The 144,179-nt window shown below is 38.7% G+C and overlaps 4 protein-coding genes, 1 long non-coding RNA gene and 1 pseudogene across 6 annotated transcripts; 1 reads left to right on the forward strand and 5 right to left on the reverse strand.

The window, feature by feature from the left end:
* Window positions 1-96: 96 nt before the first annotated feature.
* On the reverse strand, window positions 97-2,463 carry LOC114278921 (uncharacterized). Its single transcript, XM_028221075.2, has 2 exons — window positions 1,359-2,463; window positions 97-327 (listed from the first exon to the last, which is right to left on the reverse strand). Exons 1-2 carry the CDS (start codon window positions 1,876-1,878, stop codon window positions 296-298), a joined length of 552 nt encoding a protein of 183 aa, XP_028076876.1. The 5' UTR covers window positions 1,879-2,463; the 3' UTR covers window positions 97-295.
* A 3,547-nt stretch (window positions 2,464-6,010) lies between these two features.
* Window positions 6,011-17,361, forward strand: LOC114316517 (laccase-7-like; annotated as a pseudogene). Its single transcript, XR_014363476.1, has 8 exons — window positions 6,011-6,219; window positions 6,833-6,982; window positions 7,265-7,508; window positions 10,151-10,153; window positions 10,969-11,040; window positions 15,697-15,750; window positions 15,884-16,830; window positions 17,098-17,361. The product of XR_014363476.1 is annotated as a laccase-7-like (transcript).
* A 14,646-nt stretch (window positions 17,362-32,007) lies between these two features.
* On the reverse strand, window positions 32,008-35,622 carry LOC114292613 (uncharacterized). Its single transcript, XM_082917836.1, has 4 exons — window positions 33,416-35,622; window positions 33,038-33,343; window positions 32,851-32,938; window positions 32,008-32,745 (listed from the first exon to the last, which is right to left on the reverse strand). Exons 1-4 carry the CDS (start codon window positions 35,620-35,622, stop codon window positions 32,008-32,010), a joined length of 3,339 nt encoding a protein of 1,112 aa, XP_082773962.1.
* Window positions 35,623-44,778: 9,156 nt separating this feature from the next.
* On the reverse strand, window positions 44,779-48,228 carry LOC114304035 (uncharacterized). The gene is made up of 2 exons (XR_003643939.2): window positions 47,827-48,228; window positions 44,779-45,131 (listed from the first exon to the last, which is right to left on the reverse strand). It is a non-coding gene; the product is annotated as an uncharacterized LOC114304035 (long non-coding RNA).
* Window positions 48,229-63,058: 14,830 nt separating this feature from the next.
* LOC114304038 (laccase-7-like) lies at window positions 63,059-66,642 on the reverse strand. Its single transcript, XM_028249221.2, has 6 exons — window positions 66,380-66,642; window positions 65,645-65,796; window positions 65,312-65,556; window positions 64,615-64,746; window positions 63,531-64,481; window positions 63,059-63,432 (listed from the first exon to the last, which is right to left on the reverse strand). The coding sequence occupies exons 1-6, from the start codon at window positions 66,467-66,469 to the stop codon at window positions 63,302-63,304; spliced, it is 1,701 nt and encodes a 566-aa protein (XP_028105022.1). The 5' UTR covers window positions 66,470-66,642; the 3' UTR covers window positions 63,059-63,301.
* Window positions 66,643-99,122: 32,480 nt separating this feature from the next.
* On the reverse strand, window positions 99,123-100,030 carry LOC145820926 (uncharacterized). The gene is made up of 3 exons (XM_082917600.1): window positions 99,931-100,030; window positions 99,746-99,844; window positions 99,123-99,450 (listed from the first exon to the last, which is right to left on the reverse strand). Exons 2-3 carry the CDS (start codon window positions 99,809-99,811, stop codon window positions 99,166-99,168), a joined length of 351 nt encoding a protein of 116 aa, XP_082773726.1. The 5' UTR covers window positions 99,812-99,844; window positions 99,931-100,030; the 3' UTR covers window positions 99,123-99,165.
* Between the last annotated feature and the right edge of the window lie 44,149 nt (window positions 100,031-144,179).

Here is a 144,179-nt window from a genome sequence, read left to right on the forward strand (position 1 = left end):
TATAATTTTAATATTCCAATAAAAGATTAAATAGAGAAAATAAATGTCACGCCTCCAAAATAATACAATAAAGATAACTCATATGCGGAATAAATATGAGAAACAACATACTTTTATATATCAGAGTTCACTGTTTAACAACCAGTTAAATGCCATGTACATGTTTTCAAGTCATTACTTCGTTACACAAATTGAGTCTCGCTCATTACATCTTAAGTCCTTGGCTTTACAAATAACAAACATACACACATAAGGCATAATTAAGAAGCTCTTGCTTCCCAAAACTCCATCCACGCTATTGCCTTGGAGGAAGCTTCTCACTTGTACCTGAAAAGGGTATTCCCATACAGGGTGAGCCAACAGTCTAATAGAAATAATCTAACACAATTTATGAGGTTTAACAAAGGTATATATACCATGTATATAAACAATACCGATCCTGAAACATCCACAAGACCTGCATATTCATATGCCACTAAGACCAACCTTATTCCATTTTCCTTTAATTTCATTTCCAGTTCATATATGCTACTCAATTCATGAGTTAAATTAGTTATCTTTCAATAATCAAAATGAGATTACAACTCAATGATTTTCCAATTATGCAAAACTCACATAAACACTTCAAACTTGCCATTTTACGAATATTTGGTCCGAAGGAATCGACACCGATTTATATATAAAATTTTGGGTCTTTCACTCAGGACACTCCGGCCAACTTGCTTTAAATGGAGTCCATCTCCTTTCTCCTCCCAAACAAATATACATATGCAATGTATTTATAAACATAATCACATATGGAATACATCCCATTTCTCCTCCCAATAAACATACATATACAATGCATCTATAACATGGTCATATTCAATGACACCAACAATGGATTAGCATTAAATCGCCTAATCCTCATGTAATTTCTACAACAATCATAGTTATCCTCCACCGATAGCCCAATACAATTATTTCTAAAGAGATGTTCAATATCAAAATAAATAGTTTATTCAAAACTTCCATATATGAGATAATACATATCCAATATCACCATTTATAATCACAACCTTCCAATTTCACATTTCCAATGTTAATCCCAATTATTTATGCAAAATAATAATTTAATCAAAATTAGGGCAAAATTCCCCTTTCACCAAATATCAACCCAAACACCAAAATCAACTATTTTGGCACAATATGATTTTATATTCAAGTCTCATACTCGTTTACCTCATATTCATCAAAATCTCTCTTTTCATTTCACACCCAAATCTTAGATTTGTCCAAACCACAACCAAAGCTCATCATCTATACACAATAACAAATAACTAATTTAAAAACCATATTAGAGTATAGAAAATTCCTACCACAAGTTTGAGGAAGAAACAAGCAAAATCCAAATTTCCAACTTCTCAAACTTCTCTTCTCTTCCTTGGCTTTAATAGCTTGTTCCATGGACCGAACAACATCTTCAAGCAATGGCACTCCCATCCTGTAGTTTAATGCATTACCATAACCCTTCAATATGAACAGTCCCAAATCATCAGTCCACTCCAGCAAAGCAACCTCAGATGGAGTGAACAAAGCACAAGCTCGGTCAGTTATATTCAATAAAAATGCTTCCTCTTTGCTCAAAAACCAGAGAGAAGACGTATCTTGTCTAGTAAAATTCAGCTCATAATGCCTCACAACTGTATGGGTAATTTCATCCAAGATAGGTTCCTTAAGCTTTCGAACAGCAGGCTCCTGACTTTTCCTAAAGGCCTTGTAGTTCTGACAACAATCAAGGAATCTCAGCCATATATCACTTGCATGGCTTTCACTGGTTACTGCAAAAGCTCGATGATGCCCGAGTCCAAGGTTTCCTCTCCCACTAAACAGACCCATGCCAAATGCTATAGCACTAGCTGATGCCCGAGGAATCTGGGTTGCCTTTATTGCATAAATGACCGGGTGGTAATCCTCTCCTAGATCTCCAAATGGCTCTTCTGTGGTCACCCAGAGGGTGGAATAGCCAAAAAGCTTTTTCTCAATGAGCTTTACATCGACAGGATCAACCTTCTATGGTCCAAGGAGTTCCATCAGCTTAAAAGAGTCGGCTTGGAAATTATTATAAGATGGTCCAACAGGTGAAATTATTGGTGGCCTTGATGAAATAGAAGCCTTTATGAAACAGCTGCTCCGTGCTCTCTCTTCCGCCTCGTCTCTCACTTCAGTTTCAGCTGAAAAACCAAAACCAAGATTCTCTGAACCTATAGCAAAATACTCCAAGTTCATCTCTCTCAAGGCACCCATGCGAGGTAACACACTACCATCCTTTTTGATATGGTTAACCCATTTCTCGTGGAACAGGTGAACTAAAAAAAAATGCTTTTTGTACCGAGCTGCTCGTCCAGTCATGTCAGACAGAAGCATACTAACATTTTCTTTAGTAGGCTGGATGAAGTATATGGCATCCATGGTGGGCAATGGCTGCCTTTGCCTATATATGACTTCCACCAATGAAATTCTTTTCCTCTGTGACATCAGCTATCTTGCATGAGTAAGAAAGTATTTTAATAGTCACTTTGCCCATCAGATGATGAATCAGGATCAAATTTGGACATATTCAATCAAATCCCTAATTCCCACTCATTGTCTCTCTTAAAATAATATGCACCACCTGAACGAGCAAGGATCCTTTAAAGTGATTTTTTCCTAAAATTTTCTAGAGTGCTATATTGTGTGGTTGAGATTTACTAGCAAGTCACATATAGTACTCTAAGAAACTTTAAAGAAATTTCACTCTAAAGGATCCTTGGTGCCACCTGAACACCCCAACCCACGCCCCTTTATTTATTTATTTTTTTTGGCTCTCCACCTCCTCCACCATAATGATTCTCCACCGCCCAAACGGCCTCCACCCAAAAACATAATCATCCTATTCTCCATCTCCCATTTTTTTTTTATTATTATTATTATATATATATATATATATATATATATATATTTTTGGGTCATCACAATAAATGATCAAGGAGTTTTTTTTTCATATTCAAATCTCAACAGCCAAAAAAAAAAAAAAATAAATAAATAAAAATAATCTCAACTTGAGAGAAATTGAGACGCATAGGACTTACCAAGAGTCCTATTTCTATAATCTAAATTATTTATTTTGTAAGACCCTTTGTGTATATTATATACGAAAAAATTAGGTTAATTTGATAATCATAATCACTGTGTTTGGTTTCAATTTTTTGAATTCAATTTTTTAAAACTGAGTTTTTTATTTTTCGTATTTTTTTATTTTTAGTGAATATTTTTAAAATTTTAAGTGTTTTTAAAAAAAATTTAATACACCTTACTTAGATATATCTACAAAGTAAAATATTTGTGAAAAAATATTTTAAAAAGTTAATAAATACACAAAAATACGAAAAATATATTGAATTTTTTTTTTAATTTTTTTTTTTTGGTTTTTTTTTTTTTTTTGTGTTTGGTGACTTTTTTCACGAAAATTATATTTTTTAAGTGTATTTATGTTAGGTCTGTCTAAAAATTAAAAAAAATTTGCTTAAAATATTAAAAAAATTCAGTAAAAACAAAAAAATACAGAAAACAAAAAAGTAAAATTTTCTGTAAAGTGTTTTAAAAAAACTAGAAACTAACATAGAATATTTTTCTTTTACCACATATGTCTTCGAAAAAATGAATGATCATTTTAAAAATAGACCATCCCATTTTTGAAAAAAATACAACAAAATTAAAATATTACAATTATTAGATTGACTTAAGTTTTTATGAATGATATACATAGAGCATTCTACAGAATGAATAATTTGGATTATTAAAACGAGATTCATGGTAGGCTCCACAAACACTACAAGGAAAAGCAGTTTTGGCGACTAAAAACCAAATTTTCGTCGCTGAAAGTAGCACAATTGGCGACTAAAATGGAATTAGTAGCCAAAAGTAAAGACTTTTGGCGACTAAAAGAGTTTAGTAGCCAAATGTATAGTTATTGGCGACTAAAAAAAGATTTAGTCGCCGAATGTATGGGTTTTGGCGACGAAAGGTTTTTTAGTAGCCAAAAGTGATGGTTTTTGGCGACTAAAATAATTTAGTAGCCAAAAGTATAGGTTTTGGCGACTAAAAAACAGTTTGGTCGCCGATTCTACGTGTTTTGCCGACTAAAAACAGTTTGGTCGCTGAAAGTGAAGCTTTTTGGCTACTAAAAAAAATTTAGTAGCTAAAAACAGGCAATTGGCGACTAAAATTCAGTTTAGTAGCCAAAAGGGGACGTTTTTGGCGACTAAAAACAGATTTAGTAGCCAAAAATGCTACTTTCAGCCGGAGCTTATTTTTTTAGCGACTAAAAAATATTTTAGTAGCCCAAAATTACATTATTGGCGACTAAATAATATATTTAGTCGCCAAAAGTGGCTTCAATTTTTTTTTAGTAAATAATTTATTTTTTACATAAATTATATTGCATAAAAATAATTATATTTATATATATAGTTTTATATTAATATGGGTCAATATAGTATATAAATAATATATATTGCATATATATTCATGTGATGTTGTAGTGGTATAGTGGAAGGAGTGTGTTGGTAAAGGATTAGAAAGTACAAGGTTGGTGGTTCAAATCTTAGAAAAAACAAAGAAGTTAGATTTTTTTTTTTTTTTTTTTTTTTTTTCCACTGAACAACCTTTGGCGACTAAACTATTGGTTGCCAAAAGTATTTGTTTTGGCGACTAAATAGTTTGGTCGGCGTTCCATCAACTATTGGCAACTAAAAGATTTGTCGAGAAATGTACAATTTTAAACAGTGGAATTGAGTATTGGCGACCAAAACTTTGGTCGCTAAAGACCTGTCTTTTTGCCGACTAAAACCTTTTTAGTCGCCAAAACCTTCTACGACCGTTTATTCGCGACAAAACCGGCGACTAAAAAATTTAGTCGGGGAAGGTAAAAAGACGACTTTTGGTGACTAAAACTGGACCTCTGACGACTAAAAATTTAATCGTCAAAAGTGATTTTTCTTGTAGCGAAACCCCTAAGCCCAACCCTTAAAGTAAATACCATAAAAATTATGACAATAGTGAAATTAATTTTTTTGGACAAAATAATAATTGTGGTAATCTACGTGGGTGTGCCTTGTCATCACAAGAGGACAATTGTGCACATGGTAAAATAAAAGAAAAACGAAGGATAAAATGGAAATGAAAAGACAAGCCAGCTTTAACAAAGCAATTCTTATACATAGACATATCAAAAAGTAATGTTATATTTTATCATTATTTAAATAAAAAAAATAACGTCATTTACTTTTTTTAGACATATGATAAATTGGATAGATTTTAATTATTAGATTCAATTAATTTTGTGGGTATGATTTATATGAAAATTTTTATGAAATAAATTATTTGAATTATTAAAAGGGCAAATTACATATACACCTCTCGAGGTTTGGCTAAATTACAAATACCCCTGAAGTTTGAGAAATTACGAATTTCTCCCTGAATGCTATATTTGCATAAGAAATTAGGGGATAATTTGGTATGAAATATAAACCTCAGGGGGTAAATTGTTATGAAAATACAAACCTCAGGGGGCGGGATGTAATTTTCGAAACCTCAGGGGTATCTGTAATTTAACCAAACCTCGAGGGGTGTATATGTAATTTACCCTTATTAAAAATAGACCTGTTATTGTTTAGTAGTGTAATATTATAACTTCAAAAGAACCACTAAAATGAGGACAAAATAAACATTTGACGAGGTAGGATTGACATTACACCAATCAAACCCCTTGTAATTGCATAAACAGCTAACATGCTATGACTATGGGATTTATTTATATATTTTTTAATTTATTGTCAACTGTAGCTGTTTTATTACAAAGTTTTCTTGATGGACATATTCAAATTCAAATTACTCGTTATAGGTAAATGGTAAGGCTTATCCATCTACATACCCAACTACTATATATATGGAAAGGAATTGCAGGACAAACACACGCAACATGCTTGTATGAAATACAAAGCCACTTACAAAAATCTTGAGCACTTCCCACATAAAAGAGACAGACAGAGAGATTATTTTGATCTTTGTCTTTTTAGCTCTCTGTTATTTATTGTTCAGTCAATTAGCATGGCACGTCCTGTGTTCTTCCTCGTTTGGGTTTTAGCTCTTCTGGCTGCTTCACTTACCTCTGCTGATATTCTGGAGCATTCTTTCAAAGTAATTTGTCTTGCCCATTTCAATAATTTTTTAAAACCTTTTTTTTTTTTTTTTTTAACTGTTTTAAAACTTTTCTCAATCTTTGGTTTTTTGTCACTTTTTATGGGACTCACTTCTAGTTGTGTTTATTATGTGCACTTTTTTTTGAGTCAGGCATGCTTAACCTACTAGTTTTTGAAAGCCTTTCTTGTGGAGGATGACACGTTCTTTAACGTGCATTGCTTCTTATTCTCTCATTTTAGTTCAAACATCGGTTAATTTACTTTTCTATTCATTTATTTATTTATTTTTATCTCTGCTCCCCTAAAATTTTTCACAGCATATAGAAGTGATATAAAATCATGACAAAAAAATTAGCAACATGTAAAACTTCACTATTACGTTTTAAAAATGTTTTTTTTTTCTCTTCTTATACCACAAGACTAACAAGAAGTTATTACTCTTGCTTAGTTACTGGTGCTTCTCTTTGCCTAAAATAAACTATCGTACTCGCAATATTTTGCTTTCGAAAAATTAGGCCCTTTGTAATCTTTTCCTTCAATATGTGCATGATGACTTAAACTTGAAAATTTTAAATTTGATAGCATAGCTTATTTCATTTGTATTGTTTCAGGTAAAAGACATGACTCTCCAACGACTATGTCGCAATCAAGTAATCACTACTGTAAATGAAGGCCCCCGGCCCAACAATATTGGCTCATGAGGGAGACACCCTTGTTGTTCATGTCCTTAACAAATCACCTTACAACCTTACTATTCATTGGTAATATAAATTTTTAATTTACATTGAGTTTTTTTTTTATTTATTTTGCTTTTAACTTATATTAAGTGCTTGTTTGGTATGTGTTAAAACAACACATACTATTTTAACACATTATCTTATTTAGGTCACAATCATCTTATTTGGGTCACATTACCTCTCTGCTACATCACTTCAAACTCAACCAATATTTTACGTTTTTTCGTAAAAAGTCAAAAAGTATGTTAATTTAGCACTTTCTAAATAACCCCTAAGTTTGATATGAGTATGTGTTCATATATGCAGGCATGGAATTTTTCAAATATTGAGTGCGTGGGCAGATGGACCTGAATATGTAACACAATGTCCAATACGTCCGGGAAATAACTATACTTACAGATTCAACATCATAGGACAAGAAGGGACCCTATGGTGGCATGCACATAGTCAATGGCTTCGTGCAACTGTTTATGGGCGTTAATTATCCGTTGAAAAGTTGGTCACTCATACCTATTCCTAAAGCCCTACAAAAAATTCCCAATTCTTTTAGGTATCAATCCTTTTGCTTATTTCACTAGAAACTCTCTTGTGCTTCATTTATTAGTACACTTATTATGATACTTGATAAGTAAAAATAAACATTCGCAAAAGTGGTCAAAATAATGGACTTGTTAATAGCAAAGACAGGATTCTATTGTCAAGTTTATTGCCCAATCATACAAGATGTTTATTATTTTTCAAATTTTCAAAAGTAATGGATAATTGGGAGTAGCTTAGCGACCTAACATATGTTAGTTTAATAAAAATGTTTTCTAATCTTATAGAATTCAAACCAACTAAATTTAACTCTAAAAGTTTTGTACTTCAAAATTACAATTTCTGTAAGGAAATATAGTGTATTTTTGTTTTATTTTTCTTTTCTCAACCACTAGTATTTTTAGGATAGTTCATTTGCACATTTTTGTTGGAAAATGTCGATAAGGAAATAAAGATGCATAATAGAAAAATGGAAATAGTAATGAATATATAGTCCATAATGTTGAGGTTCAAAACTTTTAATTAATATTTGGTTACATGGCGTCACGACCCGAACCCGCCCCTCTGGGTTAAGGCCATAACCGGCCAGTAATCACGAGATTACCTACGGCCTCAAACCAAATAAGACAAAACTCATCAGAGTAAAAGGGGCCAAACGGAAGCAATTTTAAAACTTTGTCCATAGAGTCGTGCTTATATGCACATCATAACATTCCAGACATACATATGTTAATAACTCACAACAGAAAGTGTAGTAACATAAGTACTGTACAGACATGATCATTCAAATCTAAGTCAGCCAAGCAAAACTACATACAGACGTATTCAAAATTTCGCCAACCTGACAAAATGTAAATACATAACAAAAGGGCGAAGACGGGTCTCATGCGTGAGACACAAGGGCTGACTCTCTCAAAACCTTAGTTGTTCCATACAGACTTCATTGAGGCTAGGTCTGGACTTCTCTTGGCTCACCTACAAACACATGAATGAGCGTGAGCGAAAGCCTAGTGAATAATATCAAATCAAATACAGAAGTTACATAACAATGTAGAACAACATGTTCCAAACGGCCTTGGACCCAATTCATATTTCTATTTAACAGATATATATAACTATACGAAATTCAAATCAAGTGACTGTAGTTCTAAACATTTTGGCCTTTGGCTCATTTAGACTTCCATTCATGTCAAAACGGCCTTCGGCCAATTCATTTATGTCAAAACCGCCTTCGGCCCATTCAAACTTCCATTCATGTCAAAACGGCCTTCGGCCCATTCAAACTTCCATTCATGTCAAAACGGCCTTCGGCCCATTCATTTATGTCAAAACAGCCTTCGGCCCATTCATTTCTGTCAAAATGGCCTTCGGCCCATTCGTTTACGTCAAAACGACCTTCGGCCCATACATTCGTGTCAAAACGGCCTTCGGTCCACTCATTCATGTCAAAACGACCTTAGGTCCATTCTTACATGTCCAAACGACCTTCGGTCCACACATTTCTATCAAAACGACCTTCGGTCCATTCATTTCTGTCAAAACGACATTCGGTCCATTCGTTTACGTCAAAACGGCCTTTGGCCCACTCATTTATGTCAAAACGACCTTAGGTCCATTTATTTCTATCAAAACAACCTTCGGTCCATTCGTTTCTATCAAAACGACCTTCGGTCTATTCGTTTACGTCAAAACGGCCTTTGACCCACTCATTTATGTCAAAACGACCTTAGGTCCATTTATTTCTATCAAAACAACCTTCGGTCCATTTATTCATATTGAAACGACCTTCGGTCCATTCATTCGTTCATGTCAGACTTTTGTCCACAATCCCAATTAGCAACTCATAAAGCTTATAAGGGAATAAACAGTTGGACATTGCTAAGCTTTCAAATATCGATATTACTCACAGTGATCGGCTTGTGGATTTGCCCTAGAGCTTGACCCTACACATTTCATGAACACAAAATGGGTCACTGACAGTTCAATCTGTTCTTTAATTTACATATTCCTCTTTAGGCTTTATTCTTATCTCATTAACTCATTTACAATGCTTAACATATGCCTAAGAGTGCTTACAAGTGAAAAAGAACGGAAAACGAAACACAGAACGAGCATACAAAATTTCAGAGAACAGGGTCCCTGCTCGAGCGTCAACTTACCCGCTCGAGCGGACCCTTAAGGCCTACAAAAGTACGGGTTGCATAAAAAATACGCTCGAGCGTGGAATAGAGAGCTCAAGCGGAGGGCCTGTCTACAAAATTCCCTGCTCGAGCGTGAGATACCCCGCTCGAGCGGAAATCCAACTCTGTAAAAAGTGCTGGGAACACGATTTTCCCGCTCGAGCAGCACTTAACCCCCTCGAGCAGACATCAAAAATCTAGGTTTTCCAGATTGAGTTCTTGAGCTCCAATTTGATTTTCAACCAACAAATCATGCATGTTATGGCTCAATTCTCAAATATAATTATACTAACATGATGTAAACCTTAAATCACAACCCAATGAAGCTCAATTGACAAATAATTCACATGTATGCCCCAAAATATGTCAAACTCATCACCAACATGCTCAAATTCAAACATTCAAGACCTACTCTCCCATAATTTGTACATGCATATGGGAGATGCTCACCATTCTCAACTCATTTGGTGAAGAGGTGGTCAAAACATGAGTTTCCTTTAACATTTCACATGGATTATACATATTTGTGTTCAAACATGCAATTTCAAGGTAATTTCTTACATGCATGCACATATTAAGCTTCAATCCAACAAAATGAACCTAACTCATGCTCTTTCTCCTTGTTCAACTTTGAATTTACAAATGGCAAACAAGAATCCATGATTCAAGGGATAATTACTCACCTAGGAGCCTTAAACACCCAAGTTCTAGCCAAATCTTGAGCTTAATCTTCAAATTCTCAAGTCTTGAGCCCAAATTACACAAGTCTCTCCCTTTCTCTCTCTATAACCGGCCCTCTCTTCTCTTCTTTGAGTTTAATATCAGTCCAAATGAGGCTAGGGAGGGAGAGATTGAGTGTTTAAAGCTTGACAACAAAACCCACTAAGGCCAAGATTATAATAATAAAGTAGTTGGGTTCTAATTCATCAATTTAATCGGTTTAATCTAACCTGAATCAATTTTCAATTAAATTCCACCGTAGGCTCTAAAAATTATGCCAATCACAATGGCGTAGTCAATTTTGGGTTCTGTGGCCGATAAGGCCTTCGATTTAATTCCAAAGCAGATAATCAAATAGATATTCCTACGGCGAACAGATAGAAATTCAAGACTACATATTTTCACATAATGGCACACAAAATTATGCTAAACACATAATCATACTCATTTTAAGGGCTAATTAACACATTACGGAATATGGGTATCACACATGGTTTGCCTTAAAAATGATTAGAGAACATACTTTTTCAATGCCTATAAGATTAGTCATCTATTAAATTGTTATTACAAGAGAATGGTGGAATGCTAATATTATTGACGTCCAGAACCAAGCACTTACAAGTGGTGGTCCTCTTAATAGTTCTGAAGAACAATTGAATCTTTTATATATTCTTTATGATCAGATACATTGTATATTTATACAGATATCATGTAACAAACTTTTAACAAACTATAACAAACTCTAACTAACTTTGAGTTAACAAACTCTAATTACTAACTAACCTGGGTTCAACAAACTAACTACTGAACTAACTAAACAAACTAACTACTGAACTAACTATCTTGAGGTCTTGAGCTTGCTGCAGAGCCATCTGATGCAGAGAGAATCTTATCATCCCCCGGCAAGCGGATGGGAGGAGAAGTGACCAGCAGCTTGGATTGAAGGTAAAGAAATCGAGCAACAGACAGTGGTTTGGTGAAGATATCTGCAATTTGCTCAGCAGAGGGTATGTAGTAAAGAAGAAGCTTCTTGGAAGCAATTTTGTCACGAATAAAGTGACAATCAACTTCGATATGTTTGGACCGTGTGTGAAACACCGGATTGGAGGCTAAGGCAATGGCAGATAAGTTGTCACACCAAAGAATGGGAGTGGTGACAATAGGGAGAGAAAGATCATGAAGAAGCATTTGTAACCAACTAAGTTCAGCCGTAGCATGAGCAAGAGAACGATACTCGGCTTCGGTGCTGGATCGGGACACAGTAGGCTGCTTTTTAGCAGACCAAGAGATGATGTTAGAACCGAGGAAAACACAGTAGCCAGAGGTAGATTTGCGATCAACAGTGTCACCAGCCCAATTTGAATCAGAAAAGGCCTGAAGCTCAAACGAACTAGGATGAAAAGTCAAGCCATGAGAAAGGGAACTCTGAACAAACCGAAGAATGCGTTTAAGCAGAGTAAAGTGAGCATTAGTAGGTGCATGCATATATTGACAAGCTTGATTGACAGCAAAAGACAGATCTGGACGAGTAAGAGTGAGATACTGTAAAGCACCCACCAAACTTCTGTATAACTGAGGCTGATGAAAAGGAAGATTGGCAGCAGGAGTATCAACAAGTTTCATGGACATAGGAGTAGGACAGGGTTTACAAGAGGTCATTCCAGCTTTAAGAAGAATGTCAGAGGCATATTTAGATTGAGACAGAAAATAAGAGTCACCCACTGCTTGAATAGAAATACCCAAGAAATAAGAAAGATCACCCAATTCTTTCATGGCAAAAGCAGAGTGCATCTGGTGAATGAGAGCTTGAAGATGAGAGGGACTATTACCAGTAAGTAAAATGTCGTCGACATACACCAGAAGAACTGTTATGGTAGTGGAAGTCTTGTGAATAAAGAGAGAGTTATCACAATGACTATTGACAAACCCGTGAGATAATAAGAATTTGGAGAAAGTAGAATACCAAGCGCGAGGAGCCTGTTTGAGGCCATAAAGAGCTTTCTGAAGCTTGCAGACATGATGAGGAGAGGAAGAGCTAACAAAACCTGGTGGTTGAGTCATATATACTTCCTCATCCAAAGTGCCATGAAGAAATGCATTGCTGATATCAAGTTGCTTTAATGGCCAATGATAATGTAAAGCCATACAAAGCAAAACCCGGATAGTGGGATGTTTAGCCACAGGGCTAAAAGTTTCAGTATAATCAAGACCCTCTTGCTGTAAAAATCCCTTAGCAACCAACCGAGCTTTATATCGGGCAATAGAACCATCACTATTGCGTTTGATTCGAAAAACCCACTTACAACCAATAGCCTTCTTAGTAGAAGGAAGAGGGACAAGAGACCAAGTACCTTGAGCAAGTAAGGCATTATATTCTTCAAGCATAGCTGAATACCACAGAGGGGAAGCAAGAGCTTGGTGATGAGAGGCAGGTTCAATATCTGAAAAGGAAGGAGTAGTACAAGCGACAAGACCCTTAGTTTTAGATCTGGTAAGCATAGGATGAGAATTAGTAGAAGAAGGTAAAGGAGGTAAATGAATAAAAAGAGAATCAATTGGAATAGGGTGAGAAGATGGTGGAGCAGGCAGTTGGACAGCAGAAAAGGGCGGAGAAACTGGAGAAAGAACAGCAGCAGTGCTGGGAGAAGAACAAACCAGAGGAGCTGGAGAGGATGCAGACAGAGGAGCTGGTGAGGAACATGGTTGAGGAACTGAGGAAGGAACAACAAGAGGTCTGTGAGAAGAACAGAAAGGAGGAGCTCCAGAAGAAGAAGACAAAGAGGCTGCTGGTGAACAAGGAGGAAGAGTAGCAACAGCAGATCGAGAGGAAGATGGAGCAGGAGTAGATTTAGGCCAAAAGAAAGTATGAAGATGAGATAAAGAGTGAGGAGGAGCAGATGAAGAGGTAGAAAAAGGAAAAACATTTTCATGAAATTCAACATGTCGAGTAATATAGACGTGACCCGTGGTCATGTCCATACAACGATAGCCTTTATAGGATGAGTGATAGCCAAGAAAAACACATAAAGAAGATCGAGGCTGCAACTTAGAATGAGTGTAAGGTCTTAACCAAGGAAAGCATTGGCAGCCAAAGACCTTCAAAAAAGAATAATCAGGTAAGACATGATAAAGGAGCTCAAAAGGAGATTTGTTAGACAATTTGACACTGGGCATTCTATTAATGAGATGAACGGCAGTAGCAACTGCATCAAACCAAAATGTAGTGGGAACAGAAGAATGATGAAGCAATGCAATAGTAGTCTCAACAATGTGTCTATGTTTACGTTCAGAGACACCATTTTGTGGGGGAGTATAAGGACAAGAGAGTTGATGGACTATTCCTTCAGCTTTTAAGAATTTAGTCATGGAAGAGTTCACAAATTCAGTGCCACCATCAGTCCTTAAGACTTGAAGTTTAGTAGAAAATTGAGTCTCAACATAGGCTTTAAATTCTAAAAATTTGGAGAAAACTTCACTTTTGTAACATAGAGGATAAAGCCAAGTAAAGCGACTACAATCATCAATGAAAAGCACATAATACTTGTATTCAGAAGAAGTAGAATGAAAAGGTCCCCATACATCACTATGAATGAGAGAAAATGGATTATTCACAGTAGAATTTGACAGTTTAAAGGGAAGTCTATGACTCTTAGCCATACTACAATGTGTACAAGAACTAAGATCAGACTTTGTTTTATTAAAAGAAAAAGGCAAATGCTTCTTTAAAACAGTAAACTTCAATGAAGATGGATGGCCCAATCGTTTGTGCCAAGTATCTGCAGAAGCACAGGCAGAAGTCTTTGTTAAGAGTGCAGTAGATGAGACTGAAGAAGGATGCATAGCAGGAAGATGATGAGAAGAAGATAACAGAGATGGAAAGTGATACAGGCCATTAGCATTATATCCCTTGTGCAAAATGGCCTTGGTGGTCTTGTCCTGAACCACAAAGGAAGAAGCATCAAAAGTAATAGTGCAGTTATTATCTTTGGTGAGTTGATGAACAGAGAGAAGATTGGAAGAGATGGGAGCATGAAGAAGTTTATTGAGTTTGAAAGAAAAATGAGGAGTAGGAAGGAGTCCTTTACCTGTGTGATGAATAGGAATAGAAGTGCCATTTCCAACCATAATCTGATCAGAACCAGTATAGGCTTGTGATATGTTGAGATTGGAGAGATCATTAGTAATATGATCAGAGGCAGCCGAATCAAGGTACCAAGGAGCAGTCTCTCTGATTTCGAAAAGAAGATCGTCCTCCTCTTGAAGAAAAAGATCCACTGGTGGACACATAAGCTACTGTGTTTTCATGAGATTGTAATTTTTTCTGTTTGAAGTCTATATGAAGAGACTCAGAACACAAAAGAGATGATAAGTCCACCATGGAAATAGGCTCAATTCGAGCACGGACAGCAGTTTTAAGAGCATCAAACTCATCCGGCAAGCCATTCAGAGTGATCAGTACCAAATCTTCATCATCCATAGGTGATGAAGCAAGAGCTAACTTATCAGCAAGTTCTTTGATTTGAAGCAGATATTCTTCAATTGATTTGGAGCCTTTGGTTAACTGAGTCAATTGATTCTTGATTTGATGGATGTGAGAACGAGACACCATGGTGAACCGGTTGCAAAGAGCAGTCCAGACCTCGAAACTGTGTTGCAGATGAAGAACAGAGGAAAAAATTGTAGGTGTGAGAGTAGCAGTTATACAACTGAGCAGATGAGCATCAGTCTTGTTCCAAATGACTCGATCTGGATTCAAAACTTCAACACCATTAGAGTTGGTGATCATCAATGAAGGACATGGAACTGATCCAATTGCAAAGTCTAACAGCTCTGTAGCTCGTAGAACATTCTGAAATTGACTTCGCCATATAAGAAAATTGGTAGAATCGAGTTTAACAGTGATAAAAGAATTCAGATTGGAAATCAAGAGATTAAGATTTGCAGGTAAAGAAGAAGAAGATGAAGAAGATGATGAAATAGCCATATATGGATATATGGATTGAAACTATGCTCGTAGGAGCTCTATGGTAGCTCTGATACCATGAAGAACAATTGAATCTTTTATATATTCTTTATGATCAGATACATTGTATATTTATACAGATATCATGTAACAAACTTTTAACAAACTATAACAAACTCTAACTAACTTTGAGTTAACAAACTCTAATTACTAACTAACCTGGGTTCAACAAACTAACTACTGAACTAACTAAACAAACTAACTACTGAACTAACTATCTTGAGGTCTTGAGCTTGCTGCAGAGCCATCTGATGCAGAGAGAATCTTATCAAGTTCCAATGCTTTCACCATCAATGGTCAGCCTGGTGATCTTTATCAATGCTCTTCAAATAGTAAGTGTTGCTGCACTTTACAATCTAACATTGCAGATTTAGTTGCCAAGTTATACTTAGATGTTTAGTATCAGCTTTTACTTAACCTCTCCCAGTCTTTGGTATAAAATATGGTTCTTTTTTTCATTTTCAGGCACATATAAGATAAATGTGGCACGAGGTAAAACATATCTTCTACGCATCATCAACGCTGCATTGAATAACCAATTCTTCTTCAAGATAGCCAACCACAAAATGACAGTAGTTGGCATTGACGCCACTTACACTACTCCTATGGTGACCGACTTCATTGTTATTGCTTCTGGCCAGACCATCGACGCACTACTCACTGCCGACCAACCAGCAGCCTCTTACTACATGGCAGCACATACCTATGTTAGTTCAGGTGTACCTGATACTACCACCTCTACCACTGGGATCATTGTCTATGAGAATGCCATGCCATCAACCCCACGAATGCCGGTCCTACCAGCCTTCAATGACACACCAACTGCCCACAAGTTCTATACCAGTTTAACTACTCTAGTGAATGCGCCTCACTGGGTCCCAGTCCTACTCAATGTTGATGAACACATGTTTGTGATAGTAAGTTGGGCTTGATCCCATGCGAAGCAGGTTCCAACTGTAGTGGCCCACTTGGAGAGCGATTAGCTGCAAGTTTGAACAACGCGGCATTGGAGTTCAACACCAAGTTGTCGATGATGGAAGCCTTTGTCAATAATGTCGATGGAATCTACACGACTGATTTCCCCGACCAACCACCATTGGTATTTGACTACACGAATTCAATCAACAACTTCAACAGGACGATCATAATGACATCAAAGTCTACCAAAGTGAAGAAACTTAAGTTCAATTCAACTGTTGAGATAGTGTTACAGAACACAGCCTCACTGGGTCTAGAGAGCCACCCTATGCATTTGCATGGATTCGACTTCCATGTGTTGGCTTAAGGGTTTGGAAACTATGACCCAATAAATGATCCCAAAAAGTTCAATCTGGTCAATCCACAAGCACGTAACACCATTGTTGTGCCTGCCGGAGAGTGGATTGTTGTCAGATTTCAAGCAAATAATCCTGGTAAATATATTGTTTTATTGGCATGGCTCTATCATTTTAATGTGTGTGTTGTACATGTATACTAATTGAAAAATGATGCAGATCACTAATTAGTGGTTGCACTAGGGATGTGGTAGTGTGTCTCACCCACTGTCACATGTGTTTTGTGTCTTAATTTTTGTTTTTTTACTTGCCACATCATTAGTGGTGGTGTTAGTGGTAGAAATTTAATGGTCTATAGCATTGTTGATACTAATTTATGTTTTTTGAAAAAATTGATGTTTACAGGTGTATGGTTGATGCATTGTCACATGGATATACACGTCCCGTGGGGCCTATCAATGGCTTTTGTAGTTGAGAATGGGCCAACACCTTCAACTACGTTGCCTCCGCCTCCCCGAGATTTACCAAAATGTTAAGAGTTGTTCTACATTTTTGTTATTTTCTATCATTTTTTTCAATATAAGAAAGGTGGCCAATAATTTATTCTTTCAATTGTACTAAGTTCGCTTTCTTTGGTGTAAAATAATATTATGAATATTCCAATGTTCATAATCTTTGACAAGTGTAATTACTTCGTTTATATGAACCACAATAATTGTGCTTTATATAATAAATTCCTGTTTGGTTAAAAGTCTCAACATATTAGTCTTTTTTTTTTTTAATTATAAAATTTCCATTAACATTAAAAAATAAAAAATTTCTAGGGAAAATGATCATCATCATGTGTCAAGAATGATCAACCTCATTCCACATTATTTTTATTCATAACAATCCCTTCCCTCCCCTCCCAAAAAAAAAAAAAAAAATGTATATATATATATTATTAAGCTTTGTGGCTGCAATATTGAAATCAAACCTGCTATTGCCCTGGTTTCAATCTTATTCTTAAAATTCAATTGTCGGTATTTAAATTTCAATTTTTCATAATTCAATTTTTAATTTTGTCAAAATCAACCTTCCATCTTAAGCAAAGATGACTTAATCTATCATAATTAAGTCTAAGTTGGGAGACTTTAGACTTTCACCGTCTACTTAGATTTTATAAGTCTTTGCCTTTCAAACCTACTTATTTTTCTTATAAAATAACTTGTAAACCACGAAGCCATCGCCCACATATAAAGGGGTATTTGTTTCAGCTTTTCAGAGCTAACTTATGGCTTTTAGCTTTGAAAAAGTTATTTTGGACTGTTTGGTTAAACTTATTTCAAACAGCTTCTGATTCTAACAACTTATTTTAACTAAAAAAAGCTGATTGCTCACCCCTTACTTCTGATTATCAGCTTCTGCTGTGGACATGTTAATTTATGGTTATACTCTTAAATTTTTATATTTTTTATTTTTTTAAAAATAGAAAAAGACCCAAATGGACTATAGATTATTATTATTTTTATTTATGAGAAATGTAGACAAACAAAAAATAAAAATTAATTGAAAAAGCTATTTCACGGCTTATTTAACAAACACTACTCACCAACTTAAATTTATAATCCAACAGCTACACCAAACAGATTAACAACTTTTGATTAAAGTCATAATCTATAATCTGTTAAGTTATAATCTATAAGTTGTTTTAACAGCTACACCAAACGGGGCCAAAGTCAATTCATATAAATGAGATAGTGACATGAAATTCAATCACTTTCAAAATGTTTAACTGTTTGTTTATGGATAGGAAGTCGTTATATTTTTATATGAACAAATTATACTTTGCCTCCTTTCATATTTGCTTATTTTTTATTTTGATCCTTAAAAATTTTTTTTCACGTTGACTCTTCATATTTCAAGTTTTTTCTAATTTATTTAAAAAATCTCTGATACAATTTAAAAATACAAATATCAATATGATAATATATGTTTTATGTAATGTGACAGCTAGTTTGGCATTTTCTGTCTAATTTTGAACATAAATTAACTTTAGGTGTAAATTTAAAAAAACTTAAAACATAAAAGACCAAATGAAAAAAAAAAAAATTTAAGGGTAAAATGAGAAAATAGACAAATATAAAGGGTATAGAATATAATTTACTCATTGTAGACGTCCCCGAACGCCCCGGGAGGATGAGTCCCGTTCTGTTCATTTGGGCTCACTACAAGTTCGGACTCTCAAATTGTCACGGTTCTAAATCTGAACCAAAGAGTCCAAATCCGGCAAATCGTTTTGAGAAAACAGATTTTGAAAGAAGTGCCAAACATGGACTGCTTTGCCAGATACAGAGTCGCCACCTAAATGTTTTATTTTGGAAAAATTTAGGAAACCCTGACTCGTTTGCCTAAGGCCACGTGTCCGTCATCACCAAAGTTGTCTCGGCTCGGGAACTTGGGTACGATTGGGGAAGGTCACTTCGTGAGCACCCCCGCTCGCCCGATCAAAGATCGGCCTCTACTAATCATGATATCTATTTTTGGAAACATTATGCGTTCTTATTCCGGTTATTAGCCTAGATTTACCATGTGATGCGCATAGCATACAAGTATAGACTGGGTCGCCTGAATTGGAACAAAACATTTCATGTTTGTTTATTTGAAAATGGTTTGATGGTGCTACACGCAAGAAGGCTAAGACGTGGATTTGCCACCCTCGGATGGGCTTAGAAAACATGATTTTGCCACTATCTAGTGGGCTTAAAACTCACGGTCAACGAATTGTTCCAATTCAAATAATCCAGCCTTCACCCACAGGCATTCAGGCAGTTATATCATATAAGCATATAGCCTCATGGTAAGCATGCTATCATGGCAGTCACTCACACGCATGCATGGATGCTAAAGCATAAAACTTACCAAGTACTCCAAGCCAAAACAGAAGCTAATTAGAAATCCATGCATGATCCTAACTATACAAAAATGCCTAATGCAACACATGCAAAAATGCAACTATAGAAGGCTCGGCTATTCTAAACATGGCATATGATGATATTACAGCTAACACGTATTCAATTTTGAATTGAAATACAAATGCAGTTAGTATGGTGCGCCGAGCCCGGTACATGCAATACAGATGAATGAATGCAAACATGCTATCATACTGTATGTTAATTGAAACATGCCCTAATCTAACTATCATAAGCGGGTAAATAAAAGGGAGAAAGATGTGGGATTGAAAGACATACATCACACACACGCACACATATTACAGTTGTGCCCTCACTTGGAGGGTCCGAATAAATAATATACAGTCCCGAATAAATAGTACAGTCTGAGTAAGTACAAAATCCTAATTAATTAGCAAATTAATCTAGAAAAGCAGTAAATTGCACGCAAACCCGTGGACCGCCTCAGCTCTGTTCCGAATGATGGATGATGCATGCTCGAGTTGCCTTGCGCGAAAATCCATTGCGATGCCCCGGTTCTCCTCTGTTTGCAATTGTTCTCAAGATGCGTGCCAAGCTTCGGAAGGCTGTTGATTTTTGATTTGCTACAACAGAGAGCAACACAGGGGCATGGCAAAGTATTTTCACATATATATGCATGACTACTCTTCAGGGAGTGTAGTCCTCGATCCTCGTGCCACCAATCACCCATCTCGATGCATGATGGCTGAGGAGTCGATTTGCACTACTCAATATGAAATGAATGCACATATGGACACAATAAGGCCTAAACTCCATTATGGGCAATTCGGAGTGTTGGCGACAGGGAATTGAGACACGTTCCGTCACTCGTAGTACGAAACGTCCCTCGTTTCCCGTGTTTGGGCTAACTCCTATCCCAAGCACTATGCAATATGCATGACATGCATGAATGTAATCCTAACATGCATCCTAGCATACACAATGCTATGAAATGGCATACACAATGCACGATGTAACGAGGCATACACAAGGCTCTAACATACAACCTAGCATACACAATGCTGCGAAATGAAATGGCATACACAATGCACGATGGACTTACACCAACATGAGTGGACCTCAGCCACACTCACATCAGTGGCCATTAGGTGAGAATGGGACTATCGAAATGCGTGCACACATGCACGCAAACCGAGGACCGATCCTAGGCATAACATGCAACTCTAACAAGGCATGGCAAGGGATGCAAGATGGCATACAAACTCACAAATTCCAGCACTGAAATATGATGCTAAACAGCCCCGAAACATGGAAAAAAGGCACCCGGTGCATGAGATGAACCCCGAAACTCGAAACTGGACACATGGGATGACTTATAGCTATACAAAGCATGCATTATTTGGTCATGAAGTCTAAAGACAGAGCCAAGGTAGTCCCAAAATATGAACATTTTCAGTTCAAAGCATGGCCAAAAGATGCTAGCATGGTGGACTAAAATAGCATGCAAGATTGGCTAGCAAACATGAGTTATATGGCAGGTATAGGATGCACATGGAATCCTACCAAACCAGAAAAAATCAGTGAATAAAATATGTGAAAATATACCCAAATAACCATGGAGATGCAACCAATACATGTAAAAATGATGAGCTCCTTTAGAGGGTCATGCAATGGATTATTAACCACATACAAGGTGAACACTTAGCATGGCATAAGAAACTATGAAAATCAAATATGGTAGTCTTAGAACTCACCAAATTGACCCTGGAAAGTGACTTCAAAGCATGCAAGATAGGGTCTCTTTGGAAGGCCAAAAATGACCACCAAACAAGTCAAGGTGAAAGGGGGTCACCCCCCTCTGATTTGGAGGCTCAAAACAGTGTGCTAGCCACTGAAAATCCACTGGATTTCAGTGGCTAGAAGGCCAAACCACTACAACAAGTTGGGTCTTGAATGACGAAATTTTTTTGTCTTCAAAGAGCTAATTTCGTCACTATAGATATTTGTGAGGAAATATTTTCGTCACCAGTTTCGTCATTGAATGTTTGTCACTAAAAACCAACGTGACGAAAAATAATTTCGTCACCAATGAAATTACTTCAGCGACGAAATTTTTTGTCACCAATAAAACAACATTTTGTCGCCAAAAATTCTCATTTTCGTCACCAAATAGTTATTCAATACCATATTTATAACTTTAGTTGATGAATAAATTTGTCACGCATATTGATTATTGATGAAGAAATAATTTCGTCACAATAAGATGTAAAGATGACGAAATTTTTCGTCTTCAAAAGTCATAATTTTTTGTCACCAATGAAACAACATTTTGTCGCCAAAATTTCTCATTTTCGTCACCAAATAGTTATTCAGTACCATGTTTATAACTTTAGTTGACGAATAAATTTGTCACGCATATTGATCATTGATGAGGAAATAATTTCGTCACAATAAGATGTAAAGGTGACGAAATTTTTCGTCTTCAAAAGTCATACATGGATGACGAAATATAGTTCGTCACAAATACATTTATATGTGATGAAATTTTTAGTCACCAAACAACAAAATAAATTAAAACTTTTATATATAAACTGCAGTAAATTTTGTCACAAAAAAAAGTTTATTAGTGACGAATAATCACTTTGTCATAATAACAAGTATAAATGACAAAACAAATTCGTCACTGAACTTGTTCCATATTTTATATTCAATTTAAATTATTATTCCACAAATATCCCTGCTCATATCCCAATAGCCTTTTAATTGTACTAAGAAATCCACTAGCTATTATACATCACTCCACAAAAAAATTCACTAAACAATTTATATTATAAATCAAAATGTATCCATCAAACAACTTTAATAATAATCCATTAAGTATCACAAAAAAACCATCAAAGCAAATCTCAAAATCAACTACATGGAGTCCACAAAAAAAAAAAAAATCAACACTCAATCTTATTTTGCAACTACAACTAAGCATCAGTTTAGGAAAAAAAATTCAACAGTTGATCTTCATTTGCAAGTATGCTCCCGAATGTCATCAAAACCAATCTGCAAAGAAAATAAACAAGGCAAACATTAATATATTTTCAATTACATCTAAACTCATATAAATAATTTTATTTTATAAACCAATTTGGTAGAAATGCATATAACAATTAAAAACTTCAAAGAGTTGAGGTGATCCTTGATGATAAAGCAACACGGAAATAGAGACTTAGTTGATGAGACGTATTACAAGCAGCTGGTGGGTAGTTTAATGTATCTCACTACCACAAGACCGGACATGATGTTTGTAATAGAGAACAAATAAAAAAGAAAAACATGGTAGTATTTTGCACATATACAAATATACAAGTGTCCTTTATGTTTCACAAAGTGATTTTGAACCCCAATGTAATTTAGCATAGTTGCCTCGGATCCTATAAAATCACTGCAATGCCCAATATGACTCAACAAATATGCACTTGAATACCACTCCTATAAATGATAGAAAACTGCAAGCTAATTGAATTTGTACTCCTAGACCTTGAAATTGCTCCAATACTGCCTATAATTTGACAAAGTACATTAAGCACTATAGCCACAACTGATTCAAAATGTGCTACAGACTCCGTCTGTTTTTCAAGTCACAATTGAAAGCATTGTGCATGAGGGGATGTATTAGAAGCAAGCATGCCATAATATGTCCGTAGGTGCAGCATCTTGTCAACAATACGTGTATATTAAAGTTCTTACAAAAAATACATCAAGCACCAACCACAGTTCATCAAACTAGTTAAACCAGCCAAATCTCACCATAATTACAAAAACATCCAGGGTCTTTCAACTTCTTCGAAGCTTGTAAGATAAATCCTTTTGAATTGATTTACAAATTTTTATGAAAATAACTAATGATCTGAAAACTTTAGATTACTTCCGTAATGATAATATAAGCTATGTTTTTGTCAAAATAAAATACTTTTTCCACTATAATCTATTCTCACACTTCCTTGAATCACAAAATTCTTAAAAATATCTTTCAGTATACAAAGGTAAGTTAATAAATCTAAAGCCTGCCACAATGCAAAGACAAGGGCTAATCCAATCCCCACACAAAATGAATCACAAGGGGTCATAGATGAATTCTCTAAGATATCTAGTTGCTAATAATATCTGAGTATTCATCTGAGAAAAGTAAACAAACAATAAAATTTGTAAATGTAACAGTATTCTCTTTGCTTTACTTTTTCCAGGTCAAAAATTTTCAGTTGAAGCAAATGGTGTAGTTAAGAATGCCTCAGCAAAGTTTGGTCCAATATCATTGGCTGGTGGGGTGTATCTTGGGTGCAGCTGGGATCACTGACTGGTCTGTTTCAGTGGTGGTCTGGATTTAGATGTAAAAACAGACTGAAGGTACTCTGGAAAATACTACCTCTGGCTGTGTTTTGGTCTTTATGGAAGCAGAGAAATGAAATCACTTTTGGGGACTCACATGTGGATCTTGAAAAGCTATGTGAACTTATTAAAACACGGATCGCATTGTGGTTCAGATCGTATAGTCCTTCTTTCTGCTATTCCGTGAATGATTTGGTGTTAAATTTGCAAAGTGTCAAGTTTTGCATTATGCATTGAGGGCGAATGCTGACTGGCTGATTTCTGGGATTTTTCCTCGTTCTGAAATTCTGAATTCTGTGATGCTTATAATTTCTGCAGTTTGACTCTTGCCGGAATTCTGCAGTCTAATTCTGTGTCTGGGCTGGACTGTGCAGAGGAGGAAGACTCAAAATTATTTAATAGACACAATGGGTCACAATGGGTCTGCTGCTGTTAGCTGGGGGCTGTAGTTCTAATTGAGTAATTAGGTGCATGGCTGATGAGTGGGTTGAAGCATTGGGTTCATAGTTGAAGCATCTTAACAGCTGTAAAAGGCAAGGTGTTTGGTATGCTTTATTTGAGCTGTTAGAATTCACGGCAATATAGCTCAGAAAATCTGCGCCATTTTGAGTACTGTGTTTTGTCCGTTCTGGTTTTGGTGATTCAGTGCCTAAGCTAACTGGTTTTTCTGGTTTTTTTTTTCTTTCTCTGTTGTGTTCACTCGTTGGTTTCTCACCAACTTGGAGGTTGGAGCTTGTTTTAGCTCCAAGCTCCACTTTATTGATGTAATTTTCCTTTTCCATCAATAAAGTTTTCCTTTTGCCGATCAAAAAAAAAAAAAAAAAGAATGCCTCAGCAAAGGCCAGCAAACATAAATCTAGGAATTAAGACTTTTGGGTTGTACCATTAAAGCCCCTGAATGCCTTCTTATTTATGCCAATTTGCATCCATGTATAAAGTAAAACAAACCCTTCAGTCCTAGTCATTACAACAAAGTTGACAATGATGGATGCATTTCAACTAAAACTTATATGAAATTTGGAAAACAAACCTCATGTTTACAATGTATGCATTTTCAACAAAAAGTTGGGATTAGAGAACCCCAAAGAAAGGATTACTTTTCTTAACATCAACAAGGGAAGAGCAAAGAGCATCAAGTGAGAAACCAATCCTACAAGAGGAACCAAAAAAGACAGGAAAAGAAAAATAAAACAGAACAACAAACAAACAGAGCATACACCACCAGCAGCATGCACAGGCCCTCCACTCATCAGGTTTAACAACATATAGTAAATGAGCCAGTAGCTGCACAAGAAGCAGCTGCACCAGCAGACTCCAGCAGGTTTAACATACAACAGTAACTCCACAAAACCAGTAGCAACACCAGCAGCGCAAAAACCAGTAGCAACACACACCAGCAGACTCCAGCAGCACCAAAGAAAGGATTACTTATCGCATTATTCAACTCAGTCCCAGCTGAGTTCAATTTCTGTTTTGCTTCTCAATCTTAATTTATGAGCCGGAAATCTTTACTAACCCAATCTAGTGTAAAATACAAACAAATTGGCAAGTTTAATTCCTAGATTTATGTTTGCTGAGCCTTTGCTGAGGCATTCTTAACTACACCATTTGCTTCAACTGAAATTTTTTGACCCGGAAAAAGTAAAGCAAAGAACTTAGTCAAGTAGAGCTGGGTTGATTGGGATTGACAGCAAACACTAGTCTACATGTTTACAAGCTTAATCCTGTTCCAGTCCCCACTCATTACCATCTCATTTACCTAAAAAACTAGCACTAGAAGATGGTTTTTTTGTAATGAAAACTTTCTGGTCACCAAGATGGAAGCAATAGGAAGCAACACCAAAACTTTCTATTCCAGGTTTCAAAATAAGCAGACGGAAATGGAGACTTAGTTGATGAGACGTATTACAAGCAGCTGGTGGGTAGTTTAATGTATCTCACTGCCATGAGACCGACCATGATGTTTGTTACTCGTCTCATAAGTAGATATATGGCAAAACCAAGGGAAATTCATCTACAGGCAGCTAAGAGAGCAGTTTGATACTTAAAAGGGACTGTGAATTATGGAATTCATTATAAGAAAGGAGGAGATGCTGAGTTGTTGGTGTTTACGGATAACGACTATGTCGGAGATATTGAAGACAGAAAGAGTACATCTGGTTACGTGTTTTTAATGAGTTCAAGAGCTGTTTCATGGTGTTTAAAAAAGTAATACAATCCAAAAGAATAATTAAAGCAAATAAAAAATAGCAGCAATCATAAAGTGATATACAAACCTGACCAACCTACTGCCTGAGATTCAATAAATGTTCATTCATTTCTACTACTGTGAAAAACTCAATCAGAGAGACACCCATTATTAATCACATCACTAACTTAGAGCAACTCCCAACACTGCCTAGCAAAAATACACAAAAATGTAAACACATAGTTTTGTCTCTACTTTGGTTAGTGTGTATTTTAACTAGGGTCATGCTAAGTAAGAATTTTGATAATGAATCTATTTTCATTAAATACATCTTCAAACTTGTTAAATCTTAGTTAATAAGTAGTCAAACTGCTGTACTTTAACTAGTATATACTAACCAACATGATGAAAGCTGAAATGATAAAATGGGCGAGACTTACCAAAAAGGCGACGTAGGAGTTCATGGGATACCTCATCCTCTAAATTGTCCTTTGAAACCTTGCTTCTTAAGAAACTCCATGATGCTTGATGTGATTTCAAAATGCTCGCCAATTGACCCATTTATCTTCCCTATCTCTTTATTTTGTACTTGAATTTCATGTTTTTGTGCTGTAATTTCCTCTTTATGTGACTGAATTTCCTCTTTTTGTGACTGAATTTCCTCCTTTTGCTCTTGTATTTCCATCTCTAGATGCCTCACATAGTCACTGTCAGTCGAAGCACAGGTAGTCCTGACAGAGAAGGAACGCCTCAACCCGAGTCCTTTAACATATCCCGACCTTGGCTTCAGCACCTTCACAGATAGCTCCTCCGGAGTAATTGGAACCGCACCAGGTTCGGAGCAATGTTCAGCTTGGATCTTTATCATATTATCCTGTCATTTAAAAAAAAATAAATAGAAAAATGAATAAAGATAAAATTATAATTGCAATCATCCTAATATAAAAGGTAAATATACATACATAATTCTTTTCGCACTCCGGAGAAATCCACTGCTTTGTCACATCATTAAAGTGTGTAGATTTGTAAACACATGGCAACTCTGGCAGTTGGCCCCCATTTGCAATTGTCTGATTTTTTTTGTTCAACTAGTAAGTTAAATAAGAACGACAGTAGTAGAATCATCTTTAAAAAAAAAAAAAAAAAAAAAAAAAAAAAAAAAAAAAAAAAAAAATTAAAGAAGACCTACCGCCTCGTGTACCCTAACTGGGAGAGATTTTGACCCACACCTATGCTTTGTCTTCAATTGATTTCTATTGTCAATGTTAGAATTTGATTGCTTCTACAAGGAGCAAGTTCCAATAGAAAAATATATATATATTAGGAAGACAAGGTAATTGTCAACAATAAATAAACATAAGAAAAGTTTACCAGCCAATTGGTATCATTCCACTTCTTGTCAATCAAGTTTTTCCATTTCTCGAGGTCACATTCAGGCGGTGGGTGGCTTCTAGCATACTCCTCTCCCTTAGCACTTTTAAGGTTCAGGTATTTTTTTCATAGTCTGTACGTGTAGCTGCTCAAGCTTCGTCCACACTTTGTTGCCACCGCTTTCCTAACGTTAGTGGATTCACCCTCCATGTCAAATTGATCCTAGCAGCAGCCACAAATCTTGTAAGTCATAATTAATTATATTACATTAATTCAGTCAATTATGTAAAACTTTTACCGTTAGACGTTGAAACATAGGTACCGTAACTTCTTCGTTGACATGTTTCCATCTGCGAATGCTAAAGTCTGGCAAGTGTGTTCGGACCTCAACACCAATTTTGGATACTAATTGAGAGGCATGATCCCCCACTGGCGCACGAAACTCCTGTGGTATGGGAACTTTGAGCTTTCCATCTTTTTGAACCATTGCTTGAACCTTCAACCCGCGTGTCAAGCCACGAGGGTGTCTATTACGCACTGTTTTAAAGACATAACATTGACTAGTTAGCAATTAATTAAAGCGAAATCATAAAAGTAATATAAGTAACTTTTTTTTTTTTAGTAAGTCATAAAGTAAAATGATAACCACAATGGGGCATTCGCCAGGCCTTACAACAGCAAACCAAACAAAAAAAACTAGAGCTATAAAAGAGAAACAAAACCAAACAGATAAACTAAACTAAATAAACTGTAAAGAGAATCATCCTAAAATAAACCACACAAAAGAATGTTCGTTTGCCACATGAGAAAAAAGGGCTATGAACATTCAATAGACTAGCCAAAAACAATACAAAATACACTTGCACAACCCTCAAGAGAAAAAAAGCAAGCAAAACAAGAAAATAAACCCAAGAAAAGCCCTGCACAAACAACACTAGCAGTAGCCACATAGGTACAGCTGCAGCTTTCTTCCCTACTCTCAAGTTGATGCTTTTCATTTCTCAAGTTGTTTTCTCTTTTTCACAGTTGTATTTGCTATTCCATTTTCTTGTTTCTTCACTCTTTCCTACATCTGCAGCTTTTTCGTTCTTCTCTGTTACTGCCAATTTCTTCCCTACTCTTTGTTTCTATTCAGTCTCTCCTATACAGCTGCTCCTTTGTTCTTTAGTTGCTGCACCTGCTGATTCTTTTCCGTACTGCTATTGCTTTCTATTCACTAGTCTTCTTCTCTGTTTCTCCTATACAACACTAGTCTCCTTCTCTGTTTTGGTAAGTAGTTCACCTACTCTCACCACAATTTCAGTACCTTCGGTGCTTCCATCAGTGGTGATGAAGTGTTCTTTACCCACAAATTGCATAATTTTTGGGCTCAAGGTTGGCTGTGATTACCCCAGTGAGGACCTTTATGCTGGGGTATACCCTGGCCTTTATGCTGTTAAACCAATATTGCAAGCTTGGCTACACAATTTAACCTAAGATTTCACATAACCCAGATTTTATAGGCCTACTCCCATCTGGGATACTACACAGCAAATATGAAATTTGAGCATATCACAATAGTGTTCTAAATTTAAGCATTTAAACAAAAACTACAACTTGGAAAAATGTATTACAGTGTAGTACAACAAAGGCAAGGCAACAATTAAAGGTTAAAGTCCGGAAAATTTCGAGGTCCAGTTCTTCGGTTAGCAAAATTCTCAAGTGCATTAAGTCATTACCACCCGGTAAATCCTCATCACAAACGAAGCAACACAACAAGCAATTCACGTAAAAAGCCCAACAATTTCTCCTTAAAAAAATTCAGTATGAGCAAAGAAATGAAATCAAAATTTTGGTCCTCAGATTCTTCAATAACTAATTCCACAACTTTATAGACAAAGGCAGACAGATATTTTCACCCAGTTAAGCACAATGGAAACTATTGCAAAGGTTTACACTCTCTTAGAAACCGCAGTAGCATGATGGCACAAAAGGACAACATTTTATTTTATTTTCTATTTCCCCTCTTTCTCACATCTTCTCAGCTACCAAACAAAGAAAATCCTTAAAAAAAAATAAAATAAAAAAACACTTTATCACCACTGGCCTTTACCCACAAATTGCATAATTTTCTGGCCTTATGTTGAAGACAAACAAAGAGTATGGAAGAAAGTGGTAGTAACAGAGAAGAACAGAGAAGCAACTATATAAGAACCTAGAAATGATATTTTAGTTTAAAATTGAACAGTCTTGACAGTTTAAAAAAATTAAATAATTGTTAATCATCAACTGTAACACAAGTGAATAAGTAGACATTTTGACAGAAGGTAACATGTATGTATGTATGAACAAAACAAAACTTACAAGAGTTAAACTAGGGTATACCCCAACACTTGTTACAGCCCAAAAAAAAAAATTTAAAAACAAAAAAAACCCTATGAAACAAATTGCTTGAAATTTTTTGCACCATAGAATTACATTAAAAACAGAGAATTTCTTTAGCTTAGTACAATTCAGTATCTTACCAACACTAGATTGGGGGGCTGCCTCCCTCGGTGCGTCCATATTGACATCAAGTGGCTGTGAGTGTTGGGTATCCACATTGTCAGGTAAATCCCCATTTGGAACAACAATTGCCTCATGCGAAGGTTGAAGAGATGACTTCGCCAATCGTTTTGGTGGCATTGGTAAGCCCTAAAAAACATAATACAAAAGCATAAACAATACATACATAAAAATGGATAAGTACAGATATGTATATGGAAACTCATCAAGGCAGGAACTCTCTGCTGTTCCTTCCAGTTATTGCAGTGGGCAGCTTGACCCTCAGAGAGTCCTCCAGAGCAATTGTGATGTCCATTTTCTGGTCTAAATCCAGTACAGGTACTTTGCCGACTTTATTATTATTTTTTGTTTAATTATCTCAAATATTGGTTTTTTAAATATTTATATTAATCTGTCAAATAAAATTGGGAAAAGAAGATTGCTTATGGGCCCCTTTGAGATAGCTTTTGCTTATGCATAATTGGTTTTCTCAGGATGCCATGATCAGAAGCCTTAGTAGTTGTCAAGAGTGACTATCTGACCATTTGTTTTATGGAATGCCAAGTCATTTACCTATTTTATAGCGATATAATATTTGATTATATATTAGATACATAAAAATTTCAACCAAATAAGAATCTACTATAAAATACGTATTTTTTGTGCTTTTAAATGTGTAAAAATGACTAGATAGGCATATGCCTCGCGCACACACACACACACACACACACACACACACACATATATATAGTTGTGTATGTTTGCTTGTGTTTATTTTAACATTTATTTGATTCATGGAAGTATATCAGAATATAAAAAATAAAACAAAGCAAACAAAATGTTTCATTTGTATGGATGGATTATATAAATATATTGTATAGTTTGAAAATATTTAAGTCGATAATGGATGTTGAGGCGTGATCCCACAGAGCTGTTGAAGGTCAAGTCCTGGTAGCTGCATGCACATGTCTATTTTTTTTTCATTTTTTTAAAAACTAAAAATGAGAGGCATAATTGGCAGAGATTCCAAACATGGATAATAACATTTGGCATGGGTTTCTGCATTGGGACATGTTTAGCAAATGCAATTATGTATTGCCAAACTCCAACACAGAATTGCTTTTGGGCCCGAATGTGTTTTTAAGTGTGTCAAACGTGATTCCCCAAAGGGCCCAAATGTGTTTGGCATGTGTTTTACTGATATTATGAGGGCCAGGCTACACACATGCACTAATCCTAGTATTGGTGTTTCCAACATGGTCAAATTATGTCTTATTTCGTTATACATTTGTGTTCCAGCTAACTTACTCCTATAGGTTGTGCAGGAGGTTTTTTTTTTCCTTTAGCTTTGCTTTGGTATGCTTATTGTTGTATGTAGGATGTATATTTTCTAGTTTTATTTTATGACTTATTCATCCAATAAAGTATACAGAAATATAAAGATAGTATTAACAAAGCATCATTAAGAAATATATAGATATCGGTGATAGAATAAAAAAAATGAATGGCCATACATATAGTACCTCATCGTCAACACTTTCAAAGGACTGAGCATCAGTGACATCCTCATGATCTGACGGTATGTAGTCATCATCATCTACCCTAATGTTCTTTCCCTTCTGATTAACACGATTGGGCTGAGTAGAACCCATCAAAGAAGCTGCTATACGCTTCAATTGTAGAGCATCCATTTTTTTTATTATTCTTCTTGATTGTCTTATATCTTTCCATTTCGTACTCTGTTCGCTTCTGTTTCGCTAGAAAACCCGGTTTGACCCATTGTTTCTCCCCTTTGGCCATTTTGGTAACTAAAAAGCATAAATTGAAATAAAACATAAAATATAAAGCATAATTTTAATTGAAGAGACGCAACAAAATATAGCATAACCATGTAATGCATTAAAAACAAATGTCCATATAGAAACCTAAAAAAAACAAAAACTACATATCATAATCCATATCAGGTTCCATATCAGGATCCATATCATCATCAAGTATGCTAATTTCTTCATCTTCTTCGTCATCTCTACCATCTCTCTTTGTTTTATTTGAAATAACCTCAGCTTCAATATCATCCCTATGAAATCGAATAATATCTTCAATGTTGATCGGGACAACTGAGTTAATGTTTTCTTGTTGGAATGCATCATTAAATACTGGTTGATCTGGTGGTTCTCCATCACCAACCTCTGGCACATCAAACACACCTCTATGTTGGACCCGTTGCACGACTTGCCAAGGTTGCCCCCATTTGGTGTCATTCAGGTAGAACACTAGCTTAGCTTGACTAGGCAAGATAAAAGGGTCAGATTGATACCATCGGCTTGTGACATCGATGCTTGTGCAATATGTGTCAGCTCGTACTGTTCTACTTCTACCAGTGTTACCGGTGTTGTACCATTCACATTGAAACAAAACAACTTTATTTTGACACATGTACTCAAATTCCCAAATATTACACAAGTGACCGTAGAATTCGTGCATCTCTCCCTTGTAGTTCCCTTCGGTAAGCACACCACTGTTTTGACTCTGACGACGATTGTCTAATTCCTTCGTATGGAATCTTACACCATTGATTATACAACCCGAGTACTCTTTCACTAGCAAATTAGGACCATTCGCTAATGACCACAATTCTTCGATTGCTTCTGGTGCCTCATCAACTCTCAATCTATTTATCTACATCCACATGCAATGTGCAACAGTTGAATTATGTTAGTAATGTTTGTATTTTATACAAGCCTAATAGTGTTTGGGCAATTGTGAATATTAAAAATGACTTACATATTCTTTGAACCACTTCGGAAATTCCTTCTGTTGTATCTGAGTTATATCTTGTCCAGTGGGAATTTGTAACAAATTCTTATGTTCCCTACTCAAATAGTTTTGGTTAATGTGTGAAATACTACTATTATTAATGACTAATAACATGAAAATTGTTAAAATATATGTAATTATAAGAAACACGTACTGAAGATACTTCTCTATCTCAGGGCTATTATATAATAAGAACCAATGAGCAATATCACGAAGTTCCTGTGACATCTCAACATGCTTTCTAATTTGGCCAATAGGACGAGCAGTTTCGGTGAATATTATCAAACCTTCACGACGTACTCCATAATCTTCATTTCGTGCATCTCGATTATGCACGGTTTCAATCCCTTCAAGATACATTGAGCAAAAAGTAATGCACTCCTTGACAATGTAAGCCTCTGCAATAGAACCTTCTGGTCGAGCTCGATTGCTGACAAACTTTTTCAAAGCTCCGAGAAACCTAATTAGGAGTATGGTTAGGCACACAACATAATCTATACCTTTCATTTGAAAGTACTATTTTGGAAATTACCTTTCAATCGGGTACATCCACCGATATTGCACAGGTCCTCCGAGAATAGTCTCACGTGGCAAGTGAATGGCCAAATGAACCATCACATCGAAGAAGGCTGGAGGAAAGATCTTTTCAAACTTACATAGTATGAGTACTATACGTTCCTCTAATTTCTCCATTTCACTTCGTTTCAATGTCCTTGAGCATAGATCTTGGAAGAAGCTACCTAACTCAAAAAGTGCTGTACTGATCTCTTTATCTACGTAACCACGTATCCCAATAGGAAGAATCCGTTGTATAAGTACATGGCAGTCGTGGATTTTCAATCCTGTTAATCTACCATTTTTTGCATTCACTGATCTCGAAATGTTTGCCGCGTACCCATCTGGATACTTGACTGATTTCAAGAATTCAAAGAAACCCTCTCTCTCTTTAGGGGTCAGTGAGAAGCTGGCTCGAAGCTTCACATATGATCCATTGGGATTTGTTGTCAGCCACAATTCTTTCCTTATATTCATATCTTCTAAATCCATTCGTGCCTTATCTGTATCCTTGTTCTTCCCATCAATTCCCAACATCGTTCCAAAAACATTTTCACTAAAGTTCTTCTCCACATGCATGACATCAATGTTGTGTCGAAGCCTCTTTTTCTTCCAATACGGTAGCTCATACAAGATGCTTACCTTTGTCCAATTTGGGTTCTGACGAAGTCTTTTCCTGTTGCTTGGATGTTTTCCATATGTGACACCCGTCACGCTGCCCAATTGTTCTTCAATCTTTTCTATCGGTATCACCAAAGATCTCTTCCGTTTTTCATGCTTGCCATTATATGCTCTACTCTTTCGCCTTTCTGGGTGGTCATCAGGCAAGTAGCATCGATGGTTACTGTACGTAGTCTTACTTCTTAAAGATTCAAAATATGGTTCATCATTGCAAGTGTAACAAGAGTAATGACCCTTTGTTCTCCATCCAGAAATGTCACCAAATGTGGGCCAATCATGTATCGTCCACAACAAAGCTGCACGCATGCAGAAAGTCTCACCAGTCGAGGCATCATAGGTTAATGTACCATTGTTCCATAATTCATTCAATTCTTCCACTAAAGGTCTCATGTAGACATCAATATCAATTCCTGGTTGTGATTCACCAGGAATAAGTAATGACAGCATGAAAAATGGGTCCTTCATAGCCAACCACGGTGGCAAGTTGTACGGAATGAGTACGAAAGGCCACAAACTATATGAGTTATTCATATTTCCGAAAGGGTTGAAACCATCAGTAGCCAACCCTAGCCTCACATTCCGAGGCTCCAAGGCAAATTCAGGATGTTGTGTATCGAATTCCTTCCACTCATCACTATCTGCAGGATGCCTCAATACACCGTCATCTAGACGTTTTTCCTTGAACCATTTCATATCCTCGGCTCTCTTCCTCGACATGTACAACCTTTTCAATCTCGGTGTTAACGGGAAGTACCGAAGAACCTTATGAGAGATTTTCTTACCTCTACCATGATTTGTCTTGTATCTAGAAGCCTTACAATTTGGACATTTATCTAGTGTTGCATTCCCCTTCCAAAAGAGCACACAATCATTTACACAAGCATCAATGAGCTCGTATGACAAACCCAATTCACGTAGTATTTTTTTAGCTTCATAAGTTGACTTTGGAACCAAATTATCCTTCGGTAAAAGTTTTATTAAAAACTCTAGCATCATGTCAACTGACTTATTGCTCCAATGGTTTGTTACCTTCATATTAAGTATCTCGATGACAAATTTTAACAAAGTGTAATTTGTGCAACCTGGGTACACCTCACGTTTGGCATCATTCAATAATTTATCAAAAGTGCGAACCTCCTCCTCTTGAGTTGTATTACTTGATTCCCCTCTTATTTGATCTTCCACTAAGGCATCAATACCTCCCAAAACCTCATTGCCCTCAACGGGTATATCACGATGACTAGCCTCATTTGATTCACGGGGTTCCCCATGCACGTGCCAAATAGTGTAAGTTGGAATAATCCCATGTTGCAGCAAATGAATTTGAACAATTTGAAAATTTTGACGAACAACATTCACACACTTTCGACAAGGGCACAAAATTTTACCATCTCGATCGATAACTGCCATTGCAAAACGAAGAAATGATATTACCCCATCATTATATGCCCGACTTATCCTTCCATCAACTGTGCTACCTAATGCAATCCAACTCTTGTCCATGTCTGACTATGCCGAGTTAATTAAAGTTAGGTGAATAGGACAAATTTTATATAGAAAAATATATATATACTTTAATTAAAAAAAAGTTCAAGTCCAATGATTATACTGAGTTATATAAATTACAACCACACATAAATCACATGAGAAAACAGCCAAAGCAATTTAGCGTAAACAGAAGAAGTATTCATAACCAAAACATAAACCACAGCGAAATAACCATCAATAAGAAGACAAATATCATAATTTGTAGAAAATTTAACCAATAAAGCAGTTAGCTGAGAGTAAAAAGTAGATAACATGACACAAAAAGAAAACCCACAATATGCCACATTGAGTTTCTAAAGCTGTCAATTTAAGTACTCAAATATCCAAATGCAAAATGTTATGATTGAACTGCACGTGAAAAATATATATATGCCCCGAATACCAGAATTAACACATCTATCAAGTAAATTGGGATATTGAAAAAATAATACATTGGGAAACAATAACTATTCTGGCTCACATTTCACCAGTAAACAAAATGTGATTAAATTATGCAGAGGAACTTAATAATGTACTTAAGGAGCTTTGCATATAAGAAATGAACGATGCCAATAGAATTGATAGCCACATGCGACAATTCCAATGAATGCCCCGAGACTATAATTTAGTACTTATGGCCTGTTACTGCAGTTAATACTCTGTTTGATTTTCTCTTTACTCAACTATATACGAAGTCTAGAGAAGTTAAAGCAAGATATGCTAATCTGTTGGGTGTAATATTCCAATTTTCATTAAATCGAGAGTTGTGAGAGAAAAAATAATTAATTAATATGTAATATATAATATATAATATATAATATTTTATCTTATTGATTATTTTAATATTTTTTATTTTTATTGACTATTTTAGCCCAAAATCTACCATCCTAAACATATAGACTCAAACTACCCTAAATTTTATAAATATATTGACTTTTTTTAAATAAAAAAAATCAACAAAATAAAAGTTTCTTGATGAAAATTGCAAACGTACAAAGAGAGTGTACAATATCCAGATACATCAATAAGAAAATCCATGGAGAAATGCATCAAACTGAAACACAAATGAAAGACAAATTGGAATATGATATCAGAACACCAAAAGCAAGATATTGATCTCAGAACATTAAAAAGATATTCACTTCAAGCAGACAAAGCTCAAAGATATTATATATACTAATCAGGTCTCCGCATCTCAGTTTTTTGTCACTAATTTTGTTTGGCATCCAACGTGCCTTTTTAAATGAAGGTGCATAATGCTAAGGGCACAAAGGGAGCTAGTAAAAGTAATTCAAAACATAATTAGCAAATAAAGTATATAGCGTAAAATTAAACTTAATCTCACCTATTTTCTTCAGCAAAAATTAAGATTTATTGATGTAAAAGAAAAGGTTATAGAAGTACACCGCAAATACAAAATGAAACTTAAAGCTGTTTTGGGAATAAATTAAAAAATATTACAAAAATAGTCAACTCTTTTCTTTCCGTTTTTATACGTTTTCTTATAAATAAATAAAAAATCAAAAATAAACTTTTCAAAACAACCCTTAATATGATTAACATTCACAATTCATTTAATTTTCAAATAAATTTTTCAAGCTCTGTAATGTTGCTATAAATGAGAATTAGTATATAGAATTAGATACAAACATGGGGTCATTTTAGGGCAACTTAGAGTTGACTCTCTTATATGTTTCATATGGGATTTGAGGAATCAAAGATTGTAAACTAATCAACTCAACATTTATATGCTAAGAAAGTAAAGCATGCAGTGGTCCTTGAGAACAAAGTAGAAATGAAAAGTGAGAATAAATACTAGTGTGGCGATTTTCAGAAGCCATTCTTCAATATAATTGTTTTCAAATACATACTACATAGGTTTAACTTCAACTACAATGATAAAATCTTATCTAATTGAAATTATAATCCTTGATAGGGCATAATGGTAGTAGAATAAGATACCCTAGCTACTCGTCATAAGGCCTTATCTTTGTGTGCACTACGACGTATGCCACAATGGAGTAAATAATAAAAATAATTTGTAATATGCTCTTTCTTCCTTTTAGCTACAACCCCTTTGAAAACTTGGGAGTACATGGCAAACCATGACCATGTTGACAAACATGAGTTTGACTTTAGAAATCAATACAAATAATACCGGGCATTGGGCTTTGACAATGAATTATCATATCATAAATAGCATGCACAGCAGACCAATTACTGGTATATTTCAAAGACAAGAAATAGTTGACATAATACTAAAACCAAACATACTAAGCCCTGGTTTTGAAGACTCGGTCAATGGGCCACGATGAAGAATCTGACACAAGAAGATAACCAATTCATGATAAAGAAATCCATTATCTGGGTCCAGAATGTTTGATACTTTGTTGGACATGATAACACAATACTTTGACTTTGTACATACAGTTTCTTCATCATGCCAGCTTGTAGAAATGCATTTATGATTCAGCAAACCCATCCTAAACCTAACCTCAAACACCAAGTCTCTAATGAATATATAACAAGAGCTAACATTCTGATTCCAATGAAGAATTCTGCTACAATTAAAGCTAGAATCCCACATTTGCAACCAACTCTCTAATGATATATAACAAGAGCTCTAATTGTGCTAACATTACAATATAATTCATTTGTTTTCAATATAATTCAAGAGTACAACACAAACTTATTAAATTACAAAATAGGCTAATCATAGGCTAATTAAATTAACCAAACATACTAACCCCTGGTTCTGAAGACTCAATCAATAAATTATATAAATTATGTCCATACTTCCTGCTTCTTTGAAAACAACTTCAATTCCCTATAAATGACTAAATGTCATTGTCCCGTAACAGAAAGGATGCCCAAAAAAAATGCTGGATATATAATTCAAAAAATAAGTGGAAAAATAATTCATCTGCAAAGAATTAGCAAGTAAATGAGTGGTGGAGAGGGAGGGAAGTTCCTGCATTAGTTTGTGATGCTGACAGAATTATTCTAATGCAGTCAGATTAGGTCAAAAGGGACGACTATTTACAAGTTATTGTTTGCGTTTCCATTTCCAACACTATATTCCACTACTAATATTTTCTTTATTTCCATTTATTGCATTGGTCAAAAATCAACCATTCACATCTTATAAATAGATCAAATTAACACCATCCCACTACTATGTAAAGCTGTTGAAAGAAATGAAAAGAACCTAGGCCCTCAGACTCTTATGGGGAGGGGAAATTGCAAAAAACGGAAAGGCTTACATAAGGAATTTCTTTCTTTCCCCTTCAAAAGCAGGACCTTTTTCTTCCCAGTATCAGTGCTTCTAGAAATTCCTGAAACAGAAACATCAAAGGTATACAAAATTACTGATGGATAAATTGACGTAAGTTACTTATCAGTGAAACAGAAACAAAAATTGAAGAAACCAATGATACTCACTCTAGTGTAGTCATCACACAAATTTACAATGAACAGAAAATTATGTACTCTTAACAGGGGAACCGACTATTAATTTGCCTACTCAAAATATGTAATGTGAACAATTACCAAATTTTTCACCAACAGCAGCCAATTGCACAGAAAGAAAAATAATTGACAATAGCATTCAAACCAAAATGTGCACTAAATGGTATAGGTTTTTGTATGAAGACAAATTTATTTCTCCTTTCTCTTCAACTAGAGCAGTTCTTAAGATTCCCCAACAGCACCTGCAGCTTTAATTGGTGATCTGGTATGCATCCAAAAAGACAATCTTTTGCAATGCTTTAGTATTTCAGCTTCAAATGAAGACCTTAAACCAAGGCCCCCTCCCTCCCCTCTCTCTCTTACAGAGCAGCCAAAACCCCTACACAAGGCAGTGGTAACCTGTTGAATGAATCTTAATCACTCTACTAATGAGGTATGCCTCCTGTATACTACTCCCACTGAGTTTGGATTCCAGAATCTTATTCTTCTGATATTCACTCTTAAATTACATCGTAATCTTCTTAATTATTTACCAAAACCTATTAAATGCTTCCAGAACAACATCCTTTCCTAAGCTTAAAGGCTCTCCCAATTGAAAAGAGCATAATTCTATAAAAAGCATAATTCTATAAAAAGCATAGAGTTAGCTTATTTGAAATCACACGATGGTTGGCCGTGGAAATAATAACACAATAAAAGCTTTGATTGCTGGTGATTTATCAGTGAAACAGAAACAAAAATTGAAGAAACCAATGATACTCACTCTAGTGTAGTCATCACACAAATTTACAATGAACAGAAAATTATGTATTCTTAGCAGGGGAACCGACTATTAATTTGCCTACTCAAAATATGTAATGTGAACAATTACCAAATTTTTCACCAACAGCAGCCAATTGCACAGAAAGAAAAATAATTGACAATAGCATTCAAACCAAAATGTGCACTAAATGGTATAGGTTTTTGTATGAAGCCAAATTTATTTCTCCTTTTTCTTCAACTAAAGCAATTCTTAAGATTCCCCAATAGCACCTGCAGCTTTAATTGGCGATCTGGTATACATCCAAAAAGACAATCTTTTGCAATGCTTTAGTATTTCAGCTTCAAATGAAGACCTTAAACCAAGCCCCCCTCCCTCCTCTCTCTCTCTTACAGAGCAGCCAAAACCCCTACACAAGGCAGTGGTAACCTGTTGAATGAATCTTAATCACTCTACTAATGAGGTATGCCTCCTGTATACTACTCCCACTGAGTTTGGATTCCAGAATCTTATTCTTCTGATACTCACTCTTAAATTACATCGTAATCTTCTTAATTATTTACCAAAACCTATTAAATGCTTCCAGAACAACATCCTTTCCTAAGCTTAAAGGCTCTCCCAATTGAAAGGAGCATAATTCTATAAAAAGCATAGAGTTAGCTTATTTGAAATCACACGATGGTTGGCCGTGGAAATAATAACACAATAAAAGCTTTGATTGCTGGTGATTTATCAGTGAAACAGAAAAAAAAAATTGAAGAAACCAATGATACTCACTCTAGTGTAGTCATCACACAAATTTACAATGAACAGAAAATTATGTATTCTTAACAGGGGAACCGACTATTAATTTGCCTACTCAAAATATGTAATGTGAACAATTACCAAATTTTTCACCAACAGCAGCCAATTGCACAGAAAGAAAAATAATTGACAATAGCATTCAAACCAAAATGTGCACTAAATGGTATAGGTTTTTGTATGAAGACAAATTTATTTCTCGTTTCTCTTCAACTAGAGCAGTTCTTAAGATTCCCCAACAGCACCTGCAGCTTTAATTAGTGATCTGGTATGCATCCAAAAAGACAATCTTTTGCAATGCTTTAGTATTTCAGCTTCAAATGAAGACCTCAAACCAAGCCCCCCTCCCTCCTCTCTCTCTCTCTTACAGAGCAGCCAAAACCCCTACACAAGGCAGTGGTAACCTGTTGAATGAATCTTAACCACTCTACTAATGAGGTATGCCTCCTGTATACTACTCCCACTGAGTTTGGATTCCAGAATCTTATTCTTCTGATACTCACTCTTAAATTACATCGTAATCTTCTTAATTATTTACCAAAACCTATTAAATGCTTCCAGAACAACATCCTTTCCTAAGCTTAAAGGCTCTCCCAATTGAAAAGAGCATAATTCTATAAAAAGCATAGAGTTAGCTTATTTGAAATCACACGATGGTTGGCCGTGGAAATAATAACACAATAAAAGCTTTGATTGCTGGTGATGAACTTGTGTTACACAGACTTGCCAAAATTGCTCAAGTACCTATGTCGACACGAAGATGAAAGGGGTCTTGCAATAGGTAACAATCCAAATCATACAAAATATTCACATTTAGTCAAGGGCTTTTACTAAATTCAAACTGTTAATTATAATCAATAGGACATTCATTCTCCAGTTTATAGCAGAAACAAGCAAAAGACATTGAGGATGGCCAAGTTTACAATTTACACATTCACAGTTTATTGTAGAGAAACCATGCTGGAAAGAATAAAATACAGCATTAATTCTGAAAATTAATTTCGAAAATTAGGGAAAACATTAATTTTGAAAATTAGGGAAAACAGAGATACAAAAATAGAGAAATTGAGTGTGAGAGAGAGAGAGAGGGGGAGAGAAAGAAAGAGGACCCATAACCAAGCATGCAACAAGAGCTTAGGTGTAAGGCTCAAAATAAGGGACAATCAAGCATACAAGGAAGCATATGACCTTAAACAAGAAAATGCCCTTAATAAAATATGAAGATAATGTCAGAAGGAGACTCTTTTCAGTTTATAACAAATCTCAAGAGTGAACACAAATAGGGCTAATCTATTATGCAAAAATGGCCCTAAAAGAGAGATTAGAGACAAGGGACAGCAGCTGGCCCTAAATAGCAAAGAACCCTTCAAAAAAGTTGAAGAGAGGCTCAAAAAAAGGCACTTTACAGTTTATATCAAGTCTCGAAAATAAACACAAGTGAGGCTAAAACAACATGCAAGAAAAAGGCCTAAAAGAGGGATAAAAAGACAAGTGATAGCAGCTGGCCTCAAACAGAGGAGAGCCCTTCAACAAAGTTGAAGAGGGGCTCAAAAAGAGACATTTTACAGCTTATGACCAAGTCCAAAACAGCTCACAAATAAGACTCTAATACCATTCAAAAATAGGCCTAAAAGAGGGATTAAGCACAAAGGGTGAGGAGAAGACCTCAAACAGCAAAAAGTCCTTGATCAAACATGAAGAAGAGCTCAAAATATGACTCTTTACAGTTCAGGTCGGAGCCCAAAAATGTAAGCAAAAGGGGCTAAGATATAGAACAAAATAAGGCAAGAAAGAGGGAGAAGAGGACTCACCCTTGTAGCACAACTTTCCCGCAGCTTCTGGTCCAAGAAGAGGAGCTCCTAACCTCTGAAAAACAGTCTCAAGTTGCTGGAATGGAGTGTGGAGGTTGTAGGCTTGGAGGTGGTGTGTAAAGGTCAAGAACAATGGGTGTTTGGAGCTTGAAAATGGAGAGTAATGGAGGAGGGAAGGGTGTATGCTCCAGCTGGTTTTCTAACCCTTCAAAATGGTGGTAAAGTGCTGGTTTTAAAGAGGGAGAGAGGCCAAGGAAAGGAGGGGAAAAACAAATTCAAATTTCCCCCCCAAAAGGCAGCCCCTTGGATACAGGATCTGGGGGGAAGCAGTTGGCACAGCTGGAATACACTTGGAGAGAGGATCATGGCCGGCCAGGTTCAAAAGGTTCAAGGGGCCGGCTGGCCAGGGGTCAAAAGGATCAGTCAAAATTGCTGGCCGGCCACCCCAAAAAGGTGGCCTCCCATGTGTGCACAACACAAATATGTGGTCAAAACCCAGAAAATATGAACCAGGAGAGAGAAAAGCCAACTTCTTAGAGGGGTTCAAAAGGGTCAGAGACAATTACTGGCTGGCCTATTCATATTGGTGGCCTCCCAAGTGTGTACAACACAAATATGGGGTTTAGGGCTAAAGAAAGTGGCCCGGGAGTGGTCAACATTAGCTTTCTAGTGAGGAAAACGGGCGACGGAGAGCGATGAAGAAATAAAACTGGCTTTTTCAGAAAAATTGCTGGCCTCCCACCCTCCTACAAGCTTTTTAACAATGAAAATAAGGTCTCCACCAAAAATGAACCAGAACGGATGCAAAACGAAGGTTCGGGGACCGAAACGCGCGGCCCGGGGCCTCGAAAATGGGCTGTTAAACACCGGAGGTGGCATTCGACCACGAAGTTGGTCTCTCGAGCCACAGTGTCCCCCAAAAGGGAGTAAACAAGGTGTGTGCCAAAAATCGGAGCAAACGGAGGTGGTTAAGCGGTCCCGAACCGAGGCACACGGCCGACGGCTTCGAAAACCGAAAACTGGGCTCCAAACGAAAAAACTGGCCTACGGCCGCGAAACGTAGCCTATGGCCACTGAGAGATGGTCTACGAGACCTCTTCCTCCCTTCGGGAAGAGAAGACAGAGAAAACAAGACTTGGTTCGCAAACCGAGAAAAAGCACAAAAGAGCCCCAAAGTCCGGAAGCAAGGCTCGCAGCCGAGACTCCGTAACCTCAGAGCGAGCACCATATTCATCATCACTGAGCGCTCAATTGGTGACATCTGAGTCTTAAGGTCGGTCAAAAATGGGGTGTCTCATGCTGCTGGGGATCTTTTATTGTAGGAGCCGGAGTCCTACCTCTCCCATCAGGCGCAGGAGGTATGTTCCTCGCTTTCATATTTTCTGCGATGTAACCTGCATTTTCTATGCATTCCATGTTATGTTTATCCGCTCATTTGAGTGCACCGCTTGTTTAGAATGCTTTAGTCTATGACACCGTTTGCATCTTGAACACATAGTTCCACTACAAGAAAAAATACTTTTGGCAACCAAATTTTTAGTCGTTGAAGGTTGTTTTTTAGTCTCCAAAAGTCAATGGTAACTAAAGTTATTCGTCGCCCCGTTGGTCGCCAAAGCCTTGTCGGCAATAGTCAATAGCGACTAAATTGACGTCGGTCGCTAATTATGTTATCTTCGGCTACTAAAATAGACTCAGTCACCAAATATAACGTTTTGGCGACCAAATATTTAGTCGCCGAAAGTAACTACATCAACATGAAATTGTCTTTTAGCGACTAAAATATATAGTCGCTAAAACATTTTAGTCGCTAATACTAATACATTTATTGACTAAAAATTTTAGTCACTAATAATAATACATTTAGCGACCAAATAGTTTAGTCGTTGTTAGTTTTCACGACCAAACATGTTAGTCGCCAAAAGATTAGATCATTTTATTTCATGGTATTTTACGACCAAACAATTTAGTCGCCAAAGGATGCCATGTTCTTTCGTGACTAAAATATTTGGTCGGCAAAAGTTTCTTCCCTCATCTTAATTTATTTTGGCTACTAACTATTTGGTCGCTAAAAGTCTTTTATTTCTTTTTTACTACTAAATATTAGTCTTGAAAAACCTTTGCTTGTATTTTTGACTACCAAAATATTTAGTAGACAAAAATTTTATAATTTTTTTTAAACTAATTTCTCGACCATTTGTATTCATTCCATTATTAGTACAATTCGTACCCTGTATATAAATAAAATAATCCATATACTGATAAAATTAGCAACCATTCCACAACATGCACACATTTCACTTTCAATCATAAAAAAAATTCATATTTAATATCAAATTAATATTTCCAATAGAAATTCCATACAAACCCAGTATAATCCAATCTCAAAAATATAATTCCATATATAACAGAGGATTAATCAAAATTAATATCCAAAAGTTAATCTATACCACCAAAAACTAATTTGTACCCCGCCAAAAGGTGATCAACCTTTGCTTTATCTTCATCCTCCAACTATATCAATCAAGCCTAGTAGTTTGTCTTCAAACAATTCTGATTTGTTCTCAACAAATTTTGAGACTTTGGCATAAAGATGGTTGTCATTGACAATCTTTACGAGTTCAGGAAAATGCCGAGAGCACCATTCTCTGCGTTAAGTAAATCAAAGAACAACTTTAACAAAATCTAATTGGAATAAATAAAAAAACATCCATAAAGCTTCATACAATGTCACAATTTCAAAACAACAAATCCCAAAAATACTCAACTATTGCTCTTAAAAGCAAGAAAGAGTAAACTAGTTTTTGGAAGAGTTAGCTCCAAAAAATTCCCGAACTCATCAGTCATATGGCCTAAAACCCAATACCAAAAAACAAATGCATATATCAAATTATCATATGTAAAAATTCTTTGGAGATTTAGCTCCAAATAGTTCCTCAACTAATCAGTAATATGCCCTAAAACCCAATCTCAACAACACAAAAAATGCATATATAAAATCATCATAACTCCTTTTAAGGTTTGATACATTTCTTAAAAATTACAAGACAAACAAAAAAAGCATAAGCAAGCAAACAAAATGCAGATGAACCTCCTTGGCTGAACCTCCTCATCACAAATTAGCAACATACCATCACGGATCAGGTACCAGATTAGCACCAAGCCACCTATGCAGTAACTAAATTTTGTTATGAGTCTCTCTCTCTCTCTGACTGATATAGATATTGATATTTATAGTCTAAACCAGTGGGCTAGAAAACATTCTAAAAATTAAACTGTAGATGGTGAAAAGAGAAGTGCAAAGATGATATGCTGGTCATTGTCAAGAGGCCGGCATGCTCACTTCCAACATTTTGTCTCAATAAAATGAAATCAACTTTCAGAGCATTAACAGATGTTACACCAACCATGAGTCAAGTGTATATTCAATCAAAACACAGCCTGATTAATAATTATATAAAGCACTTTAAATATAAAAGGTTCATGTGTACTTTTTACTTTAACTTCTCCATTCTCATATTTCTTTGGAGGAAGGATCAATCTGGCTACCCTATCCCGAAAGAGTAACCATCAGAAACAGAGTCAAAAAAGTTACTTAATGGCTGTTTTAGAATTTATAGGAAGTAAGCCGTCAAAAATCATGAAGTGTTCCTGGAACACTCCATAGACAGCAAGACTAAAGGTTTTGCTGAAATTTGATGGTGGATTATTGGTGTTAGTTGAGGTATTGTGCAGCAAGGACATTATTGTGTCTCAATAGTGGTGGTTGCAGTGATAAAAATGGAGACGCATTCCCATGGAATGATACATCATATGTCTTGCTACACACCAGCTACACTACAATTGCCTAAATCATTTGTAAACTGGGATCTGGATGGAAATAGTAGCAAGCCAGACATCATAAAGAGATGGAAGGGGAGAAGACAAAGTGCTAAAACGATACCCCTCCAATAACCTCACAAACTCAATTATAATGAATTATTGTATGGCTATTAAAAATAGGGTACCTCACTCTACTGTAGAGGATAGTAGCAATCCCCACATATATATTTAGGTAAGTGGCAAGATCATCGTGCAGTGGGCTGCCCCATATGTGTGCATATATACATGCAAAGTCTCTGCCATATTTGATCATCACCATAGTGACCTCAAAATAAGACCATCACAAATAAGAGTGGTAAAACATGAAAAGTTTATGTATACACAACATATTCCCTGTCATTGTTCAGAAGTGTGTGACATACATAATGTTGAACAATAATGATGTATGCACCTTGGCACAAACATCAAAAATATCACATAAAATAATTGTATAAACTTTAACAAATTAAAATAGAAAATAAGAATGGAATTTATATATATATATATATATATATAATTGGATAAACTTTAACATAAAATACAATAAAACTGAAGAACTTATAGGATGACAAGTACTTTTATTTCATCATAAATATAATTTTTGTAATTTCATCTATTTTTTTAGCTTTACCAATTAGATTATGAGACATATTTCTTATTGATAACTTAAAATATACAATTAATGACATAACAAATGCTAGTGGTGCTCGTGGTTCAGGTTGGGTCAGGTGACATTCCATCCGCCGTTCGCCCACTTAGTTGGCGGATACGGACTGCCAGATTAGTGGATTGATGCGATCGGGTTGGCGGTTTAGACTTGGCAAAATTTCAACATTTTTTAAACTAAGATTTCACTTGTTTTTAGGCCTTATTTAGGCCCAAAATTTGTTAGTATTTTTGTAGTTTTTCTATCTAGTATGCCTGCATATTTATCGTAAAAGTAAAATATAAAAAACAAATTGAATCAAATTAAACCAAACAGGGCTGCCTTACTACACATAGGTGAATCTCAGTTAATTTTTCATTGATGTGTAACTTTCCCAAATATTTATCATTAATACTAGATTAAGTGTATTAAGATAAACTACAATCAAAGGGGCTGTATGTAAAGCAAGTCATAATAAGTACCAACTAACTAATACAAGCCATTAACTGCACAGAATATACAGTCCATTCCCAATAAATCATCTAATCGAACAAAAACCCTAACCAGAAAATCCAAGATCGAAATTAACAACAATAATCTGACGATCAGATTTACAAAATATACAAATATAAGCATGAATGAAGCATCAAGATGCAGAACAAGTAGGAAAGAAAAACACAAACTCGCATTTGAGAGAACTGAACAAATCTAAAGCAGATGAACAAAAAACAGAGAAGATTAGAATAAAATAATTTGTATGGATACGAAAAAAGAAGTAGAAGATGTGGCGGTGAAAGATAATGACAAAAATGAAGATGACGATGTTATGTATATACCTTTGCATAGCTCTATGATTGAAGAAAGCAAATCGAATCCATCCATCGGCCAAGATAAGGACGAGAAGTACACACAGCGAACGAGAGACACAGAGAGAGTATAAAGAAAGACACACAAAAAGATATTTTGATTTTTTTCTTCAGAGTTGATTGTATTGGCCTGCTGTACCTATCCCCCCTCTCTCTCTCTCTCTCTCTCTCTCTCTCTCTCTGGTTTTGTTTTTTTTTTCCCCCTTCAAATCCCCTTCGCTTCGCGACCGCAAAATCGTGGGTTTGTTTAATCAATGGATTACGCTTTCATTCCCGACCAATTGAAAATGTAGTCACTAATTCATTTAGGAATCCTCCAAATTTAAAAATCTTACCTTCAAAAACTTTTATACAAAGTTTGCAGACCAATTTTGGTCGTCAAAAATAAAAACTAAACTTTTGTTTTTTATTCAGCTACTAAATAATTTTAGTAGTCAAAATTATACAGTGATTAAAAATTTATTTAGTTGCTAAAAATAAATTTTTGTTTCTCATTCAATGACTAAATAAATTTTATAGCCAAAACTAACTATACAACGACTAAAATACTTATTTAGTCACTAAAAATAAATTTTTAACAACCCAACATTTGGTCGTCAAAGATAAAAAGTAAATTTTTATTTTTCATTCAGCGACCAAATAATTTGAATAGTCAAAACTAACTCTACAGTGACTAAAAAAATTTTTTGTTGCTGAAAATAAATTTTTTGCCACCAAACATGTAGCTGCCAAAGATAAAAAATAAAGTTTTGTTTTTTATTCAGTAACTAAATAATTTTAGTAGCCAAAACTAATTATATAGCGACTAAAAAAAAATTTGTCACCAATTGTGGCATGTATAGCAACTAAATTTTTTTTAGTTACCAAGAATCAAAATACCTAGACCAAAAAAAATTAGTAGCTAAATCTTATACTTTTGTTGACTAATATAACTTTTGATCGTCAATTCCATAATTTTTGGCGACTAAATTTTTTTTAGTCACCAAATTTGATCGCCAAAAGTGTAATTTCTTGTAGTGTGACTACTTTAGTAGACACAATTAAATAATTAAACTATTTTAAATAATTAAATAATTAAACTATTTTATGAGAATTGACTACTTTAGTTTAACAAATTAAAGTATAAGTTTTTTTTTTTTTTTTTAGTTATGACTGAAAAAATTAAAATTATGTTTTTTTGGGGGGGGGGCGTGTTTATAAGGTGCATACCTTTCCCCTAATAAAGATAATTAATAATTGATTTTCACTCATAAAAAAAATGATATAAAAATAGATAAATTATACTTTGTCCTATTTATGCAGTGGCGACTCCAGGAATTTTTGTCAGTGGTGTCAATCAAAAACTCAAATACCATATATCTTACAGAAAATTCACATTAATCATTATATCACATATGGAGAAAAAAAATCAACAAATTAATTTAAATTCTAAAATTATAAACAAAAATATATCAATATATTGATACTATTATTTAAGCAAAAAGATATGCTAATACACGAGCTTCTACAATTGACCACGACGAGATTTCATATTTTGAAATCGTTGCATAATAAGCTCATTATCAACACTATCAAATAGTAGGTTTAAAAGAGTAGGATGCAAAACTATGGGTTCAAAGTTATATTTTAGTGGGTTCAATTACTAATTTTTTTCCTAAAATCTAATAATAATAATAATAATAATAATAATAATAATTCAGTTAGGAGGTTCGGGTGACACCTCTGGCCAAGCCTTGGAGCCGCCCCTGTATTTATGTTTGGTCATTTGTTCACTTAATCGTGCATTTTTTTTTTCTTTTTGTGTGAAAAATATCACATCAATGGGGTTTTTGGGGTTTTAAAAAAATAATTACAAATTAATAAGAAATTTTATTAATATTAATAATTAAATATGTGAATTTTTTTTATGAATATATAATTTTTTTTTGACATCCACTGGGATGTAATTGCCTTTTTTTTTTTTTTTAACTTTTTTTATTTGACTCTTCATATTTCAAATTAAAATTGTAACTCCTCTTTAAACTTTTTGCACAAAATTTTCAATCACTTTCAAAATGTTTAGGGTGTGTTTGGTAACGTTTACGTTTTCAATTTATATTTACAAAAATTTTATAAACTGGTTTTTGTTTATTTTTTGTTTATTTTTAGAAAAATATAAACTACAAACGCGTTTGGTAATTGACAAAATGTTTAAAAAAATTTAAAAATATGAAAAAGAGTGAGAAATGGCAAGTGGTGGCAAGTGGCGGTGGAAGACGGTGGTGGAAAGTGGTGGCGGGTGGGTGGTGGTGGTGGTGAGTGGATGGGTGGGTGGGTGACGGTGGCGGGTGGTAGGTGGTAGCGAGTGGGTGGTGGTGATGGTGGCGGGTGGTGGGTGGTGGTGGCAGATGGGTGGCAGATGGCGGGTGTTGGCGGGTGGTGGTGGGTGGGTGGTGGTGGCTGTTAGGTGGCGGGTAGTGGTGGTGGGTGGGTGGGTTGGTGACGATGGTGGGTGGTGGGTGGTGGTGGTGGTGATGGTGATGGTGGCGGGTGGTGGCTGCAGGTGAGTGGGTGGTGGCGGGTGGGTGGTGATGGTGGGTGGGTGGGTGACGGTGGCAAGTGGTGGGTGGTAGCGAGTGAGTGGTGGTAGTGGTGGTGGGTGGTGGTGGCAGGTGGGTAGCAGGTGGTGGTGGGTGGTAGCGGGTGAGTGGGTGATGGTAGCGAGTGGTAGGTGGTAGTGAGTGGGTGGTGGGTGGTGGTGGTGGTGGTGGTGGTGGGTGGTGGGTTGTGATGGCAGGTGAGTGGCGGGTGGGTAGTGGGTGGTGGTGGCGGGTGGGTGGCAGGTGGCTGGTGGTGGCAAGTGGGTGGTGAGTGGTGGTGGCAAGTAGGTGGCGGGTGGTAGTGACGGGCGGTGGATGGTAGTGGCAGGTGGTGGGTGGTGGCGGGTGGGTGGTGGTCATGGTGGTAGCGAGGGGTGGGTAGTGGTGGCGAGTGGGTGACAAGTGGGTGGTGGTGGCCGGTGGTGGGTGGTGGTGGCAGGTGGGTGGTGAGTGGTGGTGGCAGGTGGTGGTGGGGGGTGGGTGGTGGTGGCGGAAGACGGTGGTGGAAAATGGTGGCGGGTAGTGGCTAGTGTTGGGTGATAAAAAAAAAAAAAAACTGAAAACTCAAAATGGAAACACATTTTTTGTGTTTTCATTTTTTGGCCAAATTTATAAACTGAGACCACTGATTTATAAATCAAAAATTTTACCAAACAAGTTTTTATTTGAGTTTTTTAAATTTTTGTAAATATAAACAGAAAACTGAAAACGTAAGTGTTACCAAACGGCACCTTAACTGTCCGTTTTTTTTCTTCTTCTTATGGATAGAAAGTCGTCTATAAAAACAAAATTTTCAATCACTTTCAAAATGTTTAACTGTCCTTTTTTTTCTTCTTCTTATGGATAGAAAGTCGTTTATAAAAACAAATAGTTTGTTTGGTTTGTATTTGAGAAACATATTTTGAGATAAAAAATACAAAAATTTATTTAGTTTGGTTTTTTTCAAAAGATGTATTGAAAAATTATTTTGAGAGAGAGTTTTAGAAAAAGTGATTGATTTGATGTGTATGAGAGAGAGATTTGTTTGGAAAACTTGTATACCAAACAAGTTCTGGAAAAAATTTTGAAAAAATTTGTTTGGTTTGATTACTTTTAAAAATTTATTTGTAGAGAATTTTTCCCAAAATTTTCTGAAAAATACAAACCAAACAAATTTTCAATCACTTTCAAAATGTTTAACTGTCCGTTTTTTTCTTCTTCTTATGGATAAGAAGTGGCGTTATATTTTTATGGGGAACTTACTGATAAGTCCCATGTACTAAGTTCAAAACCCAGCTAATCCCAAAACAAAATACTTGCACCAATTAGTCCAATACATTTTTAATTGTTACCAAAAAATCATTTTTTTTTTTTAATTTACAGACACTGTTCACATCTTACTACCGTCGGACTTCCGTCAAACGGTCGCCGGAGACTGGTCGGAATGTTCAACATCGCCGGGGACTCGTCGGAATGTTAAAAACATGTTATGAAACTGTAAAATTTTACAGTTCTAAAAAATGTTATAAAACTGCAAAATTTTACAGTTTTAAACCATGATTCATTCCAGCACAAAAAAAAAAATTTGAAACTGCAAAATTTTACAGTTTTCACCGCCTGTAACTAAAACTCGAAAATTACTTGTTCAAAATTCAAAAATTTTCTCATTACAAATCTGTGTGATATCTGTACAAATCTGAGTCATTACAGATCTGTTTCAATGATATTATAGATCTATTTCATCATCAACAACAACAACCATAGATCAACAACTATCCCCAAAAAAATCTGTAAATAGAGAGAGAAAGAGAGAGAAATTGACAAAGATATATACACAAATCTGTTCAATCTAAGCACAAATCTGAGGATGAGCGTCTTCTTGTTCTTGTTCTTCATCGTCTTCTTGTTCTTGTTCTTCATCGCCTTCTTGTTTGACTTTAGGACTGAGATTAGGGTTAGAGGAGGAGGCGTAAAGAGGGAAGCAAAAAGCAGAGAGAGAGGGGAAAGGACTTTTGGGTGTACTCAAAAAGTTATGGGATTAAATGGTGTCCACATGTTCCACATGGGATCTATGGGTAATTTCCCCTATTTTTATATGAGTAACTTATACTTTATACCCTTTATATTTGTCTATTTTCTCATTTTGACCCTTATTATTTTTTTTTCATTTGGCCCTTCATATTTTAAGTTTTTTCAAATTTATGCCTAAAGTTAATTTCTATTCAAAATTAGATAGAAAATGCCACACTAGCTGTCACATTACATAAAAAATATATTATTATATTGATATTTGTATTTTAAAATTGTATCAGATATTTGAGTTATATATAATAAAATATTTTCAAGTCACGTGACTCTCGATGTGTTATTTATTTATTTATTTATAATCTAATTTTAGACATAAGCTAATTTTTTAAATAAATTAGAAAAAACTTGAAATATGAAGAGTCAAAGTGAAAAAAAAAATTAATAATCAAAGTAAGAAAATAGGCAAATATGATAGCCCCTCTTGTTTGGATGAGTATAGGCTTATTAGTCTGAATGGGTCCATATATAAAATTCTGGCAAAGGTGTTAGCAAATAGGATGAAACAAGTGATGCCCAAGATTATTAGTGAGGTTCAGTCAGCTTTTCTGGGTGGTCGGAATATTCTGGATGGGATTCCAATAGCAAATGAAATTGTTGACGGATGGAAAAGATTCAATAAGAAAGGTTTGGTACTTAAATTGGATTTTGAAAAGGCCTATGACTCAATTAATTAGGAATTTCTCTTCGATTCTAGATGTGTGAGTTAGGTGAAAGCTTGTGTATCTTCTGGTAAGATCTCCATTTTGGTGAATGGGTCACCAACATCTGAATTTTGCCCACAAAGGGGCCTTAGACAAGGTGATCCATTGTCACCACTTTTATTTAATATTGTCGCAAAGGGTCTCAATATATTGCTGAGCAGGGCCAAGGAGTTCAACTTAATCTATAGGGCAAAGGTGGGGTCAAATGATCTAAGAGTAACTTGCTTGCAATTTGCGGATGACACGATTTTGTTTTGTGAAGCGAAGAGGGAGGAAGTAGGTAATCTTAAAAGAACTTTAAGATGTTTTGAGATGGTATCGGGGCTGAAAATAAATTACCATAAAAGTGTAATCTGTGGTGTTGGGATTGATGATGGACTATTGCATGAGTTTGCCTCTAATTTAAATTGCCTCCACAAGGAGCTGCCTATAATGTGTTTGGGACTGCCATTGGGGGTCAACCCAGGTAGAAGAAAGCACTCGGAAAACCAGTTCTTGTTAGATTCAAGTAGAAATTGGCTAACTGGAAGAAAAGACTACTTTCTTTTGCTGGGAGATTAACCTTAATCAAGTCTGTTATGTCTAATTTGCCAGTTTATTATTTATCATTGTTCAAGATTCCGGTAGGAGTGGCTAAGAAGATTGAGAAAATGCAATTAGCTTTCCTATGGGTTGGATCAGATCTCTGAAGAAAAGTGCATTTGGTTTGTTGGGATGGAATTGCAAAGAATAAGAATCTAGGTGGTTTGGGCTTGAGGAGGATTAGAACATTCAATGAATGTGTTGGACCATTTTAATATCATTTATTTATTTATTTATATATTTTGTTCATGAATCTTCCTTTTGTCTTGTTCATGAATCTCATCTTGTTCATGAATGGAGATTCATTGTTTTGGTGACCTTTTGTCTTGTTCATAAATGAAGATTAATTAGAATTCATGAACTTGGTGGTGAGGTAATATTTGGATACACTCTTCCTTTTCTCTAGGTTCATGGTCATTATTATTTTTTGGTGTATTTTGTAATGTCTTAGTAGCCTATAAATAGTTCATCTCTTCTACTCTTTTCTACACCAACACACCAACTATTTTCTATACAACAGAGATTACTAGCAAAGAATGGTGTTTTTATTGGTGGAGCTTTGGGTTCACCATCTTATACAGAGTTAGTCTGAACCATACGATAAGTGGTCGGGCTGTTGTATCCTGGAGGGGACAAGTCATAGTTTTGTGACTGCTGCATCGGTATTTGGGTTCTTCCTAGCGCAGTGGGCTTGATCTCCTTAAAGAAAATGAGATACCTGTGTCTCAGCCTGATCTATTTGTATCTCATTTTCTTTGCATTATTTATCAATAAAATATAATTTTTTCTGGTATTTTCACCAACAATTTTAAGGAGAATCAAACATGGATCAAGTACCATCTCAACAAGCCTTTCAAGTTCAAGGGAGTTCATTTTAAGAGGTGAAAATGAAAAGTTCTTTTTTACCTTAGTCTTTTGAAAGTTATTGTACGGGAAAGAAATAAACCTTCTCGTATAATCCTGTTGATCAAGTTTGCGTTCCTCCGTACGCCGTCGCTTTACTCCCTGAAAACACAAACGTGAGCTAGCCGGCGGGTGTGTGCCGGAAACCTCTCCGATGCCTAAGTCAGCAAAATAGACAAGTAGACGAAAGCTCTGTGTATTCAGGAATCAAAGTTGTGTTACCTCTCCATAGGTGATGTTATGAGCTTTTATAGGTTCTGCGTGGCACAATCCAAGTAGGACTCTTACTCCTCCATGTAGAGTCCTCCTAGGAATCACATTCCTGAAAGATAATGCTTATCCTTCAACACCCCCCTCACTGCTTAAACCAAGTAAGATGGTTTTACCACGGTTGGATGTCAATACGACCGAGCTACCATGACCATGCTAAAGCCGCAGACTAGACCGAGCTCCAGTTAGCTTGGTTCTTCCTTTCACTGCGTGTACCTCGGTTTGAATGTTTACTTACTACCGTGCTAACCGTAGTAAATCCCCGACCAAGCTAATGATAGCTAGGTCCATCGCAAGAAGCCCAAATACCTTGGTTCTGAATACCCTGACCGAGATAACTACCTTTACTCCGTCTGGTGACCGTTATTACACTTGGACCGAGCTAACACTTGCGATCCACTTGCTAAACTCTTTTTACCGCGGCTAACACCTTTACCTCGGCTGACACCTTTACCTCGGCTTACCCTTTACCTCGGCTGATAGCTTTACCTTGGCTTACCCTTCACCTCGGCTAATATCTTTACCTCGGCCAACATTGCGGTCAACCAAGTTACTTCGGCTCTTCTCTCCATTTGACTACCTTGCTTGGTAGCTCGGCCATAGCGTTGACCGCCACTAGAAAGTAGCTAAGTCCCGTAGCTAGGTCCCGTGGCTAGGTCTCATAGCTAGGCCGCGTAGCTAGGTCCAATAACATGGTTTCCGTAGCTAGGTCTTGTAGCTCGGTCTCGTAGATAGGTCCTATAAACATCTTTGATTGCCACTCCAACCTAGCTCGGCCCAATTTGGCTACACAAATTACCCTCTCAGTTACATATGTCCTTACCAAGAATAACCCAAACAAAATCCCAATCGAGGAGATGAATGATGAAGACTACGAGGCACATGAAGCAAAAGTGGCTTCCTATAATACAGGTGAGTATAAATGTCGCTTTTATCTCTTAAATTTCCTTGCTAATTAATTTTATGATTATTACTATGACACCACTTACACTTTGTCTTTTATTAATTTTTGGCATGCTCGCTTGTATCATATTAACAGTAAATATGTGGGAATCATGAGTAGTTTAGAATAAATTTCTAAAGTGACAAAATTTTTGAGAAATGTGAAGTTTGCAATAAAGCAAAAATTACCAAGAGGCCTCATAAAAGTGTTTAAAAAAATACCGAATTGCTAGAATTATATCATACTTATTTGTGTGAGTTTGAAGGAATTTTAACTCGGGGTGGTAACCGATATTTTATCACTTTTATTGATGATTTTTCAAAATACACAAACGTATATTTATTAAAAATAAAAGTGATGCTTTTGAGAAATTTAAAGAATTCCTTCTTGAAGTGGAAAATAAATTCGGTAAAAAGATTAAGAGAATTAAAAGTGATAGAGACCGAGAGTATGAATCTCTTGGATTCAACTCTTTTGTTCAGTCATTGGGAATTATTCATGAGAGTACTCCACCATATTCACCTTCATCTAATGGTGTAGCTGAAAAAAAAAATAGAACGATAATTGACTTGACGAATGCTATGCTTATTGATTCGGGTGCTCCCTCAAATCTTTGGGGCGAGATTAGTTTGACAGCTTGCCATATGATAAATAGAGTACTACACAAAAAGACTAAAATTGTACCTTATGAGTTGTGGCGGGGGCATAAACCAAGTCTAAGTTATTTGAGGGTTTGGGGTTGTTTAGCTTTTGTGAGGCTTGCAGATCCTAAACGACCTAAATTGGGTGAACGAGCTATCACCTGTGCTTTTCTTGGGTATGCGTTGCATAGTACAACTTATAGATTTTTTGATATGGAAAATAATATTATTTTTGAATCAGGTGATGCTATTTTTCATAAAAATACATTTCCTTTCAAATCTAGAAATAATGGGGGTCAAATAATTTCTGAAAATATTTTATTCGTGCCTAGCTCTTCTACTCCATTTCAAGTTTTTCAAGAACAAGAAAATTCTCAAATCCAACCAAGGAGGAGTAAACGAGCTAGAGTTGAAAAAGATTTTGGCCATGACTATTATCTTTACAATGTGAAAGAAATTCCTCTTACGGTGCAAGAAGCTTTGTAATCACCTAATGCTATTTTCTAGAGAGAGGCTGTAAATGATGAGATAGATTCATTACTTTCAAATAAAACATGGAAGCTAGTGGATTTACCTCCATGTTGTAAAACTATTTGGTGTAAATGGGTCCTTCGAAAAAAACTTAAACCGGATGGAACTATAGATAAATATAAAGCAAGGCTTGTCGCTAAAGGTTTTAAGCAACAAGTTGATCTTGATTTCTTTGATACTTTTTCTCCGGTTACTAAAATTACATCCATTAGATTGTTGATAGTAGTGGCTACAATTCATGATTTAAAAATTCATCAAATGGATGTGAAAATAACATTTTTAAATGGAGATCTAAATGATGAAATTTACATGGACTAACCCGAAGGCTTTTTGGAGCCTGGCCAAGAAAGCAAGGTGTGTAAGTTAACTAAATCCCTTTATGGTTTAAAACAAGCTCCTAAACAGTGGCATGTGAAATTTGATTCATGCATGCTTGAGAATGGCTATAAGACTAATGAATGTGATAAGTAAATATATTATAAAACTTGTGAGAATGCACATGTGATTATTAGCCTATATGCATATGATCTACTTATTTTTTTACTCTAATTTGCATATTATAAATGAGACTAAAAATATGCTTAATAGTCACTTTGATATGAAAGATCTTGGTAAAGCCAATTTTATTTTGGGAATTAAAATTACCAAGACTAATGATGGCATTTTTCTTAATCAGTCGCATTATGTTGAGAAAATTTTAAAGAAATATAATTTTCTAGACTGTAAACATGTTGCTACTCCTTTTGATGCAAGCATACATTTACCTGTTGTAACAAATGAAAAAGAAGTGATTAATCAAAAGGAATATGCCAGCATGATTGGTAGTTTGAGATATGTTACTAACTATACTAGACCTGACATTGCATATGCTATTGGAGTACTTAGCAGGCTTACTAGTAAGCCAAGTCGAGATCATTGGCTAGCCATGAAAGAATTATAAGATATTTATCTGGTACCAAAAATTATGGTTTGTTTATATAAGAAGTATCCTGCAGTACTTGAGGGATATAGTGATGCCGATTGGAACACTTTGTCAGGTGATTCTCTCTCTACCTTGGGTTTTATTTTTACCTTAGGTGGTGGTGCTATATGTTGGAAGTCTAAAAAACAGACTATAATTGCTAATTCTACTATGGAAGCTGAACTTATAGCGTTAGCTTCAGCATGTGAGGAAGCGAATTGGTTGAGAGATTTGTCACATGAAATCCCTTTTTGGGAAAAACTAATTCCTCATGTGTTAATTCGTTGTGATAGCACTGCTGCTATTGGTAAAGTGAACAACCATTTTTATAATGGTAAATCCAGATCCATTCGAAGGAAACACAGTAATGTGATATCCTATTTGAGTAATGGCATCATAACTGTGAATTATGTAAGATCTTGTGATAATCTTGCGGATCCGTTAACCAAGGCTTTAGCAAGAGATAGGGTCTAGAATACATCGAGGGTGATGGGTTTGAAGCCTATAAAATCGTAAACCATGTATGAGGATACCCAACCTAGGGACCAAAGATCATGTAGCTAGGTTCAATGGGAAAAACGAATGATATGGTGGTTATAAAAATGCACTCTTTAATATTTCGTTATCCATCCTTATGATGTAAGTGCATTTGTCCTGTAATATTGGAGGGTTGAGTTTTTATACTCTTAATAAAATTTTGTAGCTCTTGTTGAATGGGGTGTGTCAATTACAGGAACATCCTTGACAGATTTCACCTATATGAGCATGAAAGTGGGGCCGTTTTCTATGAGAACAAGGCTTATTCTCAAATATGCTCATGAAAACACAAGGCTGTAATGTGTTGGCTATTAAAAACTCATGTCAACACCTGGATTATTATGTGTGCTCAGTAATACTTTATTTCCCCTAAGTAGTCATAGTTCAAGTCTGAGACCACTACTGACTCTGGAGTAGAGGTTGTTGTTTCACTAATGAAGGTTCAAAATGAGCGGGGGATTGTTGGACCATTTTAATCTTCCTTTTGCCTTGTTCATGAATCTCATCCTGTTCATGAATGGAGATTTATTGTTTTGGTGACCTTTTGTCTTGTTCATGAATGGAGATTAATTGGAATTCATGAACTTGGTGGTGAGTTAATATTTGGATACACTCTCCCTTTTCTCTAAGTTCATGGTCATTATCATTTTTTGGTGTATTTTGTAATGTCCTAGTGGCCTATAAATAGTTCCTTTCTTCTACTCTTTTTTACACCAACACACCAACTATTTTCTATACGAAAGATATTACTAGCAAAGAATGGTGTTTTTCTTGGTGGAGCTTTGGGTTCACCATCTTATGCAGAGTTGGTCTGAACCACACGATAAGTGGTCGGGCTGTTGTATCCTAGAGGGGACAAGTCATAGTTTTGTGACTGCTGTATCGGTATTTGGGTTCTTCCTAGCGCAGTGGGCTTGATCTCCTTAAAGAAAACGAGATATCCGTGCCTTAGCCTGATCTATTTGTATCTCATTTTCTTTGCATTATTTATCAATAAAATATAATTTTTTCTGGTATTTTCACCAACAGAATGTCTATTGCTAAAATGGTGGTAGAGGTTTGGAGCTGAGAATCAAACCTTCTGGAAATAAGTGATTTGTTCAAAATATAATGTTGAGACTGGGAACTGGTTTCCAACATTGGTAGGTAGAGGTTCTAAGGTCTGGACTGATATACGTAATGTAGTTTTGTTAAATCTGGACTTGCATAATTTCTATATTCATAACTCCTAGATAGTTTTAGGGGATGGGCGTAGCGTACAATTTTGGTTGGATAAGTGGATTGGCAATGTATGTTTTAAGGAGGAATTCCCTAGACTATTATTTCTTTCTAACGATAAGCATGGAGTGGTAAGGTTGTTTTTTTAGAATAGGGGTGCAGCTGGTGATTGGACTCTAGAATTTAGAAGAAAGCTGTTGGCCTGGGAGGAGGAAGAAGTTCATAGGTTAGTCTAGTTGCTTAGGTGTGCACCAACTATATGTATTGATAAACTAGATGAATTGAAATGGACAGCAGATTCTTCTGGCGTGTTTAGTGTAACATCACTCTATAAATGGGGTGACCTTATTAGTCATGTTATGACAATGACAAGCTCCATATGGAATAATTTTGCTTCTCCTAAAGTGCAATTTTTTTGGTGATTGGCATGGCTTGGTAAGGTTAAAACTTCCTGTTTTCTTCATCGAATTGGTGTACTTGATGGGAGTGTTAATTTTGAATGTGTTTTCTGTCATAATGATGTTGAAACTGTAAAGCACATCTTTCTTTTTTGTCATTTTGTTTGGAGGCTATGGTTAAACATTGTAAGATGGTAGGGTTTTCAGTAGGTCTTGCCAGGTTCAGTAGAGGGGCTGCTACAGTGGTGGTATAGTTGCAGAATGACAAAAGTGGAGAAGAAAATCTGGATGGTCATCCCTTTGGCAACTCTCTGGTCTACATAGAAGCATAGAAACGAATGTGTCTTCAATGGATCTTAACTCGATTTTGAAGCTTTATGTGAAATTGTGAAACTTAGAGTAGCTTTGTGGGTCCAGGCCTCGCTATTACATGTGGAAGCTTCTATCAATGATCTGGTGTATAATATGCAGCAGGTCAAATTTTGCCTCAGGTATGGTGGTTGAATGTGTATTAGCATCAAGTCTGATGGCTGAGCTTGTGTATGGTCTGGTTGTTGTGGTTAGTGTCTGATCTAGGTTGTGCTATCAATGTTTGATCTGTTACTGAGGTCTGGTGGCTGAGCCTGTGTATGGTATGGTTTTTGAGCTTAGTGTATGATCTAAGCTGTGCTGTCAGTTTAGGTTCTATTATCTATTCTGTGTTATTCTATTATCTGTTCCCTGTTGATCTGTTATGTGGTATTTGATTTGTGCTGTTCTGTTACCAAGAGCCTACTTTTGTTGATCATTTTGTGCTGCTCTGTTCCCCCCAGATTTGGTTTGTCTTCAACAAGATTGCTGGATTTCCCTTTGTTGTCTTTCTTAGGTGTTGCTCTTTGTTAGGGGTGCTTAGCATATGATAGGATGGGCCTTTTTTGTGCCAACATAGTTGAGATGATCTAGCCCATTGTAATACTTTGTGCACCCTCCTTTCTTTATTGATGTTTTGAGGTTTTGTGTGTACATCTTGTACATTTCATCGTCATCAATAAAGTTTCCATTTTTTGCCAATAAAAAAAAACTATCTCATTTATATGTATTAACTTTATGTGTGGGTGATGGCTTCGTGGTTTACATGTTATTTTAGAAGAAAAACAAGTAGGGTTGAAAGGCAAAGACTTATAAGATCTAAGCAGTCGGTAAAAGTCTAAAGTCCCCCAACACAAACTAAATTTTGATGGGTTAAGTCATCTTTGCTTAAGGTAGAAGATTGATTTTGACAAAATTAAAAAGTTAAATTTAAATACCGATGATTGAATTTTAAGAATAAGATTGAAACCAAGACAATAATAGATTTGATTTCAATATTGCAGCCACAAAGCTTAATAATATATATACATTTTTTTGGGGGGGCAAGGGAGAGCGAATTGTTATAAATAAAAATAGTGGTGGAATGAGGTTGATCATGCTTGACACATGATCATTTTGTTGGAAATAATGGTTTTTATAGGCGTATTTTGGGCCAATTTTGAGTCCAAAATTGAGTAGGCCCCAAAAATCTTTTGGGGTGAGTCCAAAGAGGTGACGTGTTTCTTGCCGCATGACAAGTCACACGATGAAGATGGTTTGTCAAAACCATTTATGAGTGAATGAGAAGTTGACGTCGTTTTCGGGTTCGTGGAATAGACAAGTAAAGTAGTAAATGTGGGTTTCCTTGAGATAGGTTGTCCCACATTGAAACTTTAAGAGAGCTTTTGTGAGTATATAAGCTCTTGGTGTACTAACTTGGGTTAGGCCCCAAGGGGCATCCCAAGTTTGTAGAAGGGAGGAGTTATGGACAAATGAAACCGCTGCCGCTGCTGTCGACCGGCCGTGCCGTGCTGTGCATGGGTGTGGGTTGTGGGTCGGGTCAGTTTTAATATTAATTTTTTGGACAAAATTTATTTGAACTTTTTCCAAATTTCTTGTTAGAAAAAATAAATTTAAATTTTGCGCCAATTTGAATTCAAATTTTTGTCCAATCAAGTCTGAATTCCACTAATTTCCCATCTGTTAAACAGTTCGAAAACTGCCCAGACAGATTCAAATCTGTCTAGCAATTTTGCATATCTGTCCAGTTTTTTGAACTACATCTGTTCAAAGCAGCTGCATATCTGTTTAGTTTCAAATTTGTATATGTTAGGCAAATTGAACAAATTCAAACTAAAGTTCATCAGATTCAATTTTTTGAAAAAATTCAAACTGCCAGACAGATTCAAAATGTTCCAGACAGGTTTTTTAAATTGCTGCAATTTCAACAAATTTAACTGCCCAACATTTATCTGTTGAAACAGTGCTGTATTTGTTCAGTTTAATTGTTACACCTGTACATTCAAAAATAGCACCTATTCAGACAGATTAGTATGCCTATATATACCTGCCATTTCCAGCAGTCTTGGAATCTAAGAATAATCTGGAAAAAAAAACAAAAAAACTTATTTTCTTGTTGTCCAATTTTTTGCTTTGGTGCATTATTCTTCATATTAGTTTTAGAATAAAATTTGGAGAGTTAAGAACACAGGTTTGGTTCGTCGTACAAATTGTTTGGAGTGCTACTACAATTTGTGAAGATCATTGTATCCTGAGAGATAGACGCCACTTAACCGTAAGCACCGTACCAGGGCGAATCTGTTTTAAGGATAGAGTGTCACACACTTGACTTGATCTTTTTATTATTCATTCGGTTCGGCAAAATAAATTCTGTAAGTTATTTATTTTATTTGTTTGATTTGGTTTCAAATTATTTTATTTACATAGAAGATTGTTTCAACACATTTTCCATAGAAAGTTTTTATTTTTTAATGTCAATGGAAATTTTATAATAAAAAAAAGGACCAATAAAAAGTTGAGACATTTAACCAAACTGGAATTTATTATATAAAGCACAATTATTGTGGTTCATATAAACAAAGTTACTACACTTGCTTAGTCATCAAAAAAAGTAACTACACTTGCCAAAGATTATGAACAATGGAATATTCATAATATTATTTTACACTAAAGAAAGCAAACTTAACACAATTGAAAGAATAAATTATTGGGCACCTTTATTACATGGAAAAAAATGATAGAAAATAAAAAAGTATAGAACAACTCTTAACATTTGGGTAGATCTCGGGGAGGCGGAGGTAACGTAGTTGAAGGTGTTGGCCCGTTCTCAACCAAAAAAGCCATTGATAGGCCCCACGGGACGTGTATATCCATGTGACAATGCATCAACCATACACCTGTAAACATCAATTTTTTCGAAAAGCATAAATTAGTATACATGTACAACACACACATTAAAATGATAGAGTCATGCATAATAAAACATTATATTTACCAGGATTGTTTGCTTGAAATCTGATAACAATCCACCCTCCGGCTGGCACAGCAATGGTGTTACGTGCTTGTGGATTGACTAGATTAAACTTTTTGGGATCATTTATTGGGTCATAGTTTCCAAACCCTTGAGCCAACACATGGAAGTTGAATCCATGCAAATGCATAGGGTGGCTCTCTATACCCAGTGAGGCTGTGTTCTGCAACACTATCTCAACAATTGAATTGAACTTAAGTTTCTTCACTTTGGTTGATTTTGATGTCATTATGATCGTTGTGTTGAACTTGTTGTTTGAATTCGTGTAGTCAAATACCAATGGTGGTTGGTCGGGGAAATCAGTCGTGTAAATTCCATCGACATTGTTGACAAAGGCTTCCATCATCGACAACTTGGTGTTGAACTCGAATGACGCGTTGTTTAGGCTTGCAGCTAATCGCCGATGAAGTGGGCCACTACAGTTGGAACCTGCTTCGCATGGGATCAAGCCCAAACTTACTGTCACAAACATGTGTTCATCAACATTGAGTGGGACTGGGACCCAGTGAGGCGCATTCACTAGAGCAGTTAAACTGGTATAGAACTTGTGGGCTGTTGGTGTGTCATTGAAGGCTGGTAAGACCGGCATTCGTGGGGTTGATGACATGGCATTCTCATAGACAATGACCCCAGTGGTAGAGGTGGTGGTATCAGATACATCTTCTGAACTAACGTAGGTATGTGCTGCCATGTAGTAAGAGGCTACTGGTTGGTCGGCAGTGAGTAGTGCGTCGATGGTCTGGCCAGGAGCAATAACAATGAAGTCGGTCACCATTGGAGTAGTGTAAGTGGCGTCAATGGCAACAACTGTCATTTTGTGGTTGGTTATCTTGAAGAAGAATTGGTTATTCATTGCAGCATTGATGATGCGTAGGAGATATGTTTTACCTCGTGCCACATTTACCTTATATGTGCCTGAAAAAGAAAAAAAGAACCATATTTTATACCAAAGTCTAGGAGAGGTTAAGCAAGAACTAATACTAAACATCTACGTATAAATTGGCAACTATATTTGCAATGTTAGAGTGTAAAGTGTGGTAGTCCTTACTATTTGAAGAGCATTGATAAAGATCGCCAGGCTGACCATTGATGGTGAAAGCATCAGAACTATTAGTAGGAGGACCACCGCTTGCAAGTATTTGGTTCTCGAGGTCAATAATATTAGCATTCCACCATTCTCCTGTAGTTACAATTTAATGCATGACTAATCTTATAGGCATTGAAAAAGTATGTTTTCTAATCATTTTGAAGTCAAACCATGCAACCAAATATTAACTAAAAGTTTTGAACCTCAACATTATGGACTTTACATTCATTACTATTTCCATTTTTCTATTATGCATCTGTATTTTCTTATTGACTTTTTCCAACAAAATGTGCTAATGAACCATCCTAATTTGTTCTTCGAAAAAAAAAATGCTTATACTAATTGTAATTTGGAAGTGCAAAACTTTTAGAATAAATATTTAGTTGGTTTGAATTCTATACAATTAGAAAACATTTTTATTATACTAATGTATGTTAGGTCGCTAAACTACTCCCAATTATCCATTACTTTTGAATATTTGAAAAATACTAAACATCTTACATATGGGTAATAAACTTGACAATAGAATATTAGTAACAAGTCTATTATTTTGACCACTTTTGCACATGTTTATTTTTACTTATCAAGTATCATAATAAGTGTACTAATATATGAAGCACAAGAAAGTTTCTAGTGGAATAAGAAAAAGGATTGATACCTAAAAGAATTGGGAATTCTCTGTAGGGTTTCAGGAATGGGTATGAGTGACCAACTTTTGGACGGATGATTAACGCCCCATAAACGGTTGCACGAAGCCATTGACTATGTGCGTGCCACCATAGGGTCCCTTCTTGTCCTGTAATGTTGAATCTATAAGTATAGCTATTTCCGGGACGTATTGGACATTGAGTTACATATTCAGGTCCATCGGCCCACACGCTCAATATTTGAAAAATTCCATGCCTGCATATATGAACACATACTCATATCAAACTTAGTCTAATATAAGATAAAAGCAAAATAAAAAACTCAAATTAAAATTTTATATTACCAATGAATAGTAAGGTTATAAGGAGATTTATTAAAGACATGAACAACAAGGGTGTCTCCCTCATGAGCCAGTATTGTTGGGCCTGGGAGGCCTCCATTTATAGCAGTAATTACTTGATTGCGGCATAGTCGTTGGAGAGTCATGTCTTTTACCTGAAATAATATAAATGAAATAAGCTATGTTATCAAATTTAAAATTTTCAAGTTTAAGTAATCATGCACATATTGAGAGAAAAGAATACAAATGGCATAATTTTTCGAAAGCAAAAAATTAAAGTAGGATAGCTTATTTTAGTCAAAGAGAAGCACTAGTAACTATATTAATCTAGAGTAATAACTTCTTGTTAGTCTAATGGTATAAGAAAAGAACCAAAAAAAAAAAAAAAAACCATTTTTAAGACTTAATAGTGAAGTTTTATCTGTTACTAATTTTTTTACCATGGTTTTATATCACTTCTATATGCTGTGAAAAATTTTAGGGGAGCTGAGATAAAAAAATAAAAAAATAAAGTAACCGATGTGTGAGCTAAAATGAGAGAATGAAGAAGCAATGCATGTTAGAGAAAGTGTCGTCCTCCACAAAAAAAGGCTTTCAAAAACTAGTAAGTCGAGCATACCCAACTTAGAAAAAGTGCACAAAATAAACACAATTAGAAATGAGTGCCATACAAAGTGTCAAAAAATTAAAGATTGAGATAAGTTTTAAAAAATGATCGAAATGGGCATGACAAATTACTTCGAAAGAATGCTCCACAATATTAGCAAAAGCGAGTGAGGCAGCCAGAAGACCTAAAACCCAAACGAGTAAAAACACAGGACGTGCCATGTTACTTGACCGAACAATAAATGACAATAAATGACAGAGAGCCAAAGAAACAAAGATCAAAAGAATCTTTCTCTCTCTCTCTCTCTCTCTCTCTCTCTCTCTCTCTCTCTTTTGTGTGAGAAGTGCTCAAATTTTTTGTAAGTGGCTTTGTATTTCATACAAGGATGATGTGTGTGTTTGTTCTGCAATTCCTTTACATATATATATAGTAGTTGGGCATGTAGATAGACAAGCATTGCCCTTTACCAATAACGCGTAATTTTAATGTAACTTCAAATTTGAATATGTCAATGGTGGAAACTTTGTAATAAAACAGCTAGAGTTGACAACAAATAAAAAAAAAAATTTAAATAAATCCCAAAGTCATAGAATGTTTGTTGTTTATGCAATTACAAGGGGCGTGATTTGTGTAATGTCAATCCTACGTTTGATTTTTTATATAAATGATTTGTTCGACGTGTCTCACAAGTTTAATAGTTTAGATAATCAAAACGGGCTTGAAATGTGCCCACATCCATGCAAACTAAACCTTCTAATCCACAAAAATGGACTTTAGGCCCACTTCATTCCAAAATTAATACAGAATAATATGATAAATTTTGATTTTATCACCTTAAAATAAAAAATTCAACATGTTGGTTTATGTTTTTTAAAAAAACATAATAATATACAAATAAAATTTTACTACAAAAGTTTTACTAAAATTTTATACAGAATGATATAATTTGTTACAATCATTTCATTTCTAATTAAAACACCTACCATTATCTTCATAATTTCAAAATGAAATAAAAATGTATATAACTTTCTGTTTGCAAATTTTTCTGAAGCTTCTGATAAAAAATTCAGCAAGGATATTATTTTTTTGGAACTTATGTGCATGTCCTTATCTAATTGATCCTATGATAATTATTGACATGTTTCATTAAATACTATTAAAAAATGTCACTAATTGTCTCTTTAAAAAAATTTCATAAAAAATATCACTAATTATAACTTTTAACGACAGTTTTAAAAAATCGTTACAAAAAAATCACTAATTTTTAATTTTCAACGAAAATTTAAAAAATTTGTCACATAAAAATGTCACTAATTGTAAATTTTAGCAACAATTTATAAAAACCGATGACTAAAAAAGTTACCAATTGACTAGAAAAATGTCACTAATCGTCGTTGAAAATAATTTTTTGTGTCGATTTTTTATATGTCGCTAAAAATTGACAATTAGTGACTTTTTTCCACAATTTTTATAAATTGTCGCTAAAGCTTATAATTAATGACGTTTTTGTGTGACAAATTTTTCATCAAACTATTGCTAAAAGTTAAAAATTAGTGAATTTTTTGTGACAATTTTTTTAAATTGTCGCTAAAACTTATAATTAGTAGCATTTCTATGACATAATTTTTAAATTGTCGCTAAAAATTAACAATAAGTGATATTTTTTAATAGCGTTTGATAAAAAATATCATTAATTATAAATGACTTATTCTACATATTACACGTAAGTCCCCTAGAGTTAATAATGTGAATGTGGTACTTTTAAAAATATAAACTATTTTAATGAATCTTTTATTTTAAAATAATAAAATTAAAAAATTTCATATCATTTTATATATAATTTTTCTATTTGTGTAATATTTGAATATAAACAAATAACTTAATCCAGGAAAATTAAACCGTAGTTGCCTTGCCAACATCAGATTTTAATATATATTGTGTGAATTGAAGGTGTGACACATTGGTTAATGGCTTTTGATTATTATCTCTTTGATTTTAGGTTAAAGCATCTTCATGGCAACCAACATGCAATATGCAAAAGAGAAAAGAAGATTATTTCTTCGTGTGATTACCATGAAAAATAAGGGGAGAAATAAAATATAGAATAATTTATTAGAAAATTCTCAAAATCTATTTAATTTATCGTATGTCTAAAAAAGTAAATGACATCTGTTTGAAAATAGAATACTTATTTTTTTTTAAATAATGATAAAATATAGCATTACTTTTTTTTTATATATATATATATATATATATAGATATTTGGGTGCCTTTATACCTGTTCATCACTATTATTTGATTTTACCTTTTCAAATAATTGGACCTGTATATTTTGGCACCCATTGAAATTGAGAATAAGTAATTATTTTTTTTAAAGATTATCAGTTATCTTTGGTTTCAGTTTTTCAATTTTTTAAAAATTAAATTTTTTAATTTTCATATATATTTTTTTGTTTTTAATGAATTTTTTTAATATTTTAATTAAATTTTTTACTTTTTAAATACACTTAATATAAATACAATTAAAATGTATAATTTTTGTGAAAAAAAAAAATTTTAAAAATTCACTAAATACCAAAACTACAAAAAAATATGAAAGTTTAATACATTTTCGTATTCTTATGTATTTATTCGTTTTTTAAAAATATTTTTTAGAAATATTTTACTTTTTAGATGCATCAAAAAAGTAAAAAAACTTTCTTAAAATACTTAAAAAATACTAAAAACATAAAAATACGAAAAATTAAAAACTCAATTTTTAAAAAATTAAATTCAAAAAATTAGAACCAAATTAGGGTTCGAGATTTTATTTTTTATTTTTATAATTCCAAGAAGTGGAACCATTAGTGAGATTTCCTTCCAGTATCAAATTAATTATGATAGTGGGTCACCAATATTGTCCCATTTCCATAATCAATTCTATCTGTTTTATAACTTTTCGTACATAAATCATTTATAAAAAAAAAAAAATTACATTGATATTATGTTAGTAATTACATGATTTTATAGTACTTACTTTTAAAAATGAATAAAAAATATAATTTAAAAAATAAATATAATAAAATTAAGTGATTATAATTATTGAATAAATTTAATTTTTTTATATAAATAATTTACACAAACATAAAAAATAAAATATATATCATAGTGAAATAAGTGATAGACCCACAAAGCCAAACTGATCGTGTCTAATTATTTCCTTAATTAGAAATAATCGATTTCCAAATTAAATAATGATGATTCTAATATAATAAATTAATTAAAAGAAGTAATAAACAATTAACCATTAGAGCAGGACTTTCATGTGAGCTTCTAGAGGAACTATTAATTGTATTGTATCCCATGTGAATATTTTATTTTATATAGTCACCATGTTACTGTGCTATTTTCCCTTTAATGATTAAAAAATAGAACAATTTATAAATAAGAATTCCGTTGACAAGTGTCCTAGAACATAGAAAAACATAAAAAAAAAATATATATATATATATATATAAAATTCAATATATGTTTGAAAAATTTTATAACACTTTTATTTATTTTAAAATTTTAATTTTTTTATAATTAATTTACACTAATTTTAACATTAAATAATACAAAACCAACACTTTTAGATTTATCTATAAATAAATGTTATTGAGATTATAAAATGCTAAGAGTCGATATGGATATGTATCGTATGATTAGTCGCATGAAGCTTCAAAGTCTCATTCTTTAATCATTCAAATATATTTTTAGAGCATCTTCAACCACACTCTTTATTTTACACTAGCTAAAGTATAAAAAAATGGCACTCTTTATTTTACCTAATTAGTTTAGTTATTGTGTGTTCCAACTATACTCTTTATTTTAGCTAGTCATTCAAACTAATTTAACCAATTTTCAAAACAAAAAATGCTATATCTATATATATATATATATTACTCTTTTTCATAGAATGACACATATGCACCTACTCTCTAATATGGTTGCCAATGTGACATTTGCGGTAATATTTTTAAAACTAATATTAAAATATTAGTTTTAAAAATATTATAAATTTTTTTTTTAAGTAATATTTAATTTTTTTATTATAAAATTTATAGTATGTGAATACATTTCAACATATGGATTTGGCGGAACCATCTTGAAAGGAAGGGAGGGGAAGAATAAAAGAAAACAATAAAAAAAAAAACAATACAAAGGAAGTTCTTCAATAATTGTAATTTATCAAATTAAGAACCGAACATAAATTAACTAATAAAAAACCTTGCAAAGGTCAATGAATAAATAAATAAATAAATCATAAATAGCAAAGTTAGGAATAAACGTCAAAATAAATAAACTATTTCTAACACCAGTTGTTACAAATCTCCATGTAGATGCCACAAATGCTCAACTAGGTCTGCTTGGAGTTTAGAATGAGTTTGTCTATCTCTGATACGATGATGATTTCGAATGAATTCATAAAGTTCGGGTGTACGCTCATGTGACACTGCTGGAAGGAGAGTTTCATCGATTGCATCATAATTACAGTCTATATTTTGTTCATTTCGCTCATCCTCAACAATCATGTTATGCAATATTATACATGCCTTCATAATAACTTTAAGGGTTTCAACTTTCCAAAAACGTGCAGGTCCTCGCACAATTGAGAAACGTGCTTGGAGCACTCCAAATGCTCGTTCGACATCCTTCCTTGCTGACTCTTGAGCCTTAGCAAAATGTATTTGCTTATTGCATTGTGGAGATGGAATTGTTTTAACGAACGTTGACCATTGAGGATATATACCATCAGCAAGATAATATCCCATTGTATAGTCATTTCCATTGATTGAGTAATCAACTTGGGGAGCACGCCCTTCAGCAAGGAGAGAAAATACAGAAGAACGTTCTAACACATTGATGCCATTATGAGATCCCGGTAATCCAAAAAATGCATGCCATATCCATAGATCATAGGAAGCCACCGCTTCTAAAATAATAGTTGGTTCATGGATATGACCACAATACATACCTTTCCATGCAGTAGGACAATTCTTCCACTTCCAATGCATATAGTCAATGCTCCCCAACATTCCAGGAAACCCACGATTTTTTCCCACCTCTAGTAATTTAGAAATGTCATCTTTGTTTGGTGCCCTCAAGTACACATCTGAAAAAATTGCAACCACTGCCTCAACAAACCTTTGTAGACTTTCTATTGCAGTGCTTTCTCCAATCCTCACATAATCATCTACAGAATCGGCCGCTACTCCATAAGCGAGCATCCTCATAGCCGTTGTCATCATTTGAAGGGAAGACAGACCAAGAACACCAATAGCATCTTCCTTCTGGACAAAATAAGGATCATATGCTTCCACCATAGATAAAATACGAAGAAAGAGACATCGACTCATCCGAAACCTCCTCCTAAATAAATTGGGAGGATATATAGGCGTTTCAGAGAAGTAATCTTGATAAAGTCTATTGTGGCCTTGAATTCGATTACGATAAATAACTGTATGACCTTGAATGGAACCATGATGTAATCCCAATTGCCTCTCATTATTTAGCCGCTCTTCTTCTAAAGCAGATATTGCAAATATCTCCAATTCATTATCAGAATCAGAGTCATCAATAATCATCTTCATTACACTATTGCGAGCCATGGAAATTAAAAGAAGAATGAAGCTGAGTAATAAACTATTGAAAATAAATATTAGGTTGCGTTTTGCTTCTTAAGCTTTGCAAGTTTCTGCCTAACAACTTTAATTTTCTACAAAGTCAAATTTAAAAAACATATCAAACAACTTCCAAAATCAAAACACCAGCAACTTACATAATCTGTATTTAATTGATCAACAAATAGAAATGTCCTGTAAATAAGAAGCACTCCAATCCAACATACAATAAGCAATTCAACAAGAATTCCACTCAGTAATTAAATTACTACTAGTTCAACCATTCAGCAATAGGTAGTTCCAAAATAAATTTTAACATATAATAACTAATTCCAACATAAACTGCATAAAAAACATAGTTTTGCCTACAATGGAGAATCAAATCCAACAATAAATAAAGTGAAAAACATAGTTCGAACAACCAAATTTTTTTTGGGTAGTTCCAACAACTAAATCTTTTTTTGGAGAATTTCCATTTGGCGGCGATGAAGGTATTCTGCTTGCAATGAAGGCAGACCACTCGTATCTAATGACATTATTCGCTCTTCCTCCTTCAACTGTTCCATTCGTATCTTCTCTTTCTCATTATCAACCTTTTCTTGTTTCGTTTGCGTCCTCTTTTTCTCATTATCAATCTTTTCTTGCTCTTGAAGATACGACCTTTCATACATCTCTATTTTCTTGTCATTCATTTTCTTTCTATCTTCTTTTAAATCCTCTAATAATATTAAAATAGGCGACCTTCCTTCATTTCCACGGTCTTTATTCTTTCTTTTATTCCAACATTCCTTTTCAGCCTTCATACCCGGTGGTCTTTCCAAGTCTACATTGTCATTATGTGAAACATCATTGTCCTCTAAATTGATTGAATCCGGTGCACTAGGAGAACAAACGCCGAGAGTTGCCACTTTTTTTGGTTTTTGTTTCTTCATGCTATATTCCTCTCGCCATTTTGGTTGATCTCTTAACTCATGCCAACAATGTTCAAATGGAAATGACGATTTGTACAACTCTTTGTATAATTTCTTCGCATCAAGAATCTGAATAATAGATAAAATAATACTAATTATCATGAGATTAGACAATTCCAATGATAATAAGTATAAAAATCTCAATGGCATTAATACCTTATCTTTTTCAGTCTTTCCACTTTGATTCAACCTTTGGATTTGGGCGAAGCACCCACTGAACTTATTTGTGGCAAGTTGAATTGCTGACCAATGATTCATTAAAGAAGTTTGACTACGATTAGATGAAAACGTTTTGTACTGGTGGAAATATTCCGACACTCTTAGCCAATATGCCTTCGATTTTTGTTCATTCCCTTGCACTGGATCTAAGCTAATGTTAAGCCATGCCGATATGAGCATACTCTCTTCTTCTGTAGTGAAGTTGCCACCTCGTTGTGATTTCTTGGTGGTTTCTATTTGAGGAGAGATTGGGGAAGACTGATCCCCTTGGTCAAGAGGCTCATCCATAAATTCATAATCAGTCCCATCATTCATCAAGTTGGTGAAATATGCATCATTTTGTTGCTGACTTATCTATAGACAAGGTAAAGAAAATTATGGCAACATTTATTGGGTTGAAGAAATAACTAAGATTCCCAATTGAGAGCAAATTAATTAATAAATGGAGATCATGTAAATTAAAACACTAGTTGTTTTGTTGAAAATGATTCAATGATAATTTTAGATAAATAAATGGAGATCGTGTAAATTCATTGAAAAAGAATTCAATGATAGTTGCAACCAACTATCTATCATTGACAGACAACTTAGGTATTGGGAATATTATTTGAGTTAAGAAGTTTAAGATTCCTTTTGTTTCTCGTGCTTGACATTTCTTTTATTTAATTCTATTTTGGTTACTTTTTTCTCGTTAGACATTCGGCATAAGAATGAAGGCAATACAAATTTGATATCTAAGATTTGCTATCCCTATAAGAGACTGTCCCTCAGAATCGGAGACTAATAAAGCAGAAGCAAAGAAAACAAAAACAATTTAGTAGCATGAAAGTATGTGTAGACGTCCCCGGAACGCCCTGGGGAGAGGAACGAGTCCACCCCGTCCCGTTCGATATTGGGCTCACTACAGCTCAGGACTCTAAAATTGTCACGGTTCTTAATCTAAACCAAAGAGTCCAAATCCGGCAAATCGTTTTGAGAAAACAGATTTTGAAAGAAGTGCCAAACATGGACTGCTTTGTCAGATACAGAGTCGCCACCTAAATATTTTATTTTGGGAAATTTAGGAAACCCTGACTCGTTTGCCTAAGGCCACGTGTCCGTCATCACCAAAGTTGCCTCAGCTCGGGAACTTGGGTACGATTGGGGAAGGTCACTTCGTGAGCACCCCCGCTCGCCCGATCAAAGATCGGCCTCTACTAACCATGATATCAAGTTTTGAAAACATTATGTGTTCTTATTCCGGTTATTAGCCTAGATTTACTATGTGATGCGCACAGCATACAAGTATAGACTGGGTCGCCTGAATTGGAACAAAACATTTCATGTTTGTTTGTTTGAAAATGGTTTGATGGTGCTACCCGCAAGTAGGCTAAGACGTGGATTTACCACCCTCAGGTGGGCTTAGAAAACATGATTTTGCCACTATCTAGTGGGCTTTAAAACACACATTTGATGAATTGTTCCAATTCAAATAACCCAACCTTCACCCACAAGCATTCAAGCAGTTATATCACATAAGCATATAGCCTCATGGTAAGCATGCTATTCATGGCAGTCACTCACACGCATGCAAGGATGTTAAAGCATAAAACTTACCGAGTACTCCAAGCCAAAACAGAAGCTAGGTTAGAAATCCATGCATGATCCTAACTATACAGAAATGTCTAATGCAACACATGCAAAAATGCAACTATAGCAGGCTCGGCTATTCTAAACATGGCATATGAAATGCTACAACTAACATGTATTCAACTTGAAATTGAAAATACAATGCAGTTAGTATGATGCGCCGAGCCCGGTGCATGCAAAACAGATGAATGATGCAAACATGCTGTCATACTGTATGCTAATTGAAACATGCCCTAATCTAACCATCATAAGCGGATAAATAAAAGGGAGAAAGACGTGGGGTTGGAAGACATACATCACACGCACGCACACTTATTACAGTTGTGCCCTCGCGCAGAGGGTCCGAATAAATAGTACAGTCCAAATAATACAGTCCAAATATATACAAATTCCTAATTAATTTACAAATTAACTAAGAAAAATAATAAACTGGCATGCAAGCCAGGGACTGCCTTGACTCTTCTTCGGATGATGGATGATGCATGTCTGGGCTGCCTTGTGCGGAAATCCATTGGGATGCCCCAATTAGCCTCTGTTTTACAATTATTCTTGGAAAGCGCGCCAAGCTCCGGAAGATTACTAATTCTTGATTTGCTGCAACAGAGAGCAGGAAAGGGGCATAGCAATGTATTTTCACAAATATATGCATGCCTCGATCCTCGTGCCACCAATCACGCATATCGATGCATGATGGCCGAGGAGTCGATTTGCATGACTCAATATGGAATGAATGCACACATAAACATAACTGGGCCTAGACTCCATCAAGGATAATCCGGAGTGTCGGCGATAGGGAATTGAGACACGTTCCGTCACTCGGAGTACAAAAGGTACCTCGTTTCCCGTGCTTGGGCTAACTCCTATCCCAAGCACAATGCAATATGCATGATATGCATGAATGCAACTAATATACAACCTAGCATGCGTAATACTATGAAATGGCATACATGATGCGCGAGGTAACATGGCATACACAATGCTCCAACATACAACCTAGCATACGCAATGCTATGAAATGAAATGGCATACACAATGCACAATGGACTTATACCAACATGAGTGGACCTCAGCCACACTCACATAGGAAGCCATGAGATGGAAATGAGACAACTCGAGATACGTGCACATGTGCACGCAAATCGAGGACCGAACCTAAGGCACGAATGCCACTCTACCAAAGCATGGCAAGGCATGGAACATGGTATGCAAACATGCAAATTTCAGGGGCAATAAGTGATGCAAAACAGCCCCGAAAGATGGAAAGATGGCACCCGATGCATGACATGCGACCCGAAACATGAAATTAGGCACGTGCATTGGCCTATAGCTATACAAAACATGCATTATTTGAACATGGAATGTAAATAAAGAGTCAAGACAGCCCAAAAATAAGCACATTCACAGTTCTAAGCAAGGTCAAACAATAAACACAAATAGGGAAAAACTAGCATGCAAAAATGGCCCTAAATGTGAGATAAAGAAGCAAGTCATAGCTTCAGGCCTCAAACAGATGAGGGCCCTTCAACAATGTTGAAGAGGGGCCCAAAATATGATATTTTACAGTTTACAACAAACCACAAAAACCAACACAGGTATGGCTAAGCTCTCATGCAAGAAATGGGCCAAAAGAGGGACAAAGAAGCAAGTGGTGGTTGCTGGCCTCAAACACAAAGGGGCCCTTCAAAAATGTTGAAGATGGACCCAAAATATTTCACTTTACAGTTGATGGCCAGACCCAAAACAGTATACATGCAAGCCTAAAATACTACGCAAAATAAAGCCAAAAAGAGAGATATAACACAAAGTATATAAAGGATGCCTCAAACATTAAAATACCCCCAATAAAACATGAAGAGGGGGTCAAAATAAGGCCACTTATGGTTTGGACCAGAGCCCAAAAACAGAAGCAAAAGAGGCTAACAAATCATGCAAAAATATGGCCAAAAGAGAGATATAAAGGCAAGTGATAAATGAAAGCCTCAAACAGAAATGAGCCCTTCAACAATGTTGAAGAAAGGCTCAAAATAAGCCAATTTTCAGTTCATGACAGAGCTCAAAACAGTTTATACATAGGCCAAAAATACTACACAAGAAGATGGCATACAAGGGAGATAATGAAGCAAGTGCAACAAGGAGACCTCAAACAGGTAAATACCCTTAAACAAACATGAAAAATATCTCAAAATAAGCCTAGTTCCAGTTAGGGTCGGAGCCCAAAACAGCAAGAAAGTATGGCTAAGAAAGCATGCAAAATATGGACCAAAAAGGGGGAAATGGAGCTTACCCTTGTAGACCAATCTTTTGGCAACTCTTGACTTGAGTTTGGTGGCTCCTTAGCTCTGGAAAACAAATTCAAGTGGATGCAATGGAGGTTGGAGGTATGGTGCTAGGTGGTGGTGTAGAGAGGGGTGTAGGAACTTGAGAGTTTTGAGCTTGGAAGTGTAAAGGGAGAGAGATACAATGGAAGGGGCCTAAGGCAAATGTTGTAACCCCCAAACCAGCAGCTAGAGCTGCTGTTATATAGACAAGAGAGGGGAGAAAAAGGGGGGGAAAATGGAGGGAAATGAATCAAGTGTCCCCCCAAAAATACACCCCCCCAGATACACAATCTGGGGGGAAATAGAATATACAGCTGTAAGGAACAGGGTGCAAGGATCATGACCGGCCAGCTATTGAGGTTGTAGGTGACCGGCCGGCTACTTCCCGTGGCCGGCTGGCTAGGGGTCAAAAGGGTCAAGAAGCATTAGTGGCCAGCCACCCCAAAAAGAGAGCCTCTGATGTGTGCACAACACAACCCTGTGGTTAAACACTAGAAATAGTGAACCAGGAGAGAGAACAACCCACTTTTCAAAGGGGTTCAAAAGGTTCAACAACAATTACTGGCCGGCCACCAAATATTGGTGGCCTCCCAGATGTGTACATCACAAATATGGGGTTTAGGGTGCAAGAAAATGGCCCAAGGATGGTCAACATTGGCTTTGAAGTGAGGAAAATCGGGCGACGGAGGGCGATGAAGGGATAAAGTTGGCTGACAGAACAATTACTGGCCTCCCACCCTTCTACGGCCTTCTTACCAATAAAACAGAGGTCCCTGCCAAAAATGAACCAAAACCAATGTAGAATGAAGGTTCGGGGGCCGAAACGCGCAGCCCGAGGCCCCGAAAACTGACTGTTAGGCACCGGGAGTGATGTTCGACCACGAAGTCGGTTTCTCGGGCCACAGTGTCCCTCAAAAGGGAGCAAATAAGAAGTATGCCAAAAACTGGAGCAAATGGAGATGGTTAAGCGGTCCCGAACCGAGGCACACGACCAACGATTCTAAAAAACCGGGAACCAGACTCCAAACGGGCAAAAATGGCCTACGACCATGAAACGTAGCCTACGGCCACTGAGATGATCTGTGGGACCTCTCCCTCCCTTCGGGAAGAGAAACAAAGAAAACCGAGCCTGGTTCACAAATCGAGGTAAGGCGTGAAAGAGTCCGAAAGTCCGAAGGCAAGGCTCGCGGCCGAGACTCTGAAACTTCTGAATGAGCACGATATGCAACATCACCAAGCACTCAATCAGTGACGTCTGAGTCTTAGGGTCGGTCAAAAATGGGGTGTCTACAGTTGCCCCTCTTTGACAGAACTCGAAAGTCATAAGTGACAGGAGTGAATGTTAAAACCCAGAGACAACCCATTTTTGACAAGGCCGAAGACTTAGACAAACAGGCGTGATAAACAAAGATGTGCCCGCAGACATGCCCGCAGGCGGGGGCAAAATGCAACTGACAATGCAAGAAGCCGAAGGTAACTCAATGATTGTGCAAATGCAGCAAGCTGTAATGAAACAAGTATTCGCAAATAAATGCAACAGTTTTAAGCAAGAATGCAAAGCAACAACTACATTTCATGCAGTTAGGAATGCAGAGAATTAACCAATTCTCGTCGCGTCTCACCCGGAGAAGATACGATACCTGCGCGATTCGTCTGGTCGCACCAGCCTCAAATGAACCGTACATACAATATCGTGCCTGCAAAATAAAGAAACTCAACAAGCACAACATATCTAACAGCATACGTTCAATGTGATATCGAATGCAGATAATCACGGTGTTGATAGAAAAGTGCATCGCAATGCGGAAAGAAACGCGCGTTTCGGCGAGGGTGACTCGATCGCGGCCTCCAGTCCACCTCCCGGAGAGGTTATAATATGTTCGGAAGGATATATCTCGCTTTCGATGAGTAAACGATGAGACATGCATCGGAAGTTGAAGCTGAAGTTCTGGCGGAGCAATTTCGCGATAGAAAGTGCACTTCTCTTGTACTTTTTCAGGTCTCGGGGACTCCAATCCTCCTCAAAATTTGCAGGGACCTTAGGGGGCATGTGGGGAACACCACCGGCCAGTTTTATTGGGAGAGGGAGGCCACCGACCATTTCTTGAAATGTGAATGGCCGGCCTGCCAGAAAAAGTGGCCGGCCGGCCACTTTGCCAAATCCGGGGGCAATTTTGTCCTTTTAGCCTCTTTTCTATAAATACACTTATCCAAACACTTTGAGCTCATAAGTGCAGCTCCGAAATCCTCCTCTCTAGCTTCCCAAACCATTTTCTCCCTCAGATCTGTGCCCTATACGTGTTTTCCAACGTCCCACGCAAGTTGTTTTCGCGAAATCCTTTAGTTTCAAGCACTTTGAACCGATTAAATTTTGGTTTCGGGGCTTCTTTTCTCATTTTCGCCACTTGAGGTGAGTTTATCTCAATATTTGCAAGATTTTCTCGGGAGTTGACTTTTGTTGACTTTTTCATTTCCCGGGGGTTGACTTTTTCTAATTTTGGCTCATTTTTGCTCATTTTTGCCCCTTTTTGCAGATTTCTTGAAATGGCGGGTCAATTTCCCCACGGCGGAGGTTCTCCAGGCGTCGGAGGCGAACCTGACATCATGTCTCTCTCTCCGAGGGTTCGCCCATTTATACCCGAGAGGTATGACCCACTAGCACACGTTCTTCCGCGGGCTGTTTTTCATCATTTCACCGAGTTCGACGAGCGAGCACCCAGGGATCTCCTCCTGCGGGAGCCAGAGTATCATCTCTCCTATGAGGCACGAGAGGTATTTACTTCATTCCTACCTTTTCTGTAACGTATTACGAATTTTTCTTACATTCTGTTTGCGCTCTGAACACACGGTCCAGTCACTTGAATTCCTGAACACTCAGCCCATAAAATTGATTGTGAACACACGGCACACATCGGTTGAGGGTTGAACACGCAGCCCAACACACTGATTTTCTGAACACACAGCCCAAATTGATGGTGAACACGCAGCACACACTGATTGAGATTTGAACACGCAGCCCAAATTGATGGTGAACACGCAGCACACACTGATTGAGATTTGAACACGCAGCCCAAAACATTGATTTTCTGAACACACAGTCCAAAACACTGATTTTCTGAACACGTAGCCCAAATTGATGGTGAACACGCAGCACACACTGATTGAGAGTTGAACACGTAGCCCAAACACTAGTTTTCTGAATACACAGCCCAAATTGATTTTCTGGACACACAGCCCAGACTGATTGAGAGTTGAACACGCAGCCCAAACACTAGTTTTCTAAACACACAGCCCAAATTGATTTTCTGAACACGCAGCCTAGACTGATGGTGAACACGCAGCACACACTGATTGAGAGTTGAACACGCAGCCCAAACAGTAGTTTTCTGAACACACAGCCCAAATTGATTTTCTGAACACACAGCCCAGACTGATTGAGAGTTGAACACGCAGCCCAAACACTAGTTTTCTGAACACACAGCCCAAATTGATTTTCTGAACACACAACCCAGACTGATTGAGAGTTGAACACGCAGCCCAAACACTGATTTTCAAAGCACACAGCCCAAATTGATTTTCTGAACACACAGGCCAGACTGATTAAGAGTTGAACACGCAGCCCAAACACTAGTTTTCTGAACACACAGCCCAAATTGATTTTCTGAACACACAGCCCAGACTGATTGAGAGTTGAACACGCAACCCAAACACTGATTTTCAAAGCACACAACCCAAATTGATTTTCTGAACACACAGCCCAGACTGATTGAGAGTTGAACACGCAGCCCAAACACTAGTTTTCTGAACACACAGCCCAAATTGATTTTCTGAACACATGGCCCAGACTGATTGAGAGTTGAACACGCAGCCCAAACACTGATTTTCAAAGCACACAGCCCAAATTGGTTTTCTGAACACACAGCCCAGACTAATTGAGAGTTGAACATGCAGCCCAAATACTAGTTTTCTGAACACACAGCCCAAATTTTGAAGGTGAACATGCAGCACACACATGTTGAGAGTTGAACACGCAGCCCAAACTGTTGAATTTCTTGAACACACAGCCCAAATTTTGAAGGTGAACACGCAGCACACACTTGTTGAGAGTTGAACACGCAGCCCAAACTGTTGACTACGCAGCCCATTTTGATTGTGAACACGCAGCACACAGTTGTTGAAAGAAGTTGAGCACGCAACCCAAACTTTTGAATTTCTGAACACACAGCCCATTTTGATTGTGAACACGCAGTACACACTGATTGAGAGTTGAACACGCAGCCCAACACTGATTTTCAAAGCACACAGCCCAAACTGATTTTCTGAACACACAGCCCAGACTGATTGAGAGTTGAACACGCAGCCCAAACACTGATTTTCAAAGCACACAGCCCAAATTGATTTTCTGAACACACAGCCCAGATTGAATGAGAGTTGAACACGCAGCCCAAACACTAGTTTTCTGAACACACAGCCCAAATTGAAGGTGAACACGCAGCCCACATTGATTGATTTTTAGAGCACACAGCCCAAATTGAAGGCGAACACACGGCACACACTTACTTTACTTTGCACGCAGCCTATTCATTTTATTCGCACGCAGCTTTATTCATTTCATGCTGAAACATGTGTTCATTCTGAATGCAGGTGACTTCTCGCACCGCGCGGGGGTATGGCTCTACCGCGGCGAGAGACTGGTATGTTGAGCTCTCGGAGGCCGTTCGGGATTTGGTTGACTTAGCGGGGTTCGGGTCCTTCTGCACTAGGCTATCTCGTTGTCCTGCCAGGAGGACGCTGATGGCCGCCCTGGTGGAGAGATGGTGGGACACCACCAACTCTTTCCATTTCTCTGCCACTGGGGATATGACTATGACCCCTTTTGACTTCGCTGTATTGACTGGCCTTGATGTGGGAGGCTGGGCGATCCCATATGATGAGGACATGGGCGAGTGGGAGGCCGCTTGGATATATTTGCTGGGGGCTCGCCCGCCTGTTGACAGAGCTTCGGGGAGAGTCCGATATACCTGGTTCTCTTCCCATTTCTGGCGGGTGGAGATGGAGCCCGGGACTCCTGATGAGGCAGCACAGTATGCCCGCGGCTTTTTGATGTTCCTCTTCGGGACCACTCTGTTTGCTGATAGAGGGAACACTGTTGGGCTCTATCTGTTGAGTGCCTTGGTGGACCTGTCACAGGTCAGGCGGTATGACTAGGGTGGTGCCGGCTTGGCCACCCTTTATTGCTACATGAGCGCGACCTCACGCGGACGGGGGGACTTACTTGGCGGCTATTGGAGAGCCTGGGAGGTACTTTCTGCCCTCTTGATTTACATTTCTGCTCCTCATTACCTGCACATCGCACACACGGCGCACTTTATACTCTGTATCGTGCATTTTGCCCTTAGCATTTCATATTCTGCTTTGTTTTCTACAGTTGTGGGTCTATGTATATTTCCCGACATTGGCTCCGAAGTTGATGGCAGCGGGACCTCTCGTGACCCCGTACTCACTTGTGTTTGAGGGCTAGCACCGGCCAAGACCTCGGGAGTCTCTCCTTTACCTGCGACAGTATTTCGACATGGTGCGCTCATCGGAGGTACTTCAGAACTCTCAATTCTTTCTGTTTTTGATTTTTGTTTTGTCCTGTACATCTTCGATTTCTGCTTGGTTTATGCACCTGTTATCTGCAGATTACATGGCAGCCGTGGGCGCCCTTAGGTGAAGGTCTCCGATTCCAGTTTGCCGGAGGGTGGGGTGCCTCCCGGTACAGGTTCCTGTTCGAAGGGCCGGTTGGTAGGGCATTTTTTCTGGGGGAGCGTTTCTTACGCCAGGTCTGGGGGTACACTTCTCAGGACCCTCCCTCAACACCCCCAGTTGATATGCGGATTGCTGATGTGCTCATTTCCCGGGATGTTGTTAATGCTATGCTGGGTACTGATGCTTTGTTATATCTTGAGGAGGGGGATTACGCCACTTACCGTCACACATACCTGATGCCTCCGTTGATGGGAGTTCGCACTCCGATGATGAGGCCTGCTGGTGTGCCATCTTCGAGCCAGGCCCGGGCTCGGGCTGCAGACGCCCTTTCCACCAGCAGGGCTGGTACATCTAGAGGTGGGGGTGGATCGGTTCCCCCGATTCCTCCGACTTTTCCTCATCCTGGGTGGCCAGATATGCCGACTGAACTGATGGGGTGGCAGTATGGGACTACCTCTCCGATTCCGATCCCGATAGAGCCTCCGATGCCCGGTCATCGATATGTTAGAGACACCGACTCGCCACCGGTATGTTTTACGGCTTTGATTCATTACTCAGATACTTGGATATTCATTCCTTTACTGATACCCTTGTCTTTGCATCTGCAGCCCCCTGTTGAGTATATGGATCAGGTGCTCGAGATGGTAGCCTCACTTGAGGGGATGGTCCTGCGGAGGGAGGCACAGTTGTCTATCATGGGCTTCCAAGTACCCTTTAGTTTTCTGGCATTTATCATACTTCTGATGACATGCTGATTTCTACTACATTGATAGGCTACTTGTGTAGAGCACATCTGACACACACCCCACTTGTACACTGTGTTTACATGCACCCACTTCATGTAGTTTTTGTTTGTATTCGCATATGATGTACATATTTGGACTGATGTATTTAATTTGAACTCTTTGTTCTCAGATGCCTCCGGTATATGCTCAGCCGCAGGCTGGGCCACCTGGGCCTTCTCGGGGAGCTGGGCCATCCAGGCCTTTGCACGGAGCTGGGCCATCCAGGACTTTTCACGAAGCTGGGCCATCCAGGCCTTTCCGGGGAGCTGGGCCATCCAGGCCTTTTCGAGGGGAGGGGTCGTCTCGCAGACGCAGAGCACATATTGTGGAGGAGGAGCCCGGTGAGGATGAGGAGGAGGAGGTTGCAGACCGTCAGTTGGAGACATCTGCTGATGGAGAGGACGACTCCGGCCTTGGTTCCGGGAGTGGAGGCGAGGCTGAGGGAGATCCCGAGGATGACGGCTCCGATTTAGATGATGGCGATGGCGATGGTGGCGGAGAGTCTATTCCACAGAAGAGGACAAAGAGGGCCTCTTATTATTGCTCTTGAGAGCACAGATGCGGCTGTTTCCTGTTTTATTTATCTTTTTGCTAGTAGTTGTAGCACATTGTACATTATCGGACAGTTTATTCTCTGTAAAACTTGTGCCTTAGTCTGTAAAATATTGTAACAAGCGAGGCATGATGGGATGAAACAGTTTTTTGTTTTTTTGAAAAAAAAGTATTGTATTTTAAACTTTTAGCATCATATCGCATCATTCTGCATCATAATGAGATTGAATGGAAATGTGCATTGTGCATTTTGCCCAGTCAGGTAGTGAACCGACGCAACAACTTAACTTTCTAAGATATAACAAAACCTTAGCAAGTTTACAACTCGATAAACAAAATACAATAATGTTGACAACTCGATAAACAAGACTCAAGCAAAAGCTTAAACAAAGAGTAACAACTCAAAAACACGAAACACGACAGCTCGACAAACAACTCGATAAGCAAAACGACAACTCGATAAACAAAACGACAACTCGATAAACAAAACTTAACAAAACGAAGTGTACTTCGGACGATCTGGGCAACGGAACGCATCCGAAACAGAGGGAAATAGAGGCCTTCGACACATCCGTTGCATAAAAATGCTTGAAACTTTCCCTCGGAGGGTAAAACAGGGCTGAAGACACACACTGGAGCATGGCCGGCCACTTTTGGGAGCCGCCCGGCCAGATTTAGGGGGTCACCGGCCAGTTTTGAAACAAGAAATGGCCGGCCTACCAGAAAAGATGGCCGGCCGGCCACTTAACTCAGCAACCGCCCAATTTTTGACAGTTGTCCCCCTGAATAGTGTCTTTTCCTCTTTAAAAGCCTTAGCTCCGTGTTTTGATTCAATTCATCTTAGTTTTGCACAAAAATGGAGGCGTTCCTCATTGAAAATCTCACAGCTTGGATCGCTTCTCTAGATGGCTCGGAAAAGTTAAACTTCCGGGGTTTCGGCTTGAATGCACTATTCACGCTGAGCCGCACCCTGCTACATCTCCCTTTCCTCCATGCCGCGGCGAGGTTTTGGAACCCGATGACGTATGTCTTTAGCTTCGGCGGTCAAGAGGTATGTCCAACTTTTGAAGATTTTCAAGTTTTGATGGAGTCTGAATGTCATGAAGAGATCTTGCCCCAGTTCCACTTTGGCCACGCCCAAGCTTTAGGGCTGATGTGTGGACTCACCGCGCATGATGCTCGATCTCTGATCTGCAATGGGGAACTGGATATCCTTGGTTTGATTCATCGTTTTTTCTGACGCCGGTGACCGCAGCAACCATTATTGGCAAGGTTTCCGGCAACACGCCCTTTGCTTGTGCCTGCTGTCTCACTTTCTGCTTTCCCCGGGCTTTGGCGGGTTTAGCATTCGTCTGATTGAAGTTGCTCAAGGCTTGAAGGAAGGAAAGGGCTGCATCGCCATAACCTTGGCCGAGACGCTGATGGGCTTGGATTCTATCTATCGCCGGGAGACGACTAGATTTGCTGGGAGTCCACTGCTGCTGCAGGTAATGTTTCCCACCCAATCTTACATATGTATTTGCTCACATCACTCGGCCCTTAGGCTCGGTTTTTCTCACAAAAACCCTTTTCTCACTTTTCTCTCACCGTACATCTCTCTATTCTTTATTCTCTCATTTTTCATCCCTCCCCAGGTATGGTTAATGGACAAATTGCAGGTCGTGGACTCTTGTCCAGCCTACTCAACTCGAGGCTATTTCTTTCGACAGCGCCTAGTCGATGCCCCTGATGAAAGGTGGTGGTTTGACTGGATGTGCAATTTGTCCGCAGATCGCATTTCTTGGCGTTGTCCTTGGCTCAATCTCCCGGCAATGAGCTATAGCATGTCCCGGCTGATTGGGATCCAGTTGATTGGTCTAACCCACTGTGTGTTCTACTTTCCGTTCCGGTTCCTGCGCCAGTTCGGTCATGATCAGATTTGCCCACTAGAGGGGATTGAGTACCCGGCTGCTTTCCCGGTCCGAGGTGCACAGCTTGCCCGATATGCCATAGCATGGAGGACTAGAGAGCTCCTGACTCCTGCTCCCACTTTCAATTGCACTTTGTCTGACGAGTGCTTGGACTGGCGGAATGAGGAGGCACAGGTTGGGCCTAGCTTGGCGTCAGAGGCTTCGACCAGCTCTGGGAGGGGGCGCAGGGATACTTGACTTGACTATGCCCCGGATTTATTGCTTTATTAGTACTTTCAAGTTTTCTTTATGAATGTAATAAAAAGCAACTTCGATTGTATGCAAGAGCAGGAGAACTCTGTTTTGAAATCAATGAAATTGAAGGTTGTGGTACTGAAAATTTTCCGCTTTGGTCCAAAAATGGTCTTAGTTATAAAGAGATTAATTTGAACAAAGTCAACTTTTATTAAAACTTTTCAAAACCATTTTTGATATGGATCAGAACTGGACACGCCTAAGATCTGTCACTGAGATGCACAATCCCAGATCTCTGCAACTGGAAAGTTGCCCCTAGTTTGAAGAGTACCGCGGCACTGCATGGCAACGGAAAGTTGCCCCTAGTCTGAATAACACTGCACCAGAGATCGCGATAAATGCTGGTGGATAAAGATGACCGAGATGGTCAAAATGGACAAAGTTGATCGGGGAAAAGTTTATGGCTGAACTTCGGGGTGAAGTTGCCTACGTATCCCAAAGATGGGAATCAAGGCTTACGTAGTTCAGGCTTAGGTTCACTCGGGTATTTTCACTCTCCTTTTACGCTCTAACTTTTGCCAAGGTCGCCCTTTGCGGGTTTTCAACCTTGCGAGCTCAGTTTTTATATTTTCCAATTTTTTGTGCTCTAACTTTTGCCTAGGTCGCCCTTTCGGGTTTTCGGCCTAGCGAGCCTCTCAGGGGTAATATTTCTTCAACTTGTCCATGTTGATCGGTTGGGAGAACTCTAGGCCATCTAGATCCATCAGAACCACAGCTCCACCTGACCAGATAGCTTTGATGATGTAGGGACCAGTCCAATTGGGTTTGAACTTGCCCCTTGGGTTGTGGATGGGAGCTCGGTTGTCCTTGAGTACCAAATCTCCTTCCTTTAGATTCCTGGACTTAACCTTCTTGTTGAAAGCCCGGGCAATTCTGCGCTGATAGCCTTGAATATGGTACAGTGCTTTCAGTCTTCTCTCGTCAAAAAGCATGAGTTCCTCAAATCTGCTCTGCTGCCAATCTGCTTCTGCTATTTGACACTCAGCCAATACTCGTAATGACGGAACCTCAATCTCGATAGGTAGAACGGCCTCCATCCCATAAACCAATGAATACGGAGTTGCTCCGGTAGAAGTACTGATTGAAGTCCTGTAGCCCCACAGAGCAAATGGCAGCTTATCGGGCCAATCCCGGTAGGTTTCCACCATCTTCTGCAGTATGTGTTTGATATTCTTGTTGGCGGCCTCGACCGCTCCGTTGGTTTGCGGCCGGTATGTGGATGACTTATGAAAAGCCACGTTGTATTTTTCCAACAAGTCAATCACTTCCTTCTTGAAGTGGGAACCATTATCTGCTCGTTCGGGACCCCATAGCGACAAATGATGTTGTTTCTGATAAACTTCGCAACGTGTGATGCCTTCAACACCGCATACGATTGGGCCTCGACCCACTTCGTGAAATAATCTATCGCAACCAGGATGAACTCATGCCCATTCGACCCCTTTGGAGTGACGGCCCCGATCACATCGATTCCCCATACTGAAAAAGGCCATGGCGAAGTCATGTTGTACAGCTTCGACGGCGGGATGTTCATGCGGTTTGCATGAATCTGACACTTGTGGCATCGCCGAACAAAACTAATACAATCCTCTTCCATGGTGGACCAGTAGTAACCCTGTCTGAGGATCTTCCGTGCTAGCATTACTCCGTTCATATGTGCACCGCATTCTCCTCCATGGATGGCCTCCATCAGGCGCTTCGATTCCTCGGCTTCAACACACAGCTTGTGCATTCCCAGATGGCCTCTCTTATACAGCTTACGCCCACAGATGATGAACTGGACGGCCATTCTTCTGATTGCCCTTTTATCCTTGGCATTTACCCCTGGCGGGTATGCTTCTTTTTCCAAGAAATTCCAAATGTCGTAATACCAAGGGTTTTCGTCCTGAACCTCATCTATAGCAGCGATCGACTCATAGGCTGGGGCAAATTTTTGGTCAATGACAACTGGACGCATCCGGATTCCAAACGGGATGTCTATCATGGAAGATAGAGTTGCTAAAGAATCTGCGAACCTGTTGTTCTTTCTTGGAAGATGAGCAAAGTTTAGCTTTTCAAACCGAGGGATTAGCAAGTCCAAGGTCTGGTGGTACATCATCATCTTTTCTTCTTTGACTTTCCAGTCTCCGTTTGCCTGAGATACAACAAGGTTCGAATCCCCGATGACGTCCAAACGTCTTGCCCCTAGTTCTAGGGCCGCTTCTAGGCCGGCAATGCACGCCTCATATTCTGCTTCGTTGTTTGAGACTTTGAACCGGAGTTTGAAGGCTAGAGGGATACGGGAATTGTCAGGTGCTATCAGCAACACCCCTATCCCATATCCGTACTGATTTGATGCTCCGTCAAAGTACATCATCCAATATTCGTCGTCGATGTGCAAAATGGCTTCATCTGGGAATAAGTACTCCACTGCTTCACCTTCTTTGACTGGATGATCGGCCAAGAACTCTGCCACTGCTCTTCCTTTGACTGACTTGCGTGTCACATATTTCAGATCGAATTCGGAGAGCAACAGCAGCCAACGAGCTAGCCTACCCGTAAGTGCCGGTTTCTCGAAAAGGTATTTGATGGGATCCAGTCGTGAAACCAGCATTACGGAGTGAGCTAACAAGTAGTGCCGCAGCTTCCTGGTAGCCCATACCAAAGCTAAGCAAGCCTTCTCGAGCAGAGTGTAGCGGGTCTCGTAGTCCAACATCTTCTTGCTCAGATAGTAGATGGCCCTCTCCACCTTATCCTCTGATTCTTGTGCGAGCATGCAGCCCATCGCAGTCTCAGTCACCGAAAGGTACAATATCAACGGTTTCCCCGGCTCTGGTGGCGACAACACGGCCGGGTTCTGTAAATATTTCCTGATCTGTTCAAAAGCAGCTTGGCATCGGCCGTCCCATTGGAACTTCTTGCCTTTCTTCAGGAGACCAAAAAGTGGTTCACAAGTCAAGGTTAATTTTGAGATAAACCGTCTTATGAATTGCACTTTACCCAGAAAGCCTCACACCTCCTTTTCAGTCCTTGGTGGTGGCCTTTCTAAGATGGCCTTGATTTTTGAAGGGTCGACCTCGATGCCCCTTTGTGTAATCAGAAATCCCAGCATTTTTCCCGCTGTAACACCGAACGTACACTTCTAAGGATTTAGCCGCAACCGAAATTCTCCGATCCTTTGAAAGAACTTTTGCAAGGCGGTGTAGTGGCCCTCTCTTTCCTTGGACTTGACAATCATGTCGTCCACGTACACCTCAACCTCTTTGTGGATCATGTCGTGCAGTATTGTGGTCGCGGCTCGTTGATAAGTAGCTCCGGCATTCTTCAACCAAAACGGCATTACTCTGTAGCAGTATGTTCCCCACGGGGTGGTGAATGCAGTCTTTTCTCTATCTTCTGGTGCCATTACTAGCTGATTGTACCCTAAGAAGCCATCCATGAATGAGAGCAAAGCATGCCCTGCTGTGAAATCTACCAACTCATCAATATGCGGTAAGGGAAAGTCGTCCTTCGGACTAGCTCTGTTCAAATCCCTGAAATCCACGCATACCTGGATCCTACCATCTTTCTTCGGCACTGGAACGATATTGGCCAACCAAGTCGGGTATTCGGATACCAGCAGGAAGCCTGCATCGATCTGCTTGGTGACCTCTTCCTTAATCTTGAGAGCCCAGTCCGGACGGATCTTTCTGAGTTTCTTCTTAACAGGTCGGGCTTCGGGGTCAAGGGGGATCCGATACTGTACAATCTCAGGATCGATCCCAGGCATATCTTCGTAGGACCACGCGAAAACGTCTTTGAAATCTTTTAGTAAAGCGACTAAGTGCTCGCGTTCCTCCGAAGACAACGTGGACTCGATCTGGACCAGCCGCGGGTCCTCCTCAGTACCAATATTCACAGTAATGATTTCATCCGTTAAGGGTTTGACAAATCTCTCCTACTCCTGCTCAATTAAACGTTGCAAAATCGGAGGAATTTCGTCCTCGTCGTTTTCATTAAAATTTTGAAAGTCTGAGTTTATGCAATAAATTAAGGGCACAGAAAAGTACTCAGAAACCACAGTTACTTGATTCTCATTTAGCACATCCAAATCGTCCGAATTCTCGGTTACAACAGACTCAAATGAGAAAAAAAAAAGACGACCTGGACATAACTGTGGCATCCGGGTTATCATCCCCAAGATTACCAGACTCTGACTCAGTCGAGCTAGAACCTGATTCCGACTCACAGGACTCGGTGGAATCAGATTCCGGCTCACTACATGACCCGGTGCTGCTGGACAAAAATCCCTCCTCGTACTGCCAAGTGAGAGAGGGTGCGATAGATGCATCCAAGATAGCCGCTGGAAGGCCCGCAACTGTTTCATCCCCGATCATGGAAACCGAGGAGTTATCCCCCAAGCACTTTTGGTCGATCGAAGGATCTGAAAGTAGACACGCCAGCGCTACCCCCTGTAGACACCCCATTTTTGACCGTCCTCAAGACTTGGACGTCACCGTTTGAACACTCGGTGATTATCCATGTTTGTGTTCGTTTGGAGTTCCCGGAGGTCTCGGCTCGCGCGCCCCGCCTCAGGATCCCCGAACTCGACCGTTTAGTGTCTGGTTTTGCACCAAACACTTGCATCTTGCCTTTGAGAGGCAGAGTGGGGCTTGTAGACCATCCCCACCCTTCACCGGCAGTGGCTTGATGCCACCGGCTAGTTTTTGCTTCCACCGGCAATTTAGTTTGCCGGTCGGCACTATTTGTTGCCGGTCAGCACTTTTTTGTGCCGGTCGGCACTTTGTTTGGCCAAGATGGCATTTTTTGCCGGCCGATTGCTGTTCATCTGCTTTTGCAGATATTTTTGGACAGCTGTATAACTTTTGCTCCCCTCCATACACGTGTATGGAGGGATCTCCCTCTTGAAAAGCTTGTTTGGTAAGCTTTACAAGAGGCTTATAGAGAGAACTCTCTCTAAGGCAAAAGAGGGGGGGAGGCTTAGACATTTTTGAGAGAGAAAAGACAGAGGAGAGCTCTGGTTTTCTAGGGTTAGGGTTAGATACACTCATCTATCTCTCTTTCTCTTCCATTTTGTTCACTAGGTGTTTTGTGCCTTACTATTGCACACAAACACCTAGTGTTTCACCTTCCTCTAGGAGCTAAGGTTCTAAAGAGTGTGTTTTGAAGTTTTGGTCTTGGATTCAAGCTCAAGGAGACCATTGGAGCATCTTTGTTGAAGGAGGCTTCAAGGGTGAGAATCTAGTCCCTTTTTCCCCCTTTTTTGCATTGATTTTTCATCTATCTTAGAGCTGTTTTTGTGCTTGTTGTATAACATAAAAAAGTTCTGCTTTTAGGCCTTCTTTATTGTTTATTAAGAGTGTTTTGTTGTTTGAGGGGTGTTGACCACCCTTAGGCCTCAAAAGGCCTCATTTTGAGCCATTTTGTGCTAGCTCCGGGATTTTGGTGTTGAGGTCTCTTCACCACTGAAATCTTGAGGGATTTTAGTGGTGAAGATGACACTTTGAAGTCCCAAGAAGGAGAGGGCCACCCCCTCTCCTTGTTGTCCTTGAAAAGGGCACATTTTGGCCTTCCTAAGGAAGCCTATGCTTGAGTGTGTGTTGAGCATGTTTGGTTTGTTTTTCATGCTTATATATCCATGATATAACATGATTTCAAGTTGGTTTTGGAACCTCATGCATGCTTAGCATAGTTGCCTTGTAATGCCATATTTGTGCCTTAACATGTCTAGGTTGTTAGCCTTTGTTGGAGCATGTTTTAGGCTTGTATTTGTGAAGATTATACGCTTATTTTGCCATGTTTTAGATCTGTCCATAGTCGTTTGGGTCGATTTTAGCATGCATTATATAGCTCCTTTGCATTTGGGCTTGTTGGCCTTGAGTATGTGCATGTGTAGCATGCCATCTTTGCATTGTTTTGGTGATTTGGGATCATTCTATATGTCATTTCAGTCCCATTTCCATGCTTGTTTGATTGCCTTGCATGCCTCTTTAATGCTTTGAAAGCATATGTTGCAATGCTCCATGTTTTGGTGCCTTTGCATGCCTTTGTCTTTGAGCCATCTAGACGCCATCTAAGTGGCCTTTTGGGCCTCATGTTATGAGCTAAAAACCTGTTTTAGGTTGTTCAATGCATGCCATGTTTGTTATGATAAACATGCTTCAAAGCTTCATGACTTGCTTCAAGTGCTTAGACCATGCTTACATGCATTTGCTTGTCTTGCTTAATATGATTTGACATCATTTTATGACATGATTTCAATGCTTAGGTTGCATGCTAGTTGCTCTCGTTTGTCCCTTTTAAGTGTGCTTGAGGGTTGTTTAAATTGTGCCCAAGTGTAGGCCTTCCATCATGTGTATGTGTGCATGTGTTTTTGGCTTCTTATTTTGGTCATTATGGCCACTGTTTTAGGCCTTATTAGAGCTGCCTAATTCATGTATAAGTCCATCTTGCCATCCATTTGCATTGCCCTATGTATGCTTGCATGATTGCATAAGTGCATTGCCATGTCATGTTGCATTCCTAGCTTGTATGCCTAGGTTGCATTGCATTTTGCATGCATGCCTTGTTCCTTGAATTAGTGATAGGAATTGGGCCTAATTTGTTTGATTGGTTTGCATGCATTTGAAACCAAAGTTGCATACTTGGTTCCTTGGGCCATCATGCATGGAAATGCGTGACTGGTGGTCCGAGAACCGAGGCACATGTCCCTTTGAGTCATCACAATGATAAGAGACATGGTTGATGCATACATGCCTTGAAATATGCTGCCATGCCTTGTTTTGCCCTTTGTTGCTGTGAGTTGCAGGTTCTGCAGGAATACTCTGCCGACCGGCAGTGTAATGTGCCGACCGGCACATTTTTCTCTGCCGACAGACCCTATTTTGTGCCGATGGCTATACTACACTGCCGGTGGAAGTTTCATTCAGCCGGTGATGATCCCCTCTGTCCAAGGATGTAGTCCTGAGGCTTTGACAGCCTCCAGAGGAGGAAAGGAAGGAAAACAGAGGCAGCTTGCGCATGGTGGCGCGTCTCCCGAGACGCTTTCCTGCTTTAATTAATTTAATTTAATTTGATTAATTAAATTAGTTAATTTGTAATATTAATTAGCTTGCGTAGTTAGTTAATTTGTAATATTTATTCGGTCCCTCCGAGCGAGGGCAAATCTGTAATAAGTGTGTGTGGGTGTGAATGTCTTCCAATCCCCACTTCTTTCTTCCCTTTTACTTACCTGCTTTGATGGTTAGTATTAGGGCACGTCTAATTTAGCATACCTTATGCTATGCATGTGTGCATCCATGCATTTGTATTGCATGCATTAGGCTCGGTACATCACGCTAATTGCATCAATACTTCAATTTTCAAACTGAATACGTGATAATTGTGCATTTTCACATGACATGTTTAGGATAGCCGAGCCTATTCTAGCAACATTTTGTATGCGATGCATTAGGCACTTCACATGGACTTAGATCATGCATGTGTGCTAACAAGTTCTTTGTTTTGGCACGGAGTACTATGTAAGTATTTCCGCTTTAGCATATTGCATGAGTGTGAATGTTGCCATAACAGCATGCTTAACATGTGACTAGATGCTTATGTGTTAAACTGTTTTGAATGCCTGTGGGTGAAGGTTGGATTGTTTGAGTTGGAAAGACTCGTTGAAATCCGCATTTTAGCCTACTTGCGAGTAGCAAATTCCAAAGCATTTTTCAAAACAAACGGATATGCAATGTTTCTTTCCAAATTAGGCAATCTAGTCTATACTTGTTTGCTGCGCGCATAACATAGTAATTCTAGGCTAATAAATGGAATAAGAACACATAAAGTTTTCAAAAACAGATATCACGGTTAGTAGAGGCCGGTCTTCGGACCGGGCGAAAGGGGGTGCTCATAGCTGACCTTCCCCGATCGTACCCAAGCTTCCGAGCCGAGACAACTCCGGTGATGACGGACATGTGGCCTTCGGCACCGAGTCAGGGTTTCCTAAATTCCCCCATTTTAAAATATTTAGGTGGCGACTCTGTATCTGGCAAAGCAGTCCATGTTTGGCACTACTTTTTCAAAAATCTGTTTCTCAAAACGATTTGCCAGATTTGGACTCTTTGGTTCAAGATTAAGAACCGCGACACAAATCGAGTCCGAACTGTAGCACGAGGTCCCACGCGGGCGCTGTCTACAGTTTCTGGCGACTCTGCTGGGGATTTTTAGAGAGTTTGACTCGAACTCGTGATATCCTGTTTTGATTTCATTTATGTGTTTCTTTGCATTGCATGTGCATTGGTGCGCCTAGGAACACAATGTTTGCCATCTGCCATTCCTGAACGGTTTGCCGGAGGCTTGCCTTGTCAAGGCATGTCCATAAGGCTGACCGGCTATGGGCTCTGACAGTATGGGAACACAAACCCCGGTTTTACCAGGGCACCCTTTTGACCATTCGACCTAGTGCATATTCGGATCCATAGTGACCATTCCAAGTTAGGACAGGTTGCTTACCCGATATTAGGTTGTTTGAAAACTGCTGTGTGCGTAGTGAAACCCTAGCTCCTGAAAAAATAGGACAGGGAAACCCTACCCCAACATAGGGGTGTTTTGTTCTCTTTTACTTGCTATGTGCTTTTAGAGTGTTGCTCTACAGGAACGCACATGTCAGTTTGCAAGTTTGAGTATCAAACCTGGGGACACCAGTACCAGTTTCAGTTGTAGGAATCAGTTATCCGCGGGTATCGGTTCAGTTTTCGGGAATAGAAATTTGGGAACAGTGATCAGCAGTAGGGTACAGTTGTTTAGCTACACCCGTGTTTGATCAGTTTGGGCTGAAATGCTGTCTGTTTTTCCTTTCAGTTCAGAGAGTCGCAGAGTTGAAACAGAATAGCCAGTGTCCCCCTTTGCTGAGGCAAGATTTATGGCGGCACAAAGTTCAGAAGAAATTATGGTTATGGCAGCTGTATCGGAGCAGGGGGCCGCTCCGCAGAGTGAGGCCAATATCAGTATGTCATACCCGCCCAGGTCGCCCGTTGTGCACCCGGTTTGGGCTCCCCAGTTATACCAGGCTCGTGAGCCCACCACCTTCGAATTGATGGGGATGATAGGCGATCTCCAAAGGTCTGTGGCAGACCTCGCCTATGGAATGTCGGCTTCGCCGCCAGCGGCACCGTATGCCGGGAATTTTGTACCACAGGAGCCCCCGCTACTGGGGCGGATTGTGATAGAGCTCAGCCAACCAGAGGTGGCTTCCGGCTATAGCCACGACATGTCAGCACCAACCCAGACCCTCGATCAGGCTGAGGCCAGGGGAAAGGACAAGGCAAAGATAGACGCCGACCCCATTGAGCAACTGCTGTGGGCAGTCGAGGCTTTGAAGGCCAGAGGGATGAACAAACAACAAACATCTGCAATAGTGACCAAAGCTGTAGATGATGCTTTCCCCGCTCCAACCAAGGGCAGTTCAAGCCAGACAGAAAACCGGGATGGGCCCCGTCATGCCCAGACAGTTCCTGTAGCTCCCACCCCTACACCGGGGAAGGTTCAAAAAGCCAAGGCAGCGCCAGCTGATCCTTTCGCCAGCGCATCTGGCAAGAATCCTCAAACTGCAAAGTACCTGCCCCGAGGGCGCAGGGTCTTTCACGACCTCCACATGCCTTTGTCTAGGGCATTGTTAATATTGGCGAAGAATGGGCATCTTAAGCCTTTGGAGCCCCGGCCACTCCCGAAGAATCTCCCCGCCACCCATGATGCTACCTTGTACTGCGCGTACCATCAGCAGTCCGGTCACAGTACCGATGGATGTTCCCGCCTTCGTCATGAAGTGCAGGATTTGATCGATAACAAGGTTATCCTACCACCCACCTCAGGCAAGCCCGTTACCACCCAGTTGCTGGATTTCGAGGGCTCAGATACTGCGAGTATGTAAAGTGAACCGCCTGCGGCAACATTTGGTACATTTTTGGATGAAGCGTCTGGCACGCATTTTTGAGCATCGGTGAAACCGAGTTTTGTAAATCTTGGCTTAGATGTCGAGTCAGTCTTTTGTTTTGAGTCTGTCTCTTTGTTTTTAGTCAGTCTTTTTTGCTTAAGGGTCTGTCTTGTTGTATCGAGTCAGTCCCCGTTGTATATAATACTAGGTGATTCTGGGGTTGTTGCCTCGAACACCGTTTTGTTTTGTAATTATCTGTTTTTGTTTTGAGTCTGTCTCTACCGAGGGGCCAGTCGCACCAACAAAGCCGATTGAAACAGCTGTTGCTATCTCAACCTTCATGCTTGCTTTCAGCATAAGGACCAGAGAATTTGAATGGGCTGACAGTACATCTCGCCTGCTCTCCTGCGCGCCAAACTCATAGCATTAACCTAAGTTTTTCAAAAAAAAAAACTTTTGAACACTGCGGTGATGAAAACGAAGGGGAAGGAATTCCTCGGGTTTTGTAAAATTTTGATCATTTTGAGAGAAAGAGAGGCGTGCTAAGTCTTTTTATGAATGAAGCCATGCTTGTCGGCATGAGTACTGAGAAGGACCCTGGCCTGATCCAGATTGGTTCCACACTATCTTCGGCGCGAGCGATTCGTCGCCTTCTTAAAAACTTTCAAAAACAAATGTTTTGCGCGGCCCTGCGAAGGCCTGTGTGGAATCGCTCTTGGGATTGCGCAGCCTAGGATCGCTCTCAGCCTCAAGATTCAACCTATTTGTTTTCCGAGTTTGAACCCTTTCAGAATGTTCAGAAAGCTCAACGGACAAACGCCATGAAAGGCCCGTGTGGCCAGTTTTGAGGTAGCCTTCTATCAAGAAGCATCGAGGCCGAATCAGAAGGAGTAGATCTCGCCGGGAGAAGCTCGTAGAGTAACCCTGATGGATTCTCCGCAAATCAGTGCAACAGCCGTTCTCCTAGACACAGAGAGGCTTCAATTTCAAGAAACCATTTGGCATGGACTTGCTACACTTTTACCCTTTGAGAGGCTCGCTGGGCCGAAAACCCGGAAGGGCGGTCCAGGCAAAAGTTAGAGCAAGAGAAAAATACAAAAAGAAAGATTGAAAAAGAAAAAAGCAAGAAAAGAAAAAAAAGAAAAGAAAAAGAAACGAACAAAAGAAAATGAAAAGAAGCTCGCAAGGTCGAAAACCCGCATTGGGCGCCTTGGCAAAAGTGAGAGCCAAACAAAGTGAAGGTTAAAATACCCGAGTGGACCTTAACCGGAACTACGTAAGGCTTGATTCCCATGTTTGGGATACGTAGGCAACTTCATCATGAAGTCCAGCCCCCAACGCTTTCATAAGCGTCTCAGTCCATGCAATGGTTTCGACTTCAAAGTCCAGTGGCCAACGCCCTCCAAAGGCGACTGTGTCCATATATTTGTTGTGACCGTCTTCGTCATCGCAGTGTCCAAGAGCTCGACCACCGCCAATAAAGACTGTCTGCGGATTGCTGCGGCACCATCCCAAACAAGGGGCAACTTTCCGTTGCCACAAGCCGTCGTGAGACGCCATTCAAACTAGGGGCAACCTTCCGTTGCCTCCCACTCCCTTCAAACCAGGGGCAATTTTCCATTGCCTCCGATCCGAGGTTGCGCATCTCGAAGAGTAAGTTCTATGCTTGTTAAGCATCAGCTGTTTGAAAAATAGTTTTTGAAAATTTTTACTGAGGTTGACTATTTTCTCGAAAACTATCTCATTTTCCAAAACTGGACCATTGTCTTGGACCCAAAAAGGAAAACTTTCAGTGCTTGCAGCTTGACTTGCATGCCTTTCAAATCAAAAATCGAACGAGTACGTTAATCCGACTCTCATTTTGATCAAAACTGTTTTAGTAGAAAGCAAAAACGAAAAATGGTTAAAATGATGAACTAGGGGCACAGTTGAGTCAGACATTCTGTCTTTCCCCCGTCATCAACATACTTGCCAGAAGAGCGCTCTACCCGTCAGAAGAAATAGCTGTGAGCTAACGACATCGGGCGTGAACCCACACCTTGCTATTTATCCATCAATCACCCCGGGGAGGGATGAAAAATGAGAGAATGAAGAATAGAGAGGCGTGAGTTGAGAGAAAAGAGAGGAAAAGGGTTTTGAGAGAAAAATCCGAGCTTGAGAGTTGAGTGATGTGAGGATCACAAATGAGAAAGGGTGGGAAACAATACCCAGATTGAACTGGCCCCTCATGGTCCGAGGTCCCCCATCTTCGTTTACGCGTCTGTGTGTCGTGTCTCTTTCATTTGACGGTCTCGTCTTTTGTTTTGAGTCTCTCCCGAGCATGTCTCGTTGTGTTTAGGTCGTGTACCTTTATTTGAGTCCTTTCCGCTGTGTTCAGTGGTAGGCTCGATATCCCGGTTTGAAAAACCCTCATTTTATTTCAAAAATCATTTATGCTCGGAATGCTGTGCCATTCTCTACATTCGAGCGTGTTTCGACTCCAACCGATTCCGTCTTTGAGCTCCGTCTTGTCAGATTGGGCTGTTTGTTTGGAATTTGCTGTGTGCATGATGAACCGAATGCTGTACTAAGGGCTGTATACAGATTAATCCCCAACAGAGTAAGGGCCGTGTGTCAAGAATCAGGCAGTGGGTTGCTTGGGTTATTTTGCTGTTGGCTGTTTAGTTATCTGATTATTACAGTGCAAGCGTTTAATTTTCAGACAACCAATCAATTCCATTTACATTGAGGTGTAACATGATGAGATGCGATGCAATGCATGAAATGTGTAAATGTAAACACTTTTTCAGATAAAAAGTCTGTTTCATTTCACTATCTTTTCAAATGTACAAGCTTTGAAAACAAAATCTGCCTGTGGCAGTACAAGGTAATCTATCTACCAACAAATAGAAAAGTACAAAGAGGAAAAGATAGCAAAAATCTGCATCTGTGTCAAGCACTCCGAAGGGCCGTCAGTCTGTCCTGGTCCTCTTCCTGGACGAGGGTCCAGGAGCATCAACAGCGTCGTCATCAGAGCCCGAGCTAGAACCGTCTCCGGTCTCCTCCTCCGATGACCCTGCCTCCGCCTCTGACTCCTCGTCGTCGTCGTCGTCCGGGGCTGGAGCTCGCGAGCTGCTCCCGACGTGAGTACGCCCACCCCTAGTGCGGGGAAATATCCTGCCCTCCTCATCTCTCCCCCGAGCAGGGACAGCAGGTCTAGCTGGAGCACCTCCTGCCATGGGAATCTGGAAAGGAGGCTGAAAAAGTGCACAAAAGTGAAATGCATCAGTATGCCGTGAGCAGTTTAGCAATGCAGAATGCAGTGTGTGAGTACAGTGTATGAATGCCGTGAGTAGTTTATCAGTGCAGAATGCAATGTGTGAGTACAGGGTATGAATGCCGTGAGCAGTTTATCAGTATAGAGTACAGTGCAGAATGCAGTGTATGCAGTGTGTCAGATGCTGCGAGATCAGTGTATCGGGTGTTGTGCCGTGCGTCAGATTATGTAAAGCAGTGAATGAATGGTTTGAGGCCAGTGTCAAAAGGACATACCGGTATGCTGTAGACGGCCAGGAGGTCAAATGTCCGCTGAAGCATCCCCATCATCGAGGCATTCATCGCCAACGACTGACGGGTGTACTCAGAAGAAGCCTGCAAAGGTATCAGATGCATTAGTATTCTGTGGAATATCAAGTAAACTGAAATGAAATAACTGTACGAAGTGCAGTGATACATACCGGCGGAAGGTCGGGGATGTCAGTGAACTCATGCCCAGCCGGTGGAGGGGCGAAGGGGATCTGATAGGTCGCCCCACCCTGCCCCTGGAAAGTCAGCACAGCGGGCAGGGCAGGCCACCCAGCTCCTCGTCCACCCTGCACTCCGCCCCTGCCACGGACCCGGGCCCTCCTCGAAGATCCGGCCCCTACTCCTGCTCCGGCCCCAGCTGCCGATGCTACAGGCCTGGCCCCCCCTGCTCGACGGCCGCTCAAAGGTCGCATCAGGTACGTCCGCACGTACTCCTGATAGTCGCCGGTGCCTCGGAAGCCGGCCTCCTCCCAGCCGATGGAGTAATCATCCAGCTGCTCAGGGGTCAGCCCCTCGGTCTCCCTCATCTCTGCAGGAGGGTGGGCCGGGACTATCTGCTCAGGTAACCCAAGGGTCTGGCGTAGGAAACGCTCCCCCAGGTACCAAGCCCGACAGACCGGGCCCTCTAGCAAGATCCGGAAACGCGAGGTCTCCTCAGCACCAGGGAACCGACCCCGCATCGCCGACGGCAAGGAAGCCCATGGCCGCCATGTGATCTGAAAGTAACAGACAGTTTATTATCTACTGTTATTGAAATATGCAGTTGGAAAGCGAAGCTTAAAATGAACTGAAAGTAAAGCATACCTCCGTGGGGGTGATGGTATCGAAATATCGGCGGAAGAAGCCGAACGTCTCCCGTGGTCGCCGGGTGCATCCCCCGTCAAAGCGACTCGAGAAAGGAACAGCCGGAGGAGGCTCCGCGACTGGTACGGGTGCAAGCCTAGGAAAATAGGCGTAAACCCACAACTGCAAAACAGATGTCTGTATAACCATCAGATAAAGCAGGATATACAGAATAAAGCAGAAATGGCAGAGCCGTATGTTGTGCAGTGTATTGTTTGCAGTGTACAGTGTGAGCAGTGTACAGTCAGTGTAAAACAGAATGTATGTGTGTGCCGTGTGTACAGTGTACAGCAAGTGTAAAGCAGACCGCAGTGTGTGCAGTGTACAGAGTGCAGAGAATATCGGACAGAAATGAAAAGTGGAGAAGAAATGTACCTCCCAAGCCCGCCAGTAACCTCCAAGCAGCTGGCCGCTGCCGCGAGAAGCCGAGCTCATATATCCGTACAAGGTGGCCAGAGCAGCGCCGCCCCAATCGAAGTGCAGAATATCTCGGACGTCCACCAGTGCGCTGAGAAGGCAGAGAGGCACGGTGTTCGCCCGGTCGGCGAAGATAGTAGTCCCGAACAGGAACATGAGGAAGCCCCGAGCATACCTCTCCACGTCCTCCTCGGTCATCTGAGTCTCCTCCCCCAATGCAGGCAGGACCCTGAACTGTGCCTCGAACCAGGAATAGCGGACGAAGCCTGGGCGAGCTAGCGGAGGGGCCTCCCCCAGTAGATGAACCTGAGCGGCGGTCCACTCATCCATCGCTATGTCGAAGGGGATCGGATCCCCCCCTACCCCGATGCCTGTGAGCATCGAGAAGTCATGAGGGGTCATCGTCATATCCCCTGTAGCAGAGAAATGGAAAGAATCGGTGGTGTCCCACCACCTCTCCGCCAAAGCAGCAAGGAGAGGTCTGCATGTGGAGAGCCTAGAGAGCCCTCGGCAGAAGGTGCCGAAGCCCGCTCGGTCCACGATGCGCTGGACCGCATCAGGGAGCTCGTCATACCACTCCCGCGCACCAGTATTCCCGTACCCGCGAATGGTATGGGAACCCTCCTGTAAACAGAAAACAACAATTGCAGGACAACATTCAAAATGCGATTTTGAAAAGACAGATATGGCATGTATGCAAGTTTGTCAGATTCAGGCAGATACCGGGTGCCGGTGTGCTTGCAGTAAAATACGTGTGCTGTGTCAGCGTGTTTGGGTGTTTCAGAACAGATATGGCATGTATGCAAATCTAGCAGATTCAGACAAATACTGGGTACTAGTGTGTGTGCAGTGGAATACAGTGTGTGCCGTGTGTTTAAGTGATTCAGGGCTAGTGCAGTGTGTGTGCATGTGTCAGTCTCAAGCAGATATCAGTTGTATGTATGTTTACAGTCAACTACGGTCTACGGCATATCAGATTTCAGCAATTAAAGAATACAGCTAACTATGGCAGTTTTGTATCCTACATTGCAGAAAGTAAAGCAGAAGATGAAGAGTTACCTCGGGAGTGCCGAATGAAAGGTGGGAGGTAGGCTCGCGTAGCAGTAACTCAGGGGGCGCATGCCTCTCGAAGCTCCGGAACTGACGCAGGCCGTCTGGGGGCAGAACATGGATCGCCGGCCGGTAGGTCGCCGGGTCGAACGGGCGCTCGCTCAGTGGTAAGAGCTCGACCCCGGGATCCATCTCGTGGTCCGGGGGAGTCCCGCCACGTGGAATGTCGTCCGCCATATAGAGAGTGGTGTGAAAATGGCCGGAAAAGGAAAACCGAGCCGGAATACGAAGAGTCAACTGAAAAGTCAACTCCCGAGAGGGTCGGAAATGGCCGGGGAGGCCGGAATGTGAAGAGGCACGGAAATGAAGAGGAAAGTGAGGGGAACAAACCCCGAGAAGGCGAGAACGCCGAACGAGGCACCGAAACGAGAATGTGATCGGTGGAAAATGTCCGAAACGCGAAGAGGATCGCGAATCCGACGACGAAACGAGCGTAGAACGCGAAGAAATGGACAAAAAAATAAGAGAGAAGCACTCTAGAGAGAGAGGGCAAGAATTTTCGGCGGTGGAAAAGTGAAGAATAGGGTTTTCAAGCCCTATTTTATAATGCCCGAAGTGAAAAGACAGAACTGCCCCGATTCAGCAACTGTTTGCCGGTCGGCAATGTTTTGTGCCGGCCGGCACTTTTTTGTGCCGATAGAATTGTTTTTGTGCCGATGGCCAGCCGGTGGCCTCCCCTTTCGGCCGGTGGGGTTCCCACAGCCTTGTTTAGGCCATTTGAGTTGTTTTGGGTCTTCATAGCTGAAGAAAGTGCAAGAAAGTGCGTCTCCGACGCTCAACCGGCCTCCGTTTTGACCGCAGACCGTGTCTCCAGTGCGTGGCGCTCAAATTCGTGCAAGGTGTATCCTTTTTGTATCCTTTTTGAATTCAAAAGTTGCCCCATGTGTGTTGCACAAGTTCATCACACTACTTCGGTGCATTACATCGCGCTGTCACGCGTCACACATTTGCATTGTTATGCACGTGTTATATGCGTTGCAACACGCACCCCTTTGCATTGTCGTGCACATCTCTCATGCATCATTGCATTTCCATTCCATGCATTGTCATGCATTCCGGAATACGTGCGTTGTTGCGCATTTAAGCCCATTTACACTCCGTGTGGCATGCACGTCACACTTGGCATCGCACTATTTTGTGCATTGCATTTGTTCGCGCTATCTTGCGCACCTTAATTGCACTTGTTAGTGCATTGCATTTGTTTGCGCTATCTTGCGCACCTTACTTGCACTTGTTAGTGCATTGTATTTTGTTCGCGCTGTTCTGCGCATTGCACTTGTTAGTGCATTGTATTTTCCTCGCGCTGTTCTGCGCATCGCACTGTTTTGTGCATTGTATTGTTCGCGCTGTTCTGCGCATTGCACTGTTTTGTGCATTTCAAACCTCGCGCTGTTCTGCGCATCGCACTGTTTTGTGCATTTCAAAATTGTTCGCGCTGTTTTGCGCATCTCATTGCATTTTGCATGCATTCCATCGCACTGTCCTGTGCACTCGCGTTGCCTAACGCATTGCGCTATTTTGCGCATCATGCCGTCGTGCAATACACCCCTGGTCTGGCGAGACCTTAAACACGCACGGTCTGGCGAGACCTTAAACACGCACGGTCTAGGAGACCTTAAATCCTTTGGAGGTGCGAAACCTTCAGCGCATTGTCACGCGTCTTGTAAATACCCCTGGTCTGGCGAGACCTTAAACGCGCGTGGTCTGGCGAGACCTTAAACACGTACGGTCTAGGAGACCTTAAATCCTTGGAAGGTGCAAAACCTTTATTGCATTGGTGTGCACACTATTGCTTTGTACATATCTTAAGCCGCGTGTAGTCGCGCATTCCATGCAACATGTATCACTTGCATCATTTGCATTTCAAAAAAAAAACAAACAAAAAACATGCATTGTCATGCATACATTTTGCATTCCGGTCTAGGAGACCTTAAATCCTCTGAAGGTGCAATTCCTTTGGTGTTTGTCGTGCCCGAACGACTTTCGGTGGTCTGGTAAAGTCACCTGCCTATGCTTGCGATGAGTTCCTAGAAGACCAACTGGGACGGTGGAAACTAGAGTTCGAACGGCTTATGCCTAGAACGCAAAGGTTCGGGAGTTCCGAGACTAAAGTCTGGTTTAAATACCCAGAGGTTTACCCTCGGCTTGAAATCTGTATGGAAGCCCCATAGGTTGAGGCGGCATGTCTACGCCTCAGTTCTGGATACTGAACCAACCTAGTATATCACCCTGTTGGTAAGATAGGGAAAGTTGCAATCATAGTCATTGCATATTTGCATTGCCTTGCATTTGCATTGTAGTTTGCATGCATTCATTGCATCACCTTCCGCCTTTGGCTTGCGCCTTTCCATGTTGAGCTTGGTCTGGTATGTGCCCTTACTTTTCATGTTAGAACACAGTTCTGTATGTGTATCGCGCCGATTCCACGTTGATATGTTGGTTGAGGGTTGCGGCACCTTTTCTGTGTTACACATGGCTCGTATGTGTGCATGCCTTTCCTAGGCAAGATTTGGTTTGGCTTGTATGCCATATCCATTGTATCCATTCCATTGCATATTTCTAAACATTGCATTGTAGATTGCATGCATTCATTGCATCACCTTCCGCCTTTGGCTTGCGCCTTTCCATGTTGAGCTTGGTCTGGTATGTGCCCTTACTTTTCATGTTAGAACACAGTTCTGTATGTGTATCGCGCCGATTCCACGTTGATATGTTGGTTGAGGGTTGCGGCACCTTTTCTGTGTTACACATGGCTTGTATGTATGCATGCCTTTCCTAGGCAAGATTTGGTTTGGCCTGCGTGCCATATCCACCCATTACATTGTAGTGTAATTTTTGCATCCGGCATTAGGATCGTAGTCCTTTCTCCAGCGGGTTGTTTCCCCACTTGTGTCATTCCCCCCAATACTTGTTCTTACGTCTGTCTACAATACTCATAGTTCAGTTGACCGTTCTATGGTAGACAGACTTGTTACCTCCATCAATCTATTTGACATAGGTGTGGTTTCGAACCGCTCGTGATTGGATCACGATCCAAATGCTTTGCATGTAGCTTGCATTGTTTTAATTACATTGCATCTTCATTTGCATTGTTTATACATTGTTTTGTATATATTGCATTTCGTTTTGTATCCATTTTGCATTGTCATGCATGTTGCTAACAATATTGTACCTGTTAAGTTTGTTTTCTTTTCAGGCACGATATTGTATGTACGGTTCATTTGAAGCTGGTGCGACCAGACGAACCGGACAGGTATTGTATCTCCCGAGTGAGACATTTTGAGAATTCCATAATTCTCTTACATCCTTTCTGCATTGTAGTGTAGTTTGGTATGCTAGCTTAAAACTGTTGCATGTTTGCTTCGTTACAGCTTTCTTTGCATGATCATAAGTTATGCTCGGCTCCGTGCATCGTCTTGCATTTTGCCCCTGCCTCCGGGCGCATATCTTATTTGTATTGCATGTTTGTCTAAGTCTTCGGCCTTGTCAAAAATGGGTCGTCTCTGGGCTTTGACATTCACTCCCGTCATTGTTATGACTTTCGAGTTCTGTCAAAGAGGGGCAACTGTAGACACCCCATTTTTGACCGTCCTCAAGACTTGGACGTCACCGTTTGAACACTCGGTGATTATCCATGTTTGTGTTCGTTTGGAGTTCCCGGAGGTCTCGGCTCGCGCGCCCCGCCTCAGGATCCCCGAACTCGACCGTTTAGTGTCTGGTTTTGCACCAAACACTTGCATCTTGCCTTTGAGAGGCAGAGTGGGGCTTGTAGACCATCCCCACCCTTCACCGGCAGTGGCTTGATGCCACCGGCTAGTTTTTGCTTCCACCGGCAATTTAGTTTGCCGGTCGGCACTATTTGTTGCCGGTCAGCACTTTTTTGTGCCGGTCGGCACTTTGTTTGGCCAAGATGGCATTTTTTGCCGGCCGATTGCTGTTCATCTGCTTTTGCAGATATTTTTGGACAGCTGTATAACTTTTGCTCCCCTCCATACACGTGTATGGAGGGATCTCCCTCTTGAAAAGCTTGTTTGGTAAGCTTTACAAGAGGCTTATAGAGAGAACTCTCTCTAAGGCAAAAGAGGGGGGGAGGCTTAGACATTTTTGAGAGAGAAAAGACAGAGGAGAGCTCTGGTTTTCTAGGGTTAGGGTTAGATACACTCATCTATCTCTCTTTCTCTTCCATTTTGTTCACTAGGTGTTTTGTGCCTTACTATTGCACACAAACACCTAGTGTTTCACCTTCCTCTAGGAGCTGAGGTTCTAAAGAGTGTGTTTTGAAGTTTTGGTCTTGGATTCAAGCTCAAGGAGACCATTGGAGCATCTTTGTTGAAGGAGGCTTCAAGGGTGAGAATCTAGTCCCTTTTTCCCCCTTTTTTGCATTGATTTTTCATCTATCTTAGAGCTGTTTTTGTGCTTGTTGTATAACATAAAAAAGTTCTGCTTTTAGGCCCTCTTTATTGTTTATTAAGAGTGTTTTGTTGTTTGAGGGGTGTTGACCACCCTTAGGCCTCAAAAGGCCTCATTTTGAGCCATTTTGTGCTAGCTCCGGGATTTTGGTGTTGAGGTCTCTTCACCACTGAAATCTTGAGGGATTTTAGTGGTGAAGATGACGCTTTGAAGTCCCAAGAAGGAGAGGGCCACCCCCTCTCCTTGTTGTCCTTGAAAAGGGCACATTTTGGCCTTCCTAAGGAAGCCTATGCTTGAGTGTGTGTTGAGCATGTTTGGTTTGTTTTTCATGCTTATATATCCATGATATAACATGATTTCAAGTTGGTTTTGGAACCTCATGCATGCTTAGCATAGTTGCCTTGTAATGCCATATTTGTGCCTTAACATGTCTAGGTTGTTAGCCTTTGTTGGAGCATGTTTTAGGCTTGTATTTGTGAAGATTATACGCTTATTTTGCCATGTTTTAGATCTGTCCATAGTCGTTTGGGTCGATTTTAGCATGCATTATATAGCTCCTTTGCATTTGGGCTTGTTGGCCTTGAGTATGTGCATGTGTAGCATGCCATCTTTGCATTGTTTTGGTGATTTGGGATCATTCTATATGTCATTTCAGTCCCATTTCCATGCTTGTTTGATTGCCTTGCATGCCTCTTTAATGCTTTGAAAGCATATGTTGCAATGCTCCATGTTTTGGTGCCTTTGCATGCCTTTGTCTTTGAGCCATCTAGACGCCATCTAAGTGGCCTTTTGGGCCTCATGTTATGAGCTAAAAACCTGTTTTAGGTTGTTCAATGCATGCCATGTTTGTTATGATAAACATGCTTCAAAGCTTCATGACTTGCTTCAAGTGCTTAGACCATGCTTACATGCATTTGCTTGTCTTGCTTAATATGATTTGACATCATTTTATGACATGATTTCAATGCTTAGGTTGCATGCTAGTTGCTCTCGTTTGTCCCTTTTAAGTGTGCTTGAGGGTTGTTTAAATTGTGCCCAAGTGTAGGCCTTCCATCATGTGTATGTGTGCATGTGTTTTTGGCTTCTTATTTTGGTCATTATGGCCACTGTTTTAGGCCTTATTAGAGCTGCCTAATTCATGTATAAGTCCATCTTGCCATCCATTTGCATTGCCCTATGTATGCTTGCATGATTGCATAAGTGCATTGCCATGTCATGTTGCATTCCTAGCTTGTATGCCTAGGTTGCATTGCATTTTGCATGCATGCCTTGTTCCTTGAATTAGTGATAGGAATTGGGCCTAATTTGTTTGATTGGTTTGCATGCATTTGAAACCAAAGTTGCATACTTGGTTCCTTGGGCCATCATGCATGGAAATACGTGACTGGTGGTCCGAGAACCGAGGCACATGTCCCTTTGAGTCATCACAATGATAAGAGACATGGTTGATGCATACATGCCTTGAAATATGCTGCCATGCCTTGTTTTGCCCTTTGTTGCTGTGAGTTGCAGGTTCTGCAGGAATACTCTGCCGACCGGCAGTGTAATGTGCCGACCGGCACATTTTTCTCTGCCGACAGACCCTATTTTGTGCCGATGGCTATACTACACTGCCGGTGGAAGTTTCATTCAGCCGGTGATGATCCCCTCTGTCCAAGGATGTAGTCCTGAGGCTTTGACAGCCTCCAGAGGAGGAAAGAAGGAAAATAGAGGCAGCTTGCGCATGGTGGCGCGTCTCCCGAGACGCTTTCCTGCTTTAATTAATTTAATTTAATTTGATTAATTAAATTAGTTAATTTGTAATATTAATTAGCTTGCATAGTTAGTTAATTTGTAATATTTATTCGGTCCCTCCGAGCGAGGGCAAATCTGTAATAAGTGTGTGTGGGTGTGAATGTCTTCCAATCCCCACTTCTTTCTTCCCTTTTACTTACCTGCTTTGATGGTTAGTATTAGGGCACGTCTAATTTAGCATACCTTATGCTATGCATGTGTGCATCCATGCATTTGTATTGCATGCATTAGGCTCGGTACATCACGCTAATTGCATCAATACTTCAATTTTCAAACTGAATACGTGATAATTGTGCATTTTCACATGACATGTTTAGGATAGCCGAGCCTATTCTAGCAACATTTTGTATGCGATGCATTAGGCACTTCACATGGACTTAGATCATGCATGTGTGCTAACAAGTTCTTTGTTTTGGCACGGAGTACTATGTAAGTATTTCCGCTTTAGCATATTGCATGAGTGTGAATGTTGCCATAACAGCATGCTTAACATGTGACTAGATGCTTATGTGTTAAACTGTTTTGAATGCCTGTGGGTGAAGGTTGGATTGTTTGAGTTGGAAAGACTCGTTGAAATCCGCATTTTAGCCTACTTGCGAGTAGCAAATTCCAAAGCATTTTTCAAAACAAACGGATATGCAATGTTTCTTTCCAAATTAGGCAATCTAGTCTATACTTGTTTGCTGCGCGCATAACATAGTAATTCTAGGCTAATAAATGGAATAAGAACACATAAAGTTTTCAAAAACAGATATCACGGTTAGTAGAGGCCGGTCTTCGGACCGGGCGAAAGGGGGTGCTCATAGCTGACCTTCCCCGATCGTACCCAAGCTCCCGAGCCGAGACAACTCCGGTGATGACGGACATGTGGCCTTCGGCACCGAGTCAGGGTTTCCTAAATTCCCCCATTTTAAAATATTTAGGTGGCGACTCTGTATCTGGCAAAGCAGTCCATGTTTGGCACTACTTTTTCAAAAATCTGTTTCTCAAAACGATTTGCCAGATTTGGACTCTTTGGTTCAAGATTAAGAACCGCGACACAAATCGAGTCCGAACTGTAGCACGAGGTCCCACGCGGGCGCTGTCTACACCCCCATCTCAAGTTCGGTGCTCTCGGAATCCACTGCCTTACACTGCCCAACCTCAGCTGATGGGTCTGTCTGCTCTTCGGCAACGTCATCCCCGGGTAGTTGCAGGTCGAAGAAGATCTCGAAACCAGGCACGCGCTTCCTCTCCGCGTTCAGCCATGGTTCTGGGAAGCCGCAAAACGGAAAGTCCTCCCCTCCCGGACGAAGCGTCCGTTTAGGGTACCCTGAATGGGCCGATGCATTAACTCAAAAGGCTTCCCTGCCTTCTTTGCTCTGGCTCTTCCGGCCATCTCTTTACCCTTCCTCACCCAGTCCTCTTTGGTGGGCAGATAACCCAATCCAAAGGTGTGAGGGTTGTGTGGCACTTCGGCCAACGCTGCGACGCCTTTCCGGTCGCTTTTTCCCAATCCCATTCCGGGGATGTGTTGTAACTTGTTCATGAGGTAGACGGATTGAGCACTGACGTACACCCCCTCATTCACAGCCATAATATTCTGCACCACTCGAGCCTCAGCCAAAGTGAACCCTGATAAGAACACATCCTCAGTGCCATGCTCGATTTCCAAGACTGGTGTAGACACTTCCGGCGGCGGATGGATTGATGAATTCCCGAAGACAATAGCCACCCCCTTCCCGTGAGGGTACTTCAACATCTGATATAAAGTGGAAGAGACTGCCCTGACCTGGTGCAACCACGGTCGCCCCAAAAGTAGGTTGAAGGTTGCGGGAACGTCCAAGACATGGAATTCGACGTTGTGTTGTCCGGGACCAACCTGGGTCTGAATTTTGACAGTCCCCATCACTTCCCTGCTAGTATTATCGTACGCTTTGATCACTTGAGTAGTCGGCATGAAGTCCGCGGGCTTCAACCCGATTGCATACGCTGTTCTGGTTGGGCAGACGTTGATGGCGGACCCGGTATCAACAAGTACCACCGGTATCCACTTGTCTCTACATTCCACGGAAATGTAGAGGGGTTTGTTGTGATTTGTGCCCTCAGGCGGTAGTTCTTTGTCTGAAAAGGTTAATGCCGGGGAACCTCCTCCCGGAAAAACTAGCCCAACCAGCTGTTCTGGTGGAGTATCTATGGAGAGTTTGGACTTGTCCATAGCAGATAAGACAGCTTGTCTATGTACTCGCGACGCCATAAGCAGTCCCCAGATGGAGATGTCTGCTTGTATCTTCTTTAGCCGTTTCAGCACAGCTTCCTCTTCGATTTGCTTCTCCTTCTGTTTCTCAGTTTCTTTATCCTTCCCGGATGCCTCGGGTTGGTCTAGGTGCGGGGGCTTGAAGTACCGCCCACTTCTCGTCATGTGATCAACCTCATCGAGGTACCAAGTATCATCCGGTTGATTGCTTCCCCAGTCTTCGTCTGTGTGGGCAAGACATAAGTCATCGTCTTCCCACCACATTCTGTTGGCATTCAAAAGGCACCTGTCTGGTTTGGGCATGTTTGTACTCGCAGCACTTTCAGCCTGCATGCTCACAGCATCCTCTGTTCTTGTGCCCGCAGCACTTTCGATCCCCTCATGGATTTTGGCTTTCCCGGTTCTCTCAGAACCCTGTTGTTCCACCTGCGTTAGTGCAGTTTGTTGTTCAACTTTCCCTGCATTCACAATGCTTCCATCCTGAGCGAAATTCTTCGTACCGGCGCTCTCCGGCAATGTAACCTGACTTCCGGCCCTTCCGGCCACAGCTGATACTCTCGCCCCTGCCGGGCCCTGTTCTGGTTGGGATTCTCCCACCACATCTGGTTGATCAGCGAGCCATCCAGTGGCCTCTGCCGATTCCTCATAGTCAAACCAGTTGACTGCCGCGTCCCCTGATTCTTGGTCATCGAAAAATTGCAGGTTGGCAAAGTCCTCCTCTACAACTGTCAGATCATCTGCCCCTTGCCCAAATCCATCCCCCCGGATCATACACAGTTCTTCCTTTCTTGGAAATTCTATACCCAGCCCAATCTGGCTTGTTGACAAGATGTACTCACTTGGATCGTAGGCTTCCCCAGCAAAACTCTGTTCAATCCCAGACTCAACAATCTCATTCTTTCCCGAAGTCTGCCCTGCCCCATCTTCGATGGTCACCACCGTCGGTTCTGGTTGGGTTGTGGAGATGTCCAACATGCACAAGAAGTCAGTGTAGTCGGGAAGGAACACCTCCGGCTTAGGTAGATGGGTAGGAGTAATATAGATGCTAGGATCGTAAGACACGACCCCAGTCTGGATAAGATTGACTCTTTTGGGAGTTGGAGTTTGGTTGTGTGTAGGGAGGGGGTTGGTTGTGACGTTGGGTTTTTCTGGCGGCAAAATCACATTTTTGTCAACGAGGTCTTGAATCTCGTGACGCAGCCTGAAACATTGGTCAGTATCATGACCGTGCTGCTGGTGATATGCACAGTACTTGGCTGGGTTGTGAGAGGGAGGGAGTGGATTCGGTAATGGCCACGGCTCTAGGGGTTTTAGATGCCCCTTTCTGATCAAGACCCCCAGAGCCTTAGACAAAGGCATGTATAGTGGGGTGAAGGTTCTTTGGCCTCTGGGCTGGTATTTAGAGGTTTGAGTATTGCTTCCGGATGCACCGGAGAAGGGTGTGACTACCATGGGCCTTGGAAGGGGAGGGGGAATGGTGGCGACCATGCTGACCTCCGAAGCTCTTGCGGTTGCAGCGCCACTCGGGCCTGCATTGTTGTTACGGTTGAATGTTCTCCGGGGTTGCTCCCTGTCCTGGTCAATCAGACCTTGCTTCATTGCGGCTTCGATTTGTACCCCCATCTCATGTAGATTCGAGAAAGTAGGAAAAGGGAGTACAATCATTTTCTGCATCAATTTTGGTTGGAGATTGCGCACAATCATCCTGATTTGGTCCTTATCAGTGGGCCTCAAAGTCATCATTGACGCCTTTGCCCTCCACCGAGTTACAAAATTTGAGAAAGTTTCCTTGGGCTCCTGCCTTGTCGTTTCGAGATCACGAGTTGTAATCTCGATCTGGGTGTTGTACGAGTACTGCGCGATAAAGGCCTCGGCCATTTCATCCCAGCTTCTTTTTACCTCATCCTTTAACTTTGCGTACCAGATGGCGGCCACACCCGACAAGGTTCGGCCGAACAGCGAAAGCTTTTGTGGTCGGGTTAGGCCCATTGGCCGCAGGATGTCTGAGAATAGCCGAAGATGGACCATGGGGTCCCCGGACCCATCGAAACGGTCAATTTGCGGCATCTTGAACCTATCGGGCAATGTCACGGCCACGTCGGTATATCCATCCTCGATATCCAGAATAGCCTTTACTCCTTGTGATTTCTTGAAGAGCTTCTCAAGCTTGCTCAGTTTCAGAGCTGTATGGTCTATTTCGAACTCGAAGGGGGAGTCCGGGTGGTTGGGTGTGTGGGTCTTGGACAGTTGAGGTGGAAGTAGGGGAGGAGCTGGCCCCGTTGGAAGGTTCGTGTCCTCTTGTATGTTCTGGATATTTGGCACGGTGTTCTAGGTGTTTGGCAGAGCATTCTGGACAGTAGGTGCCTGCTCGGGTAATGGAGCCCCTGGCGGAGGAGGAACTTGATGTGAAGCAGATGTCGCATTCTGCTGTTGCAATCTAGTGATTAGTTCGGCCTGCTGGGCCATGATCGCGGCCTGCTGTTTAGAGAATTTCGCTTGACGGGCGGCATCCTTCTGCATTTGTCTTATGCTCTCCTGCATTTGGCGCATCAGGGCTTCCATCCCTGATGTATTTTGCTGATCCATCCGACTAACTGGTATGTCTATTTCTATAGCAACAATCGAGACCTCAGTCCTATTGTCCTCTAATGGAGTAACCCACTGTTCTGGCAACCTCTGTTCTGACACACTGCGCTTTCTTGGCTTTCTTCTGACAACGGGGGGTAGAGAATGGAACACTGGCTGTCCGTCAATTAGATCCTCGGATCGATTGAGTCGACGACCTCGTGTCCAAAGTGCTTGGGGAATATCTACTGGGTCGGAATCAATTGTGCTAGAACTACCCTAGTAAAAAGATAAATAAAGCAAATAAGGAAAGAAATAAACAGATAAACGGACAGCATAACAACTTAAAGTAAATGCATGACACACAGCCGGGCATAACAACACACGGTTGACAAGCTGAATATACACTGTCCTCCAACACTGATTATTATCCCTGAATCACTGTCCCCAAAACTGAATCTCTGATATCCGCAGATAACAGATTCTCAAATACTGACTGATGTGCGCAGGCCTGATGCCCAAACTCATAAACTGATACATGCGTTCCTGTAGAGACGCATTCTAAAAGCACATAACAGATAAGTGAGAGCCAAAACACCCCTATGTTGGGGTAGGGTTTCCCTGTCCTATTTTGTCAGGAGCAAGGGTTTCACTACGCACGTAGCGGTTTCAAACAACCTATAAACGGGTAAGCAACCTGTCCTAGTTTGGAATGGTCACTATGGATCCGAATATGCACTAGGTCGAATGGTCAAAAAGGGTGCCCCGGTAAAACCGGGGTTTGTGTTCCCATACTGGCAGAGCCCACAACCGGTCAGCCTTATGGTCATGCCTTGACAAGACAAGCCTCCAGCAAACCGTTCAGGAATAGCAGATGGCAAACACGGTGTCCTAGGCGCACCAATGCAAATGCAATGCAAAGAAACACATAAGTGTAATAAAAAACAGATATCATGAGTTCGAGTCAAGTTCTCTAAATCCCCAGCAGAGTCGCTAGAAACTATAGACGTCCCCCGAACGCCCCAGGGAGAGGAACGAGTCCACCCCGTCCCGTTCGATATTGGGCTCACTACAGCTCAGGACTCTAAAATTGTCACGGTTCTTAATCTGAACCAAAGAGTCCAAATCCAGTAAATCGTTTTGAGAAAATAGATTTTGAAAGAAGTGCCAAACATGGACTGCTTTTCCAGATACAGAGTCGCCACCTAAATATTTTATTTTGGGAAATTTAGGAAACCTTGACTCGTTTGCCTAAGGCCACGTGTCCGTCATCACCAAAGTTGCCTCGGCTCGGGAACTTGGGTACGATTGGGGAAGGTCACTTCGTGAGCACCCTCACTCGCCCGATCAAAGATCGGCCTCTACTAACCATGATATCAAGTTTTGAAAACATTGTGTGTTCTTATTCCGGTTATTAGCCTAGATTTACTATGTGATGCGCACAGCATACAAGTATAGACTGGGTCGCCTGAATTGGAACAAAACATTTCATGTTTATTTGTTTGAAAATGGTTTGATGGTGCTACCCGCAAGTAGGCTAAGACGTGGATTTGCCACCCTCAGGTGGGCTTAGAAAACATGATTTTGCCACTATCTAGTGGGCTTTAAAACACACATTTGATGAATTGTTCTAATTCAAATAACCCAACCTTCACCCACAGGCATTCAGGCAGTTATATCACATAAGCATATAGCCTCATGGTAAGCATGCTATTCATGGCAGTCACTCACACACATGCAAGGATGCTAAAGCATAAAACTTACCGAGTACTCCAAGCCAAAACAGAAGCTAGGTTAGAAATCCATGCATGATACTAACTATACAGAAATGTCTAATGCAACACATGCAAAAATGCAACTATAGCAGGCTCGGCTATTCTAAACATGGCATATGAAATGCTACAACTAACATGTATTCAACTTGAAATTGAAAATACAATGCAGTTAGTATGATGCGCCGAGCCCGGTGCATGCAAAACAGATGAATGATGCAAACATGCTGTCATACTGTATGCTAATTGAAACATGCCCTAATCTAACCATCATAAGCGGATAAATAAAAGGGAGAAAGACGTGGGGTTGGAAGACATACATCACACGCACGCACACTTATTACAGTTGTGCCCTCGCGCAGAGGGTCCGAATAAATAGTACAGTCCAAATAATACAGTCCAAATATATACAAATTCCTAATTAATTTACAAATTAACTAAAAAAAATAATAAACTGGCATGCAAGCCAAGGACTGCCTTGACTCTTCTTCGGATGATGGATGATGCATGTCTGGGCTGCCTTGCGCGAAAATCCACTGGGATGCCCCAATTAGCCTCTATTTTACAATTATTCTTGGAAAGCGCGCCAAGCTCCGGAAGGTTGCTAATTCTTGATTTGTTGCAACAGAGAGCAGGAAAGGCGCATAGCAATGTATTTTCACAAATATATGCATGCCTCGATCCTCGTGCCACCAATCACGCATATCGATGCATGATGGCCGAGGAGTTGATTTGCATGACTCAATATGGAATGAATTCACACATAAACACAACAGGGCCTAGACTCCATCAAGGATAATCCGGAGTGTCGGCGACAGGGAATTGAGACACGTTCCGTCACTCGGAGTACGAAACGTACCTCGTTTCCCGTGCTTGGGCTAACTCCTATCCCAAGCACAATGCAATATGCATGATATGCATGAATGCAACTAATATACAACCTAGCATGCGCAATGCTATGAAATGGCATACACGATGCACGAGGTAACATGGCATACACAATGCTCCAACATACAACCTAGCATACGCAATGCTATGAAATGAAATGGCATACACAATTCACAATGGACTTATACCAACATGGGTGGACCTCAGCCACACTCACATAGGAAGCCATGAGATGGAAATGAGACAACTCGAGATGCGTGCACACGTGCACGCAAACCGAGGACCGAACCTAAGGCACGAATGCCACTCTACCAAAGCATGGCAAGGCATGGAACATGGTATGCAAACATGCAAATTTCAGGGGCAATAAGTGATGCAAAACAGCCCCGAAAGATGGAAAGATGGCACCCGATGCATGACATGCGACCCGAAACATGAAATTAGGCACGTGCATTGGCCTATAGCTATACAAAACATGCATTATTTGAACATGGAATGTAAATAAAGAGTCAAGAAAGCCCAAAAATAAGCACATTCACAGTTCTAAGCAAGGTCAAACAATAAACACAAATAGGGAAAAACTAGCATGCAAAAATGGCCCTAAATGTGAGATAAAGAAGCAAGTCACAGCTGCAGGCCTCAAACAAATGAGGGCCCTTCAACAATGTTGAATAGGGGCCCAAAATATGATATTTTACAGTTTACAACAAACCACAAAAACCAACACAGGTATGGCTAAGCTCTCATGCAAGAAATGGGCCAAAAGAGGGACAAAGAAGCAAGTGGTGGTTTCTGGCCTCAAACACAAAGGGGCCCTTCAACAATGTTGAAGAGGAGCCCAAAATATTGCACTTTACAGTTGATAGCCAGACCCAAAACAGTATACATACAAGCCTAAAATACTACGCAAAATAAGGCCAAAAAGAGAGATATAACACAAAGTATATAAAGGATGCCTCAAACAGTAAAAGACCCTCAATGAAACATGAATAGGGGGTCAAAATAAGGCCACTTATAGTTTGGACCAGAGCCCAAAAACAGAAGAAAAAGAGGCTAACAAATCATGCAAAAATATGGCCAAAAGAGAGATATAAAGGCAAGTGATAAATAAAAGCCTCAAACAGAAATGAGCCCTTCAACAATGTTGAAGAAGGGATCAAAATAAGCCACTTTTCAGTTCATGATAGAGCTCAAAAAAGTTTATAAATAGGCCAAAAATACTACAGAAGAAGATGGCATACAAGGGAGATAATGAAGCAAGTGCAACAAGGAGACCTCAAACAGGTAAATACCCTTAAACAAACATGAAAAATAGCTCAAAATAAGCCTATATCCAGATAGGGTCGGAGCCCAAAACAGCAAGAAAGTATGGCTAAGAAAGCATGCAAAATATGGACCAAAAAGGAGGAAATAGAGCTTACCCTTGTAGACCAATCTTTTGGCAACTCTTGGCTTGAGTTTGGTGGCTCCTTAGCTCTGGAAAACAACTTCAAGTGGCTTCAATGGAGGTTGGAGGTATGGTGCTAGGTGGTGGTGTAGAGAGGGGTGTAGGAACTTGAGAGTTTTGAACTTGGAAGTGTAGAGGGAGAGAGATACAATGGAAGGGGCCTAAGGCAAATGTTGTAACCCCCAAACCAGCAGCTGGAGCTGCTGTTATATAGACAAGAGAGGGGAGAAAAAGGGGAGGGGGGAAAATGGAGGGAAATGAATCAAGTTTTCCCCCAAAAATGCACCCCTCCGGATACACAATCTGGGGGGAAACAGAATATACAGCTGTAAGGAACAGGGTGCAAGGATCATGACCGGCCAGCTATTGAGGTTGCAGGTGGCCGGCCGGCTACTTCCCATGGCCGGCCGGCTAGGGGTCAAAAGGGTCAAGAAGCATTAGTGGCCGGCCACCCAAAAAGAGAGCCTTTGATGTGTGCACAACACAACCCTGTGGTTAAACACTGGAAATAGTGAACAAGGAGAGAGAACAACCCACTTTTCAAAGGGGTTCAAAAGGTTCAACAACAATTACTGGCCGGCCACCAAATATTGGTGGCCTCCCGGATGTGTACATCACAAATATGGGGTTTAGGGTGCAAGAAAATGGCCCAAGGATGGTCAACATTGGCTTTGAAGTGAGGAAAATCGGGCGACGGAGGGCGATGAAGGGATAAAGTTGGCTGACAGAACAATTACTGGCCTCCCACCCTTCTACGGCCTTCTTACCAATGAAATAGAGGTCCCTGCCAAAAATGAACCAAAACCAATGCAGAATGAAGATTCGGGGGCCAAAACGCGCAGCCTGAGGCCCCAAAAACTGACTGTTAGGCACCGGGAGTGATGTTCGACCACGAAGTCGGTTTCTCGGGCCACAGTGTCCCTCAAAAGGGAGCAAATAAGAAGTATGCCAAAAACTGGAGCAAACGGAGATGGTTAAGCGGTCCCGAACCGAGGCACACGGCCAACGATTCTGAAAAATCGGGAACCGGACTCCAAACGGGCAAAAATGGCCTACGACCACGAAACGTAGCCTACGGCCACTGAGATGATCTGTGGGACCTCTCCCTCCCTTCGGGAAGAGAAACAGAGAAAACCGAGCCTGGTTCGCAAACCGAGGTAAGGCGTGAAAGAGTCCGAAAGTCCGAAGGCAAGGCTCGCGGCCGAGACTCTGAAACTTCTGAACGAGCACGATATGCAACATCACCAAGCGCTCAATCGGTGACGTCTGAGTCTTAAGGTCGGTCAAAAATGGGGTGTCTACAGTATGAAACAAGGGAGATGAATGAGTTCAAGCTGCTATATTGATATTATTAAAGAATTGCAAGAAGTGCATAAGAAAACTCTCTATACATAACAATATACAAATATTAGTTAGAGTAGTTATGTTCTAAACATATACAAAAAGAAAGGGTCAACTGTCAACTACCTGACAATCACTTATCACCAATAACAATGTAATTATGTCAATTTTGAATAATTCTAACCATGACTAGGCATGCTGAATGCAAAATCAGGAAAACGTACAAGCTAAAGCTGAATAAGATAACTATTAAAGAATTCTATCCTAATAGAGAACTTAACACTGTATCTTTTAATCCAAACAGGAATAATTAAGTCATGCACATGCTTAAGGCTAGACAAAATTAACTCTACTTAAAATAACAAATAGCATCCAGGATCCAGCAGCCTCTGTCCCATTCAAGGGTGGCAGACAGAACCGTGTAGTGAGCAAATGATAGAAGACACGGGCAGTTACCGACCCAATTTCAGTAGGTTAACGAAGTGAATTTTAAATGCTTGTTTGTTTTTAATAGAGTTTACATAAGAATATGATATGAATGATGTAAAAAGAAATTTAATAATAATAAGACATCTTTGTATATAGGCATCGTTTGAGAGCTAATAATGTTTTTATTTGTCCACTTGGCTGCTAAGAGCTAATTAAAGTTTCAGTTTTTTGGACTCTCTAGAGTGTCTTTGATATATTTTTAGTGAATTTTTAATTATTTCGCAAAATCAAACTCCCTACAATTTTCTCTCTTTCACATGTTCTTGATAAAAAGAAAACCTTGCTCAGCAAATTTAGTAGACTCCAAAAACTCTCAAAGTTATCACACTTCATATAAGAATAATTTATTTGACTAAGAAACAATTATTTGGAAAATGATGTGTGGATATCATTTTTCATTTTTTACTAGGTACATTGAGTTGGATAAAGGATCATATTTAGCTTATTAAATGAGAATTAATGGGTAAGGAATAACAATTTTTTAAAACTAATATACACTCCATGCTTATTCCCACATTTTTTGGGATCTTCAATGTAGATCAGTTCAACATGTGGAGTTTTTAAAGAACATGTGGAGTTTTTAAAGAACTATCCATGTCTCTTCCCCACTTTCATTCCCGTTCCCATTCCCAAACTCTTTTTCCACTTTATATTCATAATTTGAGCTAGTCATAATTGGGAGTAAATTAATGTCCAAGTTGAAAAGACATCTGGCCCAAGAGGGGCACTACAGTGTACACTATAATATAAGCATGAAATATGAACAATCCAACAAGAGTAACACTACAGTCTTAGACTTTGACAAAAAGATAGCAGATCTATAAGCATATCTTTTACATAAGCATGAAGCTTGAAAGAGTCCATCAACAGTCTTTAAGAGATATATATTAAACTGGGCAAGGCATGTGCGAAGTGCACCTCAGTCAATACAACAATGATAGCAGATCGTTTATGTCAAAGAAAATCACTATACCCCATCTTCACAAAATTCTATCTTCTTTCTATGCTAGCATTTCATTAATTTTGCATAAGAAGAAAATTGAAGCACCTCTTTAGGAGAGGTCAAGGATTCAAGTCAATGAAAAAAAATAAAAAATATACGTTTTGACTTGTGGGGTTGTACTTGTATGCTCTTGTTTAATTTTTTTTTTTTTTTTTTGTTCTTTTTTTTTCTTTTGGGTGCAAACTCTGTTTTGAGGTGGTTGTGTTTCTTGATAGTTTGGTCTCATGGGGTTTTCAATTCAAATTAATAGGGTAAGCCCAAGAAAATGAATTCCTGTTTATGAGGCACTTAAAAAAGCAACTGGTGAAATTAATTAAGGAAGAAAAAATGGGAGGCAAGGCTATGGTGACATATGATTTATAAGCAAACAAATGACAAGGCTAAGGAATTCTGAGAAAATAAAAAGGGTTAATTAGTCCACCTAACAGTCTTACTCCCCACTGCCCAGGGGCAATTAGTCAATGCCATGTTGATCATTCATGTTAAAGAACAACATTTTTGGGGAAGCTTATGAATTCCATCTTTGTTATGGGAAATTAGCATTACCAGAGTTAGCCAACACCGCAAAATTTTTTCCCCTGAGTTTTTGCTAACCCTAGTTTATATGGTGATAATCATTTAGATCCCCTTACACAAAAAGGTTTAAAAAAAAACATTTAAAAAAAACCAACCAACCAACTCTTCCCTCCTAAATCATGAAAATTTATAATTGCATTCCAATTCAATAAATTCCCAAATTTTATATTTTGCTTCTTGGTCTGTTGTAATTCCAAAAAGATTTGGAAATTTATCTTGTAATTTCACCTTTTGTTAATTTCCGTGGAACATATTCGTCTGCAATGCACAATTCAATTTTTCTCTTGGTTTTCTACCTTCAGACTGTAAAGTATCTGATTGGCCCTCACTGTGATCTACATGGCACATGGGGGTTGTTGGCTGGCATGTTCTTTGAGAGTTTTGCAGCCCTATGCTTTATTATATATTCTTAGTTTGGTCTGTGTGATGGAGCAGTTTAGAAGTTAAAGCTTGTTTGAAAGTTAATTAGTGGGATTGTGGGTGTGTTGGGGGAAGCTCATCATACGTGATTGAATGAAGAAAGCTAAAAGAGCACTTGCATTGATAATATTTCAGTCCTGTCGTGCTCAAAAGAGACAAGATACAGCTTGAACTGAGATTTAATCGCCATAGCTAGTTGCTTGTAATGTGTCATACATATAAGTATTATGTGCATATAAATGTGTTTGTTCATGTGCCCGTCATGTTCGAAAGATGCATGATACAGCTTAAAGTGAGACTTAATCACCACTAGTTGCTTGAATTTGATAATGTGTCATACGTATGGGTATTATGTGCATCCAAATATGTGTTGTTCCTGTGGTTGTGTAACAGCCCTCATACTATTTACCGATTAATGACTGATTGATTACCGATAAACATCGATTACCGTTAAACTGAACTGATTATGACTGATAATTGGACTGGTTAAAGTACTGAACTGACTGACCGAAAATTGAAACTGAATTGAACGAATACATCTGTTTGAATTGCATGTTATCTGTTGACTGTTTGTTTGATCTATTCATATTTTATGTTTAAACTGCTAATTGAAGGCCCTATCGGCGGCCGAACTGGGAATTGATTTATGTTTCGTGATCCTCATAATTAATGTGATTTTATGGTATAATTATCTGAAAACTGACTAGGTATGATTAAATTAGATTAAATACTGATCAATTGCATAGTTTGATTTATCCACCCTCTTGCCATTGCTAGTGGGCCCCTTAGTATATCATACTAGAGCCTTGCACTCATTGAAACAAACATCTTCCTCAGCCTTTTTCTTGCTCTAGCCGACCAAGAGAGGGAGAGAGCGAGAGAACTTGTCTTTCAACTTGCGAATTGCTTGCTAATTGAAGTGTGGATTGCTAGATTGAACCTCAAGACTAGTAATTAAGGACCTTAGGTATGAATTTCACCTTCTCATTCTTGTGATTGAACTAATTCTTGCATGGTCCATGTTAAATTGTAGAGCTAAGCTATGTTTTAGTTCATACATGTTGATATAGAGCATAGTTCATGCATGCATGTTTGAATTGATGAGTTTTGAGTTGTTTTCATGGCAAAGTGTTACATGCATGTTCATGTCTTGAGTGTGGGCCATGTTTTTATCATGTTTTGGAAATAATTGGCTCCTTGGAGCATCAAATTGGAGCTTTGAATTGATTTGAATTCATGCATGTTTGCATGTTCTCCATGTTCATGAAAATGGTTTGAAATTGGGTTTGAATTAAACACCCTTGGGCCTTGATTTCTCAAAATTGAGCTTTGAACCATGTTATTTTATGTGTTTATAAATGTTTTCCAGAAAATGGGCCCAAGAGGATTGGTTTTTATGCTTTTGAACTTGAGTTTGAGCTTAGAGGTGCAATCTGGGATTTCCAGATTTTGCACTCCCGCTCGAGCGGGAGGAAATGCCGCTCGAGCGTGGAATCCGAGCATCCTGTATCTCTGCACTGTTTTACAGTCCGCTCGAGCGGAGGATTGGGCGCTCGAGCGGAGTCATGTCTCAAGCTCGAGCGGGCGTCGAGCGGAGATTTCACCCATCCAGTACTTTTACAGTACGCTCGAGCGGGAAAGTGGACGCTCGAGCGTGTACCTTTGTTGCGTGACCGCTCGAGCGGGTAAATCTGCGCTCGAGCGGGACTCTGTTTTCTGAAAATGCTTTTGAATGTGCATCTTTGCATCCTCATCCCATTCTAGGCATTCTTAGGCCTAGTTTAAGACATCTTTTGAGGATATAGATGTAGAACACACCGAGGCATTAGGGATTAAATTATGTTACCTCCCAACTGTGTAGCTTAGTGTGTTCAATCTGTTAACTGTGTAGGGTTGGCGACTGGGGAGACACGCTCTAGCATACTGTAGCCCGAACTCTGTGAGTAACGATTGTGTAAAGATATGTTCACAAATGATTATTTTCTGAACAAATGAACTGTATTGTTTCCGAACTGATTACTGATTAACTGAATGAATGTATGTCCTATATTCTGAACTGTATTGTGGCATCCTTAGCACCTACTGTTACTGTTACTGTTACAGAGATCTCTGTCGGTTCCCTTGTTGGAACCACTACTGTCTACTGACTGATGGCCATCCTTACTGTTCGGTCTTCTAGACCTACTGTTTACTGTTATGCTAACGGATGTACCACATATGACTGTCTACTGTACTGAACAACTGAATGACTGATTGAAATGAACTGTTTTCATACTGTAAGGACATTCATTCTTAACCTCTTTACGCATTATGTTATTCACTGGGCTTTAGCTCACTGCTCATATATATATGTAGGTGTTCAGGCACCGGACCGCGGCTAGGAGCGTCAGGGTTACTCCAGTTTTGTCAAGCCAGCCTATGTGCCTCACTGCGAGGTTCCGAGCCTAACGTGTTAAGGCTTAGGGGTGTTTTACTTTTCCCCCTTCTGTACCGTCTACTGTTCTGTATAGACTGAATGTTTACTGTACTGTTATCAAGGGATTAGATCCCTGTACTGAATGTCTGTAAATGCTTGTATAACCTGTACTGTTGTGAATATACGAATGCATGAAAAATCTTTTTGGCATACAGACTGTCACAGCTCAATGGACACTATTCATTTACTGTATTGGCTTCCGCCAGGCCCTGTACTCTGTTTTACTATGCTACTGTTCTGCAGGCCTTCGGTAATCTCGGATTACTGGCCGGTTACGGTGCTAAACCCATAGGGCCGGGTTTGGGTCGTGACAGAGTGGTATCAGAGCGATACTTAACCACGAGTTATACCGCACACACGTGTCCAAATGAGCTATAGGGTGTCCTAGAAAGTAATTAGGGCATCACATGAGCATGATAAGTGTGTGGTTATGACTGACTGAATATATGCTAACATGTTAAACTGTTAAACAAATGACTGCTTATGTTTAAAACTGTTATAACTGCTTATAGTGAAATGGATAACGCAAACACTACAAATGAACCTGAATCCTCATCTACCGAGGCAAGAATGGAAAGAATGGAAAGAATGATGGAACTGATAACTGCTAGACTGGACCAACAACTGAATCAACAGCCCCTACCTCCTCCGGCTGTACAGGAACAAAATATGAATGTGGATGTACAGAATGTGAATGTAAATGATGGGGACATAATTGCACTGACCCATAAGTTCAGCAAAATGAAACCGCCGTCCTTTCAGGGAGGCCTGGAACCGTTGAAAGCTGAAGCGTGGGTTCTGGAGACTGAAAAACTATTTGAAGTTTTCCCGTGCTCTGAAGCACACAAAGTACTGTTAGCCATATTTACATTGCAAGAAGAAGCTAGAAGGTGGTGGATGCTCATCCGTGATAAAAATACCGTTCTGACTTGGGCTCAATTCAAAGGAGCCTTCTTTGAAAAATACTTCCCTCAGTGTGTTAGGGACAGGAAAGTAACTGAGTTTGAACTGCTGAGACAAGGAGCAATGTCTGTGGCTGAATATGAGACGAAATTCACCGAGCTTGCTAGATATGCACCGCATATTGTGGATACTGAGTATAAGAAGGCCAGGAAATTTGAAGGCGGCCTTAATGTTGCAATTCTTGACTGAATAAATGTTCTGAAACTGCCGAACTATGTGAATGTCCTTGACAGAGCCTTGATGGCTGAATCAAACATTGAAGCATTAAAAACTGAAACACCAACGTCGGAATGGCGTGGTAAGAGGCAAGGTTTTAAATTCAAGAAAGGCAAGCATAACCCGGCCAACAAGAAACAGAATACGGGGTCGACAACTAGCCCCAGCCAAGGGAGTGGGTTTATACCACCCTGTTCTGAGTGTGGCAAGAAGCACAAAGGGGTCTGCTACAAGATATCAGGAGCCTGTTATAGGTGTGGCAAGGTGGGCCACATGGTTAAAGACTGTCCCTCTGCCCCACAAGCTAGTAGTAAAGCTACGCCAAGCGCAGCAGCGTCAACTGTAGCACCAAAGCCTAACCCCAGAACTACCGGGAAGGAGCCCATGAGGCAGGGCCGAGTGTTCGCCCTAGTACCGGGAGACGTCCAGAATACCGAGACCGTTGTGTCAGGTATTCTCTCTATTTGTACTCAGAATGCTTATGTACTGATTGATTCGGGGTCTACGCATTCTTATGTGTCGCATGCTTTTTCGCGTAAATTGAATAGACCCTTAGAACCTATGAATTATCTGTTAGCCGTATCATCACCCGTTGGGGGATCTATGACCTGTGCATACATGTACCCTGCTTGTGAAATCATTGTTGGAGATGCACATCTGTTTATCGATTTACTGCCATTGAACATTGACCATTTTGATGTAATATTGGGGATGGACTGGTTAACGAAATATCATGCCACCATAGACTGTGTAACGAAACAAGTAGTTTTCCGTCCACCTGGCCTACCTGAATTTGTGTTTAATGGGGTTGGAGTAGTACCTCCCCCGTATCTGATTTCATCTGTGAAAGCTGTTAAATTGATTAGAAAGGGCTGTAAGGGATATCTGTGTTCTGTACTGACTGTACCTACTGATGATAATGCTAATGTGAACTGTATTCCTATAGTCAGAGAATTCCCAGATGTTTTTCCAGATAATCTTCTAGGAGATTTGATTGACAGGGAGATTGAATTTGTTGTTGATGTGGTTCCCGGAACACAGCTATTTTCTAAAGCCCCGTACCGAATGGCTCCAACTGAATTGAAAGAACTGAAAGTGCAACTGCAAGAACTATTAGACAAAAAGTTTATCAGACCCAGTACCTCACCATGGGGTGCGCCTGTTTTGTTTGTAAAGAAGAAAGATGGCTCGCTGAGACTGTGCATTGATTACCGTGAATTGAACAAGGTAACTGTGAAAAATAAATACCCATTGCCACGTATTGATGATTTGTTTGATCAGTTACAGGGTGCACAAGTGTTTTCCAAGATTGACCTCAGATCGGGGTACCATCAGTTGAAAGTTAAATCAGATGACATTGATAAAACTACTTTTAGAACGAGGTATGGACATTATGAATTTTTAGTTATGCCATTCGGAGTCACGAATGCCCCTGCTGCATTTATGGACCTTATGAACAGACTTTTTAAACCATACCTTGACAATTTTATTGTTGTATTTATTGATGACATATTGATTTACTCCAAGAATATAGAAGAACATGAACATCATCTGAGACTTGCCCTACAAACCTTAAGAGAACAGAAACTGTATGCTAAACTGTCTAAATGTGAATTTTGGCTTGACCATGTTATGTTTTTGGGGCATGTTGTTAGCAAAGATGGAATTTCTGTTGATCCGCAGAAAATTAAAGCTGTAGTGAACTGGCCTAGACCGACAAATGTAACTGAAGTCCGAAGCTTTTTGGGATTGGCTGGATATTACAGAAGATTTGTCAAAGATTTCTCCAAGATTGCTTTACCGTTGACTCAACTGACTCAGAAGGGGACATCATTTGACTGGACTGACCAAAGAGATTCTGCTTTCCAGGAGTTGAAAACTCGATTAGTGACTGCACCGGTTCTTACCTTACCTTCAGGTACGGATGGTTATACTGTATTTAGTGATGCTTCTCATAAGGGTTTGGGATGTGTTTTAATGCAGAATGAGAGAGTTATTGCTTATGCTTCCCGACAGTTGAGACCACATGAAAAGAACTACCTGACCCATGACCTGGAACTTGCTGTAGTAGTATTCGTACTGAAAATTTGGCGTCACTATCTGTATGGGGTGACATGTGAAGTATATACCGACCACAAAAGTTTGAAATATTTCTTCACACAGAAAGAACTGAACATGAGACAACGGAGATGGCTAGAACTGATTAAAGACTATGACCTACAGATATTGTACCACCCAGGAAAAGCCAATACCGTTGCCGATGCATTGAGCCGGAAATCGATTGGAAATGTAGCATGTTTTCTTACCGGACAGAAAGAGTTGCTTTGTGACCTTGAAAAATCTGAAATTGAAGTTGTTTTGCGAGAATAAGGTGGAACCTTAGCTGCTATTTCTGCTCAACCGGCACTGATTGAAGAGATTAAAGAAAAACAGCAACTGGATGATTTCTTGAAGAAGATCATCGAAGAAAGAGAATCTAAACCGAGACTGGGATTCAAATTTGAGAACAATGTACTGAAATTTCATGAAAGACTGTGTGTACCGAATGATACTGAACTGAAACGAAGAGTTCTGCTAGAGGGCCACAACTCAAGATTTGCTATCCACCCGGGGAATACGAAAATGTACCAAGATCTGAAACAGAATTTCTGGTGGCCGGGAATGAAGAAAGAAATTGTTGACTTTGTGTCCAAATGTCTTCATTGCCAACAGGTCAAAGCTGAACATCAACGACCTGCCGGATTATTGTAACCCCTACCCATACCAGAGTGGAAATGGGAGCATATCACTATGGATTTCATAGTGGGATTGCCTCGCTCCAATAAAGGTATGGACTCGATTTGGGTTATTGTTGATAGACTGACTAAATCTGCTCACTTCTTACCTGTTAAGACAATCTATAATGCGGACAAATTGGCTATACTCTATATTGATGAAATTATGAGACTACATGGAGTGCCTGTGTCTATTGTTTCTGACAGGGATTCGAAGTTTACATCGAGATTTTGGCAAAGCCTACAGACTGCATTGGGTACTGAATTGAGGCTGAGTAGTGCCTACCATCCTCAGACAGATGGCCAATCAGAAAGGACCATCCAAACTCTGGAGGATTTACTGAGAATGTGTGTCCTTGATTTTCAGGGAAACTGGGAAAGCCATTTACCATTGGCTGAATTCGCCTACAATAACAGTTACCATTCGAGTATTGGTATGGCGCCTTTCGAGGCATTGTATGGCAGAAAGTGTAGATCTCCGATTTGCTGGGCAGAAGTTGGAGATGGGCCTTTGCTTGGGCCCGAGATTGTTTATGAAACCACTGAGAAAGTGAAACTGATACAACAGAGACTGAAAACTGCGCAGAGCAGACAAAAAAGTTATGCAGATGTCAGAAGACGGGACAGAGAGTATGAAGTGGGTGATCACGTTTTTGTGAAAGTGACACCAATGAAGGGCCAGACTCGTTTTGGAATCAAAGGCAAGTTAGCGCCAAGATACGTCGGACCATATGAGATTATTGAGAAAATTAATCCGGTGGTGTATCAAGTCGCGCTCCCTCCTGAAATGGAGCATATGCATAACGTCTTCCACATTTCGATGTTAAGAGACTACCTTCGGGATCCCTTTCATGTAATAGAGCCTACTCGTGTAGTGCTGAGTGATGACTACACTTACGAGGAACGGCCCATACAAATTGTAAACAGACGGATCAAGAAGTTGAGAAATAAAGAGATCCCACTGGTGAAAGTCGACTGGCAGAACCATGGTGGTGTGTATGCCACTTGGGAAAGGGAAGATGACATGGCTAAAAGATATCCTGAACTATTTCCACTGAACCCTGTTTTCTTCCCGAATGAAGGTTACTCGAGTTTAGAGGACTAAACTCTTTATAAGGAGGGGAGACTGTAACAGCCCTCATACTGTTTACCGATTAATGACTGATTGATTACCGATAAACATCGATTACCGTTAAACTGAACTGATTATGACTGATAATTGGACTGGTTAAAGTACTGAACTGACTGACCGAAAATTGAAACTGAATTGAACGAATACATCTGTTTGAATTGCATGTTATCTGTTGACTGTTTGTTTGATCTATTCATATTTTATGTTTAAACTGCTAATTGAAGGCCCTATCGGCGGCCGAACTGGGAATTGATTTATGTTTCGTGATCCTCATAATTAATGTGATTTTATGGTATAATTATCTGAAAACTGACTAGGTATGATTAAATTAGATTAAATACTGATCAATTGCATAGTTTGATTTATCTACCCTCTTGCCATTGCTAGTGGGCCCCTTAGTATATCATACTAGAGCCTTGCACTCATTGAAACAAACATCTTCCTCAGCCTTTTTCTTGCTCTAGCCGACCAAGAGAGGGAGAGAGTGAGAGAACTTGTCTTTCAACTTGCGAATTGCTTACTAATTGAAGTGTGGATTGCTAGATTGAACCTCAAGACTAGTAATTAAGGACCTTAGGTATGAATTTCACCTTCTCATTCTTGTGATTGAACTAATTCTTGCATGGTCCATGTTAAATTGTAGAGCTAAGCTATGTTTTAGTTCATACATGTTAATATAGAGCATAGTTCATGCATGCATGTTTGAATTGATGAGTTTTGAGTTGTTTTCATGGCAAAGTGTTACATGCATGTTCATGTCTTGAGTGTGGGCCATGTTTTTATCATGTTTTGGAAACAATTGGCTCCTTGGAGCATCAAATTGGAGCTTTGAATTGATTTCAATTCATGCATGTTTGCATGTTCTCCATGTTCATGAAAATGGTTTGAAATTGGGTTTGAATTAAACACCCTCGGGCCTTGATTTCTCAAAATTGAGCTTTGAACCATGTTATTCTATGTGTTTATAAATGTTTTCCAGAAAATGGGGCCAAGAGGATTGGTTTTTATGCTTTTGAACTTGAGTTTGAGCTTGGAGGTGCAATCTGGGATTTCCAGATTTTGCACTCCCGCTCGAGCGGGGGGAAATGCCGCTCGAGCGTGGAATCCGAGCATCCTGTATCTCTATACTGTTTTACAGTCCGCTCGAGCGGAGCATTGGGCGCTCGAGCGGAGTCATGTCTCAAGCTCGAGCGGGCGTCGAGCGGAGATTTCACCCATCCAGTACTTTTACAGTACGCTCAAGCGGGAAAGTGGACGCTCGAGCGTGTACCTTTGTTGCGTGACCGCTCGAGCGGGTAAATCTGCGCTCGAGCGGGACTCTGTTTTCTGAAAATGCTTTTGAATGTGCATCTTTGCATCCTCATCCCATTCTAGGCATTCTTAGGCCTAGTTTAAGACATCTTTTGAGGATATAGATGTAGAACACACCGAGGCATTAGGGATTAAATTATGTTACCTCCCAACTGTGTAGCTTAGTGTGTTCAATCTGTTAACTGTGTAGGGTTGGCGACTGGGGAGACACGCTCTAGCATACTGTAGCCCGAACTCTGTGAGTAACGATTGTGTAAAGATATGTTCACAAATGATTATTTTCTGAACAAATGAACTGTATTGTTTCCGAACTGATTACTGATTAACTGAATGAATGTATGTCCTATATTCTGAACTGTATTGTGGCATCCTTAGCACCTACTGTTACTGTTACTGTTACTGTTACAGAGATCTCTGTCGGTTCCCTTGTTGGAACCACTACTGTCTACTGACTGATGGCCATCCTTACTGTTCGGTCTTCTAGACCTACTGTTTACTGTTATGCTAACGGATGTACCACATATGACTGTCTACTGTACTGAACAACTGAATGACTAATTGAAATGAACTGTTTTCATACTGTAAGGACATTCATTCTTAACCTCTTTACGCATTATGTTATTCACTGGGCTTTAGCTCACTGCTCATATATGTATGTAGGTGTTCAGGCACCGGACCGCGGCTAGGAGCGTCAGGGTTACTCCAGTTTTGTCAAGCCAGCCTATGTGCCTCACTGCGAGGTTCCGAGCCTAACGTGTTAAGGCTTAGGGGTGTTTTACTTTTCCCCCTTCTGTACCGTCTACTGTTCTGTATAGACTGAATGTTTACTGTACTGTTATCAAGGGATTAGATCCCTGTACTGAATGTCTGTAAATGCTTGTATAGCCTGTACTGTTGTGAATATACGAATGCATGAAAAATCTTTTTGGCATACAGACTGTCACAGCTCAATGGACACTATTCATTTACTGTATTGGCTTCCGCCAGGCCCTGTACTCTGTTTTACTATGCTACTGTTCTGCAGGCCTTCGGTAATCTCGGATTACTGGCCGGTTACGGTGCTAAACCCATAGGGCCGGGTTTGGGTCGTGACAGGTTGTGAGTTCTCTAATGGTTTTAATTACTTACTAGTCCAAATTCTTGTTCTGCATTTGAATAGCATTCTCATGATCTTTGGTGGTTTTAAATCATGATTACTCAACACTCAATATGCTTGCTAGATGGTAAAAAACTTGGTATTCTATCATTAAAAATAAGTACAGGATTCAAGCCAACAGGTGGGATTCAAAAGTGATTAACTAGAGAAATTCATGTGCTCCTTGGAAATGCATTTCTCAATTGTTGGATTTATTCTATGATTTAATTTGTTTCATAAGGATAAAATTCTTAGAATATGTAGAATTAAGGTCCATCTTGCAAAATCATTCGCAACACAAAACACACAAAAAACAAAAATAGAATAGTAAAGTATCAAGGTATGTTTGAACTCACAGATCAGACAGACGATACACATTTAAATTGCATACAAATTGTAAAACCAAGAAAATGGGAGAGACCCAGTTTACAGAGGAACAAGGAAAGTTTGTGCTATACATATATATATATATATATATATATCTAAAGAGAGAGAGAGGGTTTATGAGTTGCATAGAAGGGGCAGACAGAGAGATAGAAGGATCCATACCTTGAGGAAGAGGTCGATGGAGGGAGTTGCAGACAACGTTGAAGGAGAAGATCGATTTCGCTGAAAGAGCAGATAGATTTCGCGGGAGAGACGTGTTTGGAGATCGATTTCACACTGAAGAAGCATATCGATTTCGCGGGAGAGACGTGAGTAGATCGATTTCGCAGGAGAGACGAGTTTGGAGAGCATTCAATCACTCTTCAATTGAAGCCAGCGGAGAAGCTGCGAGGGAAAATAGGAAGCCATTTAGCCAGCCCGTTGGAGTGAGAATATTAGGCTGATATGAGCTAAAATAGCTAACAGTACCAATATACCTCTTCCCTTGGAGTTGCTCTTATATGATACAGGGACTTTTTGGGAAGTGAGTTATAATCTACTTCTCATATTGGCCCCGTTTGGTAAAGCTGTGGGAAAGTGATTATAACTTATAGCCTAACAGCTTATAGCTTATAACTATGAACATAAGCTAATTTTTGACTTATAAATTAAGCTTCTCCTCCCCCACTCAAAGAATAAGTTGATTTTTGACTTACAAAAAGCTATAAGCTGTATTATTAAGCTGAACCAAACACATCAAAATAGCTTAAATTAAGCTAAAAGCTGAAATAAGCTGGAAATAAGCTCTACCAAACAGGGCCATTATAACCCACTTCACTCTCTCACAAAAAGTTGATTATAATTAGCTTTTAATCAGCTTTTAACCAAAAAACTAATTATAACAATCTTCCCAAAATAATCCACAGTAAGAAACCACAATATAAGTGGTCCACATTTTTACAAGTTGTTCAGAATGTTGTAACATTTTGAACAACAAAAAGTCAATTAAATCAATTTTTTTTTTTTTGGAAAAAATTCAAACTTCATAAAATTAAATTAGTCTAATACAAATTTGTCCTTTTGACATCTAGCGCTATCCTCTACTCCGCCACCTCCTTAGTTTCTGATCCACCACTCTTCCCAAATCTCCTCCTTCTTGCCTCCGCCCACCTTCTCATTCTTTTTCTTCTTATTTTCTTTCATAGGTCTGAAAACCGTAAATCTCTATTCACTTTCTCTCATTATTGTTTCACAAAGGTGCTCCAAGAGATTATTAAGCTGAGGTGAACGAGAACTGTGGAAAAGTCCTAGATGTAGGGGACTGCAGGAAATGGAGGGTGGCTGTGTTGTAGATAACGATTTTTTAACATTTTTAATTTGAAATTAAAGTATGACTCAATTGCCAGTTGACATGGGTCTGAGTAATTTTGTATTCTCTTAAGTGAAAAGATTGCAATACAAAAATAATGAGCCGAAATCATTAAATTGTGAATGAGAAATGTCTTATAAAGTGGGTATCAATAAAATTGGGATTAAATTTGGACTTAATCTTAGTTTTGACTGGGCTTAGGCTTGTACTTGTGCATGTACTAGGTTTTATCTTGGACTTGGACTTGGACTTAATCTTGAGCTTGAGCTAAACTATGTTGTGTTGGGCTTAACTTGTGCATGTGTTTGAGAATTGAGCTTAGATCGGATCGTGACCCAACATTAGTATCCATTTTGTGATCCATCTAGTTGGTTTATTCAAATATCATTATATACATATTTATTTGTATATATTAAGTACATGAGAAATGTAAATTTTTGTAACTCTCATCTTTTGATGATGGAGTTGATATATGGCCATAGGTTTTCAACAATTGTAACTCTAGCCCTAATGGCTAGAGTTAATGACCTTGGTTAATGGCATTTGATGGCCCAATTGATGTATAACCTTCATAGCCAGGGATTCCCCTACTTATATAAATAGAGGCATCTCCCTCCCAACTTGGTAGGATAATTTTTGGAGAGATTTTTGATGGAAAATGGAGATGGTGTTTTAAGATAAAAAGTTCGATTTTTTTTTTTTTTTCACCAAAGAATTTTTTTTCTATTTTCTTTTGCTAACCTCTTCTTTGGTTCTTGTTAGAGAGAGTGCTGCCATTGTCAAGTTCGCCAAAGTTATTTAGAAGGTGTTTCTGCATTAGCTGATTTCGATGGTCGTATCTTGAGAGCCGGCGTACTTCTAGTACCCATCGGGAAGCGGTGAATCTGTTTTAAGAAAACTGTGTTATCACACAGGCTTTAGTTTGCATCTCTTATCTTTTGTTCTTTAAACTTTTAGATTTGAACTATTTCTTGCATATTATTTTATATGTTCATAGGAATCCATCTTATAATATATTCCATGATGTAATATAGTTTATTTATGTAGTTTTAGTCGTGTAGTTTATTCTATATTTCATTCTTTAATAATAATAAAAAGTGTTTTTATCATTTCTATTTATTTTATTTTATATATTTTTCTTATATTATTATGGAAAAATACCAATAGGTTACAAGGGCAAGGAATGAGTAGTGGTCACAAGTTAAGGGAGGGTTGGAGGTAGACAGCTGATGGTCAGAAATAGAGAAAGGAATGGCTTTAGAGTAAGGGTTTGGAATGATAAAGGGTGTAAAAAGTGTAAGTTTTAATAATACATATAACCAATAATAATGCGGAATTAAACTTTACAGGATCTTGAATTCAATACAACTCAATAATAAAACGAGCATACCTTTTGTCAGCCATTGAATTAGAGAAGTTGAGAAAATACCCCTTAGAGTTGAACCTTTAATTTTTGGCTCATCTTCTTCTCTCTGTCTCTCTTAATTAGGATGACTATAAAACTTAGAGTGATGGAAAATACTTATCATATGAAAGGGGAGCCACCCATCCTTATATAAAGGAGAGAAGAGGGCCAGATAAACTTTATCAGAAGAATTCCTAATTCATCAAGGTTTCCTTTTTATCTTAGAAGAGTGATTATATTAAAATTCTAATTACTGAACTTTATATATAATATTGGCTTTATCTAATTGTGGAGTCCAAATAAAATAAAACATGTAAAAATATGTAGGTTATTGGGCCACACTGGAAAATAAATCCAACATTCTCCCACTTGGCCCATTAAGCCGATTATGATGCAATTATGAGTTTTTTCAAAAAATATGCAACTTATAAAAAATTTTAACTCATTGGATTCCACACTAAAAACTTTAACACGTGATCACGAATTTTTAAAAATAGCCAATAAGTTCAGATATATTAGAAACTATAATACTGTGATTACTTCAGATCACCAATGTGAGTCATAGCGGTTATATAACATTTATGTCATATTTCCTTCTATGCACTACACCATTGATAACCTTCACCAACCCAGTCCTTTATCGGGATATATAATTATTTGCCTGAAAGGCCCCTGTAATTTATCTTGTTAAGACATTCCCTGTTTATCAATATTCAATTTAATGTGTACAAACACTTTTAGAAACAGGAAAATTAGAAACAAAATTATTATTGTGCAAATAGTGTCAAATAAAAATAAGCACTCACGAATTAACCATACACATCAAGCGTTGCTTAAAAGACCCATCCTGATAACATGCTCTTTGCATGTCTTTGGTGGCAATCCCTTTGTGAATGGAACAGCAATCATAAGAGAGGTGCTTAAGTTTTCAATTAACACTTGTTGTTTCTGGACTCTTTCTCTAACAACTAAGTACTTTACTTCCATGTGTTTGGAACCACTAGAGTACTTTCCATTCTTAGAGAAGAAAACTGCTGCGGTATTGTCACAATATATCTTCAGCGGCCTGGCAATTGAGTCAACAACACCAAGTCTTGAGATAAAATTTTGTAACCATAAAGCATGATTTGTAGCCTCAAAGCATGCCACAAACTTAGCCTCCATAGTAGATGAAGCAATAGTGGACTGCTTCACACTCTTCCATGAAATTGCTCCACTAGCTAGTAGAAAAACAAAACCTGATGTAGATTTTCTACTATCAAGGCAACCAGCAAAATCTGAGTCTGAGTATCCGATAACTTCCAACTGTTCTAATCTCCTATAGGTGAGCATATAGTCCTTTGTTCCCTGAAGATATCTCATAACTTTCTTCACTGTTTTCCAATGTTCCATTATAGGATTACTTTGGAATCTTCCCAATATTCCAACTGCAAAACTAATAGCTGGCCTGGTACATGTATGGTCATACATCAAGCTCCCTATAGTTGATGCATATGGAATGTCTTTCATTTGTTTTCTTTCCAAGTCATTCTTTGGACACTATTTTTCACTTAATTTATCACCCTTCATGATGGGTGCATCACCGACTGAACAAAACCGCATATTGAATCTCTCCAAAACACGATCAATATATCCTTTTTGAGATAGTCCTAGCAATCCTCGAGATCGATCCCTAAAGATCTCTATACCAATAACATAGTTTGCCTCATATCGACCATTTTAAAGTTCTTGGAGAGATATTCCTTGGTTTTATGCAATAAGTCAAGGTCATTACTAGCTAACAAAATGTCATCCACATATAGCACCAACATTATGAATTTGCTCCCACTAACCTTCAAATATATGCACTGATCAACTGCATTTTCCTTAAATTCAAAAGAGGTAATGGTATCATTAAACATTAAATACCATTGCCTAGAAGCTTATTTAAGGCCATATATGGATTTCTTTAATTTGCAAGCTAAATGTTTTTTACCTTTCTTTGCAAATCCTTCGGGCTGCTCCATATAAATTTCTTTATTCAAATTCCTATTTAAAAAAGCAGTTTTCACATCCATTTGATGCAACTCTAAGTCATAATGAGCTACCAATGCTAGGATGATTCTAAGCGAGTCCTTCTTAGATACTGGAGAGAAGGTCTCTGTATAGTCTATGCCTTCTTTTTGAGTAAAATCTTTGGCAACAAGTTTGGCTTTAAATCATTTGATATTGCCTTTTGCGTCACGCTTGGTCTTGAAGACCCATTTACACCTGACTTTTTTTGCAGTTATTAGACAATTCGATGAGATCCCAAACATTATTTTGTTCCATGGATTTTAACTCTTCATTTATAACATTGACCCATTTAGAAGAATCATCACTATTCATAGCTTGTGAAAATGAGACTGGATCTTTGTTAATCCCAATATCAAAATCAGATTGCTGTAGATACACCATGTAATCATTTGGAATGACAGGCTTTCTTTCCCTCTGAGATCTTCTCAGAACGGCCGGTTGTGGTGGTTCTACAATATTTTCAATGGTGGTATCTTCATGAAATGGTGAAACATGAGGTGGTGAAGGATTTTCATTATGTTGTTCGTTTCCCTCAGCCTGTGGAATAGTCTGAGGAACAACAATTTTTCGATAAGGGTCAAATGTTGGCATATCTACCCTAATTTCCTCGAAATTCACCACTCGTGTTTTCTCACTCCCACTAATTTCACCATTCTCTAGGAATCTAGCATTACCAGTCTCTACTATCCTCATACTGTGATTAGGACAATAAAATTTGTACCCTTTAGACTTGTCTGGATAACCAATGAAATATCTAGATATTGTTCTTGAGTCCAAGTTTTTCTCTTGTGGGTTGAAGATTCTTGCCTCTGCTGGACAACCCCAAATATGTAAGTGTCTCAAACTAGGTTTCCTACCAGTCCACAACTCAAAAGGAGTTGTTGGGACCGCCTTACTAGGAACCCTATTTAAGATATACATTGCAGTCTTTAAAGCTTCACCCCACATTGAAATAGGTACAATTGAGTAACTTAACATGCTCCTAACCATATCTTTCAGCGTACGATTACGCCTTTCAGCAACTCCATTTTGCTGTGGAGTACCAGGCATTGTATATTGAGCACAAATGCCTTTCTTTTCTAAGAATTTGGCAAATGGGCCAGGATTTTGGCCTGACTCATCATATTTACCATAATATTCACCACCCATATGTCTAATCTCACTATTTTAACATTTCTATCTAATTGTCTCTCGACTTCAGTTATGCACACCTCAATGATGTCAACAGCCTAAGACTTTTCATGAATTAGATACACATATCCATAACGTGAGAAGTCATCTATAAATGTGATAAAATATTTTTCACCACTAAGACATGGGATGTTGAGTGGCCCGCAAATATCTGTATGAATTATCTCAAGAAGCTCATTACTTCTTGTGGCACCTTTCTTGGTGTGTTTGGTTTGCTTTCCTTTAATGCAATCCACACATATCTGAAAATCAGTGAAGTCTAGGTTTTCCAAAATCCCATTTTTCACCAATTTTTCAATTCTATTTCTAGAGATATGCCCCAACCGTCTATGCCACAAGATTGAGAATTTTTCATTAATTAGACCACGTTTTAAACCAATATTCGAATGCAGAGTTACTAATGATTATGCAAACTCATGATTTAAGGTAATTTTATATAAACCATCACATAAATTTCCAGAACCAATCACTTTTGAATTAAACATTAAATTGAGTTTTCCACAATTAAATAAAACTGAATATCCAACACGATCTAATTTGGATAACGAAACTAAATTCCTAGAAATTGAAGGAACATAAAAAGTGTCTTCTAGGTCCATCTGATGACCTGTCTCTAAGATCAATCGATAGGTTCCTACAGCTACGACTTCAGCTTTGAGACGGTTCCCCATATAGACAAATCTTTCACTTTCCTTCGGTTTCCTGGTTGAGAGGTATCCCTGCATGTCATTTGTAATGTGGGTCGTGGCCCCAAAGTCAATCCACCACGTATTAGAAGTTACTTCAGCAAGATTTGATTCATAACAAACAAAAGAAAATTTCTTACCTTTCTTTTCGAACCAAGCCTTTCGCTTGTTGCAGTCTTTCTTCACATGTCTCTTCTTGCCACAAAAGTAGCACTTGACAGTGAAACCATTCTGAGCCTGATTTTCTTCCCCAAGTTCATTCTTTTTCTTTGGTGGATTTTTCTTTGATTTTACAAACCTACCCTTCTTTTTCTTTATAGCTCCATGAGTTACAACCAATGCAGTTTGACGTCCTTCCTCCCTCAACCTCACTTCCTCCTGAACACACATATTAGTCAGCTCATTCAAACTCTACTTATCTTTATTGGTGTTATAGTGAATTTTGAATGCGCCGAATTGTGATGAAAGTGAGTTGAGAATAAACTGCACGAGGAAAGTTTCATCAACTTGCATTCCTAAAGTTTTAAGCTTTGCAACTTTGTCAGCCATATTGAGGATGTGATCTTGAACTCCTCTGTTGCCATCATATTTCATTGTTGTCAATTCGGCCATAATAGTGCCAGCAAGTGACTTGTCAGCAGATCTAAATCGATCTTCAGCAACCTTTAAGTATTCCAATGCATTAACAGTTTGAGGTAAGGAGGCCTTGATGTTATTTGCAATGGTCATCTTCATGAACATCAAACTGAGTCTATTGGACCTTTTCCAAGATTCAAAAAGGGCAACTTATTCTGTAGTACTATATTCATTAATGTCTACAGGTTTATCTTCAAGCAATGTCGTATCGAGGTCCAACAAACCCAGTGTAAACTGAACATGTTCATACCATTCTGAAAAATTCAAGCCAATAAGTAGAGGGACGCCCGATGCAAGAGAGTGCAATGAGGTGGGAACTTTCACTGAAATAAGATAGAACAATATACATATTAAAGCTTTGAGAATTATGATGAACTATTGATATCACATAAGTCTTTCCTTTGGGCAAAACTTAGGTATATCTATTGTCCACTCGTCAAGAATCACTTATGTAGGTCTAAAGCAATTTATGCAATTTTCCAGCTAGTCATGTTACCTTTGGGTATTCAATTCTAATCTGTCAAATTACATAAGTTACATTATCCTACTCAGTTTATAATTATTTGAAAGTGACTCTCCTTTGGGCTAGTCTCAATCTCCTAATTATAACTGCAATTGAGAATATTATCGACCTTAATATTACCTTTTTAACAATTCTTTTATGTAGTTCTATATTCATAAGTTTTACAAATCTAGGCCACTTTGGCAGCTACTAAATTAGTAAACTTTATGAATAAGGAACTAACCAACAATATTCTCTATTCATTAATTTTGAGTTATTTAATTATCATTAATTCAATCACAATTTTAATGAGATCACTATTTTATGATTTCTAAAATTTCTTTTATGTGATTGCAATTACCAATATAATAATAATAATAATAATAATAACTCTGGATGAACATGAATATTTATATATCAAAAACATGTAATATAACAATCATGAATATCTCATACAATGGTTAATAAGAATTACACCTAATATGAATTTACCACTTTAATATTTAATATTCAATGTCATAAAACTATATCATGATATCAATTTTAAATTATGAAAATATATAAATATTTAATAATAATAATAGACAATAAGTGTGCATAATTAAACAAGGCAAAAACATAACCCTCTAATATGATACAATCAAATAAATATATTTATTTAATAGACCCAACGATTCAACAAAATTCTAAGATTGCTTTTAATCTATGTACTTTATTATAATTATGATGATTATAATAATTATTATTATTGTTTAAAATTAATAATAAATCAAAACATGCATATTCACATTTACATGCCATTCACCACTCGTAACGTGGCTTGTATTACTCACCATTTGTTTCCAAGGCCGCATCTCTGCGGAAAGAGGCCCAGAGAATTTCCTGCCTAACTTAAATAGGAGCACTATGTAAAGATCATTTAAATAATTATGAGTTATAATAATTAGTCATAAATATATATTATTCCAAGGTGTATTGCTTCACAAAACGAAAGCTCTAATACCACATGTAAGTTTTAATAATACATATAACCAATAATAATGCGAAATTAAACTTTACAGGATCTTGAATTCAATACAACTCAAAAATAAAACGAACATACCTTTGTCAGCCATTGAATTAGAGAAGTTGAGAAAATACCCCTTAGAGTTGAACCTTTAATTCTTGACTCACCTTCTTCTCCCTATCTCTCTTAATTAGGATGACTATAAACTTAGAGTGATGGAAAATACTTACCATATGAAAGGGGAGTCACCCATCCTTATATAGAGAAGAGAAGAGGGCCAGATAAACTCCATCAAAAGAATTCCTAATCCATCAAGGTTTCCTTCTTATCTTAGAAGAGTGATTATATTAAAATTCTAATTACTGAACTTTATATATAATATTGGCTTTATCTAATTGTGGAGTCTAAATAAAATAAAACATGTAAAAATATGTAGGTTATTGGGCCACACTAGAAAATAAATCCAACAAAAAGAAGATGAAAAGTTAGAGATAATGTTGTATTTAAAATTATAGAGGGTGTAACGAGATAAAGTGAAAATTTTAAATTTTAGAAAAGGAAGTAATTACAAAATAGGTGTAAGGAGTTATTTTGTTATAGAAATAGAAACTCTCATTTGCGTCCAATTTGAAATAATTCATTATCTTTTACATTGGACTAATGGTTGGGTACGTGCATTGCACGTGGTACGTTATTTTTCATCAACTGTTAGAACTGTAATTATACGTGTCTCTTAAAGTCTTATGTGATATGCATACAAAGTATATAGATTTGTATAGATAAATTGATCTGTATCTAAAATATAACTAAGCAAAAAATGAATACATACTTGACTGAAAAATTTAAATGATAAATGAGAAAATTTATACTCCATCCGTCCCAAAATAATAGTCCCTTTTGGGGAATCCAACTTTTTTTTGGTTGTATAATTATTGCACTTTAAAAAAATTAATTTTTCAAAATTACCTTTTGATAGTAGATTTTTTTGGAGAATATCAATGTCATAATTGTACTTTTTATGTTATTAATGAATTTAAAAGAAGGGCAAAATAGAAAATTTATATTATTTTTATACTTGATTTTTGAAAATGGACTAATATTTTGGGACAATAAAAAATGGAATAAGGGATTAATATTTTAAGACGGAGGGAGTAAATATAAATATTAATTTATAATTAGATTGTTGAGATTATAATCTTATTTTAAACAATAAAAAATAAACAAGTTCTTTAAATATATAGTATTACACAAATCTTTTTCTGTTAACTTCTTACTTTAATTGTACAATTACACAATTTTGTTTAATAGTTCATCTTATAATACAAATTTATTGAATCCACTATTGCATATTATTTGCATACTATTGGTGTAAAAATACATTAATATCAATATGTAATATATTTTTATACATCAAGAGTTGTTCAGTTTCGTTTTTTATACTATGAATATCTTGCATGATGAAAAATATAACATTAATCATTAGTATATTTTCATTTATGTAAAAAAATGTGGAATAGTTTTTTTTTTTTTTTTTTTTTTTTAAAAGAAAATGGAATGATATTGTTACTCAATATTTCGATTAATATAGGGATTTCATAATTATTTTCACGATATTTAAAGATCCATGGTTATAAGTATTTACATGGTCACTTTCATGAAATTATCAAGTTACATAATTTATTGAAACTTTTTATTTGATGTACTCACTCTCTGCATTATTGAGTTGCTGCGATAATATTTGGGTATTATTTGATTTTTTTTCCTTGTAATTTGACTAAAATATGTGCATGAAGTACATTTTTTTTTTAACTTCATAAGTATGACAATTCCTGCTTCAAATCATCTAACTTTGATTGGAGAGCATGCTGATAGATCTTCCATAATTTTTGTTTCAACATCTTGTTTTTCTTCTTGCTCATCATTATAACTCATTATAATAAAAATATTTTGATAAGTAAGAGTTTGAGGCGGTATCATATTGTTATAAATTTCAAAATCCATTTTCTTAAATAATGTGATTTTTTCTATGAGGGGAAAAAAAAGTACAATTATTGTCATGATTGTGGTATTTTGCAAATTTTTAATTTGTTATTGAAAGTGTATGTTATAGATACTTATTTGTATGACATAGATGTATATGTGTAGGAAAACAATACATAATTTCGTAATTTTTTCCTAACAAATATAACTATATTTCTAAAATAATACATGTTAGAAAATTAAAATATTCGATAGTAATATAACATTACAGATTGACAATGTATGAATACATTAACACATATAAATTTGCAATTATATTTATATATATATATATATATAAAGACATTGACATATATAAGGTATCACAAAAGTAATATGGGAAATTTTTTACAACAATATAATACAAGTAATAATGAAAAGTTAATTATTCATAATTTAATAGTTGGCCATAATGTAGATGTTTAGTGTTATATTTTTGTGTATGCACCATTTTTTAGTTAGATTATCAAATTCACATAAAAATTGAAAGGAATTTATGAATAATTTATGTAAAATTAGAGATTTGTGAAGAAAGATTTTAAAAAGAGAAGTTATAGTGTTAGGTTTGGTTTGCTTTTCAAACTTTTGTTTTGAATTTTTTTTTTTTTTTTTTTTGTCTTTGTCACTATTTTTTTTAATAACCATTTTATTTATTTTTTTAGATTCACTTAATTTAATATATATATATTTTAATTTTACTTTTAGATTTAGATTCACTTAATCTAAATACACTTAGAAAATAATTTGTTGTGTATTTTTTTAGAAAAAAATTATTACTATTAAATAATAATAATAATAACCAAAAAAAATAGTACATGTTTGAATCTATAAATTTTTTACCAATAATTTTACCTTTTAATTCAATTTAGATTATTAGATATTAGATTTTCATGCATGAATATAATTTAAATATAAAATATTAAGGTAGCATTTGGTAATGTTTACGTTTTTTGTTTATGTTTACAAAAATTTTATAAATTGATTTTAGTTTATTTTTAGAAAAACATAAACTACAAACGCGTTTGGTTTCAACAAAATGTTTGAAAATTTTTAAAAATATAAACTAAAAAATATGTTTGTTCAGACCTAAAATATTTATATTTATTTTTTATTATTTATGACAATTGGATCATACACATTATAATTGAAAAAAAATTAATTTTAAAAAATTAATTGAAAAAAAACATGTTTGAAAAAGAATTATTGAAAAAAAATTAATTGAAAAAAAAATTGTTAGTCAAATTTTTGAATGTCTGTTTAAAAACCAATGTAAACTCATTTTTTGAGTTTACGTTTTTTCCTCAAATTTACAAACTGTGACTACCATTTATAAACCAAAAATATTATCAAACAAGTTTTTATGACAGTTTTTAAAATTTTTATAAATATAAACTGAAAACAAAATGATTACTAAATAGAAATTCCAGTATCTTTAATCACCAAAATTAAGAAAATATGAAAAATCAAAAATTGAAAAACAGGTTTAAAAAATAAAACCAATAAAAGTGGTTCTTATTTATAATTTTAACATCATACCTTGATTATTAAAGTATCATGTAAAATATTACAATTCATAAAATATAATTTAAACAAAAAGAAAGTGTATAAAGATAACTTACGAATTTTTGAAATGCAACACAAATCTTTATTTTTAAAAATGCATGCGCTTTCGTCTATCTAAATTCAAACGAATGCATACAATTTTAAGATTCAGTCAAAATTATTCACAATAATTTAATCCATGATAAACAATTGTAAATATTATGTATAGTAGTATAGAAGCATACATAAGAAATAAGAAAGGTTATTTTTTTTTTGTTCTTCAATCATTATTATTATAAAAAATAT

Source organism: Camellia sinensis, chromosome 3 (assembly GCF_055761805.1).
Source record: "Camellia sinensis isolate YWXY chromosome 3, ASM5576180v1, whole genome shotgun sequence".
Lineage (NCBI taxonomy): Eukaryota > Viridiplantae > Streptophyta > Magnoliopsida > Ericales > Theaceae > Camellia > Camellia sinensis.

Excerpts from the sequence above, each read along its gene's own strand:
- LOC114278921 (XM_028221075.2), bottom strand. The coding sequence starts at position 1,878 with ATGGGTCTGTTTAGTGGGAGAGGAAACCTTGGACTCGGGCATCATCGA. Across the intron at positions 328-1,358 it reads GTTTCTTCCTCAAACTTGTG|GTACAAGTGAGAAGCTTCCT; the intron begins GTAGGAATTTTC and ends TACCCTTTTCAG.
- LOC114292613 (XM_082917836.1), bottom strand. The coding sequence starts at position 35,622 with ATGGACAAGAGTTGGATTGCATTAGGTAGCACAGTTGATGGAAGGATA. Across the intron at positions 33,344-33,415 it reads TGGATGTACCCGATTGAAAG|GTTTCTCGGAGCTTTGAAAA; the intron begins GTAATTTCCAAA and ends ACTCCTAATTAG. Across the intron at positions 32,939-33,037 it reads GAGATAGAGAAGTATCTTCA|GGAACATAAGAATTTGTTAC; the intron begins GTACGTGTTTCT and ends CTATTTGAGTAG.
- LOC114304038 (XM_028249221.2), bottom strand. The coding sequence starts at position 66,469 with ATGGCACGTCCTGTGTTTTTACTCGTTTGGGTTTTAGGTCTTCTGGCT. Across the intron at positions 65,797-66,379 it reads TTGTGGAGCATTCTTTCGAA|GTAAAAGACATGACTCTCCA; the intron begins GTAATTTGTCAT and ends ATATTATTTCAG. Across the intron at positions 63,433-63,530 it reads ATTTCAAGCAAACAATCCTG|GTGTATGGTTGATGCATTGT; the intron begins GTAAATATAATG and ends TGATGTTTACAG.
- LOC145820926 (XM_082917600.1), bottom strand. The coding sequence starts at position 99,811 with ATGAATGCCTCGATGATGGGGATGCTTCAGCGGACATTTGACCTCCTG. Across the intron at positions 99,451-99,745 it reads TGGCCGTCTACAGCATACCG|CCTCCTTTCCAGATTCCCAT; the intron begins GTATGTCCTTTT and ends GCACTTTTTCAG.